The sequence below is a fragment of the Emydura macquarii genome, unplaced genomic scaffold (assembly GCF_026122565.2).
Source record: "Emydura macquarii macquarii isolate MOO-44397 ecotype Brisbane River unplaced genomic scaffold, CSIRO-AGI_Emac_v2 contig_2924, whole genome shotgun sequence".
NCBI classification, from domain to species: Eukaryota; Metazoa; Chordata; order Testudines; family Chelidae; genus Emydura; species Emydura macquarii.
Window position 1 is genome coordinate 4,022,636 of NW_027133061.1, and position 137,516 is coordinate 4,160,151.

General features: G+C 55.3%; 6 protein-coding genes and 1 long non-coding RNA gene across 11 annotated transcripts; 5 read left to right on the forward strand and 2 right to left on the reverse strand.

The window, feature by feature from the left end:
* The first annotated feature begins 376 nt into the window (after window positions 1–376).
* On the forward strand, window positions 377–18,695 carry LOC137167408 (semaphorin-7A-like). The gene is made up of 15 exons (XM_067569538.1): window positions 377–466; window positions 2,295–2,442; window positions 5,236–5,375; window positions 6,104–6,166; window positions 6,778–6,876; window positions 7,409–7,517; window positions 8,194–8,292; window positions 9,525–9,664; window positions 9,855–10,030; window positions 10,603–10,711; window positions 12,571–12,775; window positions 13,625–13,740; window positions 14,280–14,452; window positions 15,651–15,706; window positions 17,319–18,695. The coding sequence occupies exons 1-15, from the start codon at window positions 377–379 to the stop codon at window positions 17,654–17,656; spliced, it is 2,061 nt and encodes a 686-aa protein (XP_067425639.1). The 3' UTR covers window positions 17,657–18,695.
* Window positions 18,696–24,326: 5,631 nt separating this feature from the next.
* Window positions 24,327–44,789, forward strand: TDRKH (tudor and KH domain containing). Of its 4 annotated transcripts, none has more exons than XM_067569517.1 (15): window positions 24,327–24,375; window positions 28,807–28,955; window positions 29,472–29,578; window positions 30,167–30,356; window positions 31,797–31,936; window positions 32,387–32,693; window positions 33,477–33,643; window positions 33,817–33,989; window positions 34,391–34,455; window positions 34,701–34,852; window positions 35,133–35,267; window positions 36,370–36,430; window positions 38,070–38,630; window positions 39,428–39,544; window positions 39,895–43,572. In XM_067569517.1, the coding sequence occupies exons 2-14, from the start codon at window positions 28,832–28,834 to the stop codon at window positions 39,487–39,489; spliced, it is 2,244 nt and encodes a 747-aa protein (XP_067425618.1). In that variant the 5' UTR covers window positions 24,327–24,375; window positions 28,807–28,831; the 3' UTR covers window positions 39,490–39,544; window positions 39,895–43,572. The 4 variants fall into 4 exon arrangements, with proteins under 4 accessions (XP_067425618.1, XP_067425619.1, XP_067425617.1 ...); XM_067569518.1 differs by lacking the exons at window positions 24,327–24,375; window positions 39,895–43,572 and adding exons at window positions 24,393–24,498; window positions 44,695–44,789; XM_067569516.1 differs by lacking the exon at window positions 24,327–24,375 and adding an exon at window positions 24,393–24,498.
* OAZ3 (ornithine decarboxylase antizyme 3) lies at window positions 42,851–47,625 on the reverse strand. The gene is given in 8 exon segments (XM_067569539.1): window positions 42,851–42,984; window positions 43,645–43,730; window positions 44,672–44,847; window positions 45,339–45,404; window positions 45,406–45,466; window positions 46,769–46,968; window positions 46,970–47,031; window positions 47,604–47,625. Coding segments are annotated over 8 exon segments (807 nt in total).
* A 1,418-nt stretch (window positions 47,626–49,043) lies between these two features.
* Window positions 49,044–55,532, forward strand: MRPL9 (mitochondrial ribosomal protein L9). The gene is made up of 7 exons (XM_067569617.1): window positions 49,044–49,229; window positions 49,430–49,589; window positions 50,422–50,546; window positions 51,696–51,746; window positions 52,572–52,673; window positions 53,334–53,417; window positions 53,662–55,532. Exons 1-7 carry the CDS (start codon window positions 49,128–49,130, stop codon window positions 53,779–53,781), a joined length of 744 nt encoding a protein of 247 aa, XP_067425718.1. The 5' UTR covers window positions 49,044–49,127; the 3' UTR covers window positions 53,782–55,532.
* Window positions 55,533–58,627: 3,095 nt separating this feature from the next.
* RIIAD1 (regulatory subunit of type II PKA R-subunit domain containing 1) lies at window positions 58,628–65,333 on the reverse strand. Its single transcript, XM_067569496.1, has 4 exons — window positions 65,211–65,333; window positions 62,489–62,565; window positions 59,567–59,613; window positions 58,628–58,966 (listed from the first exon to the last, which is right to left on the reverse strand). Exons 1-4 carry the CDS (start codon window positions 65,292–65,294, stop codon window positions 58,893–58,895), a joined length of 282 nt encoding a protein of 93 aa, XP_067425597.1. The 5' UTR covers window positions 65,295–65,333; the 3' UTR covers window positions 58,628–58,892.
* LOC137167379 (uncharacterized) lies at window positions 62,001–72,372 on the forward strand. 2 transcript variants are annotated; one of them, XR_010924103.1, is made up of 3 exons: window positions 62,001–62,535; window positions 67,579–67,753; window positions 72,156–72,372. It is a non-coding gene; the product is annotated as an uncharacterized lncRNA (long non-coding RNA). The 2 variants fall into 2 exon arrangements; XR_010924104.1 differs by having other exon boundaries at window positions 62,001–62,431.
* A 20,769-nt stretch (window positions 72,373–93,141) lies between these two features.
* On the forward strand, window positions 93,142–132,988 carry LOC137167500 (CUGBP Elav-like family member 3). Its single transcript, XM_067569713.1, has 13 exons — window positions 93,142–93,286; window positions 105,362–105,444; window positions 118,510–118,558; window positions 119,244–119,372; window positions 119,868–119,947; window positions 120,999–121,142; window positions 121,326–121,476; window positions 121,705–121,854; window positions 121,976–122,041; window positions 122,294–122,395; window positions 123,208–123,351; window positions 123,958–124,093; window positions 131,956–132,988. Exons 1-12 carry the CDS (start codon window positions 93,142–93,144, stop codon window positions 124,083–124,085), a joined length of 1,371 nt encoding a protein of 456 aa, XP_067425814.1. The 3' UTR covers window positions 124,086–124,093; window positions 131,956–132,988.
* Window positions 132,989–137,516: the final 4,528 nt, after the last annotated feature.

Sequence of the window (137,516 nt, forward strand, 5' to 3'; positions counted from 1 at the left end):
TATCTCTTTAAAAGACGGGGCAGGCCCAGGTGCGAGTGGACTAGCTAGAGATTATTGCACAGTGAGTCAGTACTAGGGCTGGGATTGGGATTAGAACCCAGGAGTCCTAGCGCCTCATTCTCCTCCCTTCCTCTAAACACGGACCTCACTCCCCTCCCAGGGCTGGGAATAGCACCCACGAATCCTGGGTCCCAGCCCCCCTGCTCTAACCATTAGACACAGCTCCCCTCCCAGAGCTGGGATTAGAACCCAGGAGCCCTGGCTCCCCTTCCCCATGCTCTCACCAGTAGGCAGGAGCACTGACATGGCGCCTTAGTTGCTGGCTTGTGACACCTTCCACAAGGCAGCAAAACACCCAAACAAACCAGGCAGGCCGATGGAGGAGATCCATTTCCCGTGCCCCAAACGCACCCAGCGGCAGACCCGAGGTCCCCTCCTGCTCCAGAGGAGCCCTCGCCAGGCAGGGGTGAGCTCCCCGCCCCAGGCAGGAAGGAATAAAAGAGCCCAGCTGGGCACCAGCAGCCCCAACCCAGCCCACCTGTGGCGTTTGCCCAGCCCGGTGGGTCTGAGAAGGGAGGATCTGGGATTCTGGGCTGTGTGTGGTGCTGCTCTGGAGGAGAAGGGCGTGGGATCCCCACCTCCAGGAAGAAGGAGTTTCTGCCTGGGGAACCTGCTTGTAAGTTGTGGCTACCCAGGTCCTCAGCAAAAGGGGGGGTGGGGGAGCTGGCTCTTTTCTCCTTGTCTTCCCAAAGGCCTGGGACTCTGCCTTGGCATGCTGGGGAAGCCCCCTGACCCTTTGTGTTTGGATTACTTTACACGGTGTGTCTATCCCCTGGGACAGGTGCCCTGAGCAGTTGGGCTGGAGGCTGTGCACTGCACCCTGGGAGAAGAAGTGCCCACCCTTCCTTCACGGGGGGGCTGCAGGGATATAACCCATTTTAGGCCCTGCTTCTGGGGTGGCCACCCAGCTGCTGCGCCTGACGCCCCTGGGCTGTGGAAAGCTGACGCCAGGCTCACGGGTCGAGCGGTGGCTAAATCCATTTGCCAGCCCTGACCGACTGCCTGGTCCTGCCAAAATGGGAGGAGGTGAGGGGCCCTGAGCGTGAGGGGCCCTGAGTGTGAGGGAGGGACTTCGCAGCTGCGGAGATCACACACCAAGGCCTTCATCACTCAGGGAACGTGAAAAACATCCCCCACTGCCTTGTCCTCCGAGCACTCGGCCATAGCTGTGCCACGTCTAAGGGTGGCTTCGCCTCTGTGTTCCCGGTATTCGGCGGCCTTGCCAGGCCCTGCCTTGGCCGCAGAGCCAGTTAGAGCAGCCCTGAGGCTGCTCTAATTTACGCTCTCCTCCCCATGGAAGCAGAGACTCGCCGTAAGGCAGTGCACGCCAGCCGTGCCCCTGGGCCAGGGGCTGGGCGCATGGCAAGCACAGAGGCTAATATCAGCTCCAAAGAGGTTCCCTGCACAGGGGAGAGTCTTGGGGGCCAATTTCAGCCACCTGTGTGGCCCAACAGAGCGGCCTCCAGGGGCCCTGGTGTAGCTACAAACCAGTCCCCTTCTGACTAGCACTGCGCCCCTCCCCCTGGCAACCTGTGTCTTTGACAGAGGCCCTTTAACTGGGGGAACTACAACCCTCCCTCCTCAGCTTTCCGTCTCACCCGCTGCCTGGTTTAGCGCCGGCTCCTGGCAGCTTCAGACCTCACCTGCTCCAGAGAGCCTCATTTACTGGAGTCCTCGTGGAAGATACATGCCAGGGATCGATCTTCCGGCCTCAAGTGATCGTGCTAGGGCAGTTACGGTGGAGGAGACAGACACAGGTCACCGATTGGGCTCAGGAGTGGGGGGACATGGCCTTTCTGCACTAAAAGAGGTTTCAGGCTGAAACCAGGACAAAATATGGAGCCTGGCATCTGCGTTTCCAGTGCAAAACCTTGGTCCTGCGAGGTTGATGCTCAGGCTAGGAAATCCCCAGGGCGGCCCCACTGAGCAACCCTGAACGGGTGGCCTTTAAAACCAGTTTGCTAAATCTCTGCAGCTCGCTCCTGCACCCTGGGATTTTTCCCATCCTCCCCCACCAGAGTAATTTCTTGCTGGTGCTGGTGCTCCATTTTGTGGCGCTCGGAGAGGGTTCTTTTTTCCCCTTCTCCCCTCCTTCGAAGGCAGCAACGCTGACGTTACATCTGGCTCTGGACAGCGGGTATAAAATGAGAAACTGCGGGAGAGCTTGACAGAGACAGCCCAAGGAGCAGAACTAGACAGGCAGAACTGAGCCAGCCCCAACTGCTTTTGCATAGCCTAACTTAGTGGCAGCAGGCAGCATCATCAAGAAAATTCTCTTCAGGGGCGCGTGCACAGGCACAAACATGAGATCTCTGGATTTATTCCTCCTGGCCGTGTTCTGTTCAGCCCAAAAGACCCCAAGACTGAAGCTTACCCTTAAAGGTGAGACAGGATCTGATGCTTCTGTTCGCGGCATACTGCTGATTCACTTGGTATGTTTCATTTCGTATTGTTTTCACTGTGTGCTTGGCTTGTACGACACAGGGGTTAATTTCCTATTGACCTCTCATGGATCTAACCATCTGATGGTGGGAAATGAAGGGTGAAATTGTTTAATGGGGGAAAAGGGGGACTGCATGGTGGGTTTAGAAAGCAGCTTTTGAGGTGAGTTCTGCTGGGAATGTTCTACTCAAAGACCCGTCTACACGTCTCTTTGATTGGATTATTTTGTAAAGAGATTACAGGAAGGAAATCTTGTTTTATTTTTCGGTTGCCAGCTGTAGACAACCCAAAACCTGGGCTGTTGGTCTAGGAAAGGGACAGGTGTTACAACTGCAGCCTGATCAGTGATTGAATTTGGAACCACTTCACATCGGATTCAAAGTTGGCATGATCTGGCTCAACTCCTAACTGTTTAGAGAGCGAATTGATGCCTCCGTTACTGAAAGAAGGACTAGGGAATGTGATAGACTAGGTCAAGCCGGTCCCTGCACCCTCTGCAATGCAGATAACAGCCCCAGTGCAGCATGCTCCATACTTTACTCTCCAAAATCGCATCTACCAGGAGACAAATTACTCAGGCTTCTATTAGCACAATCCAATCTGACCCTCCCTAATGAAAAGCTCCTGCCTCACGATCTGCATTCATTATGAAGTGGTTTTGGCTTGCCGGGGGGAGGGGGGCACAACATCTTTGTAGCAATGCAACCGCTGCAGTTTTCTGACGGCTCTGCGGTTTCCCGGAGCAGAGTGGCGTTGGGCTTTTTTTCCCCCCCTCCCCTTCGCCGCTCGACACACAGTGTACAAAAAAGCCCCACGGCAGAACCCTGGCCTGTTCCAGCTCTCCCCAGGACTTGCCCGTTGCTCCGTTGGGAAATCAAGTTTGTCTTTGGCTTGGCAGCAAAAAAAAAAAACAAAACAAAGGTGCTGGTGTATGGCGAGGCTGAAAACATTTACCCTGAAAGAGGCTGTAGGAGGGAGGAAGAAAGATCCGTAGCTTTGGTAGGGAAACATGAGTGGTATGGGCTCAGGAAGGAAAGGGGGACCCCATTATTGTACCCCTCTTGCCAGCCTGAGAGACAATCCCATCGCAGGAAGGCGTTGCTGGGCAGTTGTCAGTGATGGGACCTAAGAGTCAATTTCCCCCAAATCCTCTATATAGGAGTCCCCACGCTGGCACCTGGCCACAGGCTGTCGGTTGGAATCAGAGGCAGAGCCTGCTCCACTGAGCTGGGGGGGGAGAGGATTGGGCCCCCAAGTCTGCTCTCTTTCAATGACTGCCTGCAGCCCACACCAACGCCCCGAATGCAGAGGAGAATTTTTGCTGCTCTGATTGCTGGGCGCCAGCGATTATTAACCCGCCGACCCCTGGTGGCTTCCAGACAACAGCCATTCCCCCTCCCTGTCGTGGGTGCTTAACGACGTCCCGCCCTATCCCACCTCCGATCCTTAGCGCGAGGACCAGCGACTCCCCATTGCTGCTGCCCTGCCCCTCCCATGCCCGCTGGGGATCACCACTCGACTGAAAACATGGTGGCGATCCCTGCTGCCTCATAGGCCCAGGCCCTGTGCCAAGGGGAGGCTCAGAGGGCGGGTCGCTGCATTGCCCAGAGAGCCAGAACCCCAGGCCGGGGGCAGGCACCGGCTCCAAAGAGTGCTGGCAAGGATTCGAGCCAGCCGCCTCTGGGCTGGCTTCTCGGGTGGCAGGGAGATGACCACAGTGAGGAGCAGGCCCTGGCTACGCACCGTCCCCGCGGGGCAGGGACCCACTTTCCACATGTGCTGGTACAGCACCTGGCGCCATCCCAGTGGCAGTGCAGGGGCCGGCATCTAGGCGCCGGGATGAGCTACCACGGGCACCAGCGCAGCACGCCGCACTAGGGCGGTGTCCTTGTGCACCAGTGCCCCCTACTGGAGCCCTGTGGAGCTGCTTGTGTACGAAATAATTGGGGTGCGGCGTTCTAGAACAGCGTTTTTCTACCTTTTTGATACCAGGGACTAGCTTGCTGCCTTCCTAAACCGGGTCAGGGAGATCTCAGGGACCGGCACCAGTCCATGGACCAGTTGTCGAGAAACATGGTTCTAGACTATCGCCCTGCTGGTGCAGCGCTGTGGCCTGCATAAGGCTGCTGTTTCCATTCTACCCATCGACAGGATGAGGTCCGGGAGCCATGTGCATGGGGTGGGGGGGCTGTTATAATACCTGGATTAGGCCTGCCTGAGATAGCTTTCCCCTCTTCTCCTATAGCAGAAACAGAGGGCATCTCTTTAAGCCTTTGATAGGCATGAGATGAGTTTGGCAGGTCTCAGTCCAGTCCCTAGAGTCCACCCTACAAAGACGCTGCCATCCAACTTGGCACCATGTCTGGAAAGAGAGATGAAGCATCAGAATGATCCCCAACGAATGAATTTCCCCAGGGAGGGTCTGGCGACTACAAGAGAAGCTGTGTGGTCCAGCGAACTGAGCTACGAGCCGGGAATTTCTGGGTTCTGTTCCCAGCCCTGTGGCTTGCCCACTGCGGGTTCCAGGCCAATCTACAGCCCACCTGTGTGCCTCAGTTTCCCCATCTGTAAACCAGGGGGCTGATAGCTACATATCTGCCTTAGAGAGGAAAGGAACCAGCCGGATTTGCAGTGGGAAAGATGGGTTGGGGGTAGGGGGCGGATTTCAGTCTTCAGCAAACTTCATCTCCTCCTTTTCCGTCCTGCACCCCACATTCTCCCCCCCCCCCCCAGACTCTCCTGCCGTGAGCTTTGAGAATGGGGAGAAGGCCCCAGTTCTCTTCCACGACGCCGGATCCGAGCAGCTGTATGTCGGGGGCAGGGCAGCGCTGCGAGTTTTGACGTTTAAGGAGTCGGAGGTCACCCAGACCCAGGTAAGAGGTGGTGGGTGGGGGGATATGTGGGGGGGATCCCAGCCCCTCCCATTGGGTTTTTCCTGGCGCTGCCATTTCCAGACACACCCCCCCGCAGCCTGCAATGCTGGTATAAGGTCAGCCAGGCTCAGCTGCAGGCCCCAGAGCTGACAAACCAGCAAAGAGAGCCAGCAAAAATGGGCTCCATCAGATCCTCCGGGCATGGTCTCCTCTCCTCGGGCCATCCCCTGCACCGGGAAGGCAGCTTCCAGCCAAGCCGGGGCCAGGCTTCGAAAGGGGAGCCCCTTTGGTCTCTCTTGGGAGGCAAAGGTCCCGTTGGGGCGTCGGTGTGGCAGGAGCCAGGCTCACGCACAGCCAGCAAACGGAGGCCACCAGCCGGCTGCGCAGATAGCCGCGGGATGGCCACCTGCCCCCCCCACGGGCCTGAGAGATCTGGGGCCGTCTCTGTTTGCAGCGGGTCCCCTGGTAGCACAAAGAGGTGCTGCGAGAGGGGTGCTGCCTACTGCCCGGTAAACACGGGGTTAATGTCACATCTCCCCCCCCCCCTCCCCCGGCACAGTCGCTGGCGGGGGAGCTGGGCAGCGAGGTCTGTGGGAAGATGGGGTACGGCCAGTGCCACAAAGGTAGGGGGACACCTCTTGTGGCTGATCATGAGCACCATCTCCTGGAGGGCCAGGGGGGTGGGTGGATCAGGGTCTGATCAGCATTGCCCCCCGTCTGCCCCCCAGGTTTTCCTGCCCGCTGACGAGAGGGTGCAGAAGACCTGCAGGAGCGATCCTGGGATGGTGCAGGTGAGCGGGGACCCTGGCGAGTGATGGGCCTGAGCCGCGAGCGACTGGCACCTCCATCCGCACATGGAGTCCCGCTCTGGAGGCACCCAGAGATGGATAACGGGGCTCAGAGACGCCCCCATGGGGCTGAGCACGGTGGGACCCCTTGCCTCTGCTCCGGGCAGGGTCGGCGGTCCCTTCCCCGCATGCCGGGGCTCGGCTCCAAGGAACTGGGCGGTTGCTTTGTGCTTCCTTCACCGCCCCAGTTTCTCCACTTCCTGAGAGCGTCCGGAGCGCAGACAGCATGGCAGCTGCTGCATGGGGGGAGGTGGTGTCCAGTGGGTAGAGCAAAGGAGGGCTGGGAGGCAGGACTCCTGGGTTCCGCTCCTCGCTCTGGGACGGGAATGGGGGCGAGTGATGGGAGCAGCGGATGGGGAGTCGGGACGCGTGGGTTCTCGCCCCGCTGTGCCATGGGCTCCGTTACCCATCAGGGCTAGATGGCGTGTGTATCACCCTACGAGGTGGCCGTCTCAGATCGACCTGCTCAGTGAAACGCCCATGGCCTGGCCATTGGTGCCGGGCACGTGTGATGTGCACTAACCGCAGCGCCTTGGGGGCTGCTTCTCCCGCAGGCCGAGTGTGACAACTACATCCAAGTCATCCAGAGACTGAACAGCAGCTCCATCATCGTCTGCGGCACCAATGCTGGCTCCCCCAAATGCTGGTTCCTGGTGAGCCTGGGGCAATGTGTAGAGAAGGGCCCACGGGCCTAGGGGGAGCGAGTCACCTCCATCGGAACGGACCTGGGACGTGTCCATCCCTGGGGCTATAATATCCCCACGCACCTGTCAAATCTGTGCTCATTCTGCCACGCCATCGCCGAAGGGAGTGTGAGTGTGAGTGCAGGAAGTGTGAGTGTGAGTGCAGTGGGTTAAAGTAGGGGCTGGGACTCAGGACCCGTGGGTTCCATTCCCCGCTCCGGGAGCAGAGTGGGGTACAAGGGTTGAAGCAGGGGTCTCTGGGAGTCAGGACTCCTGGGTTCTCTTCCCAGCTCTGCAGTGGACTCCCGCGTCCGCTCCCCTCCCTCCATCAGCGTGTTGCCTTGTGTGTAAGGTGGACGCTACCTCGGGAGGAGAACAGAGTCAGAGAAATGTAGGGCTGGGAGGGGCCGCCAGAGGTCAGCTGGGCTGAGGTCTGGGAAGGTTCTTGGATAAGAAGATCTATGAAATAATGAAAACTGTCGGCTTGGGTTTAACCCCCCAGAGCAACGACACGAAGCTGCAGCGGGACAGACTGGGCCAAGCTGTTGCCATCAACGGGCTGAACCTCGCCCCGGCGTCGCCGTCTCAGCCAGCTGCAGCCATTGCTGTGGGTAAGGTGACCCCAGATAGAGTTGGGGGAGGGGATCCACCTAGGGCCCCCCCAGCGCCCTCGCCTTTGGGTGCAATCTCTGCCTTTTGCTGTCTGCTTGGATCCCAAGTCCCAGAGGAGCGGGGCCAGAGACGTGGCCACCTCAGCCTGCGATAGCCCAAGATGAGCCAGCTCCGTGGGAAGGTCCAGCAGACGGGAGGTTGGGAGCACATTTCCTTCTTTGGGGGAGACCCCACCTCGGCCGAGAGGGGCTGTGGAACCCTGCTGAGAGGCGATGGGGACCAGGACTCCTGGGTTCACTCCAGGAGGGAATGTGGGCTAGTGGTGAGAGCAAGCAATGGAGAGCCAGGACTCCTGGGATCTATTCCCAGTGGGGGGTGTGGTCTAGTGGTTGGAACAGGGGAGGGGGAGCCAGGACTCCTGGGTTCTCTTCCCAGCTCTGGGAGAACAGGTAACGGAGCCAGGACACGTAGGTTCTAGTCCCTCCTCTACCCCTGGCTCACTGTGTGACCTGGGGCTGGCCATGAAGAATAAGCTTTGTTCTTGCCCATGGAGCGGGGTCCTCTGTTGCCTTGAAAGTGGATGCTGGCAGACTCAGCAGGAACCAGTTGGGAGGGGGCTGGTGCTACTTCCCTGTGGAGAACACCCCCATGTTTTATCTTGGGTTAATGTTACAGAGGGCAGCCTGTACTCGGCGTTGTCCCGGGACAGAAGCACCATCCAGAGGAGCTATGGCTCGAGGAAGCTGCTGCGGACAGAAGACAAATGGCTCGCCAGTAAGAGAGGCTTTTCCTATTGACCAACCCCAGTGAGGGTCAAAGCTGCCAGGTGGGGCCCGACGCTTTCCCCAGGTGGAACCAAAGCTCCGTCACTTCCAGCAGCAGCCAGTCTCTGAGACTGCAGAGGAAGGCAGATCTTGCCCCAGAGCAACGCACTGGGTCAAACCTTGCATGTGCTGGGGGTTGAGTGCCACTCCATCCCACTGCAGTGATCAGTTGGTTCCCTTTAGCATGAAACTCCATTACCCCGGTCTCAGCTGAAATGGCTGTGCATTATATTGGCCATAGAAAAGTCCAGCCCCAATAATGTTTGCTTCGCTGAACCCCTGCAGCAAGGAGTTCCACAGGTTGGCCACAGAGCGTGGTATTTCAAACCCTTCCACTCTAGCTATCTGGGCTGGAAAGGTCATAGGAAGAAGATTCAGAGGCATGTTTGCAAGCATGGTAGATATGATCCAGAAAAAGCTGGCACTGCAGAGGTTGGGCACACTGCAGCACTTTACGGGGGGAAGAGGGAGGAATCCACTGCCCCTCACAGCAGAGATGATACAGATTCTCTGCCAGTAGAAGCTCTGATTCCCAAACCAAAATGTGGTCTAGTGGGTAGAGCACTGGAGTGGGAAACAGGAAACCTAGCTTCTATTCCTGATTCTGCTGTTGGGTGACCTTGGGCAAGTCCCATCCCGTCCCTGTGCCTCAGTTTCCCCATCTGTGAAATAGGGACAATGATACTGCCCTCCTTTGGGAAGTGCTTTGAGATCTAGGGATGATCACTTATTCTATGAAACAGATGCAATCCAGTGTAGCCAGCTCTCACAACAGTTTTGCAAGCCACACAGTCGTCAATGCCCTTCTTAAAGCCCCAGCTCCTGGAGTCCTGTGATTGCAAAAGACTCTCAGCTTGCTTTAAAAATATATATATCTATATATAAAATTATTTAGCTGTCCTTATTGCTGAGAAAAGCTGGAAAATGTGATTCCTAAAGGCTCAGAAGCCAGTAGGCGAACAAACACAGCCCCACATTTATTTATTTTTTAAATCTCATGATTCAAAAGCCAGTCTCATTATTTTGTGCAGCCTGGGATTGGCGATAGTTGTGATAGGTCACGCCCGTACCTTGACTCAGCCAATCTCCCAAGGAATTAGTATTGGTGGCTGACACACACACGGCTCCAGCAAAGTTTCTTTACATATTTTGATCTCTTTTCTCACCCCTTCCCTCCCGCAGAGGCAGAATTCGTCAGCGCCGCCGTGCTGCTGGAAAAGGAGACCAGCCTGGATGAAATCTATTTCTTCTACAACGAAGTCGACAAGACAGTGGGGCTGGATGAAGAGCCGGTCAAAGCCCGGCTGGGCCGTGTGTGTAAGGTACAGAGACCCTGCAGGCCCAGAGCTGGCAGTGAGAGGCAAATGTCTAGTCTAGAGTTCAGTTCTTACATCTGCTTGTGGTGCGAAAGTGCCAAGCGTGGATTGGGTGCGGGGGGGTTGCGGTGGGACGTCCGTGCTTTACGCCTGAAGAGCTCTGGGGTTTTTCCTCCCCATCCCCTGCCCCCCTCAGGTGGATGAAGGTGGGAAAAGCATCCTGGTCGATTTCTGGACCACGTTCCTCCAGGCCAGGCTGGTGTGCGGCAGCCCCACCCACCCCCAGCGCTTCAACCAGCTGCGCGACGCCTTCGTCCTGGGCGAGGGGAGGAGGGGCCGAGGGACGCTGTACGGGATCTTCGCCAGCACCTGGTGAGCAGAGGCCGCGGGCAGAGCTGGGGCGACGCAGGCTGCAGTCACGCAGGTTCCTTGCCCCGCGTTAGGTGATGGGGGCAGAGGGGCATGTTGCCTTTGGGTGTGTGTGGGGGGGAGGGAGGCAGGGCTAAGATGGGGGGCAAAGGCAGATCTCGCCCACCCTGCTCTCCCTCTCCTGTGGAGCACGCCTGCTGTTCTCGTGACACAGATCGCAACCACGATGCCCCTTCGCCAGGAGAACCGCACCCCACGGCCGGGGAAGGAACAGGCCGGAAAGCTGATGCAGTCTTGGCCCAGCCTGGGGCTGCTTAGACAGGCAGGACATCCAGGTGGGAGACAGTGACAGGGCGCTGGAGCTTCCCCTTCCCCACGGCTCCGAGCAGGGAAACCAACTCGGTGCTGGGTCCCATATTCGAATCCAGCTCAGGTCCGCAGCGCCAGCAGGTCATTTCTGTGGGGTGGGTCTCAGAACCCAGGTCCTAGCATGAAGCGCTCCAGCAGTGACCGGTTCTGCCGTGCCAGCCGCCAAAGAGAAGCCAGAGACTGAAGGGGGCGTTTTCTCCCCGCAGGGGCATGACGGCCGTGTGCTCCTACTCCATGGACAAGCTGAGCCGGGCCTTCCAAACCTCCAGGCTCAAGGGCTTCACCGGCTCCCTGCCAGCGCACAGACCCGGCACGGTGAGGCCCACGCGGGGCAGGGGCAGCGTCCCAAATGCTCCCCCGGAACAACGCAGGGGCTCCCGTTTCTGACGGCGAACAGGGGTGCGGGGTGGGCCTCGGCGCTTGCTCGTGGGGTGCAGTGGCTTGCAGCGAATCACCAGAGAGCTGCCCTGGGCATTCAGTAGCCGCCAAGGGCCAGGTCTCAGTCGCGGGGATCTGCAAGTAGCTGCGAGGTCATTTTGAAAGCTTGGCTTTCCGGGAGCTGCCACCGTCCTCGCGTGAAGTGAGGCGGGAAGGGTCCAGGCCAATCACCCCTTCCCTCCCCCCCCAGGGTGACCAGGGACCTGCGGTCCCACCGTCTGTAGGAACTGCCCTGCTCCATCACGCCCAGAATAGAAGCCAGGGCTCCCGAGTCCCGTGCTCCAGCCACTAGGCCACGCTGACTCTCTCTAAACGCTTGCAAATAAAATGCGGGCGCGACCCAGAGCCCTTCCTCCTTTCCACGGGAATTTGTAAACAAATTCTCCCCATAGGCCAAAGCTTCCCATCCAACCCCACTCATCCCTCTGCCCACAGCCCCATCCCTCCAAAGGCAAGCCAACCATCTCCTCCCATCACCTCCTACTGCCCTCAGCACCTCCCAGCTGCTGCCTCTCCTCCACTCTCTGCCTCTCCCCTTCTCAGAAGGCTCCTTTGTCTGGTGCCCTTTCCCCTGGGCCGGCTGTGCTCCCAGTCCCAGCAGCGTGCTCCACAGCCCCTTTGCACAGTAGGCCTGGGTGGGGCAGAATTACGCCCCAGCATGAACAGCTCCTACAGCCCACGGGGGGTTCTCCATGCCGGACGGTGGGTTATTTCCCCACCAAGTGCCCATCCCAAGCACCACACGCCTAGGAGCTGTCTCGGTCTTTGGAGGCAAACAGCTGTTTGTTGAGTTCCTCTCCCAGCGCTGAACCTGTGGCATGGCGAGGGTGAGTAGCTCCAATCCGGCACTGTGGAGGGAGAACTGGGAAGGGGAAAGGTCACCCAGCAGGTCAGTGGCAGAGCTAGGGATGGAATCTGGTCCCCCCGAGTCCCAAGTGGGTCCCTCAAGGAGCACGTAAGAGGGAGCAAGTGCACATAATAGGGACACGTCTCGGGAGGATGAAGGGATTAGCGCAGAGGACTGTTGCAATCTCATAGACACAAGAGGTGGGCAAATTTTGGTTCACTGGCAAGTCTGAAAAATGGGGGGAAGAATCGTTTTGAGGCAACCCAAAAATGAAATGTTTTGAAATTTGTGCCAACGCAAAAAGTCCACAAAAAAAAAGAAAAATTCATTTTGGGAGTGAATAAAGTTTCGTTTCGGTTTGGGGCTTTCCCCCTCCTCCCCCCTTTTTTTTTTCTGTTTGGTTTTTAAAAAATGAAACAACAGGAAATTTCAAACCCAAAAGTCAGTTTGAACCAAAACGTTTTTGTCTTTTTTTAAATGTATTTTTAGGGTTTTTTTGTTTTGTTTTTTTTTTTTTTTCAACCAGAACAATTTGCCAAAACTGACACAAATTCAGGAAATGTTTCAATTGATCCGATTCTGCCTCCTTTTTTTTTCCGGCTGGGAGGAAGTGTTGTCCGAAAAATTTCGCTCAGTTCCAGTGGCGACGCTGAGGCCCAGATCCTCAAAGGTATTTTGGTGCCTAACTTCCATTGATTTTAATGGGAGTAAGGTGCCTAACTCTCTTTGGCTCTCTGGGCATTAGACTCTGATCCAACTACGAGCGTTGCGTTGGGTGGATCCTAGCTGACATCAATGGAGCAGCCTGTGGGTGCAGGGTCTGTCTGTGCAGAACTTTCATTCTCTCTCTGTTACCCCCGCCCCCCGTCCTCTTCTGTTCTTTCCATAGTGCGTCCCCTACAATTCTCCCAGCGCCCCTTCCAAAGCCGTCCTCGCCATCATCAGAGATTACCCAGAGATTGAGACCGTCATCTACCCAGAGAGGCAGCGCCCCCTGTATGTGCTGCAAACTAATGATACCTACACCAGGGTGGTGGCCGACAGGGTCTGGGATGCCAGCAACACGTCTCGCACTGTCCTCTACCTTGGAACGGGTAGGTGCGGAGGGAGCTGGGGATGCTCCTTCTGGGACCCAGCCTTTGTGGAGCCACTTCTGGGTGCTTAGGTTTGGTCCGGGTGGGGATGCAGAGCGGCCAAGACCATACAGTACAGCCAAGAACAGAACCCAGGAATTCCCAGCCCCCCCCCACTCTAACCACTAGACACCACTCCCCTCCCAGAGCCAAAACCCAGGAGTCCTGACTCCCAGCTGCCTGCTCTAACCACTAGACCCACTCCCCCAAGAAGTCAGACAGCTGAAGATACCAGGGCGAGGTGCATGCTGCCCTCCCCAACCCCGCCCCGCCCGCCATGGGTCAGGCGGGATCTCTATATCCTCAGAAGGTCTGGTCATTGCAGAGCAGACACTGGCCATGCTGATTCCTCCTCTGGGCGAGTCTCTCTTGCCCAGCCGCGCTGTGCACTTGCCCTGCGAGGCGCTGCGTGGGCCAGGACACAGCTGGCTCAGGGCTCGGCTCACCCCCCCGTGCTGGCTGGGATGGCTTTGTGCTGTTCTGCTCTGACGGCTACTCACTGGCCCTTGTGACACGAGCTGGGGGGGCGGCCCAGGTGTCCACATCACAAACCAGGAGCACCACGGGCAGCACGTTGGCCCCTCTGTGGGCAGCTTCAGCAGAGGCCAAGGGTTTCCTGGGCCCAGGAGATGGAGTTCCCTTCCAGTGGGTCCCTCCAAGGCAGAGCAGGGGCACTGAGGGTCCCTGCTCAAACCATCCCTGCCCTGTGCATGCAGAGAAGCCTTCGGCCTCCAGGGCTGCCGCACCGTTGGCTGCCTTCAATGGGGCCCGGCTCCTTCCTCTGACTCCCCGTGTCTCTGGCGGCTGCAGATAAAGGGAAGATCCACAAAGTCCTGCAGAGCGGGGAGCAGACGGTCATCATCGCCGAGCTGAGCCCTTTCCGGACAGAGGCGCCCGTCTCCGGGATGGCCCTGGATGCTTCCACAGTAAGCGCCCCTCCCTCTCTCTCTTTGCTCTCTATTTAGCGCTGGTGGCTCTGGCATGTTTGAAAACTGTGCTAAAATTGCAAGTGGTGTCTCTCAATGCTGGGGGGGTTTCTTGGTCCTTCTAGGGGGCTTGGTAGGGGAGTCCTCAATCTGGGTTTAGCCTCTCTGTTTTTAGGGAGCAGCCTGCTTTGTCTCTCACTGCTTTGGGGTTCCTTTGTATCCAGGTTCTGGATTCTAAGCAGTCAGGTCGTGTTACGCTGCAATCTTCCAGCAAGTATTTGTTTTTATTTAACATCTCGGGGCGTATGCTGTGAACACAACACATATATCCAGGACAGACCCATCCACAAGTGCTTTTGCTTATGCAGTTCATTACGGGCATAACCCTGCTGCCACTGGAGATTTCAATGGGAATTTTGCCAGCAATTCCACTTGGAAAGGGATTGGCCCCAGTTTGCATCGCACCAGTCGGTCCCAAAACATGTGTCCGCTCTTGCTGGTTTGTTTGAATCCTTCACTAACCCAGCCCTCCTTGGCAGGGACACCTCTATGCAGCCACCGAGTTCGAGGTGACACGCCTGCCGCTGGCAGAATGTGGGCAGTACAGGGAGACCTGCTGGAAGTGTGTCCTCGCCAAGGACCCGTACTGCGGATGGGATCCGGACAGCAAAAAATGCTTGGCCCTCTCCCAAAGGACGAACGACACGGCCAGGTGTGCTCCGACTCGGAGGCGGAATGCTTTGGTCCCTGGCCACCTTCCATTCAATGGTCGTGGACATGGCGGGGAGCCAGGGAAGAGAGGAAAGGAGCTGGTAGCTGCAAACGTACACACAATAACATGGAGGGAGCATGGTCTACTGCTTAGAGCATCTGTCACATGAGGAGATCTTGGTTGTATCTATTCCATCTGTGGGAAGTCTACTGGTTAGAGCATGGGGCTGGGAGCTAGCACACACAGGTCCTATTCCCAGCTCTGCCACCGACTCGCTGTATGACCTTGGCCAAATCACTTTCCCCTCTCCCATGCCTCGGTTTCCCCATCTGTATAATTTCTTCATGTTCACATTTTTAGAACACAGGGCCCCTCCTGTGCGCCAGGCAAAATACGAACACAGACAGATCCACCTGAACCCATGCCTGCCCCAACAGTCTTGACAAAGGGGGGAAGATGAGCTAGAGGTGCTGGGGGTGCAGCAGCACCCCTGGTTTGAAGTGGTTTCCATCATATCCAGGATTTACTGTTTTGTTCAATGGCTTTCAGCAACCCCACTATAAAAATCCGATGCCAATGCTCGGCCTTGGTGCATCCTGGGTGATGTAGTCCAGCTGGGAGCTCAGTCCATAGAGGACAATGGGGACATGAAGCAACCGAACTACATCTCCCATGAGCCACTGCACTGCAGCACTATATCCAATGGCGATATTTCAGTTTTTCAACAAAAAACTGAATTTTTCCACAGAAAGCAGACCCTTTTTGTGGAAGGATTAAAGCCTGCTATTTATACAGTCATCTATTGTGAAGGATAAATAAGAAATGCAGCCACCTCTGGGCTAGAGCAAGAGAACTAGAACAGAGCCCAACAGTGCTTCACAAGAGGACCGAGAGTGAAGGCGAATCCTGTATCCTAGCAGAAGGTCTGGCTAGACTCCCACAGCTCACCTAATGTTCTTGTGTGTAGTGCTAGCTCCTAATCTCTGTGCCTCAAGATGCTGGAGCCCCAGAGTGAGCTTCCGGCAGTCTGGATGGTGGAGGGCGGGGGGTGGCTGTGTCTTCCTGGGGAAGCAGGGGCTAAGCCGTGGCCCTTGGTAAAATGACAATCCCTTCTCAATCCCCTGGATGATGATGTGACTGTCACATGTCCCTTGCCACCCTCCTGAATTATTTCTTCTCTCGCTGCCTTTCCTTGCAGCAACTTCCTGCAGAGCCTGGACCCAGAGGCCGAGGACGTGTGTGAAGGTGCAGCAGGTAGGTGCCTCGGCCTTATGGAACCCTGCGTGCACGCAGGTGTTGCTGCCACAATCCTGGAGCCCCTTCCTGGGCAGCAGACGACAGAAGGCCCAACTGCCCGAGGGAATTTCCTTGTTGCCCTGTGGGCATGGAAAAAATAAGCAGCGTCTCTCAGGATTGCGAGGCCTTGCCCGTGCCAGTCTCCCACCAGTGCAGCTCCAGCAATGGGATTTTCCTACTCTGCACTGAGCTTGGACGGCATGGCGATTAAAGTGGAGTGACCCCTAGATTTAGCACCCCCCCGCTCTCACAACCAGCAGGGTTCAGTGCTGGTGCCGTGGAGGGACACCTTCCCAAAACGCTAGTGCCTGAGATCTAGCCTAATGTTACCCTTTCCCACTGCAGCTCTTCTGAGCTGCAGCCCCCGACGTGAGGACGCTGTTGCTGGCAAAGTGCTTCCCCCCCCCCCTCCCCTCCATTTGAACTCGTGCATTTCCAGCTTCAAAAACTGAGACCAAGGACACAGGTTCGGTCGAGCCCAGGCCTTAAATCCTGGGTTGGGCTAGCCATCAACAAAAAGAGAGTCTGCGGAAATGGCTCAAAGACCACAGTAATAAGGTGGGGCGTGGTAGAACGGTTAGAGCCGGGGGGGGGGGGGCCACAGGAGCCAGGTGTCCTGGGTTCTCTGCCCAGCCCTGGGTGGACAGGCGGGGCAGCATCGACTTTTCAAAATGGCTCCGGGCCAGATCTGTGCGTGCTCCTCACTTCCAATTGGGCTTAGATTGTCCCAAAGAATTCACATCCCGTTTCTGGCATGTCTAGACTGCAGAGCTGGGGCGTGACGGCAGCTCAAGGGGGCATCCTGGGCCTGGCTTTAATGTAGCCTGCTCGGGTATCAGAGCAGTGAAGCTGCGACAGCCCGAGTTCCAGCGCGGGCCAGGCCCGTGAGTAATTACCCAGGGTTCCTGGTGGCTTTGCACGATTTGTGCTGACGTGCATGTTACCACAGCTTCCCTACTCCTGGACCCAAGATGGCTAAATTGAAGCTAGCTCGGGTGTGTCTACATGAGCTGGAATCACACCTCATGACTGCAGTGTAGACACACCCGGAGACACTTAAATAAGATTCCCAGCAGCTCCCACAGCAGCCCTGAGAGCCAGATTGTCAGCAGAGTTCAGCACCCGGCCTGCCCACAGCGCGCCGAGCGCTTCAGAAAACTCCACCCTCGTGCCCAGAAGAGGGAAGCTAGGACTGAGGCTCTACGGCCAGCCACGCCAGCGGCTCGCCGTGGGAAGCCCCATTCCGCCAGAGCGCTGGCTTCCCCTTCAGCACCAAAATGAAAACAATCCCATTAACCTCTGCGGTGCAGAGCTGGGAGGCGCAAGCCTGGGCCTGTGTGTAAAGCACTTTGAGACCCTTGGATGGGATTCACGTGCTGATTGCGGCTGTGATTCACCATCGAGGCCCAGTGTGTAAATGAGCGCAGAGGCTGGGCCTGCATTTGGTTGGGATTTTTGTGCCTCTAAACTATGGATCTTTCATGATTTCCCCTGCTCTGTCCTGTCTCACCCACCCACCCCCACCTCTTCTCGATGGATCTGCTCTAATCCCTGATCCCTCCGTCCCAAGAACAAGTAGCGCAGGAAGTGCTGAAAAAGGTGAGGGTGGACCCCACCAGCTACATCTACCTCCCCTGCCCTCTGCGCTCCCACCACGCCATCTACACCTGGGTCAAAGACGGCACCGAGAAGTACCCGTGTGCCATGGATGGGCACTCCTGCACGCTGCGCTTTGGGGAGAATGCCCCCATGGATCAAGGGCTGTTCAAATGCACAGCCACAGAGGATGGCTACCTCGAGGAGATCACTGCATATAAACTCACGCTCAATGCTGCCGGCATCCCACAGCTCTCCTCGACAGTGGCCACCGGTGTTTTATTCCTTGCCATCACCATCCTCTTGCTCTAGACTCTGCCAGGCGGAGATCTAATCACACTGCCAACAACCTCTCTTTCTTTCTTTTTCCTAGTTACCCTCCCTCCTGAGGATTCTCCCTTTTAAACCCCAAACAAAACGTGACGATCTAGCAACGAAATTTCAAGGGACTGCTCCTTGTGCTCCAATTTGGGTGTCCCATTAAAAAACACAGCCATTACGGTGGGTTTTTTGTAGCCATCGATAATTACCCAGGAGCCTCCTTCCCAAAATATAAGGCATGACTAAGCTGGGCAGAACCGGGGAGAGGAGGAAGTTAGAGTAGAGGCAAGGAGGGTAAGTGGACTATTGATTTTGCTGCCCAATGGGCCAGGGAGTTTGTTCAGCATTAGGCATGCTGCTATGCTGAGCCCAGCGTAGCATCCAGCTTCTCTGATGGGCACTGGTCCAGACTGGAAGTTTGCTTGTTCCAAGGCTGCTGGGCGATAGGATTTTGCTGAGCTTGCTCGTTTCCGTGTTGTGGCTTCCTAATGCTTCTTTAAGGAACAATCCTCTGCAGGGCGATGCATGAGTGGGTCTCTTCCGATTCCAGCTTCCAGGAGCTAAATGCTTTTAGCATCCAAATTGTTTAAAGGGAAAACTCTCCTGCTGAGGCCCCAAGTCTGGGCCTTCCTGTCCAGTTCAGAGTCATGACGCAGGAGGCCCTCCCTGCAGTCATTTAGCCAGGTTATTTTGTGCACAGTTACCTTGCTTACCAGGCTGGCCTAGGTTTCCAAGGGAGTTGGGAGAGATCATCCAGACACCCCCACTCGGAGCTTACACTGGGGTAAATGCAGAGTCACTCTGCTGACTTGGCATTTCCAGCGATGGATCCCCTCAAACATGCAATGAACCCAGAACTCAGGATGCTTCTGCCTTCAAGCAACCATCTTCAGTGCTAGGTGGTAGGTGATTTCAATCGGCACCACACAGAGGCCGCTGCACAGCAAAGGGGTGGACCATGGGGGGGATCGAAGGCGTGATTCAGCATGACTAAAAATGTCTGCAAAAGAGAAGAATGAGGTGGGGGTTTGATAGCAGCCTTTAACCACCTGAAAGGGGGTTCCAGGGAGGATGGAGCTAGGCTGTTCTCAATGGCAGTAGATGACAGAACAAGGAGCAACGGTCTCAAGTTGCAGTGGGGGAGGTCTAGGGTGACTATTAAGAAAAAGTTTTTCCCTAGGAGGGTGGTGAAGCACTGGAATGGGTTACCTAGGGAGGTGGTGGAATCTCCATCTTTAGAGGTTTTTAAGCTGTGGCTTGACAAAACCCTGGCTGGGATGATTTAGCTGAGGTTAGTCCTGCTTTGAGCAGGGGGTTGGACTAGATACCTCCTGAGGTCCCTTCCAACTCTAATCTTCTATGATTCTATGACTGGCTCAAATCTACCACTATAAGCAACTACGCCAAAAAAGGACAGGTGGAGAAAGTGTTTCAGACAGAAAAGAAGAACGGAGGAATGGAAAGATAGTGCCTGCGCTCAGTTATACCCGTGTAAATCTGGAAAAACTCGATGGCACCCAGACGAAGACGTGTGAAGCTGAGTAGTGAAGGCGCGGTCCTGCCAGCCTGAAGGTTGTGGGGATGAACGTTGCTTGATCTCATAACTGCAATGCTATTTCCACTTCACCCACCTGCAAAATGGGTCCCTGATCCATCAGGGCAGGGCAGCTGGGCGTGATGCTGGCCACATTGCCCCCTTGTGTACCCTTGGCTGTGAAAGTGGCATGCATCTGCCCAGTGAGCCCTTGGTGTGGAGGAGTTCCGCCTTATGAGATTGACTCCAGACTGACACTGCTGTCATGGAGACCCAAATCTGGCCCAGAGAGATGGATTTCAAACCGGCTTTCAATCTTGCAACATTGCTCTTTTCCCACAGGGCCGGCCAAACCAGTGTTTGAGGGGCTTGTGTTCAAGGGCATGTCAAGGGTTAACCGTGTCACCTTCCTCCACCTTCTGTGGCCAGAGGATACTGACCAACTGCAGTGGCTAAATATGCAAGCAAGCCTAAAAAGCTAAAAACATAAGAATGGCCATACTGGATCAGAGTAATGGTCCATCTAGCCCAGTGTCTTGTCTTCCACAGTGACCAGGGTCACTGCTTCAGAGGGAGTGAACAGAACAGGGCAATTTATTAAGTGATCCATCCCATCATCCTGTCCCAGATTCTGGCAGTCAGAGGTATAGGAATACCTGGGGCAAGGAGTGGTGTCACAGACCATCTTGGCTAATAGCCACTGATGATCCTATTCTCCAGGAACTTATCTCATTCTTTTTTGAACCCAGTTATACTTTTGGTCTTCACAACATCCCCTGGAAATGAGCTCCACAGGCTGTTTGTTTTAAACCTGCTGCCTGTTAATTTCAGCGGGTGATCCCTGGTTTGTGTAAATTTCTGGTGATGCTGAGCAAGAACCCGAAGTCCTCCTTTCAGCAGGTTAGCGGCTCTGCTGAGTGACAAAACAGTTGTCTGCATCTCAGTACTCCACATCTGCCAGAATCCAACTGCTTCCTTCTCCTGATTTTGAGCAAAATACTTTTTTTAAAAAAAATCTTTGTATAAAATTTGTATGAAAGCTTTTTGCAAAAAAACGGATAAGGAAAAAAAAATCTCCCAGTCCCTAAACTGGCTGTAGTCAGCAGCTGTCTGAATGTACCTGAGGGACCAAATAGTTTAAAAAAAACCACCAAACAAGTAGTACTTTAGAATAATTCCCTTTGCTTGTATTTATCAGCTCTGGATATTTATATGATTAAAGAGGTATCGTCTACTGAACATAAGGCTAGGCCCTAGATACTCCTGGGTTCCGATCCCAGCTCTGTCACTGAATCACTGTGTGACACCATGCCTCAGTTTCCCCATCTGTGACATGGGGATGATGAGACTTCCATACCTCACAGAGGTGTTCTGACCATTCATGAGGTAATGTTGGAAACGCACACCAGAGGTGCTGCGTATTACTTTAAAGTGATGGGCATATAGTGCATTGGGAGTCTCAGAAGCCACTCCACTGCAGTCAGGGCTGTCCCCAGATAACCTCACCTGCTGTTTTAGATCTGCCCTTAGATCAGCTGGGAAGGATTTCACTGCCTAGGAAGAAAAGCATGTGTAGGGGAGAGAGATGTGTGGGTCGTAAGTTATAATGGCTGGCGGGCACTACCCTACGGTTTGGGGTGGTGTGTGTGTGAGCAGAAGAATGTCCCGTAATGGGGAACCCAAAGAGATATGCAGATCTTTTTCTTTTTTTTTTATAGCTCATCCATGGTTTTATTTTTTGCCCATCCCTACATCCTACCTCTGCTCATCTTCTCTTCTCCACACCCATGCCCTGGGCTGCCATCTTTTGAAGGCAATGCCCAAGGTTGCCAGTGAAATGCCAAAATGTGCGGGTTTTACGACTGCTCATCCTGGAGAGGAAGTGGAGAGGTTTCTGCTGCTGTCCCTAGCCAGACTGCAGTCATGGGGAGTGGCACGATTTAAAGTAACTCTCAGATAAACGATGATGCCATTAGAGTGTGCCATTAAGTGGAATATACAAAGTGCCGATTCATCAGGACTGGATGCCAAATGGTTCATCTCTTAATCTGAGAGCAAGCAGGGTCATTTTGCCCCATGCTGTGTTCTCTGCTAGCAGGATCTTGGGCTATTTTATAACCCCAGGAGGAAGTGATAGGCTGCCTGGACAATTCCCTTCATAGGCCAAGCGATGGCTAGAAGCAAGGTAAAATATATGCATACAAAGCAGATTGGTAGCATTTAACACCGAGGTGAGCAGGGAGACTGGGGTCCCTGAAAAAGCTGCAAGGTTATCGGAAAGGCAACACAAATCTGTCTTGAAGCGGTGGGTGCCACCATTGCTTTAATGGGGTAGTTATAGAGGAGGCAGCGTGGTCTAGTGGTTAGAGCAGCAGCAGCCCATCTTCTGCCTCTGACTGGCGGTGTGAGATGGACACGTGGCACCACTGCTCTGTGCCTCAGTTTCCCCATCCGTAAAACAGGAGCTAAGACTAGAGCCCTGTTAATATTTTTTTTTATTATATGCACCACTGTTTGTAAGTCAAATGGGGCTGGGGTCTTGGCTGCCAGGCCCAGAGAAAGAAGAGAAACTAACAATTTGCAAAGAATATTGACCGACTATTAAACTAACAGCTGAGGTGCACATTGCTGATGCTCAGCCCCACTGCACTTTTCGGTTGTATGCTGACTGTTTCCCTTATTACGCCCCCTGTGACTCTATAAAACTGGCCTCCCTGAGCAAGTGTTTCCCCGTGAGATTGCGGGGGGGGGGGGGGCTGTTAAAGAAGAGGTTTGCATTAATATTAGGATAGGAAACCTGAATGAGTTTCCTGGAGCATGATCACAGGAAGTCCCAGTGTTGTTAATTCTTCTCATATCTAGTGTTTTACTTAAAGCTTTGGCTCCTGGAGTCCTGTGATTGCATAAGACTCTCAGCTCTCATTTGAAAAAAATATAGGCTTCTAGTGCAGAAAAGCTTGAAAACGCAACCCCTAAAGGCTCAAAACCCAGAAGGCAAATGAGAAAATGCAACATTCATTGTTTCTTTTAAAACACAATCTCAGGATTTTTAGGGGCTTGAGCTGATTTTTTGAATGTTTGCGGTTGGTGTTACTGGCAGTCCCATGTTTGCACCAGGGTGGGACGCTGTATTTTGGAAAAACACAAGTTTAATTTTTTTTTCCCTTTCTCATTTGCTAGTATGTAACTTCCATCGCTAGAGGAATGCAAAAAGCGAGGAGAACCTGCTTTTAGCTGCCTCTTAATAAACAACCCTCTGTTTCTTTTCTTTTTGAAAGAAATGGAGCTGTAAATGCTGTTCTGCTCCCCCTCATGGCATATATTCCCACTCTCGCAGGACCCCGCTTTGCTGTATAGCAATCTGAATATGTCTGTGTGTTCTTCCCTTTGTAACATGCGATTTCCCCTTCCCCCACCCAAAAAACCCCCCCAACCAACGATGTTCCGCTCTCTTCTGAGTCAAAGAAAAGTGTAACGTGTGCTGGGGAATGGAATAAACATGTGCGATCACCAAATGCTAAGTGTCTGATGACTGAATCTCTCTCTCTAATAATATGGCCCTGTGGTATATAGCAGCCCATCATCAACGTGTGCGAAAGATGCTACTGCCTCCGTAATGTGCTTTCAGCCGTGCTGCCTCCCTTTGGTGCTTGTCAGCTCTCCCATGTTATGTAGGGGAGAGGTGATTGGTACTTGGATGGGTAACCTTCCAGGAAACCCAGATGTTGCAGGAATTGGGCATGGTGACTCACTAGGTGGCGTTCTTTCCTCTGAGCAACGACTGCACCTAGCATGGAGTTGGAGGACATAATAGGCATCAAACTAAGGTCTTGCCCTCTTATGGCCATTGAATATCCCATGGCATTGTTAGCAAGAGTAAGGGTAGTAACCCCAATGTCCTGGCTAAGTTCATACATGGGTAGTTACATTCTTCCTGCATAAACTCCTCCTGCAGTGCCACCTGATGATGCTGTGTGCTGTTGAACAGCTGCCATGTTTGGCAGCAGCGGTGGCTGCATTTCAGCGGCAGGTGAACGAGTGACATTCTATGCATAGGAGCGAATAAGAATGGCACCTGACATTTCCATAGCATAGCACGTTACAGATTACACGGGTCACTAGTTCTATGCACCCGCCCAGTTTGGGGATCACTACCCTAGAGTGTCCGCATGGGGACGTTATCCTGAACTAGCTACATTTTAGCGAGACAAGGCAGGTGTGGTAATATCTGGGGACCAAAACGGCTGCAGCCATGCTGCATAGAACGAAATGTTAGCAGGGTAGCTGGAGCAGACTAGTAACCCCATTCTATCTGTGCAGGAAATGTCCCCCAGGTAGACAAAGCCTAAGACTTGATCAACCTAGTTCTAAGCGTCTGCCTCCGTTAGCAAAGCCTCAGATGGCCTGAGTTTTACACAGGAAATCCAGGGCTCGCCTCTGCATTTGCCTGGCCTGCGATGAATGTTTATGGCGCAGGATTGCCCCTGCTCAGTGCAGACACTGGCTGAGGAAGCAGGCGTGGGTGGGGGAGGCAAAGGAGAGTGAGGAGCAGAGATTAGAGGGGGGCACCCCAAAGCCAGCTGTGCTGCTGGGTGAGAGTCCCAAAGCCCGTCAGAGCTAGCCTGGGGGGGCTGGGGCTGCACCAAGTGAGGCCCCAGGCCCTGAGAGGGGGGTGCATGGTGCTGCTTGAGTGGGGGCAGCTCAGGAGGGGCAGGTGACTACAGCTGGGTGATGGAAGGGCTGGCAGCCTGGAGAGCGGGGGTTACCAAACTGCCTACGTCAGGCTTTGCCTGGGCGCGTCATGACGTCACAATGGCTTTGTTGTGACGTAACAGGATACCACAGAGCTGCGGCACCCACCTCACCCCTGCCCCGCATGGCATGATACAGAGCATCATGGGGATTCTCAAAGTGCGGCCCTCCAGTGCCTACCCCGGTGCATCATGGGGCTTCTCAGAACCGCCCCCTCCCGCAGTTCAAGGTGAGAGGGGCCGTTCTCCCATACCTCTCTCTGATTGGCTGCGTACCCCGCCAGCCTAGGCTCCTATTGGTTAGCAGTCTCGGGAGCTGATTGGCCTTGGTGGCGCAGCAGGGGCGCGGCTAGCCAGGCCTCTCGTGTGGCGATTGGTTCCGAAGGGGAGGCGCGGCGCCGCGATTGGGCGGAGCGGGAGGCCAGGTGGGTGGGGTTTGCTGCGGCGGGAGGCGGGCTGGGTGTGCGCGAGGTCGAGTTGCCGAGGTCGGGCCGGGGATTCGGAGCGGTGAGGCGAGGTCGGAGCGGCACCGGCACCGGCTGTGGCGGGTGAGCGGGAGGCCCGGCACGAGGAGCAGGGACCGAGGGGCCGGGGGACCGAGGGCCCTGGGCAGGTGGTGGGGGCCGGGGGACCAAGGGGCCGGCGCGGGGCGGGGGAACTAAGGGGCTGGCGCGGGGCGGGGGGGACCGGCCATGACCAAAGCGGCTGAGTCCAGGCACCCCAAGGGGGCTCTGTGATGGGGGGGGTGTTTAGGGAGCTGTGTCACGGAGGAGCGAGCGTGTCCTTGGGGAAGCCAGGCCTGGCCGTGCCATAGCCTGGCAGGACGTTGGCTGGGGGAGGGTGCGTGGGGGCAGTAGGGCAGGCTGGCATGAGAGAGGGGGTGGGGGTGGCTACCTGGTGCGTGGAGCTGAGGTGCCCGGCAGGGTGGGCTGGGGTGGCTCCAGCGGGTTGGATGTGATGGCGGGGAGATGGGTGGCCTGGGGGGTTAGACGTGGGGATGGAGCGGGGTGGAATGTGGGGCTGCACGGGGGCAGGTGTTGGTGTGGAAGGGGGTGACCGTGGATTTGGGGTGTTGCTGTGAAGGGCGGCAGAATAGGGGGTGTCTGACTGCAGGAGTTTCGCCCTGATTAAAAACAAAATATAAAATGAGAGAACTCAAAATGCTTCTTTCTGAGCCTATGCCTAAGTCTCTGCTCACTTCATCACAGGAGGAGGTGGTGGAAACCAAGGTACCAGATTAGCTGGACTTTGCACCTGATCCCAGGTGGTGGTTCCTGTGGTTGTCAAATGCACAGGTTTCTACCCCTCCTGCAGATTTGCTCAGCTGCTGAGCTGTCTGTTGCGAAAAGCTGATGCCGCAGGCTGCTTGGCTTCTCAGCTGCCTTTATCCCACCAAAAAGGTATCCTCAATTTTAGTGCCAGGTCCAACTAACTCTTGGATTAAATTTTACCTGCCAGATATGTATGTATTTTAGTTTTTTCAAAGTGCACTGATCAAGACAATCCTTTCATATGTGTGCAGTAGTGAAAACCATCATGGAAACTATAGAATAGTTCAGTGGTAGCAAAGGACTTCCAGCATCTGCAGCAATATTTTCAATGTGTTGGTTGTCAGGTTTCTTAGGTAATGCCCCATCACCATAGTATCTGAACGCCTTACCGTCTCTAATGTATTTCTCCTCCTAGCTCCCTGGGGGATTAGGTCATCGCTATTATCCCATTGTAGAGATGGTGAAATGAGGCCCAAAGAAACTGAGTGACTTGCCCAGGTCACACAGGAAGTCTGTGGGTAATATTTTGATCTATTAATTTGAATAGATTTTAGATTTTTCCAAAAATCTTTTTATAATCCCTTCTCCCCACCCCAAATATTACTTTTAAACAGAATCTCTACTGCACTGCATTTAAAGGACAATGGCATCTAAGAGACCAATGTTACACCCAAGATGATTAAAACAAAGAGCTCTTTAAATTTAGTGAAAATTGTATTTATTGTTTGAAAAAGTGTTATTTGCTTTTTATGTTTCACAAGGCTTTGATGAGTAAAGTACATTAAACAGTTTCATTTTTCTAATTTTCATGCACTAGTATAGTGAATGGTTTCCCCGCATGAATGTGGCAGGGTAGAAAATTGAACCTAGGTCACTGGCTTATCCTTCCTTTCCTGTCAATAGCAGTATTACTAGCATATGAGAGATGTGTGCTTCTGTTCCTCTGCTAGTTAGGGAACAGCTGGGTTCTTGGGTGCCTTACTATTCTGCCATTGATATATGTCACCGTTCAGGGCAATTGCACCTGTGTTTCCCCTCTGGGGTCCAGCTGGAGCACCCACTTTAGGCTCCCAACTGTCACCTCTCATGTGGGGAGACATAAGTCTCGCTGCTTCCTGACTGGGGATTTGAAGTCATCACAGGTCTCTGCCAGCAAACCAGACTGCCTAGAAAGCCCAGCACCTGCGCTTTGCTTTCTCTCCTAGGGCTATGAACAGTGTGTCGCCAACAATTACAAGTTACCACACAGCTCCTCCTAAGCACATTTATTCTGAAGGTAAAAGCACTGCAGAGAAAATATAGAAAAACAATAAAAGAACCTACACATGTATTTAAAAAGCTACCCAGCAGTCACCCTCAACTCCATCCTACAGTTCTGGTATGTGTCTGTTCTTCAGAACCCACAACTGGGTTTTCCCTATGGTTACAAATTCGTCCATCTTAGATCCAGAACAGAAGATGGGCAGATCAGCTGTTTCTTTATACATCTTGGGTCTTTCATCTTGGCCTTCTGACCCTCTCCTCAGGGTGTTGCTTCAAAAGGCAGGGCATAAGGGAATTTGAATTAACTTCTCCCTAGGAAATCTCCTTGTCCCAAAATCTCAGACTTGTCTGACACATTTTCAGTGGAGTCTCTTGAACTCCCAGGTCTCACATCTGTCACACCTTCCCCATGATATTGCCAGCTCTGTCACAAGTAGGTTTTGGAGTTTCTTACTATTCTCTCATTGAACCTGCTGTAATAAAATTACAGACAAGCCAGTGATAGTTATTTATTATTTGTATTATAGTAGTGCCTAACTGTCCAAAAAGAGAACAGAGCCCCATTGTACTGGGTGCTACACAGAGACAAAGAGCCCTGTCCCCAAGGAATTTAGTCCAACTGGACAAGGCAGATGCATGGTGGGAGGGGAAATGGAGGCAAAGAGGTGAAGTAACTTATCCAAGGCTGTACGGTAAGTCAGTGGCAGAGCCAGGATAAGAAACCAGCTCTCTTGGCTTCTAGTCCTGTGCCCTAGCCACCATGCAGTGCTGCCTCCAGACTCTGGCTTATCCCCTCCAGAGTAGCTCCCACTACCACTCTGCTTCACAAGGAGCATGTGATCTGTGACAATGTGGGTGTAAATATAAATCCCTCTGCTCCGTGACAGACTGCTCCAAAGCGTAAGTGACATTCTACCTTGGCTGTAATGCAAATTGAGAACTTAATTACCACAGACTTCAGTCGGTGGTGGTAGAAGCCTTTTTGCTAGCCATTGTGCAGTAAAATTGAGCCTTACCTAGATACTTGTCTTGCTTTCTGGTGTGCTGCGCTTCACATGAACACAGATCACTGAATTGTGTCCTTGGGGACAGAATATAAATGGGAAGTGACAGCTTCCTCTGCTGGCATGTTTCCACATGAAATCTCTCTCTCTTGTTGCTGTCTAGAATCTGTCTTCAGTATATTTTCATCTCCTCTGTATGAGATAGATCCAGCTCCACCTACTAAAAATGTATTAAGCTCTCAATGCTGTTCTCTCCTCCCTCTCCCCATCTGCAGTGACCATCACATGCTCAGTAACATGTTGATGATTCTTTGGGGGCAGCCTGGACCAGTGACTGGGAGGCAGGACTCCTGTATTCTGTTTCTGCTGCATGGCCCTGGAGCAAATCATATCTCTTAATGCCTGATATCTCCTCCTCTCTCCCCCCCCCCCCCCCCTCCTCGGGCTCCTAGTGTCTACAGCTGCTATTGAGGTCTTTGGGAGCTGCTGCATGTAATCAGCAACTCTGAGTATCGGGCTGTCTGTGTTTGAGGAGTCACCCTGCTTTGGAAAAAGCTTTGAGATCCTCTGGGGAACAGTGCTCTCTAAGTGCTAAGTTGTTATTTATTGTAGTGAGTCCTTTCCACTGGTGCCAGATAAGCATTTCCTCCTAAAGGGCACTGCTGTGTGATTAGACCTTTAGTTAGTTCAGTATCCCCAAATGCTTTACAGAATTAAGTAATGGCAGCAGCCGGTGAGTAAAGAGGAATGGGCAAGAGAGAAAAGGGATATATGCTGGCTGTTCTAGAGGTCTGGTAGCTGCAAAGGAGAAGGCCTTTGCATATAACATTGTGAGAGTGCAGAGAGCCAGGGAGGAGTTGGGTGCAAGATATTTGCAAGGAGGAGCGTAGACAGAGACTAGGTCCATGGGGACCTTTAACAATGGGGACAGTTCATCCTCACTTAGATTTATTCTTGTTTAAATGCTCAAGCTGGTGGCTTCCCTCCAGCCCTCCTGCCTCTTCCTGTAACAAACTACGTGATGCTGCCTGATATGGAAGAGCACAACTTGAAGTGTATGGCTTGTATGCCTTGACAGATCAGATTTGTGATGCAGAGCAATTCTGCAGAAGGCTTGAAGCCTGCAGCTATTTGTGGGCAGTTTGAACAAGTCCTGCACAGCAGAGCACGTGCCAGTTGTATCTGAGTTTTGCCCTGATCTGGCAGTACCCAGGGCTAGTGGAGTCTGTGCCCACTTGGACTGCTAGTTATGCCAATCGTGTTCTCAGGAAGAGGGGCTACTGTTGTGGCTAATATGATTCCTCTCTCCTCTACTTAGGACGCGGTCCATCAGTCTGGGAAAGATGTCAACAGACCAGGGTTACTGGAACAACCTGACAACTCTGCAGAAAATCACTCTGGCCCTTGGGATCCCAGCCAGCGCAACTGTCCTGTACATCTTGTACCGCAGGTACAGAGAAAGCCGAGGTATGACCTTGGGGAATCCGTGACTCCGTTGTTGCATGGTGACTAACAGCTTATTTGTTGCATTTAGGCTTGAATTATTAATTGCTTGGCCTCCTCCTGCCCCTCTCCTCCCCCCAGCCTTGCCAAATGTTGGCAGGTGCTCAGAAATAAACCTCTCCCTTGCTGAAGAGAGAGAGCTGGCAGCATTTCCGGGTGATCTCTGGGGACAGGAGGCTAGTTTCTGGCAGCTTTGTCTGTTCTGAATTTCCACTGTGCCATCTAGAACAACATCCTGCAAGAAGCTAAAATCCTTTTACCCTCCTGCTAATTCCTTCCTGGATCCTGCCTGCTGTTTGTGGAAATGCAAACACACTTAGCATGGAAAGGTTAAATGTCTTACTGCTCTGGAGCTGTGCAGACTCCTCTTCTCTCGTGTCCTAGAGGTGCTGAACTAGTGGGATTACCCACCTTCGGGCTGTGGGAAAGAGGGCTTGGGTGGTGGATCCATTTAACCTGTTTACCGTGGCTTGTGCTCAGAGGAGCGGCTGACGTTCGTAGGAGAGGATGACATTGAAATCGAGATGAAGGTCCCCCAGGAGGCTGTGAAATTGATCATCGGACGGCAGGGCGCCAGCATCAAACAGGCAGGTGTCACCAGTCAGAGGAGTCCTGCTTGCTTCTAGGGGCTGGGATGGGACAACAAGGCCTGGTCTCAGTGGGAGGCACTATCCATCCTGGGTGGCGCACAGGCTTGCTGGAAGAGCGGGTCAGAGCCAGCCCCTTGCATTCCCCCTGGGCAATGCCCTCTAGTGACTATCCCCTGCCATTGGACAGTGGTTAAGGAAGTCCTCCATCAGTGCCTGACCCTACCATTGGCTTCAGTGTATTCTTCCCCCACTCCATCCCCTAAGAATCCCAAAGATATTTGCAAACCCTTTGTATAAAGTGCTGCAGCCAGGGCTGGCAACTGGCGCAGCAGCCTGCAGAGAGGAAGATTTGGGCACAGATGCCAGGGCAGGGCAATACTGCTATAAAACGTGCCATTGGATCTTAATGCGCATCCCTTGGCTTTTAAAGGTCTCGTCTGAAAGATCTACCCCCAGTAACAGGGACAAAGGCTGAATCTATCGTATTTCCAGGGGCTCTGAGTTTTTAAGGCTGATGCTTAGTCCACTAAACCATCCGCTCTGCGTGAGAACCTTGCTAGACTTCTGTGTCCTGTGTCTGCGCAGCTGAGGAAGGAGACGGGCGCCCGCATTGATGTGGACACGAAGGACTCCGGCGATGAACAGGTGCTGCTGATCAGTGGCTTCCCCGTCCAGGTGTGCAGAGCAAAAGCTGCTATTCACCAGATCCTGGTGAATAATGCCTCCGTGTCAGAGCAGTTCTTGGTGCCGCAGAGAGCCGTTGGCAGGATTATCGGTAACTGGCTAGAGACATAACCGCCCCTCCCCGACCCCCTGCCCCACCATTAGCCACCAGAAGAAATGCTAGGGGCCTGGGCAGAAATGACCGGGTGGCTGGTTTTCAAAGCTGCTCCAGAGGCACTGGCTGTGACTATGGCAAAATTAGGCAACTGCTAAATATTATATCCGCCTGCTGTGCTGTTCCTGTTCCAGGGCAGGGGAGCTTTGGAGAAATATTGAGACATGCCAGTAAATCCGTATCTGGAGCCTGGAATTAAGTAGTTACCCCCTTTTCCACTCATTAACCTCAAGGCCAGGGTGACCAGAGATCTCTTGAGCTGCCTCAGTTTATCAGACGGCAATATCTCAATTCCAAGCACCTTTATATTGCCCCTCTGATCTCGATGCCCTTTGGAAGCCTGTATCTATAAAGCTATAGTGAATTGCTGACCCCAGGACTGACATCTCTTGGGTGGAACACTGCTTCTGTTCAACAGAGACACTTGGAGGACAGTAGAGGAAAGATAATGAGATCTAACCAGTTGGAAACTGGTTTGGGCTGAGCGAGACCTGGGTTCATATCCCTTCTTCACCACTGACTTCCTGTGACGGCTTGTGTCAGTCATTTAGTCTCTGTGCCTCAGTTTCCCCAACTGTACAATAGCGATAAGAGCCCTGCCGTGTCCCACAGGAGGGCTGTGAGGATGAATACATTAAAGATTATATGGTGCTCGGTTAGTACAGTGTTAATATATGGATATGTATCTAAGATAACAAGGAAATACAGGAAGCCCAGATGTGATTGTCTCAACTGGAACTTAGCCAGCAAAATGGGGCTTAACTCCTTGCCTCTTTTACAAAGCACAAGAGGTCAGGCCCTGGAATTTGCATCACATCCGAAGGACGGCCCTGTGCCCCAAGCGCCATGCTGCAGTGCTGATTTATTGCAGCAGAGATGCAGAGTTAGTCAATAAACACCTGCAGCTGTGAGTCTCCGAGCCTGGGTCATCTGACTCAGGCTCGTGTTATGGGGCTAAAAACAGCAGCGTAGACGTGGCAGCTTGGACTGGACCCAGAGGGTCTGAGGACCTGGCTTCCAGCCTGAGCCTGAACGTCTGCACTGCTGGTTTTAGCCCTGTAGTGCAAGGCTCTGAGTGTTGCTGCCGTGGGGCTTTTATTGCAGTGCAGATATTCCCAGTGCCTTGCTAAATCACAGCTTGTCTAGCTAGGTTCTTCTGCTGCTGCCCATCGCTGCAGCATCTGGTCATCAGCAGCCACGCATCCTCGGAGCAGAGTGGCCAAAAACATAACTTCTGGAGGCACTTGTGTTTTGGTCACAAGAACAATTGGGGGTGAGGGGGGGCATTCCCCTGAGATGGTTTTTCGACTGGGTTCTCTGTAGTTCCTCGGCTTGCTGCTGACTAGCTAGTAACCTACTTCTTGCTGCCTCTCTCAGGCCGGGGAGGTGAGACAGTGCGAGCCATCTGTCGCAGCTCGGGGGCCAGAGTGGTGTGTGAGAAAGAGATGGACAACGCCCTGTGTCTGTCCAGGCTCATCAGCCTCACGGGGACCCGCAAGGAGGTGACTGCTGCGAAGGTGGGTCTGGGGTGACTGCCCCCTTAGGAGGGAGCAGGGTCCAGGGCACCTGGGACTAGTGAACTGCCTCCCAGCCTGGTTTAAGAGAAGGCAGCTGAGCCCCATGAAAGGGGAGAGACGGAGAGAGAAAGGGGCAAGCGAGAGCTGCCTGAGAACAGAGGGGTGGAAGGAGGAACACAGAAGGGCCTGAAGGAGAGCTGTAACTGGGAGCTCTGAGGATGGGCTAGAGTTGGGAAACCCTGCCGAGCTGTGGGAAGGCTTGTGCAGAGACCCCCTAGGGGCAGAACTAGGTCGGGGTGAATGAAGGGGAAACTGAGGCAGCACATGCCCATGCTGCCAAGATGGGCCCCACAGGGGTGCCCGTGTTGGGGTTACCCAGTGACAGGGTCTCCTTCCTCACGGGCTGGCAGCTCTGAACCGAAGGCCCTTCTCCCCATTCCTCTCCCAAAGCAACTGATCCTAGAAAAGCTTTCGGAGGATGATGCGTTTCGAAGGAAACTGGCCCAGTCAGCAGCAGCCCGGTGCCTGCGCAAGCAGCCGTTGGGTGTGAGGAGAGAGGATCTGGGGCAGCAGGAGGCGTCGTCACATCCCAACGGCGAGACCCTCTGCCAGCTGGCCAGCCCGCAGCGAGGGGCGGGGGATGGAGGCTGGCTGCTGGCTGAAGAAACCTTGGATGAGCCACAGGAGCTCAGGGCCGAGAGCAAGTCCCCAGAGGAGCTGGCAGTGGAGCCCAGCCAGGCAGTGCCTATGTTCGAGGGTGAGTTGAGCGGTTTTCTCCAGGGCTGGCTCGGAGGGAGCAGGACGTACGGCTGATGGGGTTGCTGCTTTAGCCCTTTTGAGGGGCATGGGCTAGTCGCTGAGAGCTAGGACTCCTGGGTTCTCTTCCTGGCTCTTTGATTGACTTGCTGGTCTCAGAGCAGCACTCGCCCTGCTATGTGCCTCAGTTTCCCTGCCTGTTCAGTAGGGGTGAGGGCAAAGGGTGCTCTTCTGGAGAAAAGGAGCTGTAAAGAGCAAAGGTTTGGGGCTTCCTGGGGGCACGGCGTCAGTCTGTGGATTGCCCATGGTTTGGATCCCTTGGGATCGCCCTCTCCCTTGCAGTGAGGCCTTGACTCTCAGTAGCCCTCCTGCCCAGTGGGACCATGTGCCGTTCAATCCATGTCCCTCAGGGCACTGAGACATGGGGGCATTGGGCACAGCGGTGCCTTTGCCATGCTGCCAGGATGGAAGGTATCTTAGCTGGCTGCTCCCGCTTTGTTCTCACAAACCTATTCTGAGCAGGGTCACGGCACACCACTCTCCTCCTGCAGGCTGATCGGAGACCAGTGCGGTGTATGCAGATCTACCCGCGAGTCTTTCCTCAAAGTTCCCAGCACGCAATGAAATGTCATCACCCCCCTCCTCACTTCCCCAAACCCCTCGTCCCACTGTCTGGATCAGCATCCCATGCTTGGACTTTCCAGAGCTCCACTCATACCCTCTGCCCCCCACTCCGGGTCGTCCTGGGCCTCCCCTCTTGCTCAGTGCTGTGTGTGCCTCTCAGTCCCCAGCCCCGACTTCAGCTTCCACGCAGACGAACACCTGGAGGTTTACGTCTCTGCCTCTGAGAACCCCAACCACTTCTGGATCCAGATCATTGGCTCCCGCAGCCTTCAGCTTGACAAATTGACCTGCGAGATGTCCCAGTACTATGAGAGCAGCAGCCAGTCGGTGAGCATTTGCCGTGGCGTGCCCCGGCTCGATTGCTGGGGAAACCAGCCGCAGCTGGAGAGGTGTTAATCCTCCTCCTCCTCCTCCCCTGCTGCTTGAACCTGCATCACTTCCTGTTCTAGATCTCAGAACGTGTGGATGTGATTCCCTGACCCTCCTTCTGTCTTCTCTAGCCCGAATTCCTGAACGTCCAAGTGGGCGACATTGTGGCTGCCCCATACACAGATCACAACGCCTGGTATCGGGCCCGAGTCCTGGGGACCCTGGAGAATGGCAACTTGGATCTTTATTACGTCGACTTCGGGGATAACGGGGAAGCCCCGCTAGAGGCACTGCGAGCATTGCGGTAAGTACAGAGGGAGAGTGTAGTCTAGGGCAGGAGGGTGGGTCAGGACTCCTGGGTCCCATTCCTGCCTGCTGATTTGCTGAGGGACTCTGGGGAAGCTTCTTGGCCCACTCTGCACCTCTGTTTCTAGAAAATGGGGAGATCACCTATCTCAAGCCGTTGTACGGCCGGGTTAATGACTGCAAAGGGTTTTGAGATCCTTGGACGTGAAGGGCAAGGATGGGCGCAGTGATGCCGCAGAGATCCCATACTAGCATGGAAACATGCACATTCCTGCTAAGCCCGAGAGACACCGCTTTGTTGGGCAGACCTGACCAGTTTCACCAACGGCGGAAGGGAGTCTCCGGGCACGAGGGTGGTATAATTTTTTCACAACGTTTCCTCCCCTTCCTTTCTGCTAGGAGCGACTTCCTGAGCCTGCCCTTCCAGGCAATCGAATGCAGCCTTGCTGGGATCGCCCCCACGGGTGAGTTGTGAAGTGATGATCGACGTGTTCTCAGTGGGGTCCCCACGAAGTCATCAGCCGGGCTGCTGGCGGGGTAGCCCGACTGGGCTCAGGCAGCACACAGACAGGTGGCTCTCATTGGTTGCCAAGTGGCTGGTTGATGCTGAAATCTCCCATTTCCTGTCCCCCCTGCACATCACTCCGTGGGGTTCTCTCTCTGCGTCCCTAGCCTCCCAGGGCCTCTGCTATTCAGTCTCTCCCCACAGGGGAGCGGTGGGAAGAGAACGCGCTGGACGAGTTTGAGCACCTCACCTGTTGTGCTGAGTGGAAGCCCTTGCTGGCGAAGATTTCCAGTTACGTCCAGTCCGGGGTCTGTACCTGGCCACGCATCCAGCTGTATGACACCAGTTGCGGACAGGTGAGTGCTGGAGGCCGGGCTGTCTGATGGGCTTCGTTCTCCCCTTACAAACACAGCATTTGCTGACAAGGGGTCTGTCTAGCAGCACAGGTCTGCATCTCCACTCCCATCAGTCACACACCCATCTTTCTCCCCAATCTGCCTCGCTGTATCATTCCCCCAGCCACCGGTGCTGCTTCCTCCGTGGCTCCGGCTCCCCTCCCCAAACTGCACCCCTTAGAGTCTCTTCCCTTTGTGCCGTAGTGAGCCTGCAACTCTCCAACCCCTTGTTTCCCTTCAGAGCCTTGATATAGGGGAGGAGCTGGTCCGGCTGGGTCACGCTGTGCGGTGTCTGCAAGAGGAAGATGGCGCTGCAGGGGACAGCACCCCCCAGATGGGGAAGGGGGCTATGTCCGAGGAATTCCAAAAGATGCTGGTTAGTAAATCACTAACCCCGCGGAGGGGTTGGGAAGCAATTTGGAGAGGCTGGAGTCTATCCAAAGCCCAGCACTAGAACAACTGTTGGCAGAGCAGGTTTATTCCTTGCCTAGATTTCGCTGTCCTGTTCTCTCCTCTCCTGCCAGTGGCCTCTCTCCCAACTCCCTGGGCTGTTCCATTTTCCATCACGCTGTCAGCGTGTGCCCTCTGGTGCCCAAAGGCTGCCAGACCTTCCTGATGATAGGGGAATTTTGCAGGGCACTGCTTGTCGGGGGGCTGGAACAGCCACTGGCAAGAAGCTGAATGGCGGTGGCAGCTCTAATAATCCCATTAGCAGCACCCCACACCTGTAGGAAAAGGAGCCTGATGTAGGAAAAAGAAGTGATGTATGCTGGGCGAAGGGGAGGGACTCTAGATGCCCTCTGCTCTCAGGCTGCTCCAGTGGAGGCAGCTGGGGCATCATGGGCATGTCTGCAGCTGGAGGTGTGATTTCCAGCTGCGGCTGAGGTGCCCGCACTAGCTTTGATCAAGATAGCAGGCTGAAAATAGCAGCGTGGCTGCGGCTGTATGGGCCAGCAGCCCAAGTACACGTCTAGGGTCTCAAGCTGGATTGCAGTCGGGCAGCCAGTCCGAGTCGCCCCCTGTGCCCGTCGCAGCTCTGCCGCTATTTTGAGCGCTGAGCCACGCCTGCTGCTGCATTGCCAACCTACCCCATGTGTCCCACTCTTGCTTCAGGGCTACTTGTTCTAAGGCAAGTTAATCGCAGCGTCTGATTGCCAGTGCCACAGACGCCCCTTGAGAGAGTTGCTGTAAAACAACTTCTATGTTTCAAATGCAAAGGACCCACGTCCTCATGAAACCCTTCTCGCTCCACGTGGAACAGCACGGATCGCCCCTGCTGTTCTGAAAGCTTCAGTCTAGCGGCGGATCTGTCTGCCTGCCCCTGGTTTGAGTGGCAGCAGGGTTCAGGAGATCTTTGCCTTGGGGCTGGTTTCCTACTAACCAGGGCCTGAGTCAGTTGTGTGCCGTTGATCCTGACAGCAAGGTGCTTGTCCACGGATTTAGTAATCCGATTAATCCTGCCTCTCTCTGCTGCTCAGGGGAACGCTGCAGGGACCTCCCTCGAGAGCCTCCTATCAGAGACTTGCGTCAGCCTTTCAGGTACGCGGCTCCGATCAGTTGTAGCAACCTGTTTTTCCTGTGGGTGGCTGCACTAACAGAATTTGTCTGTCTTCGGCTTGTATCCTGCTGCCTATCACTGCAGTGTCTGGGCACCTTCCACATCACGTCGATAGCTATGTCTCTGGCTCTTCTGCATGTGCCACCTCTCCTGACTGATTTCCCCTTCTTCCCGAGATGCCAGTGAGTTGCAAACTAGCTGGGAATTAAGGCTTTCTTTCCTTTGTGTGAGACCTGATTCTCCACCCACACGAATGGGGCAAAAAAGTTGAATCTCTCTTTACTCTCTAGGGAAAAACGGAATTAACTGTCGCAGGCGCAGCACTTAAATTTTGTTTCAAGGATTTTCACGAAGTTCAGCATGAATTGGACTATTCTCGCACAGTTCCTTTTAAAATATGCTGCCGTGGCTGGCGGTGAGGATGGGAGAGGTATTTACTCGTCTCTCTGCAGTTCATAGCCTTAAGAGAACACAGTGCCAAGTGCATGTGAACTAGAAACTGAACGGTCAATTTTAGAGGCAGTGTGACCTAGTGGGTAGGGCACCAGATCAAGACTGAGGACTCTAGGGTTCTATTCCTGGCTCTGCCACTGATCTCTGTGGCCCTGGGCAAGTCACTTCTGTTCCTGAGTTTTCCTTCCTCCTGCCTCCTTTGTCTACTCAGTCCGTGAGCTCTCCGGGGCAGGGACTGTCTTGTCTGTGCAGCACCTGGCACAATAGGACCCTGATCTCAGCTGTAGCCAGTAGGTGCTACCGTAATACACGTAATAACTGTCCCAAGCTGAATGAAATGCAAAAAGTAAATGGGATAATGAAAACTGAGATTTTGCACATCCTTCCAGTGTTTAATAACCGGTGCTGATGCCTTAGCCCTCTCTGTCCATCGCTTGGAACATTTAAATCGCTAACTGCACCTAGCATAAGAGAGAGAACATACCATAGGGGCTAATCCTGCCATGGGTGGGAACAAATAACGGGTTTCTGGGATTCTAGTAAGAAGGCTGGGAATGTCGTTTCGATAGGACTGGACTCTGAAAGTAACTGCATTTGCAGCTGGCACAAACACTCTGTATCTCAAGCCTGGGAAGAAGCAGCTGAAACGATGCAGCTGTTAAAAACCTCATTTTGGAAAGGATCTGATTTTCCTAATGCAGCTTTTAACTGATCCCTTTCAGAGCAGCAGCATTTGTTGCATTACTTCTGTCAGGTTAGGCCTGAAATTCGACAAAGGTTTCTAACAGTTAGGGCAGTGAAGTTCTGGCGTGACCTTCCAAAGGGAGTAGCGGGGGCAAAAAAACCTAACTTGTTTTAAGACTTGAGCGTGACTTTTTTGCCTTCCTCTGCAGCATGGGGCACAGGTCACAAGCTGGTTTAAACTAGACTAAATGGCGGATTCTCTATTACTTTAAATCATGATTTGAGGATGCCAGTGACGAGGCCCAGAATCTTGGGCCATCACAGGGATGGCTGGGGGAGGCTCTGTGACCTGCGATGTGCAGGAGGTCAGACGAGATGATCATGATGGTCCCTTGACCGTAAATCTGAGTGTGTGAGCATGACGCTGAATCCAAACAGCTGTGCACCCTCTGCAGAGACCTATTTGTACCTTTGGCTTGGTAGATGACTCCATTGAGCAGCTCCGAAGTGACACTGAGCCCACAGAACCATTCTCCCAGAAGACCTTCGTGCTCCCACCCTGGTCCCCTAAGATCTCGGCTCCCTCCTGCCCTCCGGGGGACTCTGAGATGCCCACCTTGCCAGCTGGCAGTAAGAAGCAGAATGGCTCAGTGGGCTGCAGCAGCTGGCAGGCCAGCGAGGGGGCGACAGAGGTCATGGGGTCTCTGCCGACCGCCCAGAGCCATGCAGCAGATGCCCAGTGGATGTCCAGTCCTGCCGATCACACGCATCCCACAGCCTTCTCTGGAGAGGCCTCTCCCATCTCCCTCTCAAGCAACGGCTCCAGCACCTCAAATGCCAGCTTCCCTACTGCCCTGCCCTCTGGGGACAGCAGTTGCTACTCCCCCCGGGGCTGCTTCTATTACCTCTCCACTTCGGAAGAGTGGTCCAACTCCTCCGTCTTCTGCAGCGGCCCAGACTCTGCTGACAATTCCCTCCAAAGCCTCATCCTCATCAGCTCCTCTGACAGTGAGGAGGAGGAAGGGCTCGGGGCCTGTAAGAGAGGTACAGAGGATACCACGGATGGGCAGCCGGGCACCTCACCGTGGTCTGGGGTGTCAGACGCATGCGGAGTATAGGCACCCCCTGAGATGCAGGGGTGTCCCATGTGCTGCCACCTCCTCTCCCCCTTTCCCCCTCCCCCCGATTGCAGGTGGGCAGGGATTCTCACAGGCTGTAGCCCATGGTTGCTGCTCCCAATTGCTGCCTTGCCGTCATTTGGCTGGAGGTGGCCATGACTGGTGATCACCAGCTGGCAACATCTGCTCCCCTGGGGGAGAGCCCACGGTGAGGGCCTCGATCCTCAGCAAAGCCTGTTACCTTTCTGTGCAGCGTGGGCACCCCTGCATCGCTGGGCTCAGGCCTGCTCTCAATCCGGAGGGGCCCCATGGAGGTGGCTGAGGTTCTCTGGCTTGAGCCTGGTGTAACCGAGAGCTGAACCCGCCCACTGTGTGTCACTGCCGCACGAATCACCTGCTCTGCAGAGCCAGGCCAAGGGGGCATGAAATCGATGCACAAGGGGTTCTTGGTGTCAGCCGCGTGATTCTTGTTTCTCCGTGCACGGGGGGCACAAGTGGGGAGAGCCGGGCCTTCCTTGCAGCTTGGAGCAGCTGGACGCTGGCTTAGGGCTCTTCCTGAACAGAGCAGGTCATCTCTGGGGCCTGGGGGGACCCGCTCCTGTCTCCAGAGAAGGGGGCACGGAATCCAGGCTGCACAGTGACTTGGCTCTTGGTGGCAGGCTGGTGCCGGGGAGCCAGTGGTGCCGTACCTGTTCTAACCACTGCCTCTCCTCTTCTCTGCAGAAGGAGCATCTGTGTCTGGAAGCGGCGACGATGTTATTCTGGCTGAAGATGATTTGCTGTGACGCCTTCCCCGCCTCTTCTCTGAGCAGCAGCGAGCCGGAGGAGTCGCGGAGGGTGGTGCGTAAGTTTGTCTATGCCGGCTGGTGGTGGGGCCACGGCTCTCCCCGGGATCCTGCTTCCAGGGCAGAGGAAGGGTGCAGTGAATGTCCTCTAGGGTACATGGAGGGGGGGGCCCTCGTCTGCCCTGCCGTGCTTTGCGTTTGCCAGCGTGTCCACCCCAGCGTTGCTCAGTAGCGACCACCACCACCCCCCCCCCCCCCGCGCAGGTTAAGCAGCAGCACTAATTACAGCCCGAGGCGGTGATAAACTGACTCCGTGCTGCTCTTTTAAGCAAAAAGCTGAAGCTCCCTGTGTGCCTGAGCGCTGCACTCACTGCAGCTGCTCTCTTGCCTTCTCTTTGGTCCTAGGAGGTTGGTGCCTGGATTGAGATGACCATGAGGACTTCCCCAACAGGGCAGGGGAATAAAATACTGCAAGAAGGTGGAAGGGGAGACCGCTGCCATGGGCGCTGTGCCCCAGTGGTGCTGCTTTATGGTTACTTGTGGGACCCACATCTTCTCTGGATCTGGAATCGGCGGGTTTGCATCCTAACTTCACTCTCCTCTGCCTTTGTGTTTGGGGCGGGGACATTGGGTCGCTGGCATTGCAGCTGCACAGCATCGAATGCCTGTTGCTGGCTCCCTGCAGCAGGGACCTGATTCAGGCTCTCGGGTGACTGCCCTTCTGGGGGTGCTCTGTTACACGGGGGGCTGGAGCCATGGAGCAGGCATTTACGGTGCATTTGGAGGGGGCTGGTCCTAGGGATTCTATGGCTGGCTGCCAGCGTCTATCAAGTCACGTGCCAGAGTTCCGGCTGTGCAGCTTCACGACGTTCCCAAGGGATCCAGGGATGCCGGGGGTTGCTGTGCTGCTGGATCTATCGGTGTTGCCATCCCCAGTTGACAGCTGCTGGACTGCCCTGACGTAAATTCAGAGTAACTGCACTGACTTCATGTGGGTTGCTCTATAGACATTGGTGTAACCGAGAGCAGGATCAGGCCCACTCCATCCAGCTGGTTCCCACTTTCTTCTGACCAGCTGAACCCCTCCTTCCTCTGACTGGTGGGAGGACCCTGTTTCTCTCTCCTGTGGGCCGTGGGGATGTGTTGCACTCGCTCTGCCAAAAGTCGAGGCTGACATAGGTTTTGGTTTAAATTGCATCGAAGAATCAGCTCTGCCGCCCTTCCCGCCAAAGGGGCGAGGGAGACACTGGAGTTCTTGTGACTTGACTGGATGAGCTTTTTCTGCTGCAGCAACAGGGCCAGAAAGCGGTTGTGAGGTGCCCCTCCCAGCTCCGATCCGGGCCACAGCCTGGCCCAAGTGTTGGCCCCATTGCAGCCGGTTCATTCTGTCCGTTTTCACGCAAAGCTCTTGTTGTTTGGGTGACACTTGTGCCGTTAGGGGCTTGAGGCAGCATTGGGGGAGGGAACCGGCTTCCGTTGTATTTCACAAGCCAGCACGCTGCAGCTGCTTACACGCCCACTTCGCTTTACGCAGCCAATGGGGTTGCTCACAGGAGTAACGCGAAGCTCATGGGCAAGTGCCTGAAGGACCAAAGCCCTTTGCCTCGATGCCAGCTCGGTTATACAGTTTCCGTTTAACCCGCCCTCCGCCAGTGGGCATTTGCGAGGCGCACAGATTGGAGTTCTTACTTAACTTTATTTTAGTTATGTTTAAAAAGGAGAGAGAATCCTGGAAGCTGGGAACGTTGGAGCTGCATTTTTGTTTCACTAAATGCAGACGGAGCTGGTATCTTTTTTTTTTTTTTTTTTGGCTAAATCTCTGCCTCCTCTTGTCTCCTGTGCTGAGGGAAGGAGAAGTGCAGGCCAAGTGGATTTAGCCTGCTGCTGGCTGCAGAGGACCCAGCTGGCTAAGGGAAAGCTGCTGGCTGGGAATTGGCCAAAACTTTATGCCTCTATCCAAAGTGGCTTAGGAGGCTCTTGCTGTACTTCAGCGGAGGCTGCCTTTTGTCTTAAGAGTTTGCTGCCGTGGCGTAAATGGGGGTGTTTCCTGTCAGGTTATTGTTGCAGCCTTTCAGCTGGGTGTGGTGTTTTCACCCCAGCCCTGTTTTTGGGGGTGGGCAGGGGGAGGAGAGAGCTGTGTACATCAGCCATCAGTTTCTTTATTCAATAAAGTTCTTTTGAGAATTTTTTCTAGTCTGTCAGCCAAGGCCTGGGCCGGGGGCTAGAGAAAGGCGGAGGGAGGGCTTAGAGCTGGGCTGCAGGATGCCAGGGTTCTGTTGCCCCCCTTACCTCTGACTGTGTGACCTTGAGTTAGTCATTTTTCCCCCTCATGCCTCTTGCGCCAGGCTGTAGAATGAGGCTGATGCATTATTAGTGGGTCATGGACTTTGTCATGGGGGGGAGGGGTCAAGCCATGTTAGCCACCTGCAAGTGCAAATACAGGCCTCTGGGGAACGCAGACTGGAGGTGCCTAGTTGGGGGACCTGCCCATACCCCTGCCTCATGCCAGTAGCCAGCAGGAGTCTGTTCCCCTCACACAGGCCTTGCTGGGGTCAGTCCCTCACCCGTGTCCAGATGACTAGTGGAACTCGGGCTTTTTTCAGTTCTCATGAACAGGGGCCAGGTTCTGCCCCTTAGCCCTAGCACATCCCCTTGCAATTTGGAACTAAGCAGCTGCAAGTTTTCCAAAGTTATGGCAGGATTGAGGAGAAATAGCGCAGGGCCTCACTTCCCTGCAATTACCTCCCTGAGGGGCGGGAGCTGACATGACATAGCGGAAAGGTGCTTTTTGAGCCTTGGGTGGCCGATGCTATAACCATGCAGCAGCTATCGCCAGGAGCCTGGCCCACAGAGGTTGCTCTGGCCAGGGCTTTAAAAGGGTGCTGGGACATGGGCAAGGAGGTTGGGTAATGAATTTTGTGTGAGTCTTGATCCCTGAGGCAAGGATCCTTCTCTTCGCTGGGTGCTTCTATGCTGTGAAATCAGGTGGGTCCTTGGTCCAGGTCACAAGGCCAAGCCCTGATGGCACAGTGCAGCTCCACTCAGTTCTAAAACGGATCCCGCCAAGTCAGGCTGGAGGCACCCTCGGGGCAGTTTATGGGAGCCCTATGCAGTTATGAGCACCTCTTGACCTCTGAAGTGTGAGTCAGAAGCTGAAAGGTTTAGTCTCCTTTACCCCCCCATGAATTCCGCACTGACTGCCCAAGCCTTCCCCCGACCAGACCCCACACCGGTGCTTTCACACCCATTTAATGACGCTCAGCAGGGAGGTGCTCAATTACACACATGACTTCAAGGCCTTTGCCAGTTCAAGGCCCAAGTTAAGTGGGTGCTACACCATCCCATCCTGGGTTTCGGGGACTCATTCCGGCTCTGGACAGCAGTCTCGCTCCAGCGGGTAAACCATGAAGATAACATCCTCCCAAGGCGGCAGTAAGGGATGATCTGGTCTGACCACCTCAAAGCCCAAATAGCTGAAGGCTCGCAACAAGTCTCCTGTGGGACGTAAGAGGAAGGGTCACAATTATTAAAACCAACTGTTCTGACCTCCACCTGGGATCCCATGCCCCTTAACCCCAGTCGTGTAGCTAGAGTTACTAGACACTGAAATTACAGGGGGCTGAGAGGAGCAGAAAGGACAGGGCAGTACATCCAGTAGTTCTAACCTCTAAAGTCATGCAGTCCGCATCCAGCGTGCATGTCAAGTCAGATCAGGGCCTTGTGCTCTTAATTGCAAAAGCCAACTAGCTTCCCTTTCCTAAAAATAGTGTAGTGCTGGCTCCAAATACCGCAGTCCAGGTTGTAACACAGACAGTGCTGCAGGCCAGTGTACTATTTTTATTTTTTAAATGGACATTCCCACAGGACATGCACCATCTGTTCCAAGGTGAAGAAAAGTAGGGAGAATAATACTGGTTCTTTGTCTGCTGGTCTCTGTGCATTCCACCCCTGGGGTAAATAATAGCCTGTGCGTGGCAGAGCGTAGCCTCTGCTGCCATTAGCTAGCAAGAAAAGATTCCACTGCAAGCGCCTTCACTGTGCATTAAGTATCCAAAATGTGGCACGTGCACCCGTGACTTGCACTTCTCTGCATGTGGAAGGCAAGAAACCTCCATGTGTGTTTACCTACCACCACCAGCCCGGAGGATCCCTTACCGCGATCGCTGCGAGACAGCTGGAAGTTCACGAACACAAGGTTCACTGTGGTCTTTTCCTCCACGTATTCCAGCGTCGCAGTCAGACTAGAAAGAAACACATCCCTGTACTCGAGCAAGATCAGAAAGAATCCCGGGAGGGATTTTCAGCGGAGTTAGGTGCTCAAATCCTATTAAAATGCAGGGGGAGTTGGGTGCCTGACACAGATTAGGTTTATACGTGATAGTTTGGTCTAGTTCTGTCCTGCTGTAATTTGCTGGCCTTTGTGAGTTAAAACACAACCCCAACCAGGGGCTGTATAAAACACCATGTGGTCAGCTGGAAAAAAGACAAATATCTGAGTATTCTATGACTCTCCCAAAGGTTGTGTTCATTTAAGGGGGGGGGGCTCATTTAGAAGCAGGCCCAATTGTTACGGATAAGCAGAGCTGAATAAAGTTACATGGGTCATTCAGCCAGCCCTTGCCCTGATGTAGGCAGCTTGTAGGTCCAGCTCCCGCAGCACCCATGAGCACACAATGGGAGCAGAGAGGTGGCTGTTATTACCTATCTATGACCTTGGACATCAAGGTGTGGTAGCTGCTGCCTTTTTACTGTCAGCCACCTGGGGGAGGAAGGGGGGGGGATTTATGTTTGTAGAAAGACAGTCAAGGGATAATTGTCACCTGTCTTAGTAGACATAGGCCCTTGGATCCTTGATGTCTTAAACATCCCAGCACTTAGAAAGAAATGATGCATAGATAGAATAAAGGACCAGCTGGCAGCATGCACTGGAGAGGCTAACCCTGCGTTGCCCAGGGGCCAAGCACCCGATTGATATTGGCCGTATCTAGGCTGCGGGAGTGCAGCACTAAATGCTTTTAGGCTCTTCCATGTGTTTGCAAATGAAACGAGTTACCTTGGAGCTCAGGTGACTCTGGGTGGCAGGGTCCAAAGCAGGAGGGTGACGGCTGGAGCTGCTTTCTCCCCTGGCCTCCCGACAAAGGAGGTGTGAAATCCCCTCTGCAATCCTGGCCAGGCTCCTTACCTTTCACGGTTGTTTTGATGCAGGGCGCCACGGGGCATGTCCAGGAAAAGCTTGCCGCGGGTTAGGAGTCCGTGCCAGTGAGCAGAGCTTTGGGGGCCGAGTTGGAAATGGAAGTCCAGCTGGACAGGGAGACCAGGGGGCAGAAGGTCGCCAGCAAACACTGTCAGGTTCCCAGTCTGCAAGGAAACCCCTGTTACCAGGTGCGCTGACTGAGAGCAAACACCTGCCCATGCTGGGGTCTGCCAAGGGAATCTAGCTCAACACCCTGATCCTACTGACTGTGACCTCCCAGCCTGACCTCCTGCCCATCCTCTGTGTCAGGCCCACGTGCTCCAGGTGCCGGGGAGCCTGGACTAGGATTTAACAGAAAAGACTTGCGATTTACAAGTAAGAAGCCAGCATCATTCCTTTGACGGATGTTAGCAGCGCAAGGTAATTTTCTCCGTGCATTATTTCCCCCCTGAAGAACATGAAGCAGTTTCTTGCTCAAAGGGCAACAGTTACTGATTGCCGCCCTTCCAGTTCCTCTGGGCATTTGTAAGAAGGCCCATCACCTTCCTCTCTTGGCACCAACTGTCCACCCCAGGCCTCTTCTCTTTAGATAATCAGCTGCAGAACAATCCCCTGGATGCACCCTGGACTCAGCTGGCGGCTGGAGGCTTCCTACCTTGTACAACTCTTTCAGCACTCCCTGGTTGGCTCCCCTCCCGGCCGGGCCACCTCCCAAGGACTCAGGAACATTGGAGGCAGTAGCGAGGTCTGAGTGTCAGGTTCTCGCGCTCATTCATGGTGATGCTTGGGGGATGAGAGAACAGGAGAAAGAAGAACAGCGGGGATGAAATCCTGGCCCATTTTCAAGTCAATGAGAGTTCTGACTTTGACTTCAGTGGGGCCAAGATTTCATCCTAGGTCTTTAACTCATTGCTCCTACTAGGGAAAATCCCTTGTAAATTCCTCAGCTCCTGATCCCCTTGTGATGTCAAACAGTGAAGTCCCTTATGCTGCCATTCGCCACAGTGAAAGCAGATGTTACTGCCAGCGTCATTATGGGGATCAGACTCTGACGCCCTAAGGAATCAAATCAAGGCAGCTGGAGAAGATACTTTGATGCTAAATACTGTAAATGATTCCCAGCTTGATTTGACCTGCAGGAAACCTCGCAGAGGGGCAAATCTTTCCCACGAGGCTCTGTCGGGGAAGGGCGGACACAAGAGGCTCATTTAACTTGAGACAGACTGTCCTGATCATCATCTTTCTGCTGGCAAAGCAGTGGCTGGGAATTCCCTGGGATGGCTCGTGGTTAGGGCACTAGTCTAGGTCTCAAGAGCTCTAGACTCAATTCCCTGTTCTGCCACAACCTTCCTATCTGACCTGGGGCAAGTCATGGAGCCGCTCCGTGCCTCAGTTTCCCTATCTGCACAATGTGAGGATAAATACGTTAGAGCGTGAGGTGCTTGGATGCTGCAGTAACTTGCGTTCTAGAAGTACCTAAAATTGGCTGGCTGGAACAATGAGCAATGCAAAACACCCCCGGTAAGGGTAAAATGTGTGACAACTGAATAGTGTGTGAGAGGTGTTTCAGATCTCCCACACATACACTTCAACTATACACAAAGACATTTGAGGGCCCTGATTTCAAAAGATGCTGGGTCCCCTCCCTCTGAAAATCAGGCCTGTCTAAGGTTTCTCAAGTTGGGCTCCTAAAATCACCAGTTGCTTTTGAAAACATGATTTATTTGTGCTGTGGTCATGCCCCGGGCCCCCGTTGTGCTGGGTGCTATATAAATATAAAACAAAAGACAGTCCCTGTCCCACAGACCTTACAGTTCAGCAAAATCTTGGCCTTAAGTGATCAAATATACTCCCCAGGCATTGGCAGGATGGGTTTGGGGTTTTTTGGATGAATCATTCTCAAAGCTCCAAAGACAACAATCGACAAGTTACATCCTGGCCCCCAGGTCTGGGGTTCTCTCCTTTCCAGGTGTTTTTAACAACATAAGGCCCTTTGGGTTTGATTTTTCCCTCCTCTGCCGAACAGAAGGAAAACTACAGTTCCCTGTTAATCTTTGATAGAAGGACAAAAAAGAAGCCGCTCACCTCTGATGGAAAGGCACCATCCTTCGCCTGTAGATGAAGCGGTAGCGATAGCAGTAGTAGTAATACGCAAAGGGGGAGCAGAGGGGGTATAAGTAGTTCCGTTTCTTCCCTCTCTCAGTATAAGAAAGGGAAAACAGATAGTTGTGGTCCCGGAGCAGCGACGTTTCTTCAGGCAGTGCCTACCCGTGGCAAAGTGAGCCCCTGAGCCCCAGGGCCCCAGCTCAAGTAGCCAGGTGCTTTGTGACCTGGCCATTGTGACAGTCCTGGGGGGGGAGGGGCATCATTGTGACATGCCCAGCCAGGCCACACACCCCCAGTGCCATACCTAGAATATGCCCCTCCCTGTCACACCCTGATCACGCTATGGCAACCGGGGCACAAGGGTGGGATGTTGCCATTCTGTGACCAGCCTTCTAATACCCTGATCTAGGGGAGATGGAGCTGTAGTCTGGGCAGGTCCCTCCGTCTCTGGCATCCGTCATGGGCCCTCTTAATTCCCCAAACTGCAGGGTCTATATTGATTGAAACTATGGAGGTGATGATATCTGGGGGGGAGGGGGGACCTCTCTAAATCCCTGGCTCCCGTTGTGGGGTCCCTGTGTAGACACACCCCCCAGGCTCCGGAGTGGGTTCTTTTCTCTCTGCTGCACTACAGCAATAGGGCACATCCCCTCGTGTTTGGGGCATCAGAGACGCAGAGCGTTGGAGGCCAGACGGGACCAGCACTTCCAATCTGACCACCCATCTCACACAGGCCCCCCCGCACACTAAACCCAGCAACCACAATGAGACCCAAGTGTCACAGCCCAAAGGAGCCTGGACTGTTCTATGTCACCAGTGCCCGAGGCCCCCGCCATGGCGAAGTGAGAAATACCCAGATAATCCTGGACAGTCACCCACACCCCACGTTACAGAGAATGGCAGGGACCTTGGGGTAGCCTATCTGAGCTGGGGGGCAAATTCCTTCCCTGGGCCCATCTCTGGTGATCAGTGAGACCCTGAGCATGTGAGCAAGAATTGCCAGCCAAACACCTGCGAGAGAGATGCTCAGTGTCCCCTCAGCCTGGCCCATCTCCAGCTCTGGCCGTCCCTGATGCATCAGAGGAAGGAGATTTAAAAAACCCAACCAACCCCCTCAGAATACACAGGAGCAGTAAATCCCTTCCTGACCCCCACCGACGGCCGGCTGAAACCCTGAAGCATGAGCTCTAGGAATGTAGGGGATAAACCAGAAGTGAGCTCCAGGGCTACTGAGCCCTGCTCCTCTCCCCGCTGTCCTCCCAATACACACACAAGCAACCCTGTCATACAGTTGCACATATATCTGTCCAGGAGGCCTCTAGGAACTGGGGTGACCCCCCTTTTGAACATGGAAATAGGGACTTCTGAAAATAAGTGGTGGTGGTTCAGTGATTTGCAGGGTGGGGGCACAGATATGGGCACAGGGAGCAAGGGACTTGGGGAATCAAGCAGATATGGGGGTTCACAAGAATTGGGGGGGAGGACCTGGAAACTCAGATTGGGACTTGTGGGTTTTGGGGATTCTGTGATCATGGCCATGAGGGCTCCTGGGAATTAACTGGGTGGCAGTCCCCTGACCATGGACACAGGGGCTCCTGGGAATTGCCCCCCCCAACCATGGATTTAGGGTCCCAGAACACTGGGCACCCCTCCAATGTTTGGAATCCCCCCCCCTTGATGCTTTGGAGGGCAGAAAGCCTAGAAACTGGGTGGGGCCCCCAAGTGGGGAAATCATGGGGACCCCTGAGAATGAGTTGGGGGGGTCCTTGAAGGGCACTGAGAGGGTGAGGGAGCAGCAGGAGGGGGATCCTGGGGGGTAAGGAAGGTGGTGGGGGAAGCGGGGCCAGCAGGGGAGGAGGTCCCTGAGGGGAGCAGGGATTTCGGGGGATGGACTCTCTGGTGTCAGATGGAGATGGGGGACCTGGGGCCAGGGCAGTAGGGTAGAATGGGGATATTAGGGGGATGGGGGTCCCTGGGGGGCAGGGAGGTGGCGGCACAATGGGGTGGTTAGGGGGATGGGGGTAGGGAGGTGGGGGAGAGGAGCTCATGGGGGGTAGGGAGGTGGGGGAGGGGTGCCTGGTGGCGGGCAGGGAGTTGGGGGGGGTCAATGGGGGAGAGGGTCGGTGGCCGTGCTGGGAGGCAGCGCGGGGAGGGGGAAAGCGAAGCACGGCTGGGGGCGGGGCGAGGCGTTGCGCGGCGCAGAACAGGCGCGCTGCGGACAGCGGATCAGGCGCGCTGCGGGCAGCCGGCCGGGGTCCTTCCTTCGGGTCGGCGCGGTCCGGCGCCGGGGCCTTTCCCAGGCGCGGTCGCGGCTGGCCCCGGCGCGGGCGGGCGGAGGATGCTGAGCCTGGGAGCGGGACGGGGCTGCGGCCTCCTGCTGCGGGGGCTCGGGGAGCAGCTGCGGGGGCAGAGCCGGGGGCTGGGCCTCTCGCTCAGCCGGGTAAGGAGCGGGGCCGGGCCGGGCCGGTCTCTCGGCGGGCGGGTGTGGGCGGTCGAGCCCCCGGCAGATCTGTGGCAGGGGCCGTCATGCTCCCGGCTGGTGATATTCGGGCTGGGGGGCTGGGCTCGCTCAAGGGGGGTGTTGGGGTGAGGGGGGGTCATGCCCCGGGCTGATCTCTCTCTCTCTCTCTCTCTCTGCAGGGCACGGTGGTGGTGGAGCGCTGGTGGAAGGTCCCGCTGAGCAAAGAAGGGCGCCCGCCTCGCCTGCACCCCAGGAGGCACCGCATCTTCAGGCTGGTGGAAGACACCAAGCACCTCCCCAAGGAGGAGCTGGAGCTGATCCTCACTCAGTCCGTGGCGAGTAGGTTCCCATCACAGCCCCTGCCCCCGGCTGGCATCGTGGGGGGGGGAGGGCATTCGCTTTCCATAACAAAGTGCCAGGCCGGGGCTGGGTATCTGTCATAGGAGTCCATGTGTCTTTGCTGATTTTCACCAGTCTGTTATGAGAGCAGTGTTGGCTAATGGTTAGAGCACAGACGTGAACCAGGACCTCTGGGTTCTGGTCCCAGCTCTGCCTCTGTGTCCCTTGTAATAAAATGGGGGAGATCACTGCACTCCAAAACAGGAGTGATCATTGGGTGTGGGGTTTCATCTGTTAAAATACAGAGTGGTTTGGGAGTTTAGGAATAAAGGAGTTATTGAACTAATTATTACTATAGTGGTTGCAAAGCCTGGCCTCAGATCTCAGGGCCAGATCCAGGAATCCTGACCTCCAGTCCTCTGCTTTAACCACTGCAGAAGAGCAACCACTCAGCTTAGTGTCCTTGGGTTTTTATAAATGCTGTTAGTTATTTTTAGATATTTGTGTTCAGGAGCTTTTCCTTTGCCATAATAACCTAAATCCAATTATGTGTGTGTACACACATACATGCTCATAGGTTCTGAATATGAAGCGTGATGTAGTGAAGCAGCTGATAGTCCATGCAGCGCACAATCATCTCTCATGCCTCTGCCAAAACATTTCTACTTTTTAGGCCTTGTTTTTCAAACTCTCTTTGAAATGACTTTTTCTTTTCCTATGTTCAAAATGCTCTGGGATCCTCCTCAGGAGGAATGTGTTGTGTAACTATAAATAACCTGTGTGCTTGGTTTGCCAGTGATGTCATATTGTGCCCTGTGTCTCTTATTCACAGACTTGGGAAGCCGGGGTGATATTGTCTCTGTGAGGAAATCTCTGGGCCGTAACAAGCTCCTCCCCGAGGGGCTCGCAGTTTATGCCTCGACAGAGAACAAAAAATTGTTTGAGGAGGAAATGAAGGTGAGTTGGGGGCAGGAATTGCCTTTCCATCCCATGTCGCACGCTCTACTGTCCTAATACACACACTGGGCAGAATTCTGCCATGACCAATTTGAGATTCTCACTGAATTCAGCAGGAGCAGCATGCAGTCCTCCAAAGGGAAGGATTTGGCTAACATAGTTAACCTGTGATTTCACTGGGGGAAATATACCAGGCCCTGAAAGTTTAGTGTCTTCAGCAAAACTTCTAGGTACTGCCACCTCAGTATGAAACTGCGGCTCACTTGGGGCCTTGATTTTTTTTATCCTATGTAAGATTTGTAATCAGGAGACTGTAAACCAAGAGAGTAATTTTGTTTTGTTTTTAAGTAAACCAAGAGAGTAATTTTGTTTTGTTTTTAAGTGGGTTGATGGATTTAACTTTTTTATAGCAAATCATAAGCACATGTTACTGGGTTTGAATTGCTGATTGTTTTGTTAGAAATAGATCGCTGAAATCCTGCTAGCAATGTTACAGATGTATTTGGGAACCATTTAAACACCCTTGAGCTAAAACCAATTGTCTCTAGTGTCCCTTATAAAATAAGTGGTGTGTAAAGTGCCTTTCAATTAATATAACCTTGCTAATGACCAGGAGACCCATGGTGAACTGCAAAGTAACAGGTAATTTAACAAATTCAATTTTTAAAAAAATTCAGCCCCCTGTTACAAAGGGCTGCTGGTCCATGTTTGGGGCTGCTAAGTGTTACTGTCATTTATATAATAATCAAGGATTTTGCATTGCCAAAAGTCCCTTTTTCACCTGCTCTGATACGTGCTGTCTCGTTTGAATGATGTAACACTGAATACACTAAAAAACGTACCATGCCAAAGCCAAAAAAGAGCCTGGCTATTAAAACTTTGTTGCAAAGCGAGGGTGAAGACTGGGGCTTTTGACAATTGCTGGATTTGCTGGCTAGTAAAATGAGAATTAATGAGTTGTGACTCACTACATCACACCAGAGTGTTCCTATCCCAAAATGCCCAGAATGAGGACATAGCTGACACTAAGGCATTTTGAATTGAGAGCTCCATAAGTAACTCCAAATCCTGGACTGTCCAGAGATGAACTGAGAGACGTTGTTAACTGTGTATTTATCTCACATTTTCCCACAATCTTACTCCTCATAGCTGCGTCTTGAAGGAAAGCTGGAGAGACTTCAAACCCACAGTGGTGAAAAGGTGAATAGAAAGATTCTTATGAAGAAGTTGTGGGGGTGGGGAGACATGAGCGTTCATGAAATAGCAGTTCCATTCCAGTGAAATGTGGGCATTGTGGAAACTGGAGAATCCTAGCCAACAAAACTGAAACTCCTGGTACGTTAATAAGAACCTGAGCCGATTAGGGATGTCCCTGGTGTGGTGTCTTTTTATATGGGGATGTTTGTTCATATAGCTTTTCCCCAACAAAAAACAAGGACAAATATGTAGACTGTGAGCTTGTAGGGACAAAGAGCTTGTCTTTATCTAAACTGCCATTCCATACCTATGGTGTTATATAAATGATTGATGATATCATCCCTTCAAAGGAAGGGTGAAGTAGCTAACTTCATTCCAGTTTTGAATTGGAGTTATAATGAACGCTCATTCAGCCAGTGGCACCCATCTCTTAACATGATGTTGGCAAGTGAGTTTACCACACTTGTCCTGCATCAGAGATACTGGAACATCTTTACCCTGGGCTAGCTTTTGAAACAAATGAACCCAGCCATTCTGTCGGTGCTGGCTTCCTGGCACTGGACAACAAGGAGCTGTTCATTCCATGAATATTTACAGCGAGGATGACAACTGGGTAAACTTCCCCCATCCCGACCTGCCAGTGTGACTTCACCCTGACCTGCAGGCATGTGTGGGGACTTCATTCTCCATGGGCCATGCAGCCTTGGGTTCTGTTACTGCAGTGGCTTTGTGATGCAGACACTTGACCTCTTGAAATTAAACAGAGATCCAGTCATTCCGCTCACTCATGCTCCCCATCTGTCACCCCCTAACCCCGTCCTTCTGTAGACTGTCGAGTTCCTGAAGAAGTGCCGTTTGGAGGTGGGGATGAAGAACAACGTGAAGTGGGAGCTGAACAATGAGATCGTTGCCCGTCATTTCCTGAGAAATGTTTGTGTCTTTGCGCTGTGACTAGGGTTCTTGTGGACGGAGGGTGGGGGAGTTGGCTAATTTAGCTCCGCCTCTGTGATGCTGAGCGTGTTGATCCAGACAGCAAAGCTGGCTCACCATGGGTTGGAATTCAGGGAGCAGCTCAAGCAGAGGCTCTTGAACTTATCAGAAAGGGCTAATCAGGATAACCCAGAAATCTAGGGGGAGGCGAAGGCCTCACGTTCTCTCTAGACAGCTATTGGCTTGGACTTGTAAATTCTAACCCCAGCCAAGCCTAGCATCTGAGGAGTCTGTCTAGTTCGTGCAAGTCTCTGCTATCTCCAAGCCTCCCAGCTCACCAGCGCTCAAGCATCTATCACAGCAGATCCTCTCTGTCCAGCCCTCCTGTTAACAGGCTTCCCCCAGCTGAGCTAGGAGTGCTTGTATCTCTGTCACCTGGCCCCACGTTCCCAGCTAGGTTGGTGATCCACTTCCAAACACCTGTTCTTAAAGGGGCCATGCCCAGAACAGGACTAGCTGGCCCCAGACACCTGCTGCCCCGTTCCACCTAGTGTAAGTGTTGAACACTGACAGGCCGCTGTGCGGTTAGAATAAAGGGGCAGCTGCTGGCATTGGGTTGGAATAAGCATCCAAAGCTTAAGTCGTGCTGATTTTTTTCAGCTTAATGTCTTCGTGACTCCGCATGTGCTGAAGTTGCCCGATGAGCCCATCACGAGATGGGGCGAATATTGGTGTGACGTGACGGTAAGTGCATGTTTCATTGGAAAGGGCGCAGCTGCTTTTGTTTGAAGGCTACTTAGCTAGAAATGGCTCCAACTTCCTAGTCCCTTGTCCTTCCTGGCACTCCTCAGTTGGTGACAGTGGGATGCAGCCACTTTCCGCCAGCTTAGGATTCTGGCCCTTTGCATTCAGTTAATTTGGAAGCATGGGGCAGGCTCATTGTCTGGGGCCCTAACCCGTATCTCTGTCCTGGGCTTTTGCGTTGCAGGTGAATGGCTTGGACACCGTCAGGGTGCCGATGTCTGTGGTGAACTTCATGAAGCCAAAGACCAAGCGCTACAAATACTGGCTGGCCAAGCAGGCAGCATTGGCTGCCTCCAAGGCGTAAAGGCCCCTCCAGCCGTCCTGCGGAGTTCTCCTTGGAAGGTTGGACTGTTGGGGGAAATCCCCCTGCTATGGAGCCCGGAGCCTCTTGCGTGGGACCCCTTCCCCTTGCCAGATGAGAAGGGCAGCCTGGCGTCAGTTGGCCTACTCCTCCGGGCAGCAGTTAGCTGGCTTCTTGTAAACTGTGGCAGTGTTTTGGGGAGATTCTCATCACAAACACGCAGGGACCCTCCATGCCTCTCAGGTGGGGATCTCTGCAGAGGGCCATCAACCCACTCAACTCTCCCCCATCCCTGCGTGCTGTATGTCGCTCCCAGCCATAGCAGGACACCTGAACCCTCACGGCGACTAATAAAAGGCTCCTGTGTCTGGAGTCCAAGCCGCTGGCCGTGTGAATCAGCTGTTTCTTGCTGCTGGCGGGGGTTTGGTCAGACAACGCTTCGGAACTAGGAGACCTGGAGGCCAAATGATCTACGGGGAGCAGTGGGAAGAGGATGAGAGAAGCAACCGCCAGTGACTCACCTGATCATTAGAAAAGCACTGAATGGCATGTTCCCAACTATCTAGCCCGATGCCCAGTAGTGCTGCTGCTGATCCCAGCCCCGCCTGAGGGGGGCAGAGGAAATGGAGGGTAGACAGTCCCCTACTGGGCTAGAGACCAGAGCTCCCTTTAGCCACCCTCCTGCCACAGGCATCCTAACAGGAGCGGGGGAGCGATGTGCCCACACACGGCATCCTTCCTCTGCCTCCTGCAGCTTCTTCATGGGTAAAATGGGGCTAATACCTCAGAGCCAAAGAACCAGTGTGCTGCTTGTCCTTGGCTGCTCTCGAGGCAGCGGAGCAGGGTGTAAATGCAGCTGCTACAGGGAGGGAAGCAGAATCACTAGGGGCTCAGTCCTGCCAACCTTTCCTTGGGGCGCGGGCCCATAGGCGTAACCAGAGTCAGGCCCTCTGTTCCCAAGCACCTTTCCGTTAGGAGAATAAGGAGTCAAAACTAATGCAAAACTAGCCACGGATGGCAAAACTGAAGCCAAAGTGATTATGGAAACGCAAGAGGGGGACTGGTGTGTGTTTGTATCTAAATGCTGCCTGTGTGTGAGTTGTGTTTCTGTATGTAGGTTTCTAAGTGTGTGTTGTGTCTGTGTGGGCGAATCAGTTGGCCAAATGTCTCTCTCTCACTCTGTTGTGTACGTGTGTGTTAGAGAGTGATTTGTCAGCGTGTGTCTGTGTGTGTGTCAGATCCCAGCCACAGCTTCAGGAGAGCGTTGTCCCTGAGAATACAGACACATCCCTGCTGCGTAGTCCATGGTATGTTATCTCAGCCAACGGGACCACCTGGTGTGGCCATCTAATGTTCCCTTCGCTGGCCTCTGAGATGAGTTTTGGTGGGTCTCAGCCTAGTTCCTCTAGCAAACAAGTGTCCCCCTCAGCACCCCACAATCTGCTTCTTGGCAACCTCAGCAGGGAGGCCAAGGGCTGCGTGGCCCCAGAGCCTGGACTGCCTGCTCCCCTGGATGTTAGCAAGTGAAGCTAACGGGGATTGGTGGAGGCTGGGCCTGCCCCGTGGCTAGTCAGGGATGCAGCCGTCTGGGCACCGTTCAGGGGCACTGAACTTGCTTGTTTGCTTTTAAGCCTCTCGGCAGGGCTGGTGCCGGCTGCATCCCCCCGACTGGGTGAGGCCGCTCTGGCTCTGCAGACACGGCTCTGTCTGTGCCACGGGGAGGCAGCCAGGCACTGGCAGAGCTGTTCGTTGCCCAGTCCTGCTCCCAGACTCCCATTGGCTGCAGTGGGCACAAGCTCAGCTCCCTCCCTGAATGAGAGAGGCCCGTCCGTGGGAGCCGAGTGCTCTCTGCCCTCTGAGCAGTACCGGGGCTCTGCAAAAGTGTCCGGAGACGAGAAAGTCTGTTAGGTCCTTCTTGTCCTTTGCCTGCCAGGCAGCGTGGTCACCCCTAGCCCATTCGAGCCAGGGCTATTGCTCCATCCAGTCTATTTTTAAAGCCCTCAGGCAATGGTGCCATCATCCCATCCCGTGGCACTGCTTAAGAAGATCTCCTGGTTCAGAAGTTTTCCCTGATATCCAGCTTAAACCTATCCTGGTGTTCTTTGTTCTATAGTAAACCCAGCTGAGATCAGGGCTCTGTTGTGCTGGGCCCTGCGCAGACCCTGAGGGAGAGGCAGTCCCTGCCCCAAAGAGCTCACAGTCTAAACAGACGGGGTCGGAGGGGAAACTGAGGCACTGGGTGCAGACCTGCCTTAGCCAAGATCATATGGTCAGTCAGCGGCAGGAATGGAGCCCAGGTTTCATGAGTCCCAGTCCACTGCTCTCGCCACTCAGCGAATCTTCTTAATTCATTTTCTTTCCATAAGCCTCCTTTAAAGACTCCATGATGTTGCTTTTGTGGCCGGCTGGCATTTCTACCTTAGGCTCAGGCCGTGTGCCTGTGCAGAGCCCCGCTGAGGCCATTGGGACCCTATCCAGGCCTGGGTGGAGCAGCTTGCAGGATTGGGGCCGTGCTGAGCGGAGGGAATGCTGTGAAAAGGTGAGTCAGTGCAAAAAGGCAGTCATGCTGGGAGGGCAAGCACTGGGAAAGGCCACAGATTTGGCGACGGTTTCTTAATTTTATCCCGTTCCTCCCAGTTCCATCCTCTTTCACTGCTCTCCGTGCCTGGTGCTTAGACTCTCAAATATCCAGAGTCTCCTCCCACTCCCCATCGCTGCTCTTCCAAGCCAAACAGAGTCAACTCCCCCCCCCCCTTGGAAACTGTCCCTCCAGCCCTCTGCTCGCTCGTAGGACGGCTCCCTGCCTTTGTCACTGATCACCAGAGTGAGTGTCTTCCAGAGCAGGGCACAGGCCTTGGGGTTAGGCATGATTCCAAGCTGGTGTATATCATCCTGGGGCCGGCCCGGCGCAGAGCAGCCAACCCCTGCTCAGCCAAGGCCGTTTATCAGCTCCCTGGTGCGTCTGAGGGAAATAAAAGTGGAAAACAGCTTGAAACTGAAAATCCAAAGGGGCTGCTCTGTCACGGCACAGCTGCGGCAGGGCATAAACTGGAGTCCCTGGACCTGCGTTTACCGTATCTTTAACAAATGTCCCACCAGGGGGTGCGACTGAACCCTCGCTGCTGAGCATCCCGAAGCAAGCGGGCTTTTCTTTTATCCGGCCATGCAGCTGCCCCTGTGCGTTCTGTCGGCAAAGGGAGCTGCTTTTAATGGGCAGGAGATGTCAGGGTTTGATCAATGTAATAGCATACAGCCTAGCCACACAGTTTGCTTTGATTTCCCCCCCCCTCCGGCCTTCTTTCAAATCCTCCAAGTGGCAGTTTGCTGAATTTCACAAGGAGCTGATGAGCGAGCCATCGATAATTAGTAAATGGTCATTAATAACGAAATCTTGACTCTCGCATCGTGCGTTTCATCCACAGCTCTCAAAGCTGGGCTTGTAGGGTCACTGGGGTGCGGACTGGTTTTGTGTTCTATGTCTGTAGGGCCTGGTCTGTCACAGGGGATCCTGGGTGCTACTGTACCACACCTAATAAATAACATACAGCGCCTAGCACCATGGATCCTGGTCCATGGCTGGGGTTCCTAAGCCCTAGCGTAATACGTCTAATAAATAATGTACAGCTCCTAGCACCATGGGATCTTTCCTGACCCAGGGCTCCTACATGCTACCGTAATACATCTAATGAACAGCATCTAGGACAATGAGGTCCTGGTCCATAGCTGGGGCTCCTAAGTCCTACCATAATACCATAATAGTAAAGAGCTTTACAAAGGAGAGTCTCTTACTGAGACCCCTCTTACTCATGATTGTTATTTATTGGTATTTTTATTGGGGTAGTGGGTAGAGGATCCAGTCAAGTTCAGGGCCCTGATGTGCTGGGTGTCCCCCAGACACAGAGTGAGAGACGATCCCAGCCCTGATCTCAGTGTTTTTAAACTGGAGAAGTGAAAAAAAAAAAAAATCACAAATCGCACAGCCACGTGACTCAGGGGCTGGGGTTTAAACCCCCTCCCCCTATCAAACATCGCAGGAGCAGTGATAATACCAGCATTACTGGAGGGACGGTTGGAGCGTTTGAACATATGGAGGCACGTTTTTCGCAATGGAGTCGCGCTGACAGTGTTTTGCCACCCAAGTAATCCCCCCACGGCCCGGGCTGTTTGGATCTGGAGGTCGGCTCAGCCAACTACAGAAGTAAGGGCCAGCCCCACAGCTCACCCCGGCTCAAGCTGCTCCCAAGGGGACGGGGAAGCGCTGGGCTGGGGGTCAGGCCTGTCTCTGACAGTTTCTCAGCTCCTGGCTTTGGGGAAATCCAATGGAAGTTTTGCAGCTGGACGTCACCTCAACCCACGTTTGGCCTGGTGCCAGGATTTCATAGACGGGGAGGCTGAGTAACATGAACAAACTTCCTCCCTGCTCTGATAAATGGGCTATGGCAGGATTCCACAGGCAGCCAGGGCCGGTCCAAAGCTCAGTGAAGTCAATGGAGATGCCCTGATGGGTTTGGAACAGGCCTCGAGCTAGTGGCCAGGGGCTGCTGTGGGCATCTAACCTGGTTGCGAAGAGATGGTGGGGGCCTGGTTTTCCTTTTACTCTAGGCAGAAAAGGGGTGGAGGATGAAAGGCAGCTATGAGAGTGACTGACGGAGAGACAAAGACAATTGTGGAAAACTAGCTGGTTACCTGATTCCCGTCACTATGAGCACTGCAACTAGGAAAAAAAAATCTGCCCTAATAAACAGCAATCCGTCTGACATGAAATTTGCCTCCTGCCTATGTACCTGTTCTTTGCCAAGCAGAGAAGCCAGAGTGTGGAAAAGAAATCTTCCGTCGATTAAACCAGAGTTGACCAGCAGGTCTGTTTTAATGAAGCCTTCAGAACATACAGCTGTAATGCATGGAACATCCCCAGAGACACACACTGGTGCAATCTCTCTCTCTGCCTCCAGGTGACACTATAAAACTGAGAATTATTAGCCATATTGCAAAGCCTTCAAAATAAATATAAACACCTTCCAGAGAACCTGGAGGATAAACCTCAGAATCACCCCCCCCAAAAAATTCTAAATTTCTATCCTGCTTCAGCAAGGAAAGAGTGGGATGCATCTCTCTTAATTCATCTGGTTTGCTTTTTCTGCTAGTTTTTTCTGTATCTTCAGTGGAAGCTCCGGATCAGTAAAGTGTTCTGAAATGACAGCGAAAGCTGAAAAGAAACGATCCTCCCCTTTGACTGCAAGAAGAAAATTGGTCTAAGGCCTCTTTCATTCCATGGGGTGCCTAGATGCTATCGTGATAGATAGGCACGCTGGGCAGCTGGACAGATGGTAGACAGCTGGGGATGGATGGCAATAGATAAGACACATCTCCATCTTAGTCCACACCTGTCCATGCTAGGTCAAGGGGTATATATGGTAAATTTGCTCCCCAAAAAATAAACAGAGAGTTTCAAGTTCCAGAGGGGAGTTCCAAGGAGCCTGAGGGGAGCCAAACAGCAACATGATCATATTTGACTACACATACCACCTACCATGAGCAGTGTCGCACTTTGACAATTCACATAGGCAGAGCTTATTTTATGGGTGGAGCTTGGAATAGTCCCACCCTCATTACCTCCCCTTCCAATTCAACTCCGGCTTCAGTGGGGTTGCTCTGGATTGACGCTGGGGTAACCTAGACAGAAGCGGGCTCACTTTCTCTAAACAGTCACCTCAATACTGCTGAAGACGATAATAATACTACCATGTCTTGCTGTTCCTGTCCAACAGGATTAAAATAACTGTCTTACCTGCTGCAAACTCAGGGATATTCTCTGGTCTTCTCAGCATAACTTCTCTGGGGAAAAAGGGGGGAAGGGGGGAAATAGACTTTAAACTGAGTTTTACTGATTGCTTTTGTGGTGGCTTATTATGTTAGCCCTGTCTGAAGATGCAGGAGACGAATTGGTAAATTACACTTTTATATTGGAAATCAATAAGCCAATTAGTTACTGAGGAGAAACATTTAATTTACGTTTGTCTTCAACTTTGGGATTTTTATATTTATAAAACCCCACCTCAATTTAGCCTGGCACCAAGCTAAAGAATATTTATCACAATTAAACTTTCCTCGCTGAATTACACAGCCCTGCATTGGGAATCAATAAGATAATTAGTAACACATTGGGGAGAAACATACATTTCACCTGGAATAAAACCACAAAACGTTCATCGTGATTAAACATTATCCCGGGATAATGTCCTAAGCATTCTGTAATCTGAAATCCTATTGAAAGCAATTAGATACTGGTGTGATGGACTAGAATCTGCATTTGCCTACGCTCCTGCCATTCGACTGGGTACCTCTGCAGGGAGATTTGAAAGGCCCCGTTCTGGTCTCACACTGGAGTAATTCTGCCAACTTTGATGGAGTTACTCCTGATTTACAGTGGGCTACGTGAGGAGACAACCAGGCACCCAGTCTCCATAATACATCAGGATAAATCAACATCGGTTCATTGAGGTCAGTGGAGCTATGCCAGTTTAAAGCTATGCCGGCTGAGGATCTGCCCCAGGATTTGAATGGGAAAGAAAGGAGCCTCTCCCCTTCCCACTAAGAACACCCATCTCCATGCCATTTGGTTCTTGGGGTGTCCGCACTACCTTACGTTACTTGGGATTTCCCTGCTAAGACCAGAGACCTACAAGGATCTTTAATCATACACGCACGAAGTAGCAAGAGGAAATTATTCAGGACCCCAGGGGTATAACTGGGAAACAGGATGAAATTAGGAGTGGGCGGGGAGCACAAAAATCCTTCCAGTGAAGCATATTAAGCTAAGGAATAGTCTGCTGAGGCCGGGGTAGTAGAAGCCCCGTTACTTGGGATATTTGAAATTAAACTGGAGAAGAGATGTCCTGATGACAAAATGTCCTCGAGGGAATAATCCAGCATCAGCAGGGAATAGATGGGCCCTAACAAGATTTTTCCATCTCTAATGGCTGGGTGGAAGCTTTCAGACCTAGTTTTCAGGAGAGCGGCGCGCTTCCATCTGCTGCTGAAATCAACGTGAGCCGCAAGTGCTCAGCCCCTTTGCAAGCTATGCCGCTGAGGACCCTCCTTCCCTTTAGTCTAGATGAGACCAGGGAGTCCTTTCCTAGCCTACGCTCACCTCCCTACCAAGAGGTAGCCGATATTGGGCTCCTGCAGCGTTGCTTTCCCATAGAAGGAGAAATCAGTGATGCAGAGTACGGGGATAGTCAGTGTAATTTGTTTTATTTACACTTTAAACACTAGTCCTTGAACAGAGGGGGTCACCAACAGCATGCACCAGTGCCTCCTGTCAGGAAATTTCAGCCCCGATACCAAGGCCTGGTTCATAGGGAGGAACTCTGCCCCAGGTATCGATTCTAGTTAAGGGGATAAAGGCAGAAAGCAAATGCCCCAGCTGCTTGCAAGAGCTCCCCCGAAGAATTGGACATCACAAAACTAAGAACAGCTCAGCATTTCTTCAGAGACTGAACACTGCTGGCCGGCTCAGAAAGCGAACTTGTAAGACTCGGTTTAGTGGCACCATCTGGTGCCCCCCCAGCCTAACAATGTTATTCTTGACCCTCCTTTTCCTTCTCCCTCCCAGTGACATTTCCTCCTACAAACTGTCCTCCAGATATACACACTGAGGCCTAACTTCTGGTTGACCAGCTTCCTCCTCTCCCCGACTGCACTCTGCACCTCTTGCATGCCAGTAGAACCCCTGGAAGTCCTTCCAGGATGGGAGAAGGAGACCTGAACCAGCTCTTGCCAATTCCTGCCGGGCATGGATGAGTTTCAAGCTGTTAACAGTTCCTACATGTGGTTCTGCTTCTCCCTGATAAATTCCTGTTGGGCCAGCTGCATGGAATGGCTGCTTCTGCAATAATCCGAATAGATGTCTGGGGGTTACAGTGAACTTGCTAACTGCCAGCTGTTCCCCGTTGGGGAGAGGGGGGAGATATTCACTGGATCATCTCATCTCTGGCTAATTATTCACAGCAGGGTCTGGCAGGCAGGGAGCTGGTTCTTTAAAAGGAGCTCAGGCCCAGCTCGCACCTGTGCTTCACTCTGTCCCTGACCATGGGAACTGTAGTCCAGGGAGCATGTGACTGAAAGTGCACAAGGCCTGCTGGGAAGGTAGAAACAGCATATAAAAAGCCATTCCTGCTGCTATTATGGAGAGAGATCAGAAGAAAGCCACAGTTGGGGAGGGAGCTCTCCAGGGTTGGGTCTCAGCTGATTGGCTGCTGAGACAGCAGGGCAATCCTGAGTTGAGGGCAGGCTGATTGAGCGGGTTTGGGGCTCAGTCCTGCAGTATAGGGGAGCATAGGCCCCTTGGTGGTGCAGAAGGCCATGTGCTGGGGGAAGTGGGGGCACTGAACTCAGGGATGACAGAGGGTGACTAGATAGACAGTGTTCCTCCTCTGACAGAGAGGGAGCTACTCAACTCATAGGGGAAAAGATTCATCTGGGACTGCAAAATTCTCTGTGACCAAAGAGGAAGCCCTGAGCCCAGGAGGAGAGAAGGAACAGAGAGCCTGTGAGCAAGGGGAAAGAGTTGCTTTCTGTTTGCTCTGGACTGGAGAAGAGCATATCCTGGGGAGGGGAAATCGAGGCAATAGCTGCATGTCTGATGTTGAAGGTAAATTTTCAAGACTCCACTTAGTACCAAGTGTCTGTGTGGGGAAGATGAAATTACCTGAGAAATCCTGATAGCAGCAGCTCAACTTCTTTGTGAGACCTCAGGTACTTCTCATTGGCAATGCGAGTGTTAATCTAGAAGCAGAAACACAACCACTAAGGCACATGTAAGAGATCCGGCTCTGAACTGGCAATAACCCCATTTCATTAGTCCCGTCGTGCTTTGCTGAAGCAGCAGTACTACATCGCATCTATGTAGCCTTTGGGTCTCCAAAGTGCTGTGCAAATGCTAGGTAATCTTCACAATTCTCCCTTAAGGGATGATCATGGACATTGTTGTTGTTTATGCCCACTGCATTGATGGAGAAACTGAGGCACAGAAAGGTCACCTCTTCCACTGGGCACCAGTGGTAGAGCCAGGAATCCTGCCACCCAGAGTCAGATCCCAGACTGTACTCCTTGCTCTGCAGTGGAAGTAGACTAGTGTAACTGAATGAAAAATGGGGCTATCGGTTACAGTAGAGTAAATCAAAAGTAACTTAGTTCAGACTTGCAGTGTGTTCTTGCTGACCGTACATTCTTTCTAGGTCCAGCTCTAACCACTAGATCTGGGCTTGATTATACACTCTATATTACACCAGTGTAACTCTATTAACTTCAACAGAGTTTCTCCTAAGATGGGTCAATGTAATTCCAAGAACCAGGCCTACTGCTTCTCCCCACCCCCCTGCAATTCCCAGAAAACAAACGTGTGCTTCAGTTGGGCTTACAGAGGGTGTATAAGGAAAGCATTTTACAATGGAGTCTAAGGAGGTCCTGTTTCATAAATAATCCTGGTGAGAAATCTCTCATTCCTGCAAGGACTAAACAAATTGACAGGATTCTCACTTGAGTCCCTTGGGCAATCTCTATCAGATTGAAAAAGGATCATTGGTTTTTTGTGTGGAGGGGTTTTACATGAAAATGTTTTCTCTGGTGGTCTAAGATAACCCTATACCTATAAACCACCACAGCTTTTCAGAGCAGTTGCTGTGTTTCATAACAATTATTTTCTGGTTAATATCTGCCTCTTATTTTCTAGCTTAGATGGTACTGTACATATTAGAAACAGTCCCTGTCCTGAAGAGCCTGCAGTCTAAACAGACCGATTCAGAAGGGGACAGAAAGGCTGAGAAAGATAGGGTCTAGCAGCTAAGTAGCAGAGTTGGGAATAAAATTCTGCTTTCCTGATTTTGCAGTCTACGCTCTAATAAATGTATTAGATTTTCTTCACTGACATCCTTCTAGATCTAAGGTTTAATCTAAATCGAGCCCTGGGGAAGCTGAGTGAGTAATTATCACCTTGATGAGAATATTCTTCCTAAATTGGAGGAATGATTGAAACACACTAAAGACTGATCAAATGTCTTTTGAAATCCTAAATGCATTGACTCTGCAGATGGCAAAGCACAGCAGCGGCAGTTTATGTGCAAAGGAGCAATGTGCACTGGTTGGGTAGGGTTAAAAGCACATCAGCTGGGTTTATGGTTGTTTATTAGTAAATTGGATTGCCAGCCCTCCAGCACATAGCTTGAAATCCGGGATCTCTGATCCATCCTTGAGACCACTCCAGCTCAACGTAACTAGAGCTGTGCGGATAATGGGCTTTTTGCTTGCCGGCAATTCCAAAAAACTGGAAAACATTTATTGTGGGTCAAACTGAAAATGAGGGTTTTTTTTCCAAACTTTTGGCAAATCAAAGAAAAAAAGATATTTTGAGTCCAATGAAACGTTTCATTCACATCTAAGTGAAAAACTTTGATTTGATTTTTGGGTTTTTAAACAGTTTTGATTGTTTATTAATAGAATTAAAGGAAACTTTGAAACAAAAAGTCATTTTAAACTTAAAAAAATCAAACTATTTTGATTATTTTTGGACATTTTTAAGGATTTGGGGTTTTGTTTTTTTTACTAAAACAATTCAGCAAAACACATTCATAACGCATTTCAGTGATGCTGAGTCTGCATTTCTGACCAAAAAAAGTTTCTTAGGAAACAGATGCTGGGACTGGACAACAGGGATGGTCACTTGATATTTGCCTTGTTCGATTCATTCCCTTTGAAGCATCTCACATTGGCTGTGGTTGGAGGACAGGATACTGGGCTAGAGGGACCACTGGTCTGACTCTGCGTGGCTGTTCTTATTTAGAGCAGGGTGAAAACTAACACTCTCCGGTGACAATTCAGGGAGTGAACCAGGACTCAGACTCTGTGTCCCCCTCTCTATGCCTCTCTCATGCCACCGCTGTCTTGCAAATAGCCTGAATCAGATCAAGAAACAGCCCATAAAACAGCTTAAACAAAATGATCAGGTAAGAAATCCAATCCTCCCCCTGGGGCCATCAGAACTCCCCCTCGGTGGGGAGAGGGACAGAGGGTTGTAGAACTAACCCTTCACATTCACTGTTAAGGGGTCCCGGAGCCGTCTCAGCCTGCACCCTAATTTTTGAGGGGGGGAAGGAAGAGGAGGAGGAATGAATGCCTCCTGTCCTGGACTGAAAAGTTTTTTGGGAGCAGCCCCTCCTTTTGGGGGAGAGGTGGGACAGAGGGGAACCTTTCTCTACCCCCTCCCGTTTTAGGGTGGGATTTCCCCAGTTCCCTATTATGTGGGGGGACGTGTTTCTCTTGGACCCAGCCCCCCACTTTAAGGGGTGCCCCAGCTGCGATCTGCCTATTTTGCATGGGGGAGGGAGGATTCCCCCTCCAAGTCTGGAGCCCCCCCCACACACCCCCACACACACCTTGAACTCCATGAGCTGCGCCTGCTGCTCTGGGCTCAGTGCCCCCAGATCCAGCCCCTCCAAGCCGGAGGCCACATCAGCCATTTTGTTTGCTCGGGCAAGCTGCTGGGGTTGCTATGGGGACAGCTCCAGGCTCCAGCAGGCCCGGCATTGTTCTGAATCCCTGTCCTCCCCCTAGCTCTGGGGTGGAGCTGCAGGCTGGGGGGGGCCTCCCGTTCCCCAGCAGCAGGGAAGTTCGCTCTGGCCTCACCCCAGAACTGGGGACGTATCCCTCTCCCCAAAATCATGCCCAGATGGTGGGCAGATCCCCTCAACCCAGCATGCGGGATGCCACCTGTCCCAATGATCACAGGTGCTTCGCCCAGGAAATTAGCCCACTTGTCTAGACGCGGTCTCTGGCTAGTTATACCCTCTGGTTCTCATGCACTAGCCCCAGGGTGCAGTGTTGGGGCGGCAGACCATTGTGGGGTTATCGCCATGGCCAACTCCCATGATATTCCAGTGTGGGTGCTGTTTTTTTTTTATTTAAAGCCCCAATTCTTGGAGTCATGTGAATCTCAAGAATCTCTACTTCTGCATAAAGAGAGAGTGCATTTTCTGCCCACAGTGTTGCAGAGAAAAAGTTAAAAAAGGTGACTGAAATGCACCCTAAAGTCTCAGAAACCAGGAAGCAAATAAACAGAACCCACAACTCATTATTTTCTTGAAAATAGCATGTTATTTAAGATAATCTCATGATTTTTTGGTAGCGGCGTTGATGATATTTTGGATTCATCCAGCCACCAATACCAATATATATTTATTGTTTTGTTAAAAATCTGGTTCCATCAGAACTTGAAAAGAAGTCATTCTAACCATGGAAATGTTTTGATTGGCTTTGAGATTGGATTACAAAACCCAAATTTGGGGCTGACTTGGACCTTTTCAGTGTGTGCAAACCCCAGCATCCAATGACTGTGAGTTTTAAAAAACAAAATTTTTATTTTTTTTTACAGGTCACATTTTCAAGCTTTTTCCAAGTGACCAGGAGGGCTAGAAATTAGTGTTTGAATTAAAATCCTACCTTTTTCAAAAGCTGTGTGTCTGTTTTCTCTAAGCACAGATGGCAGGTGGAGTGAAAACTAAGTCTAAATCAGAGATGGCTAAGCCAAGCTTATCTCCAGGTGAAGGATTTTATCTAATTTGGCTCTGCTCTATCTCATTATTTCTCGTGAAAGAAATGGGAGGAGAAAGCGTTGGTTTCCATTAGCCACCCCTGTGATATTATAAACAAGCAGACACAGGACAGAGTGTGTATTAATCTGATGTTAATTTACACATGAAGAGATAAAAAATGTTAGGGGCCAGATCTAACACATTCTCCAGTTCTCATATGATGCTCTGGTGGCGTATAGGAGCCATAAATAAACGGCGAAGAATCGGGGAAGAATTCCTTTGTGAAGGCTGGCAAAAGCACCCCTATGCTGTCCCCATTACCCAAACCCCAGTGTAGGGGATAGGGCTATAGGGATTGGGAAGGAGTCAGCATTGCCCACTCTCATGATTTAATCACAAGTCTCGTGATATTTGAAGTTAAACCTCAGCTCCCGGAGCCATGTGATTAAATGAGAATCTCAGCTTTTTCCCCACCCCGAAGTAGGTTTCTAGGCTTGGTGGCTGTAGAGAAAATTTAAAAACATGACCCCAAAGGCTCAGAGCCTTTGAAGCAAAAAGAAAGAATTGAAATATATTATGTTTCAGATCTCTTGGTTTTTCAAGGCCAGACTTATGGTTCTTGGACACGTGGGGTTGGCAGCATGGCAGATGTAGCCATGGCTGTTGTGGGGAGCCTAGGCAGCAGCCCAGCCAATAGGCAGCTCTGAAGAGGCCATTGTAAATCCAGAGCAGCCCCAAGATTGCTCCAGTTTACGTCCGTGGCTGCTTGGAGTAAGCTCAGCACCCAGGTGGTAGAAAGCCATGCTTGTCTGGTTTTTTTCCCCCTGGCCGGCATCTCCAACACAGAACAACCCTGAAGGTTTAAAGCAAACCAGGTTGGATTCCTTTAAAGCAGGGTCGGCAACCTGCGGCACATGTGCCAAAAACGGCACACATGCCGACTTTGAGCGGCACGCGGCGCCCTGGCCAGAGCCACGCTGCTCTGTGCTCACCAGAACGGGCTCCAGACTGCCCGCCATGGACACTGCCGCCAGCACTGGGAGAGAGGAGGGAGATTGGGCACGGCCCTTTGTTTAGGTTGCCAGCCCCTGCTTTAAAGAGTGGTTATAATCAGAAAAGCAGTTCTGCAAGAAAACCACACTGAGCATCCCGCCTTAATCATCATTTAATCATGGATTTTTCTCACCTAGTCTTTTGCCTTCTTATCTTGCAGAGAACCCACAGACGGTCCCTCCATAGGCTCCAGAAAACCTTGGGGGTCTTTTTGTCTCTTGCTGGCACAGGTGAAGATCCTGCAGTCAGGATGTAGAGTTGACCATTCTGATGAGCTGTAAAACCGGGAAACTTAACCTGAAGACCCATACAGTGCTATTATGTGCAAAAAGAAGGTACCATTTTTACTTAGCACTTCTAATTATAATAATATCCTTTGGAACATCTGGCGTATCCTTCAGAATCTTAAAGCACTTTGCAAACATTTAATTAACCCTCGGAATGTTAATACCCTCAGTCTACAGATGGGGAAACTGAGGCAGAGAGATCTTGTGCACCCTCATCTGTTTTTATCTGTCTGCGATCTCGTCTTACACAAAGACAAGTGGGCAAGGGCAACCTTTTCAATAGGTGTGTACAGTGCCTGGAACAACCAGGGGTGCTGGTCCCTAATTGGGGCCTTTACATGCCACCACAATGCAAAGAACAACAATTAAGTGACTTGCTCAAGATCATACAGTGACTCAGTGGTAGAGCCTGGAAGAGAGCCCAGGAGTCCTGAATCCCTGTCCCCTGCTTTAATCACTAGACTCCATTTCCTCTTTGAAAGGATGCAGTTATATAAGTGTAAAACTGCCTCTGTCTCAAACATTGTTGCAGGATTTGGGGTTTACTGCAAATTTCACATAATAAGCCAGCTATGTGTCTGCCCTTTGACAGGATGAATGCATGTGCTTTCACAGAGCCCTCTATGGAGCTGTGTAGCATCGTGAACTCCAGAACCATGGGAGCTGCTGATTATATTAAAAAAACCAAGCAACCAGCAGTCTATTTCTGCCTCTGACACTTCCCCATTCCTGCCTCCGATGTGTCTTCCTAGGGATTATGCTGCAAAGAGCTAAGGGAAAAGAGAATGTATCTGCACCCAGAACCTGCTACTTTCCTTGGCAGGGAGTTCCCATGCCATGGCAGGAAGGAAAAAGAAATAGATACCCGTCTATTGCTGGGTCTATCTCTGCTTTTGAGGAAGAAGGGGAGGAAGGGCTGATGGTTCTGACGGCGCTCTGGCCTGATGGGTTTGTGGGGTCATGGTAAAGTTCCATGTGGTAAATGGCCCCATCACTAACTGGGGCCTTGGCAGAAGTCTGAGCAGGGGTGTCCTAGAGATGGACTCCCCTTTCACATTTAAGGCTAAGGCAGTCGGGTGGGAGGGATATTTGCCCAGCCTGTGTCCTGTGGATACACATCAATAGTCCTGATTCTCAGCTCCCCCTGGGGTAAATCAGGAGTAGCTCTATTGATGCCAATGTATTATTATTAATCATGTTTATTAGGATGGTACCTAAGGGCCAACCAAGCATGGGATCCCATTGTGCTAGGTGCTGTACAGACAGAGCAGTACACAGTCCCTGCCCCTATTTACAACCTAACCAGACCGGACAGCACATGGTGGGGGCGGGGGTTGAACACGCCAGTGGAGAGACCAATGCAGTGGGAGCAAATGGCATGTTAGAGCCAGGATCTTTTTATTGGGGGTGGATTTAGTTCAGAGGGAATCAGCTCCATGGACTGAAAAGGGAAGAGAGTGGGGGCCAGGGCAGGGGAGAAGAGGGTAAGAAGGGCAGGTGTGGCGTGACGCTGGGGAGAATGTAGTTGCACCAGCGTAAAATGGGTAGCGAGCCCAGACAGCAAGGGCCCGATCCATCGTTGCACTGTGTTTCTTATGCCGTTCAAGGTGAGTGCATGACACTGGCATTGATAGGTCTGGATGCTCGCTTTGCACTGGGGTAAATGGCACCAATATCTCCTTGGCCTGCCATGGGCACGTCCACCCAGCCCCAAAGCCAGGCACTTCGCTCTGCGTCAGTCCATAAGGAGCGAAAGCAACTAATGCTAAACTGAGATTACAGCCACAGGCCACCCAGTTAGCAAACGGACCGACACGGGGCAGTTTGTGCTGACTCTGCCGTTATTTGACAGACACCAGGCTCAGAACTCTCTGCTGGGACGGGATTTTGAAATGCGTGTTGTTCAGCTCAAACAGTTTTGTTTAAAGATTTAATGTGCACGTCTGCGTATTAAAGATTCTCATAAAAGGATTTTTATATAGATAGATATATTACAATGTAACTGCATGTCAGGGCCCATAATTTGCCAATGGTGACTTTTACTGGGGGAGGAAATATTTTACTGGCTGTCAGGAAAGTTAGGGCTGGTCTCTCACCACTGGGACAAAGGGACAGATTTATATCAGGAGTTAGGAGCTTCCACAGCTCTGGCAGAGCCTACCAGAAGATCATAGGATGAACTTTGCTTTGATTTTAGTTTTATGCTGGGGGTTTGGAGACTTGCTTTGAGTTTTGAACCCAGGCCCCCACATTTAGAGTCAGACTGTATTGAGTTTGGATGAGTGTCAGGCTGACATGTGGAATCAAGGTGCAAGATTCGCATTCAGATTTCCAGTCGTGGGTCTTCTCTGCTGAGTATCTTGGCATGGTTGGAGCTGGAGTTTTGATTCAGCCCATTACAGGGCCATTGCAAAATCGAGAGTCGGATCTGGTTGGACTGCTGCCACAGAGTGGCGAGGATGGAAGGGTTTGGCTCAGATCAAAGCAGGAAAAAAGGAACTTGATTTGGTTTCTCTCCAAGTTTGCTCAGCTCTGCAAACCTGGCCCAGGTTTGGGGTCTGTAGTAAAAGACAAATGCAGGCGAGGCTTGCCTGTTCACCCAGTTCTGTTATGAAAGATCAGTACTTCTCTACATGGGGAGGCCAAACGGTCTGTCTAGTCCACGACCCCTTACGCCTACCGGGTGGAGGGGAAGGATGGTCCAGTGGTTAGAACACTGACCTAGAACTTGGGAGACCTGGGTTTCAGGTGCTGAGATACGAGAGTAATGAGGGTTAGATAGATTCATCAGCTGAGAGAGAAAGCCCTGTCCTATGACAGCCCGGTCCATGCACCGTGGAGATGAGCTCTCCCCTGGCACTAGGACCCCAGCTGGTGTCATAGTGATGAAGTCTCAGCCTGATCCAACCTCCTCCTCACACACTGTGCTAATCCAATTAGCCCCCAGGAGTCCTGACTTCCTGCTTTAACCACTCAACCACACTCCCATCAACAGGTGGAACTAGAATCTAGAAGTCTGCTTCCTACTCCCCTGCTCTAACCACTAAACAACACTCCCTTCCGGAGCTGGGACTAGACCCCAGGAGTCCGATGCCCTGCCACTGCTCTAACCGCAGAATAAAACTCCTCATTACCATATGAGGTGTAACAAGGGCGAAAATCAGTTGATCCTTAACCATTTGAGGAGCGCAGCTTGTGCCTTGCCTATAGCAGAGATTTGGGGGACACAGAGGGGAGTTGTTCTCATATCAAATGAGAAGAATCTGGTTAGAGAGTCCCTGACCCGTGAGCCGACAGCTGGGTCCCTCCATGGCTCTCACAACCCTCCTGGTCCAATCGGATCCCTCTGCTCAGCCGACCCATTTTATAAATAGCTTTCTGCGCCACATGTCTGTTCAAAATGTCAGAGTGGGGAGAATGACAAAAGGTACTTCAGGCGAAATCAGGGACATGGAAAGGTTAAGACTCGAGCATTTCGCAGGGAAAACGTGGAGTTCTCCGTGAGATCCAGCAGCCTGTCTGCAAGGGGCAGCGGGTGAACAGCTGACAGGCCTGTGTTAATAAAGTGGGGGGAGGGGGAGGATTGCACAAAGAGCACGGGAGCAGTTGTGGTGTTGTGGGTTTAGCATAAGGCTGGGAGTCAGGACTCCTGGGTTCACTGCTGGGCTCTAGGAAGGAGCATGGGCTAGTGCAGGAAGACTGGGTTCTAGCTTGGTCCTGGTATGGGGAGTGCGGACTAGAGGCAAGAGCAGTCAGCTGCGAGAGAGGACCTGGCAATTTTATTCTTGACAATGGGGAGGCGTGTGATCCAGTCGTTACAGAAGGATTTTGTGTCCTAGCTGAGAGCAGGATTCCTGCGTCCTTTTCCCGTCTCTGCCACTGCTGTGCTACGTGACTGCGGTCAAGTCACATGGGTTTGTGCCTCAGTTTCCCCCATCTGTAAAGTGGGGTTAATGATACTTTAAGATCCAGGAATGAAAGAGGCTATTTATGTGCTGTGGTATTAAGTTGAAGATCTGAGCCAGGCCATAAGTTTTATCATCCAGCTAAATTGTCCCAGACCAGCAGGCCCCCTGCCCTCTGATTGCAATGTAACAAATTCATGACTACTTAAGAGTGTCACAGCTATAGCTGTGCTGCACAGTATGGCTCAACAGCAAGGACAGAACTCAAATATTCCTACTCTCAAAGCCTCTTGACTTAATGGACAGTCTCTGTTAGCAGTAGAGGACTTATGACACATAGTTGTGTAGTTCTGATTCCATCCAGTAGAGGGCAGTGGTGCACAAACGAGAACATGCTTCTGAGAAAGTTTTTCAAACATCTTGTGCTGGCTGCATCCCAACACTGCTTCGTTAGCTCCGGTGCCTGGTCTCCGTACACCCCTGCAACCTTCAATGGATTTTTTTTTTCCTCCTTGCTCAGCAGCTGGTTTCCTTGCTTTTGCCAGAGGCAGTTGCTTTGGATCCATGGAGTGACCAGCAGTGGGCACCGATCTGCAAGACAGCCCTTCACCTCCCAAGAGACTTGCTTCCCATATGCATCACCGGGTAAATGCAATTTCCCTTTTATACCGCACCGTTGGAGTTGGTAGAGCCAACAATCCAGGATGCAAAACTAGCAAAACCTGGGCACCTTCTGATATGGCAGATGCTTCCGTTTTTTAATTGTAGAAAGATATTTTGAACTTGGTAACACAGTGTGCTTGTCTATTTCCCAACCCCCGCTTGGTGAAAGGGGAGTTCCACCCTTTTCTAATCACTCCACTCCCTGTCTGCTCTAACCACTAGTCCCCAGTCCCAAAGATGGGCTTTACCCTTTTTGTACAGCGTTCCCCTGTGCAAAGGGAAGTCGTCAACCATGGTCTTTGCCCCAGAGCTTTCGGCTCTTTGAGATACGCTGGGCCTCGGCCCTGGAGCCCTTTGAAGATAAGGACCGAGACCTTGACGTGGATTCGCTATTCCATGGGACGCCAGGATAGAGAGTGGTGCTCGCGGTAGCCTGTGGCGCTGAGGAGACCCACTGTCCTGTTTTGAACTAGCCGGAGTTCGCTGAGCACAAAAGGCTTCGTGCCCAGGTCTGTTGCACTGTTGTAGTCCAGCCGAGAGGCAACGTAGGCCTGAGTAGCCGAGGCCGGGTTGATGGTGTCTCCTCTCCGAACGCATGGATAGCGCTATGAGAGCGTTCCTGCACTGAGTTGACGTGTTGTGGGCGTGAACCTTCGACCCCAGAAGGCTGCGCCATGGCTGCGAACCCTTCAAAATCCTTCCCTCCACCCCCCAGCGTCACCTCTGTCTTGCTCGCGTTCAGCTTCAGCCAGCTGTTCTTTACCCACAAGCTGATCTCTAAGCCCTGGGCCAGCTTGGTGGTAGCCTGTAGAGAAGGATAGGTGGGGCTATATGTCATCTGCATATTGCTGGCCCATGGTTCATGTCGGCTGACCAGTTCACCCAGTGGCTGCTTATAGAATAGGGCCGGAGAGAAAACTGGTCTTTGTGGAGCTTTTCGGGGGTGATGGAGGTGCAGCGTCCCATCGCTATTCTTTGGGTGCATCCCTCCAGCAAGGGCTCACAGCATTTTAGCTCATGACCCTGGACCCCTCCCACCTCTCCGAGAGAAGACAGCACCATGGCAGGGTCAAATGCATTGTGAAACAGCTGGCGTAAGAATCCGGAGGCCTGGAACCCAGGTCTGCAGGGCTCCAGGGGACTGACACTTCCATGCCATCACCTGGCAGCCATGGCAGAGCCCTGATGCAGGCATGATAAACCCTGGGAGACGACGCACCACAGGAAGTGCTGCCCCTGATTGGCAGCACCCCACCCCACCAGGCCTCTGATTGGTCCAGGCTCACTATTTAAGCATGGAGGACGTTCTAGGAAGCTGTCACCGAAACAAACCCTGCTGTGGAGTTTGATTCTGTTTCCAGGCTTCACCCCTGAATCCGGCTCCGACCCCTGGTCTCTGACACTGGCTTTTCCCCCTGGCTCCAACTCCTGCACCAACCCACTATCCCCTATTCCTATTCTGACTCCTGGACCTACCTTCTAGGCCAGACTGCCCAGGCCCTAGTTGTGACAGCGGTTTCCTTTTGCCCCAGAAGTGGGTGCACTCCCCTCATGAGGGAGAAATTCCTCTTGAGATCATGGTGTGCAAAAAGATCTTGGTGGGACGGCCCATTGGCATCTGTGGTGGATGGAAGGTGCTGCCTCGACGGGAGATGGTGCTGCGTCACTTGGAGATGCTGTCAGTTCTCAGGTCTTTCAAGGAAGATGCCCAGAACCCTGAGTAGAAAGAACCAGTCCGGGAGGGAATTTTGCTGCTGTTTTAGTCGTGTTTGAGCATTCCCCGGCCATCTGAAGGGAGTTTTTCTTTAGAGTGAAAACTTTTTTTTTTCCTCCCAAGGTCTGTCTTATGAGGTTCTAATTAAAAAGGAAGAAAGATGTAAAACAAGAATGCCCAAAATAGCTCCCGGGAAAGGTCAGGTGCTCAGCTAGTCAATACTTTTACCAAGATTACACTCCAGCTGAGATCTTGTGTGACGATGACCTTCAGTACGCAGGAGACAATAGCAGAGGGGATGTGTTAACAGCTGGGGAGCAATTTTTTTTCTCTCCGTTTTCTAAAAGAAACTGCTAGAGAGGTGAGGGACAATGGCGCACGCAGAACGAAGGAGCAGCCGGGCTCTGGGTGGTGGTGTACTCGGTGTAAATCTAGAGGGGAGCTGCTGAAATCAACGAGCGACTCAGTCGTGTGATGCTGCTAGGACTGGGCCGGAGGCTGGCTGTTTGGTCCTCCTTTTAAAGAACTGCAGGAGCCAGCGTGCCCCCCCCCCAAAGGCTAAGATGCACCCCTCTTGCTATGACCCCCCCAACTGAACTTTGCAGGAATGTAGAGCTGTCAGAGTGGAGATCCACCCCAGCCATGCCCCCCCTGTGCCAGGGGCTCCGGGGCCAGCAGTGCAGAGCAGGTGAAGATGACTGTGCTGGGGTAGGGATCTCTGCTGCCGGGGGGCCCTCTCAGTGCAGGGGGCCCTGCTGTCTGCCCTACTGCCCCTTTGTGCCACCTCAGCTGGCATAAAGCAGCTCTAGGGCGATGCTGAGGGCAGTTTACCCCCGTTGTGACTCAAATCTGAGCCTGCCAGGAAGAGCGAGAAGCCGCTGTAAAAGCTGGAGGCAGGAACTTCAGTGGGGTTGTTCCACCTTCGCACCAGCGCAGCTGAGAGCAGAATCTGGCCCAGAGCCACTTACCCAAACCTGATCATTCCAGAGGCCGGCAAATCTCCTGACTATCCCCAGTGTGCTGGGACAAGATCTTGGCCTGCTGCTCAAACCGGCGGGAGGCTGGGTAAAAATATTATGGTTTTCTCCGGACGAGCACAGTGGGGCTGGGATGGGACATGGGTGGCTCTGATGCAATCGCACCCTGGTCTGCGAAAGAGCTGATCAGCCCCCGATTTACGGCTGCTGGCAACTTTAACGGTCCCTTGCAGTTCTCTGGCTGAGCTGCCCTGCTAGTTCAGGTGTCACAGGTCAGCCAGGGGTGATGGCCTCTTAGCACCATCCCCGGCACTTCTTTCACAGAGTGGGGTGATCCTGCTAAGTCTTGGCCTCTCCCCGGGGGGCTTAGCGGGGATGGAAGGGAACACCGGCACAGTGGAGGTAGACGGGCCCCCGGATCTCACCTGGTGGGGGAAATTAGAGAGTCTCTGTCGTTCTTCTCCTCCCAAAAATCCGTCCCTTTCCTTTGCTGGGCAGTACGCCTAGGGGAGACGGCTGTGAGCGGGGGCAGTGGATTGAAGGCAAAGGGAGGAGATGCGTTCTCTCCTGAAAGGGAAGGGACTTGCCCAAAATCACACGTTGAGTCCGCAGTAGAGCGGCAAAAGAACCCAAGAGTCCTAACCCCCCCACTTTAATCACTAGGACTAGGTAACACTCTTCTTCCAGACCTGGGAACAGAACCCAGGAATCCTGACCCCCTACAATCCCCCAGACATGCTAACCACTAGGTCACACTCCCTTCCCAGAGCAGGGAATAAAGCCCAGGAGTCCTGATTCCCCCCGCCCCCGATTCCTCCTGTTATAACCACTACATCACGCTCCCCTCCCAGAGCAGGGACTAGAACCCAGGTGTCTTTGTTCTGTTTTCCCCCCTGCTCTAATCACTGAGAAATACGGCCTCCCTTGGCTCAAGAGAACACAGGGAGAGGGTCAGAGTAGAGGAGGAGGGCAGGCAGATGGTCCCTTCCTAAGTGCTGAAATGCGGAGGCCCAGCATGCCAGATCCTGGCAGAGCCAGGTGCTTTCTACCCCTCACACAATAGCTTTGTGGGGTGCAGGATGTTCAGCTAGTGATGAAGGCAGGTGGTGCCCAGCTGTGCCCTAGCCAGGTTTTGGTTGGTGCTTGCAGAGATCGGGGAGCGGGGCTTGGGGCGGTTATCACCCCGGGGCATTGCTACAGACCAGCTGCCTTTCAATCCAGAAGGGAAGGGGTCCGATTTTGGGTCTAGGTCCCAGCGCTGGCAATCCACGGGAGCCGCGCTGGTGTATGTGAGAAGAGACGAAGGCCCACAGGTCTGCAGTCCAGGGGTGGAGGCAGAGGGAAGTTAAAAGCAATGGGATCAGCCAGATCTTGAATCGTTGGGGTTCAGAATTATAGCGGGCTGCCGGGGCGGCTTTAGGGAAGGTGCAGACCTTCTTTCTGTTTAAAGCTCGACTGTTATAAGTGCTCTAAAATCCACACGGTTACCGGCATAGCTCTGAAATTGGGTGGGCCACAGCGGGATGCGGAGTAGGGTTAGCAAGCCGAATTTGGGGTCATTTCACCAAAGAGTTCCTGAAATACAGCCCCCCTCCCCCAAAAAACCAGTTTCCTTAAGGTTCATCATCATAATGGCTCTTATCTAGTGCCTTTTATCCAGCGGGCTGAAATAATTTTTGCAAAGTAGATGGGGGAAACTGAGGCAAGGGCCAGGGAAGGGACTTGCCCAAGGTCTCCTGAGTCCTCGTGCAAGTGCTGTAGCCACTAGGCCATACAGCCACATGGGCTGCAGCCCTGCCAGAGAATCCCCGCCCAGGCCTGTCTGTGACTGAGAGCAAAAGCCATGGGGAGCAGAGGACTGGGGGGAGGTGGCAAAGGAGGATCAAGCTCTCTGCCTTCCTGGTGGGGCTCAGTGGCGTGTGTGATGAGGTGAGCGTGTCTCAGCTCCTCCCAGACAGCCGGCCTCAGCCCAGCTGCCTTTTTACCAGGCTTAGCTGAAGGTCCGTGGGCCCCGGAGACTGGACACCTCTTGCCTAGGGATGGGGAGAACTGACACGACTCAGGGGTTAAAGAACGGGGGAGCCCCAGGGAGACGTCTCCCTCCTAGCCGGGGCTGGTTTTGCTCCCCCTCCTTTCGGCCTGTCCTGGTGAGAGGGCCCCCTGCTGCTTCAGTGCTGACACAGCACCTGTTTTTGTCTACAACCCTGAGCCCCATCTCTAGGGCGGTCAATCAATCCGTCAGTCACCCCCAGCACTCCTAGACCCCAGGTGCACCCTGGCCTGCTGCGGCCGGACCCCATGGCCTAGGGCTTGTTCCGAGATCTCTGCTGCTGGCCCGGAGGAGAGGCCGATGTGCTCTGTGTTCTCTGGCTCTCTGGCTGCAGTTTCTGCTGCTATTCTTTAACCGGCAGGAGCGTACTGGCAGGGTTGGGGGCTGTGGTTCGAGCTTCCACATTCCTTCCCCGCTCTCCCTAGGCACCTCCCTCCCCTGCTCTCCTCCCCGCTACACCGGGATCTTTTCCACCTGCCGGGTGCCCGCGTCCCGCCAGCACGCTGGTGCTAACAACAAAGAGGCCGGGGACTGGACAGAACCCAGAGTCTGAGTCTGCCCTGAGCGGAGGGTGCCCTGAGGCCCCATGCAACCTCTGGGAAGATGAAGCCAAGGGGCATTTTCCTGCTGACTTTGCTGGGAGCAGGCTCCGGCCTTGGCGATCTGAGGATGCCTGCCGGCTCTGACCCCAGCCAGAGCCCATGGGTCCTGCCCTCGGGGCGGAGGGATGGCAGGACTAGGCATCCAGAGGATCGGGGAGGAGGCTGTGGAAGGGAGCAGGGAGCTGCGGAGGGCAAGGGACAGGTGGAAATCCCAGCTTCACACCCTGCTGAGCCGGAGCCCCCAGGCTGGGGGTTCTGCTAGCTCCTATGGGTAAGCACCTCCCCACACGGCCTGTGGGGCTCCGGGTGTGTGGCTGGGCTGCGTGTGATTCCACTGGCCTGGGGAGGACAAAGGGCCCTGTGGTTCTTCACACCCACTTGACCCCCCTCTCCCTTGGTGGCATTTCACGCCCCCTTCTCCAGCTCTTGAGTGGGGTCGGGGGAGGAAGAGCAGGGCGCAGATTGCTGCGCGGGGACAAAGCCGTGCTGTCAGCACTGACTGCAGGGGGCTCCCCGCTGCACCCGCCCTCAGCGGGGATCAGCAGCCAGGAGTGTGGAGCAGCAGCTGCTGAGGGCGTCTGAGGTCAGGGAATGGGGGCAGAGGATCCTACAGGCTTACAGGGGAGCTGCTCTCCTGGGCTTAGTGAGACAATCCCTGGGCCGGCATTGCTTCACCGGAGGGGCAGCATGGCCCATTAGCTACGGGACTGGGCTGGGACTCAGGGAAGAGGGTGACCTTGGGCAAGTCACTGCCCCTTACTGTGCCTCAGTTTACCCCCCTCCTTGTCTGGCAAGACCCATGTTCTAACCCCTAGACAACACTCCCTTCCACAGCAAGAAATAGAACTCAGGAGTCCTGGCTCCCAGCCTCCCCTCCCCCCCCCAACCCCCCAACCATTAGACCTTATTCCGTCCTAAACATCAGCTCTTTCTGGGCTGCTGGTGATGTCACACTCCTGCCCTTGCTCTGAGCTGGCGTGAAACTTAACAGCACGTTTAAAAAGAAATAAACAGAGCATAGCCCATTCAAACCAGGCCTTTTCTCCTCCCGCAGAGGCACTGAAGCACCCAAGAGCCGGGCGAGGTGGCGGTAGAAATACTTTGCATAACGCCTCCCTCTCTGCATTTCTAGTGCCCTGGCCCCCATGGGGTCTATCCCAGCAGCTCACGCTCTGAGCTAGCTCCTCTCCTGTGTGTCTGGGTACCAGCCACCACTTGGCCTCTGCTCTCCCGGTTACTGCGTGGTCACGCTGCTGAGTCCCTCCCGGCCTGCCTGTGAATCCCGTCTGCATATAGCGGGGCTGTCATCCTGACTAGCAGCAGGGACTGGACACGGGCATGCCGGCGCGCCACCTCTCAGCCAAGAGCTGCGGCAAACTCACGCCCTCCGTGGATCAGGCCCAGAGCAAACAGTGTGACAGATACCAAGCAGCTCATTCCCTGAGCCTGCCAAGCAAGCGCACGCGCACCGATTCCCTCCAGCAGGAGGCCGCGTTGCACCCGCGCCCGCTCGGCCAACGGGCCACGCGTGGAGAATGCGGCAGCACCTAAGGGGCAGGGAGGCCGCTCCAGGTCTGCAGGTTCCACGGCTTTGCCCTGGACCCTTCTGCTGTCTGCCCGGGCAGAGGAGCTCCTTCAACTGCCTCCCGCAGTTGTGCCAGCTGATCAGTCTCACCGCGTGACCTAGGAGCAGCCGCTGGGATGCGGGGGAGCCCCGTGGTTATTAGGAACGTAGGGACTGGTTCGTCAGGTCCCATCCCTGCTACTGCTGGCAGCCCCGTGATCCTGGCCGCAGACTGACCACGTTCTGTTCTCGAACTAGGCCGTGTGCCAGCGCTGACGATGAGAGGCTGGGCCGGACCCTCCCTCCTCTGGTGGTTAGAAACCCCAGTGGCCTCCTGGCCAGTTTATCCCCATTTGTTCCTAGGCCAACGCAGTCCTTTAGCTTCAACCTCTTCTATCCCGGCCTGGGAATTCCCCCGATTACGTGGGCATAGCCAGCATCAGCTCACCCCTCGGCAAGCTGTTTCACTTTCCTCTCCTGAGACCAGCCCTCCATTTTCTGATCATCCCCCTACCACTTCTCTGCTCCAGAAAGAACACGGGTGCCTGGAGCTGGACCCAGGGTTCCAGACAAGGTCTCACCCATGGCATGACGGCGTCCCTGGATCCATGCTGGCGAGCACAGTGCTCGGAGCAGGCCCAAGCGCTTTTGGAACCCGGGTCCTAGGACCCTGCTGGGGGGGGCGGGTCAGAGCCCAAGTCCCGCTGTGAGTCGGGTCCAAGGCCTGTCATTTTGCAGTGTGGACACAGCTGGAGCCACAGACCTGAGTCAGAAGGTCTGTGCAGTGCAGTATGGACGTTAGCCCGGCTGAGAGACCCGGGTCCAGCAATGCTAAATCCAGGTTTACGATGCAGTGTGGACGCTCAAGAAACCCCAAGTCCACCAGCCCAGCTTCCAGAGACCTCAGCCTAGCGTGCAGTGCAGCCGTGTGACTCCTGAGGCACTGAAGGTACATCTACACAGCAAAAAAGCCACATGGAAGCGAATCTCAGAGCCCAGCTCGACTGACTCGAGGCTAAAACTAGCCGTGCAGCTGTTCAACCTGGAGCAGGAGCCTGGGCTCTGAGGCCTGGTGAGACTTGGGCTGAGACTCGCTGCTGTGGGGGTGTATCCGGAGTAGCTTTTGAAAATACCTGCACTGATTACCTGCAATCACTCTGTGCCTCAGTTTCCCCATCTGTAATGGGGATAATAGCCCTGCTCCGCCATTCAAGGGTGTCTGAGGCTAAAGACATTAAAGATGGTGAAGTGCACTGATGTTACAGCGATGGGCGCCAGGTGAGGACCAGAGCCAGTTAACTTCTTTTAACCAGCTGTTTTTAGATCCCACGTCTTTAAGGAAGCAGCTGGGTAGGTTTTAATTAGCCAAGAAATAACGAGGAAAAATTTCTGTGCATATTCATTTGGATTGGAGACTCAGATTCAGATCAGCCATCCTTGCGTCCCAAGATGTGAGCGTCAGGCTTTATTATTATTATTTATTGTCTGTATTGCGGTCACACCGCGGAGCCCCAGTCACAGAGCAGAGTCCCAGTAGGCTGGGCACTGTTGCCTGGATAAATTTCAAGCTGAAATGCAGAAATGAATGTGTCCAAATGACACAGCAGGAGTAATGGTTTAAACAGGGAGCTCTCCCCCAGCACTGAAATGCAGCCACCTCTGGGACGGTAGGTGGCAGCTGTTTATACAAGAATTGCTCAGCCAGCCCTGAAATGCAGCTACCTCTGAGGTGGTGGAAGGGTTGCAGGGTCCCCTGCCACAAAGCACGTGTGGTGATGGGGGGGCACGGGGGAGAGATGGGAGCTCATTCTCCAACATGGAGAAGACAGCATCCAGCTTATCTCCCCAGCACTTTCCCGTCCAATGTTCCCAACTGCACTGGGTATATGGAGAGGGAAGACAGAGCCACCCACAAGAAAAGGGCATCTATCTATCCACAGCCCGCCCTCTAGCTCCATTCACACCGCTCTAGCCATCCACCCTCCTGTACACCCCATTGTCTAGCCCCATTCACACCTGTGTATCCATCCATCCCCCTACACACCCCTCTGTCTATCCCTATTCACACCCCGCCCTCCAGCTAGCTGGTTTTTATATAGCTCTTCTCAGCGTCACGTCTGAGCTGCTGTTCCAGCCTCTGACGGCCCCAGCAGCGTAGGATCTGCCCTTACCCTCCTCCCCCAGCCCTGTGGCCCCTTCCATGGGGTCTCCAGCCCATTCACAGCCTTTGTCTGGTGTGCCCTCGTTCAGTGCCTCAGTCCTGCCATTAATCAGTGCTGCTCGGGCTATAGCAACTTCCATCCAAGGGCCCTGTGCTCCGTGGGATCAGAACTGGTCACCTGTGAGTCATAGGCCCTCTATCCCCACAGCGAATGGAGATCCCTCTTTGCCCTAAGTGGGGTGGGTAGGCAGGCCCTATCTTTGCTACTCTGTCCCCTCCACATGCAGCTGCGTGGGTTATAATGTTCTCATGCCAGGGTCAATCTATCAGCTGCCCATTTGTCCCCAACCTCCCCACGCCCCAGCTGGTTCCTTTGCCCCGTGGCCCTTCTCCGTCCCTTAGTGAAGGGCGGGTGCGATGCTAGCCAGCTGGCTTGGCAGAGCAGTGCGCTTTGCGCTCCCTTCCCCCATCTCCCTTGCCGGGAGCAGGCCGGGAGCTGGGATAAAAGGAGAAGGAGCCTGCACTCGCTCGCAGTCGGTTCAGAGCCCCCTGCTGAGCCGCCCGTCCTCTCCGGCCCAGGCTGAAGCAGACAGATGGTGACCCCAAGGGACCCCGGAGCTCTGGAAGGAGTGTAATGAATGCCCGGGAGTCTGCAATTTAAAAACCTCACCAATTAAGGTGGCAGCTAGAGAGCTTCTGTGGGGAGGGGGTGCAGCTCCCCCTTTGTTCAAGAATGTCTCCACGGTGGGATAAGATGTCCCCCCCGCAATACCAGAGGGGCCCTGGCACAGTCAGTAATGTTTGGCAGGGCTGTTCACGGGATCCCAAATCTCTGGGGACAAAGAGGGTGAAACAGACGACAGAACGTGGGTGCTCCACTCCTCCCTGCCATCTGCCTTTGTCTTTTGATCTCTTCTTCACCCCTTTTTTCAATCCCTCCCGTTCCCGGTTTGCTCCTTTCTAGCTTTCAGCCTCTCTCTCGTTTTTCAAATGGGACAGGAAATGATTCCCCCACTCCCTGGAAAATTTCAACAGAAACTAAAATTCTTCATTTTGTGACTAAATTTGGGGGGGGGGGGGGGGGGGGGGGGGGGGGGGGGGCTTCTCTGGGACGGGGGTGAAAAACCCACTGCTATTGTTTTCCAGTTCTCAGCACCTGACATTTTTCTGCCGCTTCAATTTTGAAAGATTTGGAAGGTTTGATGAAAGTTGGACGTTTCTGATGCGCAAAAAAAGCTTTTGGGGAAAATGTTCTTTTTGCCAAAAAGCCACGTTCTGACCAAAAAAGAAAGCGGGGGGCGGGGTGGGGGGATTTGATGGAAAATGTTTGCCCAGCTCCACTGCTTATTATAACCTTTCCCCGTCTCTGTTTCTCTCTCCATCTCCTTGGCTTTCCGTGGTTCTCGGCTTGTCTTTCTGTCCTTCAGGCTGTTTCTCTTTCTCTATTTCATTCTTTCTATCTTTACCTAGGTTTTTTGTTTCTTTCTCTGTTTATCTTAATTGGTCTTTCTTTCTTTCTTCCCTGAGCACTGGAGGCCTGGATAACCAGCCCCCTTGCTGTCTCTCCATCACCCCTGCAACGCCTGTTTCTCCAGAGCAGGGAAAGCCCCCCAGCCACCAAGGCTTTGCCATGCTGCTAATAAGCTAGCAGCTCCCGTTTGCCAGCTCCCTTCGTATCGCACAAGGCCTCGGGCAGCTGGCACTGGGCACATCTGCCAGCTGGGCCCAATCTCAGGGCGCCTTGGGGAGCAACGCGCTGCACTGAACCCAGCGTGTTGTAGGAGTTCTCCAGCATCAGGCTAGTGGCACTGGCATCAGGGGCCAAATCCATCCGGACGTAAGGGTCATTCCCCACCCCTCACTAGCCCAGCAGCGGTGCCAAGCCAAGGGGCTTTTAGAGAATCTCAGAGACACTCGGCTCTAATCAGAAAGCCATTGTTAGCATTATGAACTAGTCTGGATGGGAAGGGAGTGGGAGTGGTTAAAGCAGGAGGGGGACGAGGAGTCAGGACTCCTGGGATCTATTCCCAGATCTGGAAGGGAAGTGATGTCTAGGAGTTAGAGTGGGGTGAGAAAGAGGAATGGGAGTCAGGACTCCTGGGTTCTAGCCCTGCCACCGAGAGGGTAATTGGGTGTAATGGTTAGAGTGGGTGGGGGCAGGGAGTGAGGATTCCTGGTTTCCTCTGGGAGGGGAGTGAGGTATAGGGTTGGAGTGGGATGGGGAATGGGAGTCAGGGCACCTGGGTTTTATCCCCAGCTCTGGGAGGACCTGGGAGCTCAGATGCATCCTGCTCTCTGGACAGATGTCAGTCAGTGAGTGGCAGCCCCCCACGCTCCTAACTCCTGTGGTCCTCACCCAGCAGAGCTCTGCCCTGCGGCTGACCCCACCCCCACTCCAGTGCTAAGCCACTCATGGCTACAGCAGATGTTTCTTCTTTTAGCCCACCGGGCACTTTCTGACCCACTTTCCTCAGCCCTTCTTTCCCAGAGCAAACGCCAGCTGTGGGGCAAGCTGCTCTGCACAGCCAGCTCCATCACCAATGGGGCCCAGGCCTCTCCTTGGTGCCAGGGACCCCCGAGCGGGAAGAATCATAGGTGGTGGCTAGGGGGCCGCAAATGGGCAGTATAGACGTTTGGGCACTGGAGTGGCTAGAGCTGGGGACTGGGAGTGAAGACTCCTGGGTTCTGTTCCTGGCTCTGGGAGGGGAGTGGTGTCTAGTGGCTAGAGCAGGAGATGGCGGATTAGGACTCCTGGGTTCCGTTCCCCGTTCTTTGAGGGATTATATGCTGGTGTGGCTAGAAGAGCAGGGCTGGGATTCAGGACTCCTAGGTTGCATTCCCAGCTCTAGGAAGCAAATGCGGGCTAGTGGTGAGACCACTGGGAGCCAGGACTCCTGCACTGCTGATTATTCTTGAGCCAAGTCACTTCCCCCCCACACACACCCTTTGCCTCAGTTTCCCTCCTTTGTAAAATGGAGAGAATCATTCCCTGCTGGGGCTGGGGCAGTGGAATGAGTGGTTATCAAGTGCTCTGCGTGCCCCTGCAGTGCGCGTAGAGTGATATCGTCACCCAGCCTGAAACGCAGGATGAGGAAGGCCAGGTCCAAAGAGCCTCACCTGCTAAACCAGCCACACAACATGCTGGAAAGGCAGGACAGCCAGCAAAGCGCCCAGTCCAGCAACCAGGCTTCTGCTAGTGCTCCGAGTGAAATGCACCCTGGGCACAGGGCGGTGCCCGGGCGTTGGGGGGCTGTGACATCTGCCATCTCGTCCGACACACTGGGGGCTTCCCACACTAAACGGGGAGTGGCTACTGCTGGATCTCTCCCTAGCTAGGGCTGTAACAGCTCCTGTTTTCTGTGGGCCGGCACAGAGGGGAACCCCTGTTACCTGGTAGGCTCTCTGCAGAGGGAGGATTTCACCCCAGCTGGGCATCCTTCCCCCCTGCCTCTGTGTCTGCTCAGTGTTGTACTGCACATTTTCTCCACCAGGGGGAGCCTGGCTGATGCACACCTTGGTAGAGGGTGATATGGGGGGCGGGGGGCAGGAACATTGCCTGGTCCCCAATCCACGGATCAGGAGGACTTGACTCCCCCCCTGCTCTCAGCCCAGTGCTTTTCCCCAGGATTCTGGTAGCATCTGGAGTCACCGACCGAGACCAGGGCCCCGCTGTGCCGGGCTCTGCCCAGACACAGGCTAATTGAGATCAGGGCCCCATTGTGCCGGGCTCTGCCCAGACACCGGGTAAGAAACTGTCCCTGCCCCAGAGAGCTCGCAGTCTTCGAGGTCTGTCTTCACTGCCAAGTCCACTCAGGTGCTGGCCCTAACCCCGCTCCCGTCCACACACCAAACTCTCCCGCCCAAGCCTGGGGGCTCTTTAAAATCATGGCCTTGATGACAGGCGCATCATGGACAAAACAGTAGCGAGATCCCGCCTCCCCCAGACCCTGCCCCAAAGAGTTTCAAATCGACATGGGGCTGTAATTCCAGCTGGCCCCCCTTCTCTAGCCATTACCCACAGCAGCGCACGGGCTGTGTGGGTCACAGAACCTGCACAGGGCAGTTTCAAGGAAGGATAGTGCTTTAAAGTGGCCATCAAGGGGTTAACCGGGTTACTCTGAGTATTATGGGATGGAGCCATGCCCCACCCCTCCCTAACTTTAGTGGATATCTCTCCCCCTTCAATGCCTGCCCAGTAGCTGAATAAAGCAGCGTGTTTCCAGCCTGCAGGCAGGTAAGTAGGGTGTTTCTGGTGCATGGAGCTGCACTGCAATCCCTTTACAAAACTGGAGATGTGGGAAACCATTAGAACCGCAACTTAGGGGGAAATTGAGGCATTTTACTGCAGGGAGTGAGGAGCAGCTGCAGCATATTGAAAGACTGGGCCGTGATTTCCTTGCAGATGAGCGCGTAGAGAAGGACAAACAGAAAGTCATTTTCCTCCGGGTCTGCAGGCGTAAAATCTGCTCCCCCTTAAGGAGCTGGTGCAGATCTTTGCCGATCTTCTAAACTTTTCTCTCTTCAGCTCGGAGCTCGTGCTAGCGCTCCAGGCCCCGCAGCCCAGTGTGACTGCAGAGTCTTTCATAGAATCCCAGACGCTTAGGGTTGGAAGGGACCTCAGGAGACATCTAGCCCGGCAGTCTCTGCTGGATGGGGAAGGGCCCTTGGAGGGGCTGCTTTTAAATTTGGAGAGATGAGGGAAGCCTGGTGGATTTGGCTAGGCCGAATCCGCAGGGAAACCCCGGTGGGTTTCGTTCAGGCTTCCACCACTTCCCCTGCTGGCTTTGCCAGCCTCCAGAAACAGCAGCAGCCGATGCAGCTTGGGAGACAGGGTTTTAGTGCAGGTAGCCAGCCGGTGCTCACGTGTCTTATCAGGGAGACTGGTGAAACTCCAGCATGCTTTGTCCTGGCTTGGGCAGCTCTCGTGCAGTGTTACCCAGAGCGTCAAGCAGCTGGGGCAGCTAATGTCCGTGGTGGATGAAGGAACCCACAGATGTGTGTGTGAGTGTGAGTGTGAGAGAGAACAAACTCCTCTTCTCTCTAGCCAGCCTCCCAGCGTTTGCAGACTCCGTCTGAAAAATGCTTTGGGATCCCAGGCCAATATTTTGGTGCCAAAACTCAGGCCGTGTTTAGGCCCCCGGGTTCGTGGCTGAATTTCCAGCACTCACGTGGTTCTCCTGGAAGTTAACAGGAATGGTTGGATCGGGCCCGATCCCTGAGGTGCCAGTGTACGGCTGGGGGCCTGGCTTTAGGTGCCTACGTTTGAACACGTCAGCTAGGCTTACCAATATCCGAACAGGAGCAATATCTGTGTGTGGCCTTGCCTGGAGAGGGACAAAAGATGGTTCTATGGCTAATGGCCTGAGCGGGACTCGGGAGATCTGGGCGCATTCCCTGGCTCTGCTACTGACTCCCCGTCGCTTAAGAACATAAGAGCTGCCAGACTGGGTCCATCTAGCCCAGTATCCTGTCTCTGACAGGTACCAGAGCTTCAGAGGGAGTGACCAGAGCAAGGCAAGCCTGGAGTGAGCCACTCCTGTCATCCCCTCCTGGCTTCTGGCAGTCTGAGTTTAGGGTCACCCCAGAGCTGGGGTTGCATCCCTGACCATCTTGGCTAATAGCCATTGGTGGACCTATCATCCAGGAACTTATCCAGTTCTTCTTTGAATGCAGTTATACCCTTGGCCATCACAACATCCCCAGGCAATGAGTTCCACAGGTTAACTGTGTGTTGTGCGCAAAAGTACTTCCTCTTGTCTGTATTAAACCTGCTGCCCATGGCTCTTGTATTGCAGGAAAGAGGAAATAGCACTTAACCTGGCAGTACCTCTGTTCCTCAGCTGTACCAGGAGGCTAGTAATGCGTCTTGCCTATTAAGACTGTAAGTTCTATGGGGTAGAGACTGTCTCTCGCTCTGTATCTGTGCAGCACCTGGCAGGACGAGCCCCTGATCTCAGTCACTGTGTCTGTGCAGTGCCCGGCACAAAGGGGCCCCAATCTCAGTCAGGACCTCTAGGCAGTTCTGCAATACAAATGATAGCAAAGAATCTCACACCTCATCACGCCTCCGTTTCCACACCTGTAAAATCCAGGTGCTAATACTTACCCATAGCTTAGTAATTTGTAGAGTGGCCACTGCTTGGAATCTGCAGAGGTGTGCTTACATGGAAAGGAATCCCGTTGCTGTTTTAATGTGAATTTTCTTCAAAATCCTTTGGATTGGACACCTCTGCATGCATTATTATTATTATTATCCGTTGACAAAAAAATATCTGGATTGTCAGCTCCTTCAGGGCAGGGACTATCTTTCTTTGCCAGGTTTGTACAGCACCTAGCACCATGAGTTGCTGGTCCATGCCTGGAACTCCTAGATGCTACCGCAATACGTTCGATATCTAATTGGCCATAGTGATTCATGTGAATAATAAATATAAGTCCCCACGAGATGGTCATATGGAAAAGTCCTTTTCAAAAAGCTCTCTCAAGGTCATGTTATGAGGGCCAGATCTCCGGCTGGCACACCTCAGCAAACTCCACGAGCAGACGAGCCGGCCTGGTTATTTTATTAATGAGATTCTATGGAAATGGAAACGTGGTCGGGGGGGGGGGGGGGGGAAAGGGAAAAATACGTTCAGCGTGTTTTTAAAAAAAAAATCATAAATCAAAACCTTTTCTTTAAACTGCTGCCCTTCCTCGGGGAGCCGTGTCTCAACACATAATGCTCGGCCTTGATATGGGGCCCTTCGTGGTAGGGTGTGATGCTGCAGGGGGGTCCATGTCTCTGGCTCCTCCTACTGGCTGACTGCCACAGGATCCTACCCTGCTCCCCGTGGGGTTTCCTCCTGCCGGAGACTCCTGCCTTCTCTGTACTCTCTTCCCTTAGGCTGAGTCCTCCGCAGCTGGGGTCCCATTGCACCCACCTGGCATGGGCCCACTCGCTGGTCCTAGCTGACTAGATCATGGGCCAGGCTGAGGGGTAACTGGTAGGTTGCAGGCCAGGCAGTGCCCAGTTTAAAGGGCCAGCCAACCCAATCTTTTTATAGTCGTGGCAGAATTCTTGTTATTTATGCTACAATAACCTCTAGAGGCCACCTCTGAGCTCGTGGGCCCGGGCGTGTACAGGGAAATAAAATCCCCACCCCTCCCAGTGTACCGTCTAAATACACCAGACTGACACAACTTTACAGCTGTCGGATTAAGTAATTGGCTCAAGATCACCCAGGAAATCTGTGGCAGGGAGCAGACCTGATTCCTAGTCCAGGATCTTATCCACTAGTCTTTCCTCTAGCAGTCTGGTAACTGCCTACCGCAGAATCAGGCACTGTGGTACTGCCACGGGCCCTGTGTTGTTGACAGCAATGGGCACAGGAGCAGGCCTGGAAGAAAAGCTTTTTCTTGCCATGGTTTTTTTCCCCAAACGCCTGCCTTATTCTTGGCTGGGAAAGTTTAATGGGATTAAAATGATCTCACAACAGGCACAGGAGCATGGATGATGTCTCTCTCTCTCCCACACAAACACACACCCCTCTCTGTGTACTATCTCCCAGAACCCCCTGACAACCTCGTCACTACGCCCCCTCCAGTCACTACGCCCTGTGGAAAGAGAGGCAGCGATCCCGTAATAAAAGGTCTTGAGGAACTAGGGACAAACGGCCTCTCGCCAGCGGCCATAAGAACCGATGCCCCCGGGAAGCACAACCATCCCGGCCCTCTGGCACATTCCTCCATCTCTGGATGCAGAAGACGGGCAGCCGGAGGCCTGAGGCGCTGCCAACACGCCTATGTGCGCAGCAAGGCAGCCGCTTGTTTCGCTCCAGGAAAGCCAAGGCTCCATGACCAGAATTCGATCGAGGATATTAACCAGAAGAGTCTCCTCCCACTGCTTAGCCACCCCCTGCCCTTCCCCAGCTGCTAGGCCAGCCCCTAGCCAGAGCCAATTTCTGCTCTCCACAGTCACATATTTCTGAGCCTAAGGCAATAATAACAATAACAATAACCCGCTCCTCTCCCTTCTCGGGCTGCCTCTCTGGGGCAAGACCATTGTCTGGTTAAAGAAATGGGGTGGGGAGGCTGGGAGGAATCTGGCAAAGGAAAAATGCCCTGATTTCAAAACCCTTGGGGGGGAAAAAATGGCAACAGCAAAACAATTCTTTGAAAGGCCGAATGAAATATAAAAGGGGTAACGCTGCCGTGCGCGGCCTGCCAGGATTCCTCCTCCAGAACCTCGTCTGTAGCAAAAACTGGGCTGAGTAGATGGCCCAGATGTCGCCTCCTCTTTGTGTTTGAGGCACGGCTTGTGCCACAAAGCGTTTAAAGAACGAAAATTGTGTTTCTGAAGACAGCAGCCGGGGGACTAGGCAGCTACGTGGTTTCCAGGATGCATGGATGTGTATAGACAGCTATACAGCTGTGTGTGTATGTATAATGCATGTAGACAGGTATCTAGAGCCTGGGGTGTGTATGGGGATGGATGGGTGGCTAGAGGGGTGTGTGGGGGGAGGGCTTATATGATATCACTTAGTGCAGATAAACTGAGAGCTTTGACCCATTAAAATAAAAGAGCTGGGCCTATTTTTGGTTGGTTGATTTTTTGCTTGGGTTTCCAAAGGGCACTTTCGTTTTATTTTTAGCAACCAGGGAGGGAGGGCGGCCGGCCCCAGATCATTTCTCTGAAACCCATTTCCCACAACTGCCAGCTGGCCACCGCTCCCTCTCCGTTAGTATGATTTAATTAGGATTTAAACTCGGTGTGTGTGTGTGTGTGTGTGTGTGTGTCTGTGTGCGTTTGTGCATGTTTTCTGTATATGTGTGTTGCCATGTGACTCTATTACTGTGTATCTCTGACTATGTGCATATCTGTGTGTGTGTGTGTGTGTGTGTACTGGGTGTCTGTATGAGTGTGTGTTTTGTGTGTCTGTGTGTCACGGCTTGTGTATCTGTGTGTGCACGCATATCTGTGTGTGTTTGTGTGCATCTCCTTTATCTGTGTGTGTGTGTGTGTTTGCAGGGACGGCCGAGCGAGGGGTCTGTCCCGGCTGATCCCCGGTCCCGGTTTGCTCCATGGAGGCCCAGCTGGGCTTCAGCACCGCGGACAGCTCCACGAACAATGGGGAGTGCGCTGGGACCGGCTTAGGGACGCTCGCCAAATTCCCAGCCCGGATCTGCACGAGGAGGCTGCTCCCTGCTTGAGGCTGCAGCCTGCTCGAAGGAGGCACCGTGGCCTAGTGGGCAGAACAGGGCTCGGGGGAAGAGGGGAATGTGGGTTTCTGGCCTGCCATGGGGAAGTGTGGACCAGTGCTTAGAGCTGGGCACTGGGTCTCAGGATCCCTGGGTTCGATGGCTGGCTCTGGGAGTGTTGTTTAGTATTTTGGGCCCGGGGGGCGGGGAGGGAGTCAGGAGACCTGGATCCTACCCTCAGCTCCTACATGTGGCCTTGACTCAGTTTCCACTTCTGTCGAACTGGCTTAACTAGACTTACCTCTGTCCCGAGCCCCACTTCTCTGCGGCCTGGGGATGGATGGTGTAGTGCCAATGCCAAAGGGTACAGGGGTGACGCGTTCTCAGGGTAATGCTTACAACTGTGTCCTGTGTTGCTCCCCCTTGCGCTTTCCCGCCCCCCCCCCCCCCCCGAGCGCCATCAGATGGCTTTCGCTTTGGTGAACGGATCACACAATAATAAAATTGACTTCTCTAGTAATTTCTCAAACCATCTTTGTGCAGTTCTCTCCCGCACAGCAAAGACATCAGCTTCCATTTGCCAACTCCCTCCCTTGGTCGGCCTCATCTCCTTGTCTCCTGTGATCCACCATTAATTATCTGTGTTGCAGCAGTGCCGGGCTACCTAAGAGGAGAGGTGGTCCTGGGGTCCTTAGCCAAACTCGCCTCTTCCCGTGATGTACAGCAAGTTGCTGCTGCACCCCCCACCCCAGAGGTGGCTGCATTTCACTAGTGCTGGGCCTGCAGAGTGGTGAGGCAGTTCAGTACGAAAGGGACGCGAGAGATGGAAAAGTGTACTTTGTAGTGTAGTGTATTACATCATTTATAAATGCAGGCGCCCACACGGCGCTGGTGTGACGGCCGCTGGAATCCTGTGTCTAGTTCTGATGTTGATACATTGGAGCGGAGTTGGAGAAGAGCCATGAGAATGATTAAAGCATTAGAAAACCTGCCTTATAACGATAGGCCCAAATAGCTCAGTTTGGTTAGCTTAACAAAGAGAAAGTTAAGGGGTGACTTGAGCAGTCTGTGGGTATCTACATGGGGGATGGAAATTTTATAAGAAAGGGTTCTTCAGTCCAGCAGACAAAGGTACAGCCGGACCCGCTGGCTGCAAGTTGATGCTAGACAAATTCAGACTAGAAATAAGGTCCATATTTTTAACAGTAATTAACCCTGGGAACAATTTATGGGGTGGATTTTCCTGGCCCCTTTTAAATAGAGACTGGCTGTTTTTCTAAAAGATCTGCTCTAGATGAAACCAGGGATGTATTCAGGGCAGGTCTCCGGCCTGCGTTGTGCAGGAGGTCAGACTAGATTATCACAGTGGCTTCTTCTGGCTTTATGATCTATGGATAGATCGAGAAGCCAAGATTTTTGAAAGAGACAAGTGATTGGGAGGGCCTCGATTACTGGCTGAAAGATGTCCGCGCCCCGACCCTCGCAGGTGCTGCGGCATCCAGAACCGCGGGTCACTTTTGAAAATGTTGGCCTGTATGTGAGCATACAAACACCTGATCCACTCAAACTAGAATATCGGTTGATAGTCTGCGTTGTATGATTTGATCCTATTTAGTGCAGTATTTCATTATAGGGACCGTCTCTATCAGCTTCTTAGGAAGTGGCCCTTAGAAGAAGCTGATAAGAACAGCACAAGCAATGCTGGGTACAAGCTGGGGTGTCTATTTTTCTCTACAGGCCTGTATTTATTTGCATCGGTTGACCTGATTCTGTCATTTTCTGTGGCACTGACCCTCCCTGCCTGTGTGCGTCTCTCCCGGGGCTGAGAGTTTGCTCCCAGCCCCTAAATCTGACATCATTATTTGTCAGGGAAGGAGGGCGGGCTGGGGAGGAGGTTTTTGTTGGTAAAGAAAAGATTTGAATCAGAGCTCAAGATCCATTAAAGGGAGAAATCCAGCAAAAGCAGCTGAAATCCAGCTTGGAAAAGGGGTGGGGAAAAGGAGGAGAAAGAAATGAATCGATAATTTTAAAAAAAACCAACAAACCCAAACCCAACAACCACCCAAGAATTTAAACTGGTCTCAACCTCTTCAAGGAAAGTTAATCAATAAACTAATTAACTGCTTTGCAAGCGCTGAAATTAATAGATCAAAAGTATTAGCACCAGGGATCTGCAATTGCAAAGAGCTCAGACCAACAGCTTGTTTCCAAGGAGGCTGAATTACAAGACTCTTTATCTGAAATATTTTTTTAATTTAATTTGATTTTTTTTTTTTTTTTTTGCACCAAAAAAAATCGGGATTTTTTATTTTTATTTTTAATAAAAAAGAAAACCCAGGAAGGTTTTTAAAAAAACAAACAAACCCAGAGACAACGAAGAGGAGACGGTGAGGAAGATTTGCCAGGAAAAAAAATTTATTTTTATTTAAAAAAAAAAAAAAAAAGATTTGGGAAAATCTCTTTCTTGGTTCAAGCCTCGAGAGCCAGCAGCCTCTGAGCCCTTTGTTTGTGTCGCCACTGGAAAGTGTTGGGGCTGTAGTTAGGGTTGGGATTCTATTCTTGTCTCTTCAGCTGGGTCCGGTACGGAATTCGAAGCTCACCCCAAATTCACCCCTTTGGACCAATGAAGGAACCCGATGCTATTAAACTTTTTATTGGGCAGATCCCACGGAATTTGGAGGAGAAGGACCTCAAGCCAATTTTCGAGCAATTTGGGAAAATCTACGAACTGACAGTGATTAAGGATAAATACACTGGCATGCACAAAGGTAAAGAAGCAAGACTGGCGTAGCTAGAACAATAAAGAAACTCCCAACAATGGGATGGATGGGGGGGGGGCGGGGGGAGGAGGAGAAAACTGAATATGAAATGACAAAGCAAGAGCAGCCTGAGGAAAAAAGAGACTTGGGGATGTCGGATGAGATCAAATCATCTGTGGTGAGAAAGCAGAGAAAGTCGGGGCCGTACGAAATGGCCATGCATATTTAAATATAGGGCTTAGAGAGTGCGATGTAACAATAAGCCGTTTGCAGAGAGAGCAGGATGGTAACAGATGGCAGGAGGAACAAGAAGATAAAAGGCATCATGAATAGAGGCTGGATGTTTAACTGTATGCGCAATGGGTTTAGGGTATGGTGGAGATGTGGAGTTGGAGGCGGGGGAAGGGACAGTTCTCCTTCACCCCACCCTGACTCCAGTGGGGTAATTCCAGATTTGCACTGGGGAGAGAGGAGAATCAGGCCCTGTGGGGTGGGGGATGTTTGCGGCCCCATTTCCTACTGTAGCCGGACACCTTTTAGTCTCCCTTTTACCACAGGGCTTGAGTTATCACTTTATTCCCAAACCCAGGGAATATTCGTCTCTGGTATAACACTGGGCCAGGGGAAGCAGAGGTGAAAGTTGGGAGTTCTGATCCTAAATACCCTGGCTGGGCTTTGACAGATCCCTCGGGATTTCTTTCCTCCTATATAAAGAGAGGGTCGTCCTCCCCCCCACCCCCCGCGCCACTATCATTGCTTCTGTGGTCTTGCCAAATGGCAGATCCTTCTCTCTTTCTGAAGGAGGCCTGTCTCCAGACTGAAGCCTCTAGGTCAGAGCTAAATTTGTCTCTTCTGGTTAATTTCTTTTCTTTTCTTTTTTTTTTTTTTAAACAAACTTCCCCTCTTTCTTAGTTAGAATGAGAGCGAGTGGCCTTTAACAAACAGACGGGGTCTGCAGCTCCGAAGGTTAAATAGCCCGATGGGCATCTTAAATGCCAATTTCTTCATTCGAAATAAAGTTGTTAGTGGAATTTTTAAAAATCCTGCTTGGGGAAAATGAATTAAAACAAAAGCGAAGGCAGGTCAGGGTTAGATAAGCAGGTGATTCACACAAGATCATTTTCTAGAATTGGAGAATGTTCAACTTTTACAAGCCCAGAATTAAAGCAATGGAGGGAATTGGAAGATACCTAGCTTTACTGGACCGTATTTCAAGCTGGATTTAGGAATTCAGCCCTGGGGAAGGAGGCTGGCTGGCGAAGGTTCATAATGTGCAGTGTGGTGTGTTTGCTATTTCGAGCCAATGTTTACTTTCTTGCTTTCAAGCAGTGACCAAAAGAGACGAGATCAAAGCGTAGGAAAGGGGTATTGGACCCGTTTATAAATCAAGCCCATATAAACTGATGAGAGAGAGATCCGGGACTGCTGAAAAGCAGTGTAATAGCTCCACTGACTTCAGTAGACACGATGCCAATTCATCTCAGCTGAGAATGTGGCCCTTATTATATTTTTATAGCTGGTACATGTGGAAAACATCAACAATAACAACCTAGCTCTGACTTCAAAGCTGGCTTTTGGCTCTCTTTGTTGCTCAGTGGGTTTAAAACTTCTGTTTTAACCCCAGAGTGAGAGTGTGTATAGGACTGGCAGGCAGGAAGGTTTGAACATTTACAAACAAACCACAGATAAACCCTCGCTCAGATTGGCACTAAACCAAAAGGGCCCCTTAGGTGCAAATAATTATTTTATCAAACACAAATGCAAATGATTTAAATGCGGGAAGTAAAACAGAGAATGCTCCGGGGCAAGAGTTTTGTGCTTTAAAAAAACCCAAACCCACCCCTCCTTCCATAACAAAGATATTTAAATTATTCAAGGTGTGAAATAAGCTTCCATTTCCAGGAAGTCCCAGCGGGTGAAGATGTAGCAGGGTGGAACTGTACGGATGTGACACAAACTCGGTGCTGTTTGTTTTAACTGGCTCTCCAGCGCCAGTTACCATGCGGGGGGGCTGAAATACATGGAGGGGTTTGTCCAAGCTGATAAATTCAAGGAATCAAAATGGAGCGTCAGTGGGAGCTGAGGAAGCCGGTGCAATTACGAATCCTGAGTTTTCCAAGGGAGTGAGGGAGGGAGAATTTCTGACTCTAATAACCAGCACCAGAGGAGACCCTGAATGGGCCACTGTGAACTAGATCATCCTTTATTCCTATGGCACAGACAGCGCTAGGTGCTTTAGGGATGAAGGCAAAGCCCTTGCCTCCAAGAGTTTACCGTGAGCTAAGGCGCAGCTCAGCAGACTACCAGGTGTAGCACTTCCTACCCCGAGCAATGCTATGGAAGCCAATGGGCTAGTAAGCCCTACACCTGCCAGCAAAGAGTTTGCAGGCTCAAGTCTGAAATAATTACAGTCCTCGGGCAGGCTGGCATTGAAAAGCTTTGCTGTAATCCCAGCTGCTGGGCTGAGGTTTTGTTTTCAACATAGATTGAAATGGCCGGGGAAGGGAAGAGAAAAATCCTGATTTCCAGCGGCCGCCGAATATGAATGCAAAAAATCGGGGCCAGATTTGAGGCTGCGTGATAAAAGTGTTTGATTTTTTTTTTATGTCAGTATATTTTGTAACGCTCCTGCTCTGGATTTAGGGCCAAAAACCCTGGGGGGGGGACTCAGTTTCTCAAAAGGGGATTTAAAAAAAAAAAAGTGTTAATGATTTTTAACCCCGGTAAATGCTGCTCCCTTAAGAGGAGAGATGGGGGAGGTGCGGCTTGTGAAGGAAAGGGCTGCAGGTAAAATGTATCATCACAAAGGGCTTGACCCAGTTGCATGTTTACGTTCCAGTCCTGTGAGGTCCTCAGCACCCTGATGCTCCTGCCGACTTCAAGGGGCTTAGCACAGGGCAGATTTCCAGTCGCCCAGAGGGACCAGCTTTGCCCAAGGGCTCAGCACCCAACCTGGCCCCTGAGCCGCTGAGCTGAGCAATTAGGGTCCAATCCTGTGCCGTGCTGAACACCCGCTATCGTCCCCGTGACTTCAGGACGGGCTGGGTGCTCCGCACCCACACAGGGTTGGCTGCCGTTGCGGCTGGGATGAAGGCCGCTGCATCATCCCCCCCGGGAACAGAGGCAGAAAGGAGCTTCCCGGGCGAGGCCCTGGCAGATCTGCCCAGGGCCAGCCCCTTTCTGAAGCTACTGTTGTGTGCTCGGGCTCCCAAAACCCTGGTCAGGGCCAGGCCAGGGGCTGGGGTCGTCACTGTGAGATAACGAGGCGTGATCCCCCAGCCCCCCCTGAAAAATCAAGTCTGAGTCAAGCAGGTTTTCCCCTCTGCTTGGTCCCACTTGTTAAACTAGCAGCCCGGCCCTTTCCAGCCACGCCAGGGGCCAAACTCGCCCACGTCCACGCCACCGGGGGCCCCCCACATTGCAAGGTGGCCCCGTGCACTCAGCACTGACGTGACGCTCGCTGCTGGGCCTGCACAAGCCCGTGGCTCGACGAGGGCCCAGCTCCTGGGCCGGGCCTGGCGCCCAGGGGTGGATTTCTCTCGGCTTGGATGCATATTCACCCCAGAGGGGATGGAGGGGCTGGTGGTCCCTGCAACCCAGCTCTGGAAGGGGCGGCAGTATAGCCTGCCCCAGCTGGGAGCCAGATGCAAATGGCTCAAGGGGGGTGTCACGTGTTCCTTCAGAGGATAAAAGTCTGCTATAGCTACCCGCTAGGGGGGCTTCTCTTTCAGCTCGAGCGGCAGAGGCGTGGTCCTACCGGTGCTGGCGGCCCCCGGGATTCAGTCCCCCTGGTGGCGACCCCTAGACGATGACACGAATCTTCCTTCGGGGCCCCGCTGGCCCTTTGCCGAGGAGGTTTCTAGTGGGTTGTTAGCAAGAGAGGGGCAGGCTGCTGCCGTCCCTTGGGTAGCCCAGGGGGAGGGAGAACAGCTTTGGGGATAAGGCACTGAGCTGGGATGCAGGAGAGTTGCCGTCAAGGAGCTGTCTGTTGCCCCCTGACTGGCGCTGAGTAAATCCTTCCCCTAGGAGTTGCCCGCTGTGCTCAGTAGGGTGACTTGGGATGCAGACATGAGTTGGAGGATGCCTCACTCTGTGCCTCAGTTTCCCCATCCACACAAGGGGGATAAGGCTTCCCTAGAAGGTGGGGGAGTGGTGTAAGAATGGATCCATAGCGGTCTGTGATGGGAGCCCGGGGAGCTACAGCTGGGGAAGAGACCCCTGGGCTGGGTCGCCATCACAAGCAGGGGAGTCACACAACAGACGCGCACACCCTGGTTCCGCCCTCAGGCAGGCGTGTTTGGTGCCCGTGCAGGGGCAGCTCCCCGCTGGCGGGAAGGGGCGCTAGAGAGGCAGGGCTGAGGAGCGGGGCCCCCGCGGGCCCAGCTTCCGTCAGAAGCTGCTGGGAGAGCCGAGCCAACTCCTCCGGCTGCCAGCAACGGGGGACCTCCAGGCGGGCCGGCTGGAGCAAAACTGCTTTTCCACCTCGCTGCTCTCCGCAGCTTTCCCCCGGCAGGCAGCTAAATTTAGGCTCCGGCTAGGAAGGGAAAGCGCGTATTTTGCTCATGCATATTTTAAAGAGCCGGCCTTCCCAGGCCTGAGTGCTCTGCACAGCACCAGCCAAGGGGTGCCAAGGCCGGCGCTGGCACACATGCTTTGAACCCACTCCACATGGCGACCCGCCGTTTTGTCGCTCGCTCTGAGCTCACTCAGAAGCCACAAGCTTGCTCTGAGCTCCCCAGCAGGCTGGACAAGAGACTGAGCTGACAGAGGGGAGGAGGAGGAAAGCAGGGAGGTGGCTCTTCTCAGAAGAGGAAGTGAGGTCTAGTGGTTACAGCAGGGGGCTGGGAATCAGGACTCCTGGGTTCTAGTCTTGGCTCTCGGGGGATGTCTAGGGCAGAGGACGGGGGGCCAGGACTCCTGGGTTCTGTTCTCAGTTCTGCGGCTTTGCCCAGCACGACTTTGGGCACGTCAGTTCCCGTTCTGTGCCTCAGTTTCCCCTTCTGTAACACGAGGATGAGGCGAACACCAAATGGCTGGGTGAATTAATTCACCTTCCCCCAGTGGCTTGCGATCCCTGGACAAAGGGGTGCACCGAGCACGGCACTCGCATGCCTGGCCAAGCGTTGGCGTCTCAGCCTTTCAGGGCCAGATTTCTGAGTGACCTGCAGGGTCAGCTCCTGCTCGGGCGTGTGAACAACTTTCACAAGAGCAAAAATTAGCCTGGAAGCGGGAGCTACCAACTGCCGAGCACCGTTGGGAAGCTGGCCCTGATTTAGGGTCTGGAAACCCGGAGCTGCTCAGATCTCCAAGAGAAGGTTAAGGGGGGAGGCTTGGGCATGGTCTACGTGATTTCCAGATGCTCTTTAGTCTGGCAGCAAAACCCCAGGGAGTGATTGGAAGCTGACGCCGGACAAACTCAGTGCACATGTTTAGCGGGGAGGGCGGTTAACCAGCTCGCCTAGGGCTGGGGTGATTTCTCCATCACTGGAAGGCTGTAAATCAAGCCTGGCTGGCTAGAAAGCCGAGTTATGGGCCTGACCTAGGAGATGCAGGGGGGCGGTTCTCTGGCCTGGGTGACCCAGGAAGCTGACCAGGTGATGATCACGGCCCCTGCCTTAAAAAAAAACAAAAAAAAAACCAATCTCAGAATCTGTATTTTGCCCGACAGATATGAAACCTGAGGTTTGTTCCGTAAACCCCCCGACTCCTCCTCTGCTGCGTCTTTGTGGCGACTCACTCTTGCTGGGCGTTGTAGGTATTTTTAGCTTGCTTGCTTTCTTTGCCAGTGGAAAATGTTAAGTGGCTCAAGCGTGGGTGAGAGCGGCGATTCTAAAAGGCATCTGTATTTATTCGGTGTGTTGCACTGAGCCCAGAGAGCGAGGGGACAGGAGAGGGGCGTGTGCGCGCGCGCGTCTTGGGGAAGGCATATTATTTATTACTGCCGAGGGAGTTGAACTGCCGACCAGGCCTCTTCTCCCACCTGTTGCTGTGCTTTGTTTGTATTGCGGCCCTGCCCTGGGGCCCCAGGCAAGGTTCCCTACGCAGGGAGCTGTCCCTAGGGACAATAAAAACGGGCCGGCCCTGCTCTTAGGGGCGCGCAGCCCCCAGGGCAGGATTGCTCCTTGCCCAACGCTCTGCAGAACGTCCGTGGGCTGGGCTGTTTGACGGTGGCTTGCATGAGGCACTGGCACAGACGCTGACCCTTGTCTACGCTAGGGTGAGCTTTCCCCGGCTGATGTGCTGCGGGATCCGGCAGAGGGGACGTTTTTTGGGGGGGGGTGAGGTGGAGTTAGCCCGTCCTAGAGTGACCGGATGTCCCAATTTTATAGGGATAGTCCCAATAGTTGTGGCTTTTTCTTACACAGTCGCCTGTTACACCCCACCCTCCGATCCTGATTTTTCACGCTTGCTATCAGGTTACCCTAGCCCCTATCCATCCTTGCCTCCTCTGCTCAGGCCGCCAGCCCAGGGCCAGGGAGTACCAGCTGTAGTGGGGGTTTTGTGCTGCAGGGGCCTGATCTCTTCAGGATCTGGGCTGAGTCCTGCCAAACTCACTGCACACACGCCACCTGATTGTGACAGTGCGTAGCGCCTCTGCTGTCCTCTCTCTTCCCCTCCCCCCCAGCCTCCCCCGGCTTGGATTGCAGACAGTAACTGCCAGGGGACGCGCCCTGGATCTGCTGCTGACTTTCTGATCTCATGCAATGGGGCCAATTGGAGTGTGGGGGGGAGGGAGTTATTCTGGATGGAGCCTGGGGACGCGCCCCCTCTGTCCACTCCCTCTGGGAAGCGGGAGCTGGGTGGGGAGCCCGGGCCTTCTTGCTCACTGCACCTCCCACCCTGGTCCCCTCACCCCAGGCGGGGGCTGTGCACGAACTCTGCATTTCCATGCGCATGACACTGGCGCAACCAACAGTTCCGGGCACCCCACCCGTGACCTCAGCTCCCGCGCCAATCCACTTGGAGGCCGACCGCTGCAGGCAACTGGGCCAAGGCTGGAAGCCGGGGCTTCAAAGGAGACGAGCAGCCGGTTCCAAAGCCTGGCCCGGCATGGGGCATGCATCACCCTCTCTATCGCTGTCCCCCTCCCCCCAGGACTGCACCCCTCCTCCTGCTGTTCCCATCTCCCATCACCTTAACGGGGGTCCCAGAAGTTCCCCTCCACTCTCCAGACCTCGTCTTCCCTGCCTCCCCAGGAGCTGCGGGGATTAATCAAAGCTGATACTAATGTGGGATGCTCTGTTCTCCTTTCTCTGTCTGTGGCGGATCCCTGCTTTGTCTGTCCAGGGTGGGAGCAGCGCTCGTTTGGTGAGGCAGTGCAAGCTAGTGGTTAGAGCAGAGGGCATGGGAGCCAGATCTCCAGGGTATTGTCCCAGCTCTGGGAGGGTAGTGGGGCCTAGTGGTTAGAGCAGGGGAGGCTTAGGAATCAGGAATCCTGGGTACTGTTTCCAGGCACAGGCCAGTTGCAGGTTTTTCTTTGCTGTGTAGACATCCCCTTTGTCATCTCGGGGCAAATAATTTCCCAGCTCTGTGCCTCAGTTTCCCCTCAGTGGCTGTGACATAAGGTCGGCGCTGCAGGAGTCTTGGGCGGGTGCAGGTGTAAAGAGCGCTATGAAATCAATGCTAGCACAGGGATTGCCAGGAGGATTTGGGGCATGTGTCTCCCCCACGTCAGCAAGGGGCAGGTGTGCACAGGTGCTGGAATACCCTCGCATCTGTGAGGTGGGCTTGAGAACAACCGTCCCAGGGTCCTCCCCACCAGTCTCGCATTGTGGGAGTCCAGAGCCTCCCGGCCAAGCAGGGACAGGCGCTGTGTCGGTCCACACAGCACCAAGGAACTGGGTTCTCGGGCGAACCCAGATCAGTCCCTATGAAATGAGTTGCGGGGGGGTCTCAGCCCAGCTCGGTCTGTCCAGCAATTGCAAGGGCAGGCTCGGGGGTGAGGGTGCAGATCTCCGAGTCTTCGCAGCCTCCCCTTATCTGGGGCAGTAAATTGTTGTTATTACAGATCCCCTGGCCCCAGCCCTGACTGCGCCACGGACTGTGAGAATCCGGTACACAGCGAGGCTGGCACGGACATTGATCTCCTGCCTGGAGGCGTTAGGACAAAGGGGCAGATTAGATCTGGAGCAGTTGCTGCGGGCGGAGGCGGCACCGGAGAGGGAGGCTGTCAGGGGGGTGGGAATGGCCGGGGGCCGAGATCTGGGTTGGGGGGCCCTTTGACTGATCCTATTTTAATCTTCCCAGCTCCGATTTGCCAGGCCCAGATCCTGCTCTCGGCTAAATCGGGAGTGACTCCAACGAAGTCATCAATGGCACACGGGGCAGACCCTGATCTCAGTTCTGGTGTAAATCCAGAGTGACTCCACTGACGTCAATGGCGTGAGGGCGCGACTCTGCTTTGCCACTTATGCCAATGGAGTGACTCTGGACTCACACCCGTTGCCACTTCGCACAGACTTTACACTGGTTGCTTTCCACTGATGCGCCAGCCAATGGGCACGAGAGCAGCGACGCCCAGGCAGGTCCCTTCCTGCCCAAAACATGGGCTCTGGGGACCCCTCGGGCTCTAGTATTCCACCGGGGGTTAAATCAGCCGTCTCTGCTTGTCTCTTGCTTTGGGGGAGCTGCAAGGCCCAGCCAGGGACTGTGAGACTGGGGTGGGGGTGGGCGGGAGGGAGCAGAGTTTGTTGATAGTGTTAAACTTGTTTTCCATTGACAAGTAGAATGGCTCACAGCCAGGTGGGACAGAGCAGCCAGGGTAATTCTAGAGAATGATGGGCCAGCGGTTCCGGTGACACCCTCGCCTGGCTGCCCTGCTCTGCTGCAGACTCCCTCGGTGATCTTGGGCAAATTACTTGGCCTGTCTGTGCCTCGGTTTCCCCATCTGTACAATAGGGTAAAAGCCTTGCCCTGCCTCACCGAGGGGTGTGCGTGTGAGGATACATGTATCTAGTTTTTATAAATTTATCTAGAATTTATCTAGTTCTTTTACGAACCCCCTTATAGTCTTGGCCTTCGCAACATCCTCTGGCAAGAACTTCCACAGGTTGACTGTGCGGTGTGTGAAGAAATACTTCCTTTTGTTCGTTTTAAACCTGCTGCCTATTCATTCCATTTGGTGGCCCCTCGGTTTTGTGTTATGAGACGTAAATAACACTTCCTTATATGCTTTCTCCTTATCAGCCATGATTTTATAGGCCTCTATCATATCACCCCCTTAGTCATCTCTTTTCTGAGCTGAAAAGTCCCAGTCTTACTAATCTCTCCTCATACAGGAGCTGGTCCATACCCCTCATCATTTAGTTGCCCTTTTCTGTACCTTTTCCAATTCCAATCTATCTTTTTTGAGATGGGGCGACCAGATCTGCACGCAGTATTCAAGATGTGGGCGTGCCACGGATGTATAAAGCGGCAATATGGTATTTTCTGTCTTATTATCCCTCCCTTTCCTAATGATTCCCAACGTTCTGTCAGCTTTTCTGGCTGCTGCTGCACACTGAGTAGATGTTTTCAGAGAACTAGCCACGATGACTCCGAGATCTCTTTCTTGAGTGGTAACAGCTAATTTAGACCCCATCATGTTATATGTATAGTTGGGATGATGTTTTCCAATGTGCATTTACTTTGCATTTATCAACTCTGACTTTCATCTGCCATTTTGTTGCCCAGTCACTCAGTTTTGTGAGATCCCTTTGTAACTCTTTGCAGTTTGATTTGGACTTAGCTATCTTGAGTAGTTTTATATCAGCTGCAAATTTTGCCACCTCACTGTTTACCCCCTTTTCCAGATCATTTATGAATATGCTGAACAGCTCTGGTCCCAATACAGACCACTGTGGGACACCACTATTTACCTCTCTCCATTCGGAAAACTGACCATTTATTCCTACCCTTTGGTTTCTGGTCTTTTAACCAGTTATTGATCCAGGAGAGGACCTTCCCTCTTATCCCATGACCGGTTACTTGCTTAAGAGCCTTTGGAGAGTGACCTTGTCAAAGGCTTTCTGAACACCTAAGTACACTATAGCCACTGGATCACCCTTCTCCACATGCTTGTTGACTCCCTCAAAGAATTCTAGTAGATTGGTGAGGCATGATTTTCCTTTACCAAAACCATGTTGACTCTTCCCCAACAAATTGTGTTTATCTAGATGGCTGATAATTCTGTTCTTTACTATAGTTTCAACCAATTTGTCTGGTTCTGAAGTTAGGCTTACCAGCCTGTAATTGCCGGGATCGCCTCTGGATTTTGTAGAATTATTCAATCCCCTCTCACCCACAGTATCTGAGTCCCCTACTGTGCTGCTGGCAGGGAGCCCAGAGAGAGAAAGGGCAGAGTTTTCCACCCACAACCGATGTGTGACAGCTTTTCAAAATGGCCGCAGAGCAGGTGTTAGCTTCTTTTCTCTGCTTGCCCAGTGCCTAGCGCCAGGAGGGACTGTAGCCCAGAACTGGGGGTTCTAGATGGTACAGCGATGCAAAGAACAACTCAAGAACAATTATTGCCAAGTTAGGAGCTGCTGGATGCTGAGCACTTTGGGCGACCTGAGCCCTTCGAGAGAGCCAAGCGCTTGACCATCTGGCCTTGGTGGGCCTGATGCCATAAAATCTGGCCTTGTGTGACTTGCTCCGGGTTACTCAGGACGTCTGTGGCATAGCTCAGAATTGAAGCCAGATGCTTTGAGTCCCAGGCCAGCAACTTAACGTCAAAACCGCTCTCTGAACGCCCATAGTTCGCTTGCTCCGATCAAAGGAACCTCGGCCCACCTCATCCATGGGAGGGAGGCACCTAAATGTGGTCCGGGATCTGGGCCTGAATGTCAGCAGCAGTATCACAACCTCAAGCCACTAAAAATCGCAAGTCAGACCTCAAGAAGTCATGAGATCGGCTTCAAAACCAGGAGATTTGTTTTGAACATGATAAATGTGGGGGCTTGTTTGCTTTGTCTCCCAGTTCTTCGGGTGCCCCCAGCTCACATTTTCCAGCTTCTCACCAGAACCGGGAGAGCTAGAAACTTACAGGGATTTTTTTTTTTTTAAAGGGAAGGTGAGATTCTCCCCTAGTCCCATGAATCCAGGAGCTGGGACTTTGAGGGAAAACATCCAGCACTACGCTAAAAGCTGCAGGAGGGTGGAGAGCAAAAGTCTGCATGTTCTCCACCCTGTTGTGAAATAAGGGTAAAAATGGACAGCAGCGGGGTGGAAGATGTGGCTGGAGAAACGGGCCATGTATGCTCCATTGGGAGAGAGCCTGTCTTTCGTTTCAAAGCACCAGAGGAGGGTTCCTGGCTGGGTTTGCTGGACTCTCTAGTAATAGAAAGTCTAACACTCAAACAGAGCAACCATTTCTTTCCCTGATTTGATTTCCTCCCGGCTACATCCATGTCATTCCATTACTGCGCTCGGATGGGCCATATGACATCGCTCTGTCTTTTCCGTTTGTCCCTTTCAGTTCCTTTCTCCGTTGGCGCCTTGCTCCGTAGCTGTCAGGCCGTTACGATCTGCATTGCCAGTAGCAGCCCGAGCGAGTCCAGGGCGCCCCACAGCGCTGGGATCTGTGCAAACACTGAGAGGGAGACAGCCCCTGGCCCGGAGAGCTCACAATCGAAATAGACAAGAAAGAGTGTGAGCCTCTTTGTGCGCACGGAGGCTCAGAGAGATGAAGGCACAGATCCTCAGAGGGAATTAGGCACCTGACTCCCATGGACATCAATCACCTAATTCCCTTTGTGGATCTGTCTCATAGTGACTTGCCCAGGGGCATGCAGGAGTCGGTGGCAGAGCTGGGAATTGATCCTAGATCTCCTGAATGCTGGCCTAGTGACTTATCCCCTTTCCTTTCCCCTCCCTTCAACCACGCCCACCTCCCCACCCTGGGAAAATCTCCCAGCCTGGGAACCCCTGGGAAGTTCACGGTTCCCCCTTTGGTCCGTGGCGTACCCCTTGCTACTGTCCCTTTGTCCCAGGAGCCCTTTAAAGTGAAGGGACGATATTGGCAAGGGGGGTTGTTGTGTTGGGGGGCAGGAATCCGAGGGACCACGGCGCCCGTGACCCTTCCCCTCTGCTTTCTCTCTGCTGCAGGATGCGCGTTCCTGACCTACTGCGCCCGGGAATCGGCCCTCAAGGCGCAGAGCGCGCTGCACGAGCAGAAAACGCTTCCCGGGGTGAGTCCTCACAGGGCGATAAAGGGGCGTGCTGGGAAGGTTGGGGGAGGGGGGCACCTTGGACAGGGGAGTCTCTCCATGATCTCTGGCAACAAACGCCCAAACGTCGCCGCGAACACCCGGCGCCGGTTTTATTGTGTGTGTTGTTCCCCCGCCCCCCATCATCAGCACTGGCGAGGGAGCAGGGCGCCCTAAAATCTCCCACCACATGCCTGAGAAGGGTTGAATCGGAGTCCGGGTCGGCCCTGACGAGCGGGGCGTTTTGGGCCCTGCCACTGGCGTGGGGCGAGGCCAGGGAGCTGGGGGGGCGGGGGTCTATTTCCCATGGCATCCGCTCTGCTTGGTTCAGGCGAGGGGGGCGGAGACGAGGGGCCTTGGCAGGACAGGGGGGGATGGCACAGCTCTAGGGGCGCTGGTCGCCTGCTGACGTAGCTGGCGCTCTGCTTATGCCGCCTTCTCCACCCAAGGTGACTCGCTTTTGAAGGCAGTTACTTCTTCGCATGCTGCCGGTGGGGGGGTTTCAGGGTGCCGGGTGCTGGCTGGTGGGTGTGGTTGTGGCGCCGGGCGGGGGCCTGTGCCCTGGCTCTGCCAGTCACTTTGCATTGGCTTTGGAGCGTTTTTGGTGCCCGGCTGGCAGCTGTCAGCAGCAAAGTCCTGTATGTGTGGCTCCAGGCACAGAAGTAGGGAGACCTACCCCGCCACCCTCGGGCCACACCCCTGCGCTCCAGGGACCCCCCCTTCTAGGGGACAGAGGCTGGCACTGAGGCTCCACGAACTAATTTCACTCAGAGGCCACCAAACTGCTGACAGAAGCACCGCCAGCTCGTCCGCGCTGAGCAGGGCTGGATTTGAACCGGCGACATCTAGCCGTGAAAGTGGACTCCCGCTAGGCCATACTCCCAGGGCCAAGTGTAGAACCCAGGAGTCCTGGACTCCCGCTGCGGGGACCCTCCCCAGCCCGAGGCAGGCGGTGAGCAGAGCCCTGACTTCCTGCAGGGGAAGAGCCGGACCCGGGACCGCAGCTGATCACGTGGCTGAGCAGCCGGGGGATCTGTTCATGAAAACCCACAAAGGCCGAAGGTCTCCCCTCAGCCTGAGCAAGCGGCCGGGATGCTGGGGGCGGGAGGGCAGGACGCGGCTGGGCAAGCTCTCCCGTCCCTCGTAGAACAACAAGGGCAAAGAATAAAGCCCCTTCGTGCCTCCGAATGGGGAAAAACCAGCCGGATGGAACCGTGGTGACAGGCTGGGAGGAGAGGCTGCCTTGGCATCCCCATAGCAACCCTCACGGGCATCTCCCCCTGAGACAACGGTTCCACCGGGGGCGGATTTGCTCCCTCCTCATCTTCCCACCCCGTTGGACCCCATTCGAAAGAGAGGGCGACATCGCTGGTCCCCCAACACACACACACTAGCTTTCCATCATCCCCCCTGACGCACAAACACAGAATCCAAGCGTATTTTGGCTGGGGAAAGAGGGGGGCCAGACGCAGATACTTGGTTTCTCGCCTCCGCCCTTCTGAACGTTGGGAGCAGATGTTGCAGAGCAGGGGCTTTGTCTTGGGAGAGTCCTTTGATTCTGCTTTTTCCATCCCCTTTCGCCACCTGCTTTTCTTCCCCGGCCCTTCATGTGCCGGTGGATTGTTGCGTGCGCCTGTGTCTGATTGTGATTGGAGTGTGCAGCCATGGAGCTGGGAGCTCAGCCTTTGTGTGTGTTTGTTTAGCGAGTGTGTGATTTGTAGCGTGCATGCATCTCGTGTGGACATGGTTCTCTGCGGCCGTTTGCCAGGTGCCGGCGTGATCTCACACGCGCGCGTGTCTGTGTGTAGACGCCCGTGTTTATCACATTCCTAAACCAATGTCGCCCTGTGCCGGGTGTGAGCACATAGGCATGAAACACCAGGTGTTACACCCATTGGGGGTAAATGCCTGGGCCTAATGCAGGGCACCAGGGAATCAGGGCATGTGGCGTGCGATCGCGGGCATGTTTCTAGCAGGGGTCTGTGCATTTGTGAATCGGTGTGTCTTTTGCGTACAGCTTTGTGTGCTCGCCCGGGTGTGCGTGTTTTCTGCGGAGGCCTGATGTGGGTGGGATTCTCAGGTGTCTTTTAGCCTGACTCTTGGTGATTTTTGCACGTGTGCGTGTCTGTCTCTGGGAGCCTGGGGGTGTTTTAGCGGAGGGGGACCAGAGGACTAGGGGACAGCTGGGGGTGTCACGCTTGGGTGCGGCTCTTTGACTCCTCTCTTAGCGCGCAGGCTCAGGTGTGGCCATCACACCCCCCCCCTTGGTGCATCTGTGGCAGCTCTCATGCTGCAGGGCGTGATGCCCACCATCACTGGGGGGGGCGGTTCCCCAGGGAGCAGCTCCCATGAGCTCGGGTCTCTGGGGGAGGGAGGGAGATGGTGGGTTTTTAATGCCCCCCCCCCAACCAGGGCACTGGCATCCTGGCTCTGCACTGCGCCCCCTTCCCCGCCCTCTTGGGCCATCATTTATAGTGTGCGAAAGGGGTGTAAACAGTGCCCAGCCCCAATGCCCCCCCCATTGGGAGCAAGGGACGTTGCACAGGTGTGAACGGTGATCCCAGTGCAAGACAGACCCTGGATTCGCTGCTCGTTTCCTGGGGGGAGCTGGGCGGAGGGGAGAGGGGCTGGTTCAGTGACACAGCCCCTTCGAGGGAGCCTTTCCCCGGTGCTCTGAGAGCAGTTGGGCTTGGTGGGATCTCCCCCAGGGAGCTTGGCCGAGAACGTGGGGCCTTCACTCGGGCCCCAGCCAGGCGGCACCGTGGCTCTGCTGCTGTCGCATCGGGCGCCCAGGGAAGGAGGGGCCGGCCAGCTAGTGCCCACACTCAGCCCCGCTCCAGGTCTGCAGGTGGAAGTGCCTGAGCCCTAGACATGCACCAGGCTCTAGAACCCACGTTCTGGGCTCCCGGCACCAGGCTCTAGAACCCACGTTCTGGGCTTCATGCATCAGACTTCCATGGAAGTTAGGAGCCTAAATGCTGCTCAGGATCCAGGCCTAGATCCCAAACTCCCAGCTCCCTGCACCACGTTCCAGGTTCTGGGCTGTAGGTTCTAGGTCTCAGCTCCAGGCTCGGAGCTCCAGCCACGTTGTCTGGCCACAGCCTCCCACCCCCTGCTCTAACCCACTAGACCCCACTCCCCTCCCAGAGCTGGGGACAGAACCCAAGAGTGCTGGCTCCCAGCCCTCCCACCCCCCACTCTAGCCCATAGGATCCCATGTGGCATCTTCCAGCTGGACTTTTCCCTAGCAAAGGCTGCGTTGTGTGTGTGTCCATTTGCAGGGCCCTGCTCTGCTGTCCCCGTCCCCCCCTTCGATGCCCCCTCCTCTTCTCCATCCTGTTCTTTCCCCATCGCTTCAGCTTTGTTCTTCCCGTCTCTCTCTGTGTCTCTTGGGTTGATTTAAAGGCGCTCCCTCCTTTGCTCAGCGGTTGTTGCCCTGGGGGTCAGGGTGCCTGGCACCGCCCCGTCTTCCAGGGCAGGTGGTCCCAGCTCAGGGTGTTGGTAGGTGAGAGGCTGCGCGCTGTCTGTCTGGTGAAGGGGGGCCTTGAATTTTCAGTCCTTGCAGGAGTCTCTATAGCCACTTCTTGCACAAGCAAGCTGTGCCCGTGTAAGGATGCAGACACATGCCGGGGTACATGTGTACATGTACGCAGGTGCCGGCTTGCGTGTGCTTCACACGTGTGCAAAGGGATGCCACGCGTCTGCATACGAGAGGAGGCCTGTGTTGGCATATGCAGGGCATGGGCCTGTCTGTGCGGGAGGGAGTGTGCCTGCGTGTGCATTTGCGTGTGGGGCGGGAGATGCATGTGTGTCTGTGGGCTGGGGACACGTGTGCATTTGCACATACATGCGAGCAGATGCGTGTGCATTTGCGTGTAAGCCTCCAGGGCTGAGCTGCCCTGGAGAGGCCAGTTCGCACGGGCCCAGTGATGCATGGGCTCCGGCACGCCGGGCAGTTGGCCTGTTGTTATTCAATTTCTTGTTTCCCTGGTTTTTCGAAGCAATGTCTGGGGCTGCCGCCAAGGCTGCGAGAAGCAAATAGCCCCGTGCGCAGCGTTTCCTGTGATCCCGTGCGAAGGGCATTTAGATCCGGGCGTGCCAGGCCCCCAGGAAGGGTCACAGGTGGCTGCCTATGAAAGCTAGAGCGTTGCCCCTCAACTCCGTGGCTCTGAAACCAGAAACATGGGCAGGTCCCTTGCGCGGCCCCCTCGGGCTGCACCGGAGAGGCGATGCCCCCACCGGCTGTGGCAGACCCCACCGTCAGCGGGACGAGGCCCCCCAGCCAGCCAGGTGGGTTATGGAGCTTGGAAAGCTGGTCCTTGGGGGGGCTGCCGGCTCTGGGGACTGGGAGCATCGTGCCGGGTCTGTCCCCTCCCGCTTGCCGATTGCACCCCCCCCCCGCCCCCCGGATCTGCTTGAAATGAGTTTGTTGGGTCTCAGCCCACATCCTAGCTGGGGGTGGGGGGTCCTCATCTTCCACACGCACTTGGGCACCGACTGGCCCCCTGGTTGGCATTCCTGGCTGAGGGGAATTGAAACAGCCACATCCCAGGGCCACCTGCCGGGCAGAGCCGTGTCTCAGCTGATCCATGGGTGGCGAATGTGCCCGTCACCGCAGCCTCTGGGCCCATGGGAGCGGTGGGTGAAGGGACCTGACGCTGGCAGGTTCCCTTTTGTTTGGGGAGGCCGTGGGTGCCCAGCTGGGTTATAAATAGCCCCATCTGTTCCTGGCAGGGTGGGGATGCCAGGAGCCCGGTAGCTAGGTAACCAGCAGGCAGATAATGACTCAGTGCCAGGTAAACATGGGCTGCGGGGCAGGTGCGCTGGGGGCAGGGGGCGGCTGAGCTAACAGAGCCGAGGGCTTGGGGGAGGGCAGAGGGGGGAACTTGCCAGCAACATCTGGGAGCAGCGACGCCAGCCAGTCTGGGCCCGGGCAGAGCTGGGAATAGAACCCAGGAGTCCTGGCTCCCAGCCCTGGCTTTAGGACAGACAGAGGGATCTGTAGCCCCCACGGTCACTGACTCTGGGCTCCTTCGCTCTAATGGGGAACTGGGGGCTCTGCTCCCCTCCCCCACAGCTGGGCTAGGTGGGGGGGGCAGCTGACCCCCTCGTCAGAGGGAACTGTGGGGATTGCAGCAGCAGGTCCCCACCCACCTTCCCCACCCCTATCCTGCCCCCCACCTCGCCCTGGGCCCTCCTCCTCCAGCTCCGGGGCTGGTCCCCTGCAGATCCGCTGCCCCCCATTGAGCGAGAGGGCCAGGGGGAGGGGGCAGGAAACACTGGTCTGGGCGAAGGTACAGCTCTGACACCCCCACAGCCTGGCCCTGCTGACCTCTGACCCTCTGGGGACCCCAAAATACCCGCACCTCCCGATGCCCTCCCACTCCTCTAATATGCTTCCCTAGTCTCCATCCCTCCCCACCCCCCCCCCACACACAGCCTCTCCCCTGTGCACCCCCTGAACCCGCACCTGGCGCCCTCCAATCCCCTGCCCCCCTTTCCATGCTCCCAACTCCCCCGGCTCAGAGGCCCCTTCCCACCACAGCACTGTGGGATCCGGGGTGGGGGGACGCGGGGGGGGGTGTCCCTGTACAGCTTGCCTGTGATGGGGGGAGCCACGGGACCTTGAACCTTAAACCAAGTCCAGTCCTGTCCCCCCCCAGCGAGTGTGATGGGGGCTGTGACTGCATGGGCTCATTGCACCCTTTCCACTAATGCACCGGCTGGTGGTGTGGGGCCTGGCAGCTGTGCTGGGGATTTCCCCCCACGGCCAGTTCCTGCAACCAGCACACGCTGAGGGCCCTGCGCCCCCTCCCTGTCCGCGCCCCCGAGGAGGGGGAGCTGTAGGCCCGGACCTAGAGAGCTCGGGTCAGACACCAGCCTGCTCCGAGGGACCCTATCTGATGGGGGGAGGAGGGGAGAAGGGACCCTCCCGGTCCAGCTCTCTGGCTCTATGGTGAGCGACTGGGCAGCCTCCACCCAGGGGAGGCCTAGGCCCGGAGTGAGCAGGATGAGGCCAGGCAGGATTGAGGGGTGGAGGGGAGCCCAGGGCGGGGATATTGGGGGGCTGCGGGTCGGGGTGGAGGGGAGCCCAGGGTGGGGATATTGGGGGGCTGCGGGTTGGGGTAGAGGGGCGCCGGCCGAGCCGAGGGAGGGAGGGAAGTTTGCACGGCTTTGTGCCCCAGCTGCCCGTTCCCAGCCAGCGCTAACCACGTCTCATTCCCACCCCGATCCCCCCGCACAGAGGATGGCCCCGGGGGCGGTGATTCCAGGGCCAGGGCTGGGAGCTTTGCCCGCAGCGTCCCTTGTTGCTGGGACGCGTTGCAGGTGCTCTGGCTCCTGGCTCAGAGGCGGGTTCCTGAACCCCCGCGGCCAGACGCAGCCATCCTGCCCGGGGCTCGCACTGCATGCTGGGATTTAAGGAGCTTTAGATTTGATTGGATAATCCCGGGATTTATGCCTGCTAAATCCCAGGCGAGGTGGGAGGGGGAGGTGGGATTTGGAGGGTGGGATTAGCGCCGGCAGCTCCCAGACGGCTGCCTTCTGATCTGGGCGGCAGAGGGATCAAGTCACTGGCACGTCCTGCCTCCGGCCTGAGCCGGCCAAAAGCTGCCCCCCGCTAGGAGGCCCAAGTCACCTGGCTGCACCCCTCACCCAGAGCCAGCAAGGCAGCTCCTGGGGTCACCCAGTGACCGGTCCCCCAGGATGGATGATCCTGGCCTCTGTGCAGATAGTGGCTCCGAGCCTTCCGCCGCCAGGCCCCGAGGCTGGGTCCTGCTGGCTGCTGGAAAGACCGCTGTGCAAACACGGGGACAAGGGGGGGCGGCTGGGAAAACTAAAGCATCCCCCGCCCCGTCCCCCCAATGGCAAATGGCGCCTGAGGGCTCTCAGGCCTTTGGAGACAGAGCAGGGGGGACCCCACGGTGCTGCGGGCCTGGGGCCATGCAAGCCCTTTGGGGGCTCGGGGTGGGACGAGCTGAAAGCGGTAGCCCCCCCCCCACCCCGAGGGATGGTCCCTAACTTATTTCCCCTCCTCGGGGTTCTTAGCACCTGGGGGGTATTCATTTCTAACAGCCACCGGTTCCCCAGAGGGCTTTTGTTCAGTGCAATAATCGCACTCTCCTCTCCGCTGAATACAGGAACGGGGATTTTCCCTTCTCTCTGGATTCCCGGCAATGCTCCCGCCGGCCCACAAAGCACCTGCCCCGCTCGCCGATTCTGCGGGCGGTTGGGGGGGTCGGAGGGTAGCACATTTCCCACAGCCCCCCGTGCGGGAGAGCTGGAAGCTAGCAACGTTGCTAACGCCCGTGAAACTGCCCTGCCCTTTCTCGACCCCAGCCACCGCCGCCCCTCGGTGCCTTGTGCCAAGCATTCGCTCCTCCTCGGCGGGTATTTATTACCACGGCAGCTGCCCCTGGGCCTGTTGCCCCAGTTGCAGAGGGGATGGTCTTGGCGGCATAGCAATAGCTCCCCGCCTGCCTGTCTCCCTTCAGCTGTTTAGCAGCTGGCAGGAACCGCCACCCAGATCGGGGCCCCGTCGTGCCAGGCGCTGCCCAGACACAGAGTAACTGGGATCGGGCCTCGCCACGCCAGGTGCTGTACGCAGTAATTGAGATCTGCCCAGACAGGGAGCGCCCAGGCTGAATCGACCCGGGTGGGAGGGGAGACTGAAGCCCAGAGAGGAGAAATGATTTGCCTGTGGTCAGTGGCAGTCCTGGAATTGAACCCAGGCATCCTGCTCGTGCCCCCCCCAACTAGGCCCATTAGCATCTCCCAGCTTCTCCCAGGTGCTGGCCGCTCCGGGGAGACTCCGCTGCCAGGTCGTTTTTGCTCTGCTGATGATTCCAGCAGCTGGGGGTAGGGCAGCAGCCTGGCATCCCCTGTGCTTTCAGGGCTGCGCCCCAGGGACTGGGAAGCTCCCCCGCTGGCGCCAGCATCCAGAGGGGGCCCCCCAAGACTGGCAAACGGGCAGCAATGGGGGGAGAGCCCAACCCCGTCCCCGCATGGTGCTGCCCCGGTGCGGGAGCCGGCTGCCGCAATGGGGGCAGCGGCAGGGACTTGAGGAGGATCCCAGCGTGCAGTGCCAGGCAGAGCTGGTGCAGGCTGGGCGCAGGCTGGGCCCGGGAGGCACCAACCTGTTGCACTGCAGGGCCAGGCAGGCTCAGGGATCGCAGATGCTAATGGTCTCTGCAGGACAGGAGGGCTCCGGCTGCCTGGACGCCCCAGTGCCCAAGCAGGGGCACAACATGCCAGCTGGGTGACCCTCGGGGGGAGGCTGGGCCCAGCGCTGGCCACAGGCACATCGGGGTGATCCGTGGCAGGCTGTTGCTGTGTTAAGTACACGCCACACCCTAGAGCCAGCTGCATCTCAGTGCCAGGTGAAGGGCACCTAGCCCCTGTGCCCCACCCCAGGGACATCTATCAGAGCTGGGTGAGCTATCCCTATATAAACAGCTGCCGCACCCCAGAGGTTGCCGCATCTCAGTGCTGGGCAAGGGATCCTTGTATTAATAGTCCCCATGCCCCACCCCAGAGATGACTGCATGTTGATGCCAGGTAAATGGTACCGGATATCTATATAAACAGCCCTTGCAACCCACCCCAGCCATGGCTGAATCTCAGCACCGGGTGAGGGAGTCCTGTATCAACAGCTGCCAGGGAAAGGCTATTGAGCAGGTGTGGGGGGTATTTCTGCCTTTTCCCCTAGGGCCTCCTCCTCTGCCGCCATGTGAATATTTTGTACCTGTTAACCTCCACCCCCCCACACCCTTTATTTTTCTTCCCCTTTGCTCAAACCATCCCCCCGGCCCCAGCGGTGTTTATAGAGATAAATGATTATGTCAGTGTGGTTACTAGGTAACACAGTGGGTAAATTGGGGATGAGTGGGCGGTTGCCATGGTTCATATTCTCTGGTTGCCATGGTTACTGGGCATCTGCTGCTTCCCCCCCCCCCCTTGACGTGCCAGCCCGGCGAGGTGAGGTTGCGATGACTTTGTCATGGACACGGAAAGCGACGTGGCTCATGGAATGGGGGTGGAGGGGGCAGACGGGCGCCCCAATGACCCCAACCCGGGCCAGGAGCCTTCTCCGTGACGAGCGGTGGCATCCCTGGTTATTACAATTAATTCTCCTCCCTCGTCAGCACCCCAGCTCCTGGCTCATTGTAAAAACCACTGGCTAATCAGCTGAGTCATACACCTCTCCCCGCTCATTGCCCTGCCCCCCCAGTTAGGTACCCCCCACGTAGCTCTGCCATGTTTAGCTGCACCCTCTTTAGGGGCACCCCCCACTGCTGGCCTGCAGAGCTGTGCTCCAGATCCTTTGGTCATGAGGGGAGGTGCCCCCTTCTGAAGGCAAAAAAACAGCACAGCTGAGCTGCTGGGACGGGGCGTGATTTCCCAGCACCTCGGCTCACTGCCCTGGATGTACAGCCCCGGGTTCAGCCCCCCTGGGCCCAGCCCCAGCCCCAGCCAGCGGCTTTCCAGCGGTGGGTCTCCGGTACGGCAGTAGGACTTGGCTCAGCAGGCTCGGGGCCGGTGAGTTGCACACGCATGGTGGCCCGGGCACTTGGGTGAGGGATCCCTGTATAAACAATTGCCTTGCCCCCAGAGGTGGCTGCATCTCAGTGCTGGACCCTGTGCTCTCTGTATGAACAGCAGCCCAGTCCCAGAGGCCCCAAACCCAGCTTGGGGGATAGCAACAGGCCCGACCATTTCTCCCCGGAGCTTCGGAGAGCCGGGTTCAGTTCCCACCTCTGCTGGGTGACAGGGGCGTGTCCCTTCCACTCTCGGTGCCTCAGTTTCCACTCCCACCCCTTGTCTATTCGCGCTGTGCACGGCTGGGACCTCCAGATGCTACCATCATGCACGTTCGGGGGGTGCTGAGCTGAGCTGCCCTCTTGCCCCCTCAAGGGGGAACAAGGATGGGGCGGGTCTGGGAACCTCACCCTGATCTAGGTGTAAGGCAAGGCCTTTGATCTCTGGGTCTGTACGGCCAGCACTAAATTCCTGATGCTTTAAAGGAGCTGAATACGCCAGGGGACGCTGCCCCTCTGTGGCCTGGGCCCCTTTGCCAGCCTGTGTGCTGGGCTCGGGGTGCCACGCTGCTCTCAAAATCCCCAGCTCCTTAGGGTGCTGCCATGCCCTGTTGTTTTTTTTTTTAACAGCGAGAAAGCGGTCCCCATGCTGCACTGGTTGCTGTGGCAACCGGAGATAACCCGGCAACAAAGCAAAGGCAGGAGGAGGGGGATGTGGAAGAAGATGCAGGAGCAGGGGAGCCATGGCAACTGGCTATCCATGCGGCCTGCAGGGTGGGGTGTGTTTTCTCTTGCTGGGCAGGGAGGGGGGGGTCCATTCAAAGGGTGTATCTGCTCCTAAAAACCAGTGACCGACAGGCGGCTTGTAAGAAGTGTCTAGGCAGGGGGCTGGACTCTCTGGCTAGATGGTTCCCCGGGAGATCTGCGCTTGCGTGGTGGATAGCTAGTGAGATTAGATTAGTGGCTGGATGGACAGTTATAGATTGGCTGGAAGGACAGGTGGATGGATGGGTGGGCAGAAGGATGGATGACGAGATGGACAGATATGACAGGGAGAGGTGGATCCCACAGACAGTGAGAGGCCAACAGGCGGATAAATAGCCCGGCTGATCTGAAAGGGGCTGGGCGTGAGCTCGTGTCTGGCCTGCACAGGGCCGGCCAGGGAGACAGTGTTTGCTTTGGAGCGGGATGCACCCTTTGGCCGGGGAGGGGGGAAGGCAGATGTACACAGAGGAGCCCTGCGCCGTCTCTGCCTGATCAATAGAGCTCAGTAGCTTAGCAATAATCAATCAGTCGGGCAATTAGCAGGCCTTTAATTACACTGATTGCGTGGGATCCAGGCTGCCTGCCCGCCATGCATGTCCCCCCCTGGAGAGAGACAAGGTGCAAAGACCAGGCAGGCTGGGTGGGTAGGCAAGCAAAGCCCTGCCAGAAACACCAGCGGCTTCAGGGGTGGCTGGGAGGCTGCAGAGCCTGGCGTCACCCCATCCGCATCCCCCAGCTCCATCGTGAGGCCAGATAACCACGCTGGCATCCTGGCAGGCTGGGAGCTGGGAGGCTCTTTAAGAACAGGTGCCCCCAGGTCCTCCCACCAGCCGGCAAATCCGGGGCCTTTTTCTTATTGAGCTCCTGGTTGAGTTGTGCTGGTCTTTGGCCACCCCTGTGCTACCGCTGTGCCGCTGGGCGCCATTCTCCAGGGGCCCCGGCGCCTCGGGTGGCCTTGTAGGGCAGGACTGTGGCTGCAGGTGGTTCCGGGCGAAGGGGGAGCTGGGGCCAGTCCTCAGCCGCTGTGCGCTGGGGCCGCTGCGTTGAAGTCAGTGGATGCAGCGGAGGAGCCAACCCAATGACTTCGGTAAGGACGGGTGGGGGGGAAGGGTGGCCCCGTGGTCAGAGGGCTTGTGAGCCCTGGGTTCAGGTCCCCCCTGTCCCACACGCTCCCTGTGTGACCTTGGACCAGGTCCTCCAAGGTCAATGGGGTAAGGCCTTGGTTCTCTGGGCCTCAGTTTCCCCACCTGGACACTGGGGATCAGAGTCCTGCCCTGCTTCCCCGGCCGGGGGATGGGAGATAAGTACAGGAAAGATTGTGAGACGTGAGGCCGCTGTGGCGATGGGCCCAGCTCAGAAGCACTGAAGTCAGGTGCCTAGTCCTGACTGACACCTGGCTGAACGGCGGCTCACCCCGACGGCTGAAACCTTGGAGGTAAAATAAGGCCTCGTTTGAAGCCCCCCTTCCCTTCCCTCCTCTCTCTGCTCCGAGCGGCTGCGTTCCTTTAATGTGATTACACGTGCGTACAGAACCCATCCCCGCGGCTGCTGAGTTAATCCCACCGGCCCTAATCCTGGGCCTGGGCTCGGCCGTAACCCTCCCCTTGCCGGCTGGCTTTGCTCCACAAGGGAGCGGGCCGGGGGGCTCGGGGGGGGGGGTGTTCTCCAGCATGCTTCTGGGGGGCGCTGGGCTGCAGGGAGCAGGCTGGGGCGGTCCACAGGGGACGCTCTCCCCTCCCAGTCAATGCCGACCCAGCGTTCCCGTGCAGGGTGGGGGCGCTGGGTTGCAGGTTAGCAGGCTATGGGGGGGCTTTGACATGGGATCTGGGGGTGTCAGTGGTTTCTGCTGGATACTCCTTTCCCCACCAGCTCGGGTCCCTCCTGCCCAGGCCGGCTCTGGAACAGCATCCGGAGGTTTTCCCCGCTAGGTGACCGGGACTGATCCAGCCCCAGGTCGGGGGGACTGGCTGGCTCAGTGGGGCCGGGAATGGGAGACGGGGCCTTTCCCCTCCAGGGGGCTCCGGATCCAACCCAGCCCCACACCCGGGGACTGGGTGCCTCGGGGCATGGGGCACGGGGCCATTCGTTGCCAGTTCAGTTCCAATCCTGGCTATTTGATGGTCTCAGGTCACTAACCAGGGAGAGGCGCTCGGCTGACAGGCCCCACAGAGAGGCCGAGGTCTGAGCTGGCCACAGACCGAGCTGCCCTCGGGGCCCAGGGTCTGACCCTTCAGGGCAGGGCTGTGGTGCCCCAGCAGGGATGAGTCGGGAAACTGGCCCTGGGCAGTGTAGTCCGGGTGCGCCAGGCCTGTCAGTCGTGCACCTCGCACCAGATCAAGTTCACGCTAAACAAAGGGGAGCCAGGACTCCTGGGTTCCCGTTCCTGACTCTGGGCAAGAACCGGAACTCCTGGGTTCCCATTCCAGCGAGGTGAGAGCCAGGGCTCCTGGGCTCCCTTTCCTGGCTGTGTTATCTAATGGTTAGAGCTGTGCTGGGCAAGGAGTCAGAACTCCTGGGTTCTAATCCAGGTTCTGACCTGCCCGGGTAACCCTGGCCAAGTCACAGCCATTCCCTGTGCCTCGGTTTCCTTTCTGTATGATGGGATAAGGCTGTCTAAGAGGGGCTCGTGCCCTTGTCAGGGTGGTCTCGTTGTTGAGGGGAGGAATCTGACCACTGGATGGTCCCGTCTCCAAGGGGGGCCACCTGGACATTTCCCCAATGTCTCTCCCTTCTCTTCCCCTTGCAGATGAACCGGCCGATCCAGGTGAAGCCAGCAGACAGCGAAAGCAGAGGAGGTACCAACAGGACATGGGGAGGGGGCAGGGTTGCCCTGGGGCCCCAGCTATCCCTGTTTAAGCCCCCACCCACCAGAACTAAGGGGTGATTCGCTGCCGTGACAGACCCCCCCTTCTTCCAACCGGTGTCTGCGGAGCAAAGCTTGGATCGGGGGGTGCGGTGTAGATAGATAGATAGATGAGTGGTGTGGAGGGGATGGATGGATAGACAGATCAGCCAGGATCTAGAGAGACAGATGAGCATTCTAGCGTATCAGGAGACAGACAGACAGACAGAGCAGGCTCTGGAGAGTCAATGCTAAGGACAGGCAGACAGAGCAGCAGCTTAGGCCCTAGGGATGGACAGATCCAGCCAAGCGCAGCCGTGACGCTCTCCGGCACCCACTACAAACCTAAGCCCCCAGCCAGCCCCCGCCCCCGGGCTCCCCGCCCCCTGTGGCACCAGGCTTAGACCCACTGGTTGGCTCCTGGCGCCCTAGCTCCGTGATCCCAGCCCGGGCCGAGCGGCCGGGGTTGAGAAGAGGCGTCTGGCCTTCAGCCCCTGATTCATGATTCTCAGATGGCCTGGGGCACCCCCCAGGCTCTCTGTGCTCGTGGGCGGGGCAGGGTGGGGGGCGGGGCAGGGTCCCGGCCCCCCCCCCCCCCCCCCCCCCCCCGTCTCTCAGCGCTGCCTCTCCCCTTCCAGAAGACCGGAAGCTGTTTGTGGGGATGCTGGGCAAGCAGCAGATGGACGAGGACGTCAGGAAAATGTTCGAGCCATTCGGGACCATTGACGAATGCACGGTGCTGCGAGGGCCGGACGGGGCCAGCAAAGGTGAGCTGCTGGCCCTGCCCCCAGAGCAGAGGGGGAGCTGCAGGGGGCGGGATGGGGGCGCAGTGGGGGCGGGGTGGGGGCCCTGTGCTGCCTGGAGGACGTGGCTTGGCCGCTGGGTGCCCATTGGGCTCCTGGCACTTTCTCCTACGTAATTTCTCCCCATCTCCCACCCCACGCCCTGCAGCAGCGGCGGGGAGGCTGTGTTTGCCCCGGGTGCTGCTCCCTGTCACCTCCGCTGGCCTGGGTCACGCAGGGGCTCACTGGGCCTGTCTCGGTCGCCGGCTGGGCCCTGCTGTGGGGGCGAAGGGGGCTGGACAGGGCCGGGCACGCAGGGCGAAGAGGGGCCCTGCCGGCACTGGGCCGAGCCGGCGAGGGTGGGGGTTGTGTGCGGCATGGGTGGGGGCGGGGGAGGGCATGGGTGTACGGGGGTACCCGGCTCGGGGTGCTGCGTGCTCTCAGGCCCGTCCTCCTGGCACTGACTCTCTCCCCCCCCAGGCTGCGCCTTCGTGAAGTTCCAGACCCACGCCGAGGCTCAGGCCGCCATCAACACGCTGCACGGCAGCCGGACGTTGCCGGTAAGGCATGGCCGGGCGCGCTGGCCCCTGGGGGCGGAGGGGGAGGGATGGCTGAGGGGAGGCGATTCCTGGCACCAGTGGGGAGCTGTGCAGCAGATCCCGGCGCCCTGCCCGGACCCCTCATCTCCCAGGGCAGACGCTGGGCACTCGCCCACCCGGCTGGACCTCCCCCCGCCGGGCACTCGCCAACGCCCTGCTCGCTGTGGGGCTGGATCCAGGCACCGGCCCCTCTGAGCGCCTTCCCCACCACATCCCACCCTCCGGGGGGGCTCTGCCCAGGGCAGCCCGGACCTGTCTGTCTGTCTGCCTGCAGCCTGGGGGGGGGGGAGGATACTTCCCAAGGCTCTGCTGCCCCCCGATGGACCGAGCTCGCCACTGCGGCCCCCGGAGCCAGCAGGGAATTTTCCGAGAAAACGGTTTTTAGTTGAAAAGCGCCAATGGGACGGCGCCGTTGCCACGGGAACGGCTGGGCTCAGCCCAACGGGGGCAAATGCCGTTTGGCCAGCGTGAGAAGGCCCCGATTCCACCTGTCGGCGGTGACGGAGCCCAGTCCTCCCGGGGCGAGGTGTTTCCCACCCCACCCCACGTCGCCACAACCCCGAATCCTGCTCCCACATAAGACCCTACAGCCCTTGACAAAGGAGGGCAGGATCATTAGCCCCATTCGACGGGTTGGGGAAACCGAGGCACGGAACGGCGGCTGCGACTCGCTCACGCTTGTCGAGCGGCAGAGGCGGGAAGAGAACCCTGGTGTCCGGCAGCAAAGGCCGGGGCTCTGCCCACTAGGCCCTATGTCCCAGGGAGGGTTGGCTCCTTTCCCCGAGCATGGGGGGGGTTGGAGCAAGTGCCTGGCACAGGAGGGGAATCCCACAGGCTGCCCAGGTGGCTGCAGGAGGAGGGGCCGGGGGCCAGGGCAGCAGTGGACCGGACAGGCCCCCCCGGGGCGTGTGTGTAACCCCGGCTGGCTGAGGCAGTGGGGTGGGGGGGGTCACCGTGCTCTGCCCGACTCACTAGACTCCCGGGGGGGTGCGGGGGGGCGTTGCATTCCCAGGGCGCCTCCTCCAGCCTGGTGGTGAAATTCGCCGACACGGAGAAGGAGCGGGGCCTGCGCCGGATGCAGCAGGTGGCCAACCAGCTGGGCATGTTCAGCCCCATCGCCCTGCAGTTCGGGGCGTACAGCGCCTACACCCAAGCAGTAAGGGGCTGCCCCTTGGCCGCGGGCGCCGGGGCTCTGGGCAGGAGGAGGGGGGGCAGTGGGTCGGGATGGAGGGGCAGAACTTTGGGGCGGGGGGGCGTCCCCACCAGTCCTGGGGTCCTTGCCGACAGGACTTCCCCCCAGCGGACCCCCCACTGACCCCCCCTTCTCTCCCTCCCCCAGCTCATGCAGCAGCAGGCGGCCCTGGTCGCTGCGCACTCCGCCTACCTCAACCCCATGGCCACCATGGCCGCCGTCCAGATGCAGCAGATGGCCACCATCAACCCCAACGGCATCATCGCCACGCCCCTCACGCCCCTCACCCCCTCCTCAGGTAGGCAGCGCTGCCCCCCCCCCCCGCCCCGGGGCAGCTCCCGGGTCAGGTCCCCACCTCCAGCCCCAGCCGGGGGGCTGAGGAGGGGCTGTGGGGTGGGGAAAGGCGCCGGGCAGCAGGGGGGAGAGGGCAGGAAGCCGGGGGTGGCACCCAGCTGGGATCTCCTCACAGGTGGGGAGAAGGCCCTGAGTTCTCCCCCCACCTCCCCACCATGTCTCTCGCCCGCAGGTACCAACACGCCGCCAGCCATCGCCGCCACCCCCGTGTCGGCCATCCCGGCCGCGCTCAGCGTCAACGGGTACAGCCCCGTCCCCGCACAGGCCACGGGGCAGCCAGCCTCCGAGGCCATCTACGCCAACGGGGTCCACCCATACCCAGGTACGCGCCCCGCCCTGCTCCCCCCCCCCCCTCCCCGGCCCAGCCGGCAGCAGTGGCCCCACAGCCGGGGGGGGGGGCGCGCCCTGCTAACCCCCTGCCCCTCTCTCATCTCCCCTCGCAGCTCAGAGCCCGGCCGCCCCCGTGGACCCCCTGCAGCAGGCCTACGCTGGGATGCAGCACTACACAGGTGGGGGGGGCTGGAGGGACCCTGGGCAGAGGGGGGTGGGCACCTGGCGGGACGTCCCAGAGCTGAGCAGCACCAGGGCCATGGGGTGGGGGGCAGCTCGGGGGGCTATGGGTCCTGGGAGGCCAGTGGGGGAAGAGAACTGAGCCATCAATGGTGGGAGGGGGCTTGAGGGCTGGGCCCCGATCCCCTGCTGGGGGGGGCACATATGCCCAGCCCACGGATCGCTCACACTCGCCTTTGCCTCCGCGCCAGCCGCCTACCCCGCGGCCTACGGGCTGGTGAGCCCGGCATTCCCGCAGCAGCCGGCCATCATCACGCAGCAGCCGCCCCCCCAGCAGCAGCAGCAGCGGGAAGGTAAGTGGGGCCCGGGGCTGCCGCCCCCACCCCCCAGTGTCCTCCTGACACTGGCCCCCGGCACCGTCCCCCCAGAACTCCCTAGGCACATCTCCCCCAGACACTGGTCCCCTGAAACCACGCCCAGCTCTGTCCCCCGGGGCCCTGGCATCCTGTCTCAGTGCAAGGAGCGCCCACTGTGTGCCCTGCCCCAGCGCCGCTCAGGAGGGAGGGGTCCGTGGGGGGCAGACACGGCCTGGGGTCTCCAGGGACCAGCCTCGCTGCACACATGAGGACCTCCCACATCTACCCTGAGGACCCCAACACGGGGGATCTATAGGGATCCAGAATGAGAGGATCTAGAGTGGGGGGGTCTAGAATGGGGGATCCACAGTGGGAGTGTAGAGAGGTCCAGATGGGGGGCAGAATGAGGAGTCTAGAATGGGCGGCCAGGCTGTGGGGTCTACAGGGGTCCAGAGCAGTGGGATCGAGAGGGGTCGAGGATGTGGGGTCCACAGTGAGAGGATCTGGAGTGATCTGGAACCGGGAGTCCAGAGCGAGGGATCTGGAACAGTCTAGAATGGGAGGGCCCAGAATGGGGCATCCAGAGTAAGAGGTGTTGAGGGGTCCAGAATGGGGGGTTTAGAGCAGAGGGCTCTAGGGGAGCCACCGTGGGGGTCTAGAATGGGCCTGGCACGGGGGTATAGAATAGGGGACCCACGGGGGCTCAGGGTGGGGATCTAGAATGGGGGGCAGTGTGGGGGGATCTACAGGAACCCAGGGCGTGGAGGGTCCCGCGCGCCTGCCTGCTCTGACCCGCCTCCTCCCTGCAGGCCCCGAGGGCTGTAACATCTTCATCTACCACCTGCCCCAGGAGTTCACCGACTCCGAGATCCTGCAGATGTTCCTGCCCTTCGGGAACGTCATCTCTGCCAAAGTCTTCGTGGATCGGGCGACCAATCAGAGCAAATGTTTTGGTAAGGCCAGCCAATGGGCTCTCCCCGCCCGTCCCACTGCATCGTGGGCCCGGGGCCGGCCCACTGAGCAGCAGATGCAGCCAATGGGCACCAGGGCGAGGGGCCGACCTCCCAGGCAAAGGATTGTTGCAACCCTTAGTGTAGACAGGGCCTGACGCTGAGCTGGCTTCTCCACCGGATCTGCCCAGACCAGGGCTCTCCTAGCCCCAGCTCCTGTCACCCACAGCGGCCAGCACCAGGAAACAAACCCTGCATCAGGCACCCTCTACACGCCGCTGATGGATGCCCCCAGCCATGGGGAACAGATCCTGGGCTCCCGGCCCCCAAGGACGGGACAGGATGGGGTGGGGCTGGGTAAACCACAGCCCCAGTGCCAAGCTGAGAGTCTGGGTGTGGCGCTGCCCACCCGGAGCCAGGCACCCACGGGGGAAAGTCCGGCCTAGGGGTAGGGGGCACCGCCTTAGCCATCAACCAAGGGCTGGTTCCACTCAGCCTTCTCTGCCTCTCTTTGCCCCTCCCCTGCCTCCCGCCCCCTCTCTCTGGCCCCCTCCCCACCCCGTGCCTCTCTTCCCCTCCCTGCCCCCCTTCCTCCCGCCCCCTCCCCAGGGTTCGTGAGTTTTGACAATCCCGCCAGCGCTCAGGCCGCAATCCAGGCCATGAACGGTTTCCAGATCGGCATGAAGCGCCTGAAAGTGCAGCTCAAGCGACCGAAAGATGCCAACCGGCCGTACTGAGGCCCCAGGTGGGTGCCCTGCCCCCTGCGCACGGGGACCTCCCCCAGACACAGCCGGCGGGCACAGCAGACTGGGCTGCTGAGTAACGGGGGGGGGTGGGCGAGGGCCTGGTTGTGCTGCCTCCCACCCCCACCAGGGGGTAACGCCTCCACCAGGGCCCCACGCTGGGCGGCTCCGCTCTCAGGGTGACAGCCAGCCCCCACCCTGGGCAGGGCTGGATGGAGCCGAGGGCCCCCAACATTGGGGCAGGAATTTCACAGTTTGATTTCCAAAAGGGAAACATTTCAGTGACGTTTTTGTGATTTCCCCTCTGCATGGGCAGACGCACACACACGGGCACACGCACACACGGGCACACACAGGCACATATACACACACACACACACACACAGCTACACACACATGCACACAGGCCCACATATACACACACGGACACACATACATGCATTCAAAGGCACATACATATTACACACGCACACACACACATATACAGAGTGCATGCACACACACACACGGGCTCACACACACATAGCTACACACACACACACAGATATATACACACCTGAACCCACAGATACACACACACACACGCGCGAGTTGTCTGCCCAGCTCTGCCTGGAATCGGGGAACGTGGGCAACAGGGCAACGTAGGAAATTGTGACCCAACTTACATTTTGCTTGCCAAATTTCCCCGCCGGTTCCCACTTCAGTGAGAAAACGGACCACCTGCATCCCGTCGCTTTCACCCCGTCCTTCCCTGGCCTGGTTTTTGAGCAGTTCAACTAATCGAGTGTATCGGAGCCGCTCCAGCTCCCCCCAGCAGAGGGCAGGAACACACACCTCACCAGCAAACACACACACACAGGGTTATTGTGTGCTCGCGACCCCGTTGCGCCAGGCACTGAACAGCCGTGGAATGAACCACAACCCCAGCTCCAAAACTCGCACAGTCTAAATCGCCAGGGCAGTAAATGACCCTGCAGCCTTTTTTACAGGACGGAAGGGGGGGAAAAAAACCCACAACACCCTGAATTCCCAGCTGATTAAGCATTAAAATCCTGGTAATAATGATCACAATAATTGCACAAATAATGCGATATATTCTCATAGCTCCAGCATTGTTCAGGCCCAAAGGGCCCCTTAGTTCATGTAGCCCGATGCCCGTGTCTCCCAGCGATCTGTAACCGCGTTTCACCCTGTGTTTTAAGAAAGAAGAACATAACCTCCCGCTAGCAGTTCTTCCCGGCTGTGGTACACAGAGCCCGGTCTCAGCCAGGTGAAGCCCCCCAACGCGGCGTAGCGTGGGGTCGGGGAGGGGGGGGGGTCTGTGCGTGTCTGTGTGTGTCGTAGCACGTGACCGTGTCCTGCTTTTGTTCTGGTAACTGTTTCCCCCTGCGCGCTTGACGGGTTCGTTTCTCTTCCTTCGTGGGGTTTGATTTTTTGGGGTGGTTGTTTTTGCTCGTTCATTCATTTCGTGGAGTCTTTGTCATTGAGCTTTAGTTTCCTTTTGTGCCTATGAAAGTGAGAGCACATCCGCCATCAGCTTGGGAAGGGTCTCCACCGCGTCGCAGAGGCAGGCTCCATTTCCCTAGGGATTTACTGTAGTCCGTATCGCAGTAGCTCTTAGAACCCAGCCAAGATCAGATCCCCGTTGTGCCAGGCGCTGCACAGACACAGCGAGAGACAGGCCCTGCCCCAAAGAGCTCAAACAGATTAAGAGGTGGGGGAGATGCAGAATCATCAGCCCATTGTACAGCTGAGCGACTGAGGCGCAGAGTGACAAAGTGACATGCCCAGGTCACACAGGAAATTTGTGGCAGAGGAGGAGGGAATTGAGCCCAGGTCTTCTGGGTCCCAGCCCAGGGCTTTCTCTGCAACCCCATCATTTGCTCCTCAGTGCCCAGAGAGCGCCACGTTCTCTGGGCACGGCTGGGCCGCACACAGGGGTGACCCAGGCAGCGGAACAGAACGGGCCCAGGGGCTCTCTTGTGGCTGGGCCCCTGCCCCCGAAAAGCCTGGCACAGGTCAGGGGGAGCTGAAAGAGCCTGGCGCACCAAGCCCAGGGTGTGTTCTTTGCTGGGTGATGCAACTGGAAGATCACGGAGAGGGGTGGGGGTGGGGAATCAAGGCTGAAATTTACAAACCCGATCCAGGCTCGGCCATTTGATTGAACAGCCAGTGTGAGAGAACCGCAGCCCCCGCCGGAGTCGCTCACACGCCTCCATCTGGGCCCTCGTGTTTGGCAACGCTGGGCTCAGGGCGATCTGGCTGCCAAGATGAACGCAGGCTCTGGGTTAGTCCCTGGAGACGGGGGGGGGGGGGGGGCCAGAGCAGCCGAGTGTGGAGAAGGGGGTGGGGATGGATTACAGGTGTTTGTTCGAAACAGAAAGTGGCCCCTGGGGAGCAAAGGGAGGGCCCGACCCTGCTGCCAGTGGGGTGCGATCAGGCCACCAATGTGCCCCCGGGGGCCAGCCGCTAGCCTTCTCCCAGCACCCCGTCACCGGACAGCAGGCCTAGCATGGAGGCCTCCCCCGCCCTGCTCCCCCCAGCCCGAGATCCCTGGGGCACCCACGCCTCGCCCCCCATCCCGCTCATCCCAGGCCGTTCCCAGCAGGGTCCCTGACTCCAGTGTTCTGTGTCTCTCTCCCTCCACCCGCCGGAGCTGCCGGAGCAACCTGGTCGCAGGGAGCGGCGCCCCGGGCGTGGAGGGGCTGTCACCGGAGCGCCGCAGCCCCCCCCACAGAGCCGTGCGCCCCAACCACCTGGTGCGGTAACAAGCCAGCCAGCTGGCACGAGGCACGCCCGCTGCATGTGGCATGGGGGCACCAGTTTCCCATCAGCCGGTTCTTTCTTTCTGATCCGTTTATTTTCTCGTTCTCTTTTCTTCGGCCTTCCCCCCTCCCGCCCCTTTCGCTGGGGAAAAAGGAGGCTAGGGCATGAATGTGGGGGGGGGGAGGGTTCACAGGTTTCCCCCCCATAGCATCTGTCCCCATCACCCGCACATCAGTCCTGGTGCCAGCTGGGGGGCAAACTGGGGCGAGGCGATTGGCAGGCCAGTGAGCTGGACCAGCGAGCGACTGATGGTCCCCGCAGCACCTGCTAAACCCGTGGGCCCATCTGGCTCTTGCTGCAGTGGGTCAGGTCGATGGGCCCATCTGCCCTGGCACCCCACCGCTCCCTGGAGCTGCCTGGTAGCTGGGGGGGGGGGTGAGGCAAATTCCCCCTTAGGGGCAGCGGGACAAACCCGAGTGGCTGAAAGGCCCGGCACCATGTTGTGGTGCGGCACCAAACCAGAGTGCCCCCAGGCGCTGCACAGCCAGAGGGAGAGCTGGGCCCCAGCCCAAGGAGCGCTGACTAGACAAAAGGCAGGAGGGGAAACTGAGGCATGGAGTCAGGCAATGGCTTGTCCCAGGTCACCCGACAGCTCAGTGGAACCAGGAATAGACCCCCAGAGCCAACTCCTGGCGAAGCAGCCAGTGAGGCTGCGTGTCCAAGTGAGGGGACCCCCCCCCCCCCGCCCCCACCAACGCGCTGAGCCCTGGCCCTCCGGCAAGCCAGGCCTCTGATGGGGGGGTCCCAAAACTGGCCTCCCCCAGTCACCAGCTGGGACTTAGCACTTTCCCAGACGAGCGACAGATCCAAAACTCAGTGGTTTCCGGCAGTGTCAGCGGGATGCTCCTGGGGCAGGAGCTGGCGGAGAGTGGGAGGAGCAGTTGGCCAAAACAAATCCTATTTTGTCCCTTTGAGCGTGTAAGAAACACAGCGATTTACACACTCAGCTCACGTGAGCTTTGCCTTTTTCTTACCGAAAACCCCAAACCCCGTTTTCTTTCTTTGCCGCTTTAACCCGCCCCAGCAGGGTGCCAAGCCCGGCCTGAGCCGACTCTGTCTTGCCCCACCGTTTGCTGTCGCCCAAGCCGCAGCTGGGCCCCCCCCCCTTGTAAGTTGCGTCCGCTGGAACGAGGCCGTGTTGGCGCCGACCTGGCTAGTGATATTCTGCTGTCTTGTCCCCTGTGGTGCTCGGTGTTTGGCCAGACACGCGTCACGTGAGCAGCGCCAGCGGGTGCATGACGTCTCTGTGCCGTAGCGGTGGTTGGTTGTGCTGTGAGGTCTTTGCTCTTGATGCTGGTATCAGTGGACAGTAGTTTTTGTTCGGTGAAATCCCACGGTCTGAAACTAACTCCCTGTCCGCCCAGCCCGAAAACCCAAAGCAGCGCTCAAGACCTCTGTCACTATTTCTGTCCCTCCTCTGTTATTTGTCTGGTCTGATTTGTCGTTTCCCTCCCCCACCCCCATCTCCTAGAACATTTTGTGTGTCTCGCTGGTCATTGCTTGTCTCATGTTTGCTTCGTGTTTGGTTTGTTTCTCGGCTTTAGCTGGCCTGGGTTTGTGCCTGTTTCTGCACATCGTTCGTGTACGTGTGTGTGTGTGTGTGTGTGTGTGTGTGTGGGCGTGCTATTGGGTGGGGAAGGCCCAGGATCCCTTCCGTCTCCCCCTTTGCCACCCGGATGCTCAAGGCAGCAGCACAGCCGAGGGGGCTACCTGGGCCACAGTAGGAACTCCACCCACGCCCTCCTGTCTCCCAGGCCTCTAGGGGTACGGGAGTGGGACGTGTCTTCTGAGGCAGGGCACAACAGCTTTTTCACACACACTATTAACATGCAGCCACCTCTGGAGTGGGGCACAGCGGCTGGGTAACACCGTTTAGCGGACGAAGCAGGGGGGGAAATTCGCAGGGCCAAGGGAGTCAAATGGAAACCTGATCAGTGTCATGCAATGAGCAGCATGGGGGTGGGGGCCGCTGGGAGCCAGGACTCCTGGGTTCTATCCCCAGCCCGGGGGGGCGGGATTCTGTATAGTAGCTCCTCACCAGCCTTCCAGTGAGCCATCCCAGGGCTGCAGCGTGTGTCAGGGGTGGGGGGGGCGGGTCTGTGCCTGGCCTCCTGGGAGCACAGCCGGGTCACACCGCCTCCGTAGGGGGTCTCACTGGGCAGAATCAACCCCCCTGGTGCCCCCCTCAGGGACAGGGTGGCAGCGAAGCTGCCGGATGCCATGCATGGCTGCAGGCTTGGATCTCCTGGGGGGGGGGGCGAAGAGTTGGGGGGGGGGCGGGGCTGTACCCGCAAACAACCTTGCAGTGGGATGCCCACTAGGGCCCGGGGGGAACGGGACTCTGTAGGACCCAGGGGCACATGCTCGCTCAGTGCCAGAACGGTTTACTGAGCCCATCGGAGGCTTGTCTCTCTTGCTCTCTCTGCCCTCCCCCACAAGACAGCTGTGACTGGGCACGACCCCCTCCATACGCTGCAGTCTCAGGCCACCTTCACACACACACACACCCCCCCCCCCCCGCGCCCTGCTTGGCATTTGTCAGCTCCATCCCAACCCCGCACACTGCTAATTCCCCCCCCCCAGCCTCTCAGCTCCAGCTGCGCCCCACAAACTCCCCCTCCCTTTGCCCTTCCAGCCCTGGCAGGGAGCCAGTGCCAGCTCCCCCCCCCCCCCCAAAAAAGAACCCCTTTGGCAGCCTGGCTGAAGGCGAATTCTGATTGGCTGTTCCTTAGCAACCGGCGGTGCCCAGGGAGCATCCACTGCTGGGGCAGGCGGTGGGGGGGCTGTGTCTGGGCACTGGACCAGCCAAGGGGGTTACATTTTGGGCGGGGGAGGGGTTTCAAGCCCATTGGCAGACCCAGGGCCACAGTGGCATGCGTTTGGGGGGGCTGCAGGGTTTGGCTGGGAGCGGGGCGAGGGGCCGCCCTCCGGTGCAGGCTACGGGGGACGAGTCCGACCCCCAGGACAAGGTGAGCGGCCTCGTGAGCCGGCCAGTGCGTGCGACGGCTCCAGGGAATCGGCGTTTATGGCCCTGCAAAGGGTCCGTGCCCCCTCCCCCCCCATGGGGCGCTGGCTTTTGGGGGCGGGGTCAGACAGCTTCGCCTGCCTTAGCTCTGTGGGGTGGCCCCACAAGCCAGGCCCGCGGGGGTCCAAAGACTCAGGCATTGGGCTGGCTGCTGCATGAAGGGGGCGCCTGGCAGCAGGGCGGGCAGGGTCCCTCGTGCCAAGGCCCCTGGCCCCATGGAGCAAGCGGCTGGTGAGGCCCCTCCGAACCCAGGCAAGGCTGAGCCCCCCCCCCCCCCCACACACACACACACACACGGGGCGATGCCACTTCGGTGCCGGGGCAGGTGTGAGCTGGCTGGTCCCACCCCCCCCCAGCCAGTCCCTCACATCCTGGCAGCATGTCCCCCCTCCCTGCCCGCCATGCAGCTCTGCTGGTGCCCCACAGCCCCAGATAGCCCAGCCCTCCCCTCCCCCCGCTCTGCTGGTGCCCCCCTCCCAGCTTTGCCTCCTTTCCTTCCACGAAACAGCCCAGCCCGCCTTTCGCAGCTGGTTGCCAGCCAATCCTGCTGCCCCTCCCACCCCAGGGCTAAATTGAACCTTCTCCGGGGTGTGGGGAGACTCGAACCCAGGATTCAGGGGCGGCTGGTGCCCATTTGTGTGTGTCCCAGCCTGTGCCTCGACGACCCCCCCCCCCCCAACCGTGTGGCCAGGGGCGCTTTTAACTCCCCCCTCTCTCTCTTCTCCCCCCTCCCCGGCTCCCCGTCCCCAGGTCTGGAGGTCCACGGAGGAGGTAGCCCCTGGCTTGCCCCCACCAGGCCCATCCCCCCACCCCTTTTCCTCCCCCCCACCTCCCATTGCAGATCATCCCTGTTCACAGCGGCACCGATCCTGAGCGCCCGACCCTCCAGCCGGGAGCGATGCTACGGGGTGCACGGCCGGATCCGGGCCAGGACCTGATCTCCGGAACCGCGTGTGGCTGCCCCCGCCTGCAGCTTTTTTGGGGGGCTGCTCTGGAGAAGGGGGGCGTGCAGGGGATGGGAGGCGCTGGCTTCCGATGAGATCTTGGCCCTGCCTCATCAGCATCAGTGGGGGGGGGGGAGGGGAAAAGGAGCCCCCTCCCCCAGCATTGCCCCACCCTAGCAGCAGCCATGAATTCCTGCCCCCGTAGCCCGGGGGGGGGGCCGGGGGGCTGGACAGGCTGGGCCCAGCCCTGGGGAGGGCCCATCCTCGGAGCTTTCGTCTCGCCAAACAGGACCAAACCGGCTCCGAGTCCCTGAGGCCTTTGGGGGGCGTTTGGGGAGGGAGGGGGGGGGCCATAGCCAGACAAACTGGGGAGGCTGCACAGGCGCGGGGGGAGGGGGGAAGCAGAGCCAGGGGAGGGCACCATGGGCCGTGGCGAGGATCCTGTGTTTTCCTCCACTACACACAAGGCCCTGGTTCCTCCCGCTCCCAGCAGCTGGGCAGCCTGGGGGCTCCTGCCCAGCCTTGGGCCGGGGCGAGGGGGTAAATCTGGTTTCCCTCGACATCCTGGAGCCGCTGATTGCCCGTGCAGATGGCCCGCCTGGCCGCTGCTCACCGCCCTGGCATCGCGGAGGAGTCAGGGGCAGATCCTAGCTCTGTGGCATCGGACTGGCTGGGGCAGGAAAGGCCCCCCCTCCTCCCCCAATCAATGGGGCATCAAGGTGCAAACCACAGCCACACCTCCCCCCACTGGCTGGAGTGGGGGCGGATGGCAGACGGCGAGACTGGGACAGCCACCCCCACCCCTGATGTCCCACCGCCCTGGCCCTGGCCCTGTCCACCAAGCGAGGACGTTTTAGCCATTCTAATTCCCCCGTTCCCGTCGCTGTCCCCCATACGATCGGCCCCCCAACTCCATGGCACCGACAAGGCCCCATTCCTGGATCTCCACCCTCCGGTCGCTGCTTCGTTTCCTCCCTGTTTTTCCCACCACGTGGATTTTTTCTCATACTTTATGGTTAAAAAATTTGCCATTTTTTTTTTTTTTTTTTTCAAATCCTGGCCCAGCCAGGAAGAGCCAGGAGCCGCTTCCACCACCCTCCACGCCCTGTGGTCGACAGCCGCCGTGTCCCTTGGGTGGTAGAAGGCAAAGAAACTCTCCCTGCAGCCTCGGGAGCAACGGCTCCAGCTACGGACACAGCCCCCCAAGAGCCCCTCCATGGCGCCTGGCTGCCCCTTGACCTGCCATGGCATCGCCTCCCCGGCTGGCCTGGGCTCAGGTCCCGGTTCCCGCATTCTGCACATTGTCCCTCTGAAAAACGCCAGCCCTCCGCGGGAAACCCGGCTCGCTGTCCCAGGAGGCAGCCCTGAGCCTGCAACGCTTCATGCTTGGGAATAACTGCGTGCTCAGACGTGACACTTCTGCTATGGTAGCCCCTGCCGCTCACCCCCCGCTTCCCCCCCAACCGAGATCAGGGCCCGGTTGCTGCCCAGAGTAACTGAGAGCAGGGCCCCAGTGTGCCGGGTGCTGCCCAGTAACTGAGAGTGGGGCATGGTCGCGCCCAGCTCCACTCACAGAAATGTACGCTTCTCCGGGCCTTAGTTTTTCCTCACCAGCCGTTTTGTTTTACCGCCCTCCCTCCCCAGCACTTGTAAAATAGCGTGATCTACATCTGCACAACCTCTCGCCTCTCCGCGCTCGGAAATCAAGATATACCACGTGAAAGAGAAGAAGAAAAAAAACCGATGTTTACAGTCTCCTGCTAATCCAGTAATTGTAAATAATTTCGTTGAGATTAGCTGCGATCCAAAAGGATTCAAGTTGCTGCCATTTTCTCCTCTCCAATTTTAGAGAATTTTACTGGTTTTTATTTTTTTCTTTTCGTTTCGGGGAGGGGGGGGGGGAGGGTTGGAGTGGGTTTATTACCTGGTACTTTTATTTAGAGGGGAAAAAATACAACTTTTAGTGGGAAAAAAGAAAAAAAAAAAGTCGAAGTCTATGTTTCAGACGATATCAATGCTTAACTTATTTGTTATTTATTGCCATTTACTTTGGGAATAATTTAATTTTTTTTCTGTCTAAATAAAAAGTAAAATCAAAGCAAGACCCACCCCATGGCTGGATTTTTTAATATTAATTTTTTTTTTTAACCACACGGGTATCTAGTGGCTTCCATCAAGACCCCCCTGTAATGGGCACAGGGAACCTGCGTTCAGGGTGCCAAGCACGGCCCAGACACACAGTAACCGAGATCAGGGACCTAGTGGGCCGGGTGCTGCCCAGACACAGTAACTGAGCTCAGGGCCCGCTCGTACCGGATGCTACCTCGCCCCAGCATGAGAGTCAAGCCCTGCCTCAAAAAGCTCACCCGCTAAGTAGACAAAGGGCCGCACAGGAAACAGGCACGGAGAGGGGAGGTGACTTGTCCAAGGTCAGATCAGTGGCAGAGCTAGGACCCAGGAGTCCTGAGCCCCAGGCCACTGCTTCATCTAAGTTGTGTACTTGCGCTGCCCCCCCAGACTATGCCTATTTCATTTGTCACAGCCACTCTGTTAAACCAAACCCTCTTTCCAATAATATCACTGATCAGCTCAAAGCTCCCTGCATCAGACCCCAACTCCCCTGGGCTAGAAGGCCACCAGAACAATAAAAAGGAAGCTTCTTTATTAAAGCTGGAGGGCGTAGCTGTGGTTCTCCCCAGCTCTGCTGCCTGTTTCCACACGGAGGCGCCCAAGTCCTGGCCTGACCACACACACTCACCCATGGGCCTGTTGGCGTAGCACTAGCTGGCTGTGGAATGCTCCCACCCAGAAGCAGGTGCATGGGATTTCCCGGGGCGAGTCGGGCTGGCAGATGCATGAAGGGCCCCGCCCATCCCACGCCAGCAATGTGCAGGGAGCAGCTGTGGTGGGTGGCAGCCCAGAAAGCCCTGGGAACTCGCTCCTCTGGCTGCTGCTTGCTCACATAGGAACCAGAGGCTCTTTAAAGAGCTGTCTGGGCTCAGGCCCCGGCGGCGGGAGGGGTGGGGGTGAGAACACGTGTTGATGGCTGGCGTGCAAGCGCTGAGGCCAGGAAGTGAAGGCGGCTGGCTTCGGAGGGAGCATCTGACGGGCCAGAAATTAACTGGCCGAGCTGGGATTTAGCCCAGGACACCAGGGCTCACACCTGACACCTGTGCAAAGCACACGGAGATCGAGCTCAGGGTTACAGCGCAGCAGAAAGACAGCGCCCCTACAGACACACTGACATCTCCCACAACAACCCGGCCCCCTCCTGACCAGGGTGGAGGGTCCCCGGCTGTGCCCGAGGGTGGATGCATAGGCAATTCAACTGAGGGGGCTTCACACACCACGTAAGCCCCCAGATGTCGAGCAGCCTGACTCTGCAGCTGGAATAGACACAGCTGCTCCTTCCAAACGTCACCTGGTGTCCCCGGGGCCCCAGGTACCAAGTGACTCCACTAGAGGGCAATGCAGGGCAACTTTCCTGCCGCGCTCCCAAGTGGGGTGTGCAAATGATGAGGGGGGGGGTCGCTTGGTGGATGAAGGAGGCTGCAGCAGACGCTCCAGGCGAACACGTCCATGCAAGCTCAGCGCAGGGCGAGCGGGGCAGACACGGTGCCATGGGGCACAGACGTGACTGGCCAAGACTCTGGCAGGCTGCTGGATCCTTGCTGTTCACATGGGGCACATCTGGCGTTACTGCTCCTTGCTGGGATGTTAGCGGCGACGTGACAAATCTGCTGCCCCTGACCTGCTTGTGCTGGCCCCCACGAGAACACGGGGGCCCTGCTTTCGCTCACCATGAAATACGTACGGCCTTGGGCAGGCTCGAGTCGGCCACGTGAAGAAGATACTCAGTGCCAGGGTCTTTAGGCTGATCGGAAAACCAAAGGGGTTGACCGCACGGGCGAAGGGAGCGGTTATAAACTGGACGTCCTCGACCGGCGCGCAGCCGTCAGCAAACGAGAGCTCCCGGGTGAGTAAATCGGTCACATTCACGTGAGAACGGAAGCACTGCAGGTTGAGAAGCTTCCCAGCAGCGCAGCCCCCCCGCCCGCTCTAGACTCCTCTGTCCATCTCATGACACGTAGCCCTCAGCACGGCCAAAGAAAGGAGGCAAAAGCAGGTGGCCGTCCGCACGCAACCACGTTTGGTGCCATTGGTGAGCGTAAAGGAGCCATCATGGACGAGCGGAGCGACAGGAATAAACCAAAGACGAACCAACGTTTCCGGAGTCGCTCCGCATTTGCTGAGTCTAAGAACCGTACAAAAACCAGGGCTCTGCTTCCGCCACTTTTCCTGCAGCTGGCGGGCTACGAGGCTCACGTCTATGGTGCCTCCAACAGCCCAGACGCCTTGGGGTCCACGAGCGAGGTGTTAAATCTATTCGGGGTGACTCGGGCAAGAATCTTCCCAGCACCAGAGAGGCGGGAAACGCTGCGGCGATGACCAGAGTTTGCCCAGTCGTCACCCTCCCACGACGAGGAGGCTGGCTGTGAACTCCGGCACTGCTCCCAGATAACGCTGTTAACAGGCATCTTGGAAGTGGAAGAAGCCTGCAACGGACGCCCCCTTGGGCTGGGTGCTGCAGTGACATGGGCCTGTCCCAGACTGGGTCAGGCTGAACAGAAGCAGCAGCATAAATTTTGCCTGCTCACTGGAGCCCCTGTGGTCCCCATGCCCCGCTGGATCCATAACACGCCCCTGCACACACACACACACACCCCGCCCATGCTGCTCAGCTCCCCGCTCCCCAAACTGATCCTGCAGAGACGTGCAGCAGCTTTTTACAAACCATCTCACCAGCCTCGCGTGGCGGATTGGAGCCAGGCACGACAGCCAGCGGGGCCAGGCTTACGCCGCGCTTTGGGAAGTGGATACGCTGCCGTCAGATCAGCGAAGGTAATTCAGACAGAGGTGTCAGCGTGCGCTGAGCGACAGCAGAGCCTCCTGCGCTGGAGCTGAGCCACACATTTGTGGGCTTGTGTGATGAAGCGGAGAGTCTCTTGGGTTCTTCCTCGGAGCGCTGCGTGTGCGCCTCAGTTTCCCCCATGTGACTCTCGTATTTTGGTGATGGGACCCGGGTGTGCGATCATTCTTTCTAGGCTGTGATCCTGAGAACTAATAAACCCTTGATTTCCACGCTGCCGGCTGTGAATCGCTCCTGGCTGCGAGGCGGGGTGCCTGGCCGGGGTCCCGTCCCAGGGTACTCACAGGGGGAGCTCAGGCAGAGCAGGGGCGCTGACCACTGCGAGGCCAGGGTCAGGAGGCGGCTGCACTGGTGTGCGGAGAGCTGGTGGGAGCAGACTCCACGCACTGGAGTCCTGACTGGCTTCGCCCAGCGTGGATCCAGAGCGTGGTTCCTCTGGGATGCCGTCACAGACTGATGAAGGAATTATCAGGACCTGTTCCACACGGGTGAGTGCAGATGACGATGATCCCTTCGGGGCTGAAAGTGCACGAATGCAAGGCCGGTGCTGTTCTCTGCCACACACCAGACGCTCAGCCCCCTCCTGCTTCCCCAAGAGCATTGCAGCATTTCCTGCTCTTCAAAGAGCTGCTAATTCCAATTTCCCCCTACACTCCGGCCAGGGGAAGGTGGTTTTTTCCCCCAGGAGCGATGGGGCACAGGGGAAGAGAATGCTAGCCCTTCACAAGAAGTCACTGAGTTGATTTATTCAGCTAACAGCAAGCTCTTGAATGCTGGAAGGTGTCAAAGTAGCAGATAGTTTGGCCACAGCCCACAGCACTTGATGAATTTACTAATGAAGCTCAGAAGAGGCCAGGGCTGGCCCCATTTTACAGATGGGGAATTTGAGGCCGTGATTAAATGACTTACCCCAGGTCAAACAGGGAATCTAGAAGGGCAGAACTTATGGATCAGGTTCCAGACTGGGACTCAGGACACCTGGGTTCCAATTCCTGGTTCTGCCACAAATTCCCTGTGTGACCCTGAGCTACGTTCCCCTCTCTGCACTATAACCACTGTTCCTCTGTAAAGGGGGAATTATATATTTGCCTATTTAGATTGTTAGCTTTTTGGGATGAGGGCTGTCTCTTGCTATATGCACGTACAGCACCAAGCGCACTGCTGCTCCGATCTCAGTCAGGGCCTGTAGAGAGGCTTCAAAAGGGTCACACTCTACAGCTCTCAACTCTCCCCAAAAGACTCACTTGTCACTCCAACAAACGCCAGCAGGAAGGCAGATAGCACAGAAGGAAATAAACACTGGCAAGTCAAGCGGCTTGGGAAAAGCAAGCTGACTGCCTTTGCTCTAGGCACTCCAGGGGTTCGGCCAGACATTTCATCTCTTCAGGCACTTTTTAGTGCATTGCATCTAGTTACACTGATTATGGAAAAGAAGCCTCTTGATTTGATGGCGGAGGCCTTCAGACAGCCACAGGGTGGAAATGAAGTTCACTTTTGTTCTAAAGGCCAGGCTGGCTGCTTTTCTTAACGTTTTATTATTACCTGGGTCAAATCGATAAGGTTTCTCAGAGGTGGAAAAATCTGTTTTAAACTTAGTCTGAGTGAGGGGAACTGGAGAGAAATGTCTATTTGGATTAAAAACAGCCAGAAAAGCTCTTGGCCAACACAACCTCTGCAGTGAAACATCATCATTCACCCAC

Excerpts from the sequence above, each read along its gene's own strand:
- LOC137167408 (XM_067569538.1), top strand. The coding sequence starts at position 377 with ATGGAGGAGATCCATTTCCCGTGCCCCAAACGCACCCAGCGGCAGACC. Across the intron at positions 6,877-7,408 it reads CCCCCAAATGCTGGTTCCTG|AGCAACGACACGAAGCTGCA; the intron begins GTGAGCCTGGGG and ends TTAACCCCCCAG. Across the intron at positions 9,665-9,854 it reads GGCTGGGCCGTGTGTGTAAG|GTGGATGAAGGTGGGAAAAG; the intron begins GTACAGAGACCC and ends TGCCCCCCTCAG.
- TDRKH (XM_067569517.1), top strand. The coding sequence starts at position 28,832 with ATGTCAACAGACCAGGGTTACTGGAACAACCTGACAACTCTGCAGAAA. Across the intron at positions 34,456-34,700 it reads TGCTGGGATCGCCCCCACGG|GGGAGCGGTGGGAAGAGAAC; the intron begins GTGAGTTGTGAA and ends CTCTCCCCACAG. Across the intron at positions 36,431-38,069 it reads GACTTGCGTCAGCCTTTCAG|ATGACTCCATTGAGCAGCTC; the intron begins GTACGCGGCTCC and ends TTGGCTTGGTAG.
- MRPL9 (XM_067569617.1), top strand. The coding sequence starts at position 49,128 with ATGCTGAGCCTGGGAGCGGGACGGGGCTGCGGCCTCCTGCTGCGGGGG. Across the intron at positions 52,674-53,333 it reads CCCGTCATTTCCTGAGAAAT|CTTAATGTCTTCGTGACTCC; the intron begins GTTTGTGTCTTT and ends GATTTTTTTCAG. Across the intron at positions 53,418-53,661 it reads AATATTGGTGTGACGTGACG|GTGAATGGCTTGGACACCGT; the intron begins GTAAGTGCATGT and ends TTTGCGTTGCAG.
- RIIAD1 (XM_067569496.1), bottom strand. The coding sequence starts at position 65,294 with ATGGCTGATGTGGCCTCCGGCTTGGAGGGGCTGGATCTGGGGGCACTG. Across the intron at positions 62,566-65,210 it reads CGCAGCTCATGGAGTTCAAG|ATTAACACTCGCATTGCCAA; the intron begins GTGTGTGTGGGG and ends TTCTGCTTCTAG. Across the intron at positions 59,614-62,488 it reads CTGCTATCAGGATTTCTCAG|AGAAGTTATGCTGAGAAGAC; the intron begins GTAATTTCATCT and ends CTTTTTCCCCAG.
- LOC137167500 (XM_067569713.1), top strand. The coding sequence starts at position 93,142 with ATGAAGGAACCCGATGCTATTAAACTTTTTATTGGGCAGATCCCACGG. Across the intron at positions 118,559-119,243 it reads AGACAGCGAAAGCAGAGGAG|AAGACCGGAAGCTGTTTGTG; the intron begins GTACCAACAGGA and ends CTCCCCTTCCAG. Across the intron at positions 123,352-123,957 it reads CAATCAGAGCAAATGTTTTG|GGTTCGTGAGTTTTGACAAT; the intron begins GTAAGGCCAGCC and ends CCCCCTCCCCAG.